General features: G+C 43.4%; 3 protein-coding genes across 3 annotated transcripts in view; 1 reads left to right on the top strand and 2 right to left on the bottom strand.

The window, feature by feature from the left end:
- The window catches only part of THAP1 (THAP domain containing 1), a 5,995-nt gene extending 5,847 nt beyond the window's left edge, over positions 1 to 148 (bottom strand). The window contains exon 1 of the mRNA XM_052661502.1: positions 1 to 148. This exon is cut by the window's left edge and continues 127 nt beyond it. The gene's annotated coding sequence lies outside the window, so the exon portion shown is untranslated.
- Positions 149 to 4,702: 4,554 nt separating this feature from the next.
- RNF170 (ring finger protein 170) lies at positions 4,703 to 38,909 on the bottom strand. Its single transcript, XM_052661345.1, has 7 exons — positions 38,793 to 38,909; positions 32,358 to 32,501; positions 22,310 to 22,385; positions 20,550 to 20,658; positions 15,413 to 15,486; positions 11,277 to 11,387; positions 4,703 to 7,682 (listed from the first exon to the last, which is right to left on the bottom strand). Exons 2-7 carry the CDS (start codon positions 32,492 to 32,494, stop codon positions 7,413 to 7,415), a joined length of 777 nt encoding a protein of 258 aa, XP_052517305.1. The 5' UTR covers positions 32,495 to 32,501; positions 38,793 to 38,909; the 3' UTR covers positions 4,703 to 7,412.
- Positions 38,910 to 39,113: 204 nt separating this feature from the next.
- On the top strand, positions 39,114 to 119,071 carry HOOK3 (hook microtubule tethering protein 3). Its single transcript, XM_052661314.1, has 22 exons — positions 39,114 to 39,223; positions 47,631 to 47,716; positions 61,981 to 62,053; positions 65,290 to 65,340; positions 66,868 to 67,000; positions 70,416 to 70,483; positions 77,734 to 77,796; positions 79,372 to 79,455; positions 85,045 to 85,208; positions 88,317 to 88,457; positions 89,871 to 90,072; positions 92,897 to 93,007; positions 93,914 to 94,001; positions 98,837 to 98,906; positions 100,854 to 100,994; positions 105,694 to 105,781; positions 109,929 to 109,963; positions 112,160 to 112,242; positions 113,284 to 113,384; positions 114,561 to 114,665; positions 115,379 to 115,450; positions 118,611 to 119,071. The coding sequence occupies exons 1-22, from the start codon at positions 39,167 to 39,169 to the stop codon at positions 118,749 to 118,751; spliced, it is 2,157 nt and encodes a 718-aa protein (XP_052517274.1). The 5' UTR covers positions 39,114 to 39,166; the 3' UTR covers positions 118,752 to 119,071.
- The last annotated feature ends 25,108 nt before the right edge of the window (positions 119,072 to 144,179 follow it).

The following is a 144,179-nucleotide window of genomic DNA, read 5'->3' on the forward strand; positions in this document are numbered from 1 at the left end:
ATCAGTGTCGCCGCGCTCTGCTTTGACACCCTCGCTTCTTCTGTAGCTTTGGCCAACAGTCAGACTGATGAGGGCCTCACTCGGGAGTCACTAATGTGCCCGTTTTGTTGTTTGCATTAGCGGAAAGACCACAGCCATCGCCCGTCTCCCATCTCCAAGATGGCGGAGGCAGCTTCAACCTCACCTCTCGCGAGGAGTTCGTCCTACTGTTTCTGATTAGCCCTGAGGTCAGAGGTAACGTTCCCTGGGACGCAGGCCATTGGCTGAGGCCCGGCGTTGCGGAAGTGGGCGGGGCCCCCGAGTCTCCGGAAGGAAGAAGGAACTAGCTGGGAGGAGAGGGGCAGGAGCGCAGGACCAGTCCCGCCTTTTTCGATGATTCCCTGGCTTATGTATCCCGTGCGGCTGAGGTTGGAGAATTAGGTGATTCTGTTGGGTCCGCTGGCCCAACCTGAAGCAGGACAGGTGCAAAGCTGAGGTGGTCGGGTAATTGGGTTCCTCTCTTTAAAAGGGGAGCCCCAGTTGGAGTGATTTGTAGAACGTGCTGGGCTCCTCTCCATCCCGGTACGTGCCTCTTTAGGTATTCGGAGCTCTGAGGAGCTCGGGGAAGAGATCGGAACAGCAAAAGCGGACACCCGCACACACGCCAGGCCCAGTCTTCCCGGGAGGCCGAGACTAAGGCCTTGGCTGCTGTAATAATCCTAACGGTCCCCAGGTGCTGTGTTGGGAAAATCCGTCTGAGGGACGTTTTCCCTCCTTGGCTTGCTCCTTTCGTCGGTGCGGATGGCTAACTGTTGTCATCTCATGGCTCTCTTTTTTTTAATCGGTGAGCAAGGCTGGCACATCTTCATAGAGCAGCTGTTCTAGTAAGGGGAAGACAGACAATAAAAAGGTAAATAAAATCACATTGTGCCATGATGCCTGAATCTGAATACATTAGAATGCTGTAAGGCTAATGAGGGTAGAGGAGAGGGTCACTGCCTAATGTCTGAGAAGGGAACATTTAACCAAAGAATGGGGAAAAGGGAATGGGTGCTAAGGCGATCAGACAGTAGAGTTCTGTCTTTTCTGGGAACGGAGTGGAGGCTGTGGGTAGAGCCCAGTGAGCCAGGGGAGAAGGGCATGAATTGAGGGGAAGGCTCCTAAGTTGTTGGTCTGGATGGTAGCGCAGTGGGAAGCCATGGAGTCATTTTAGGCCTCAGGGAGATGTGATAAACATATTTAAAAGGTCATTGTGACTGTGTATCAGAAAGGGGTAACAGAAAGTGAGCAGACCAATTAAGAGGCAAGGAAGAGAATGGTTCCTTTGGTCTAAGGTGGTGGCAGGGGCTAAGTATGTAAGAGGTAGAAACGCCTGCTGCTAGATGGAAAGGAGGAAGAGAAGAATCAAGGTGGAGTAGAAAATGGCAACGCATCGCAGTGTTCCTGCCTAGAAAATTCATAGGCAGAGGAGCTTGGCTGATTACAGTCCATGGGATGGCAGAGTCAGACACAGCTGTGCACGCAGGCAGACAGGAGCTTGAGTTTCTGGCTTGAGCACGTAAGATGGATTGGCAGTGCCTTTTACTGAGATGCTGATGGCCTTAAAAAAAAAAATCTGTGTCCCAGCAGAAGAGAGGACTTGGAGGGTTGCTGATAGCCTAAAAAAAAAAAAAAGCCACGACATGGAAGCAACCTAGATGTCCATCAGCAGATGAATGGATAAAAAACCTGTGGTACATATACACAATGGAGTATTACTCAGCCATTAAAAAGAATACATTTGAATCAGTTCTAATGAGGTGGATGAAACTGGAGCCGATTATACAGAGTGAAGTAAGCCAGAAAGAACAACACCAATACAGTATACTAACACATATATATGGAATTTAGAAAGATGGTAACAATAACGCTGTATGCGAGACAGCAAAAGAGACACAGATGTACAGAGCAGTCTTTTTGACTCTGTGGGAGAGGGAGAGGGCAGGATGATTTGGGAGAATGGCATTGAAACATGTATAATATCATACAAGAAACGAATCGCCAGTCTAGGTTCGATGCAGGATACAGGATGCTTGGGGCTGGTGCACTGGGATGACCCAGAGAGATGGTATGGGGAGGGAGGTGGGCGGGGGGTTCAGGATTGGGAACATGTGTACATCTGTGGTGGATTCATGTTGATTTATGGCAAAACCAATACACTAAAGTAAAATAAAGTAAAACTTAAAAAAAAAAAAAAAGAGCTGTGTCCCAGCAGAGGAGAGGACTTGGTTTTGGAAGCTGAGTCATTGGAGATGTAGGAGTGAGGAGTATAAGAAGTGAAAGAATAAGCAGTTCTCAGGGCCTGAAATGCAGGCTACTAAAGAAGCGTGAAAGATCCTAGCCAGTCCAACTTGTGCTTTTGAGGTCTGTGATCTGGTCATTCCATTTAGTTGAATTTCCCTCCCAAATTCTGTTCTTCCCTCTTCTTCTGTCTTCCAGCTATCCATAATTTGGAAATGAAATAAACACTATTATTTGTTGAATATTATCCTAATGTCTCCTTACTTCAAAATGGTGAATGTACTGGTAAAGTGAATTGCATGTAATTTAAAAATACATATTATTGAATTGAACTGAGTGTTGTATTTTTCTTTGTAAAAACAATCCCCCCAAACTAAATTTTCACTGTGTGGTCTGCAAACCAATTTATTTGCTTAATAGAGAAATAATTTTCACTACCTCTAACCCATCATTAGTTTTTCTTTATTACTTTGTCCGTTTCTTAACATGTCCTAAGGCTAGGATTAACTGTTCCTTACTTGTCAAGGGATAACTTCGAGAAGTCTTTCAAAGACTTCATCATACTTTCAAAGATGATTGTCTGCTTTTTAAAAATGTTAATGGAAGCCACCCAAATGTCCATTAATATAGTTGAATAAGTTGTGGCACAGTCATAAATGGAAAACTATATGGCAAGCACAATAAAGCAGCCCCACCACATGGATAGTTCTTTCAGACATAATGTTGAAGAAATCAGGTACATGAAGGGAATTATAGGATGGTGGTGACGCCTCCGTTGACTGAAGTGATGGTTGAACGGTGTGTTCACATCATGATAAAGCATCATCTAACCCTGATGACTTATGTTTGGTGTTTGTTTGACTTCAATAAAATAGCTTATTAAGCAAACAAGGGCCACACAAGATAGGCAAAACTGCATTTTTTTTTTTTAAGAGAAAGCTGTTTATATGGTCATGTGATCTCTTCATTTGACCCCTTCAATAAATATCAAAGGTGAACACATGCATAGCTTTATATGACCATCTAAGAGAATAAATAGGGATAAACTGAAGGATACTGTTAATTGATGTTCTTCAAAGTCTTCAGAGGCTAATTCGTTTAGTAATAGAACATTTTTTCAAGGAACACAGAACATTTACCCCTTAAGCTGAAAAGGGTAAGTTTTGTCTCAGTTTTTCTAGAAGGGTACACTGAAGAAAAATAAGCCGCTTGTTTTGGTGTTGGAGAAGGCTAAGGCTATTACTGATCTCTAATAGTTTAGGTTTTAGTTTCTATCCAGCTATGCTACTTTTTCTATAAAGTTTTTATATTAAAATACCCCCACATTCATTCCCTCTGGGCCTCATTCTTTTCATCTGTAGGGTGAGGTTGTAGGACTGAAGAATTCTTAATTTGGAATCCACGAATGGTCAGCTCTTTGAATCCCCTGAAAATGAACCAAAACTATACCTCTGTGTAGCTGGGGAGCTATCCATAGTTTCTGTCTGGTTTTCACAGAGAAAACAAAAAATCAGTTTCTAAGGTCCCTGATAGCTCTGACATTATAGGATTCGTGAAACAAGATTTTCATGTAGATATAAATTATAGGTTTTCTGTAATACTGATTAGCAGAGTGAATGTTTTAATTAAACTCTTAGCTGTAACTAAACATCTTTATTTAGTATTTAGCCCTCTTCAGTGTCACATACTACATTCCCCTCAAGAGGTGATCGTCTGGAAGGAAAAGGACAGCGTTCAGACAGGCTCAGTGTTGTCTGACAGCGGTGTCCTGCCCTGGTACCCCGTCTGGATTGGGACGAGACAGGAGCGGCAGTGGATGGGGGCGACGGTGACTGACAGCACCTCAGATGTGCCTGCAACCAAGAAGGCCGTGCTCAGAACAGACACGGACGCCACTACGGTGGTCTGGTTCTGATGCTACGACAAAAGCTCGACGACTGTCTTTACCTCTGCAACAGGATCACCTCCTGTCAGCAGCCCCTAAAGCCCACCTGCCTGCTCTGGGGAGATTCTTAGGTTTTAGGGCCTGAACACCTTGAGTGCCCTTCCTAGGCCTCACTCCTTTCACTTATCAACCATACCATTTCAATAAGATAGACACTCATGGGGTGGGAATCAGGGTACAAGTCTTAACTCTCATTCCAATTTCACCCTTAACTGTCTAGAATTAATATAGATTGCCCTGATTAAATAATATTCCTCAAAAACATTTCTATGTTTAAAATTATTTTAAATATCAAAGCAAAATTAGTAAAAAAAGGAAGTCATCACAACCATTATATTGAATGCTATTTCAGGAGTTCTGAAATTAAAGCGAACAGTATCAAAGAAACCAGACAGTAACAGCCACTTGTAAATTTTACACATGTTGCTTTTATTCAAAAGAATAACTGCTTGACAAACTCTTAAACCATAAAGTTTGAACCAAACTGTCAATCCTCTGAAACAACTCTGTGAGGTAGGTTATCTGCAAGCACAGGGGCCAACACAGCCATTTCTTGTGTTGCTTTTGCTTTCAGGTGCTGAGAACGGTGGTTGCTTGAACCACTGGTCTACTGGGCAGTTAGACAACTGTTTCCTCCGTCTTGCTCCCCACAGAGCTGCCCAAGTTATCACCTGCTCGTGGGGTTGGACCATCTGTTTTTGTGAAAGTTACAGTATTATTGTTTATAAAAATCCAAATTGTTGCTTTGATTTATGAGCTCTAACTGAATCACAGAAGTACTACTATGATGTTTAAAATACTGATTGACTCTACCTGCTTTATATACTCAGATCCCTTTACATTTATCATCACTGATCAATCAAGGTGACATAATAAACAGCTCTAGAATTCTGAGATGCCAGCATGTTCCCTTTTCAATTGAGTAAGACTTCACACAGTGTTGTATGTTACAAAAGTTGGTACAATACACCTCTACCAGGAAAGCCGTAGAAGGAATTCCAGATATTACAGTAAAAGCGTGGCTAAGTGTGACACTTGAAGCAGAACACATGCACAGAAAATGAAACCCTTTCACAAACAACACGGCTGTAGCCCCACACCAAACGTGCAGTTGTTAGGAGATGCATTTCGAGACTAGTGAATGGTGGTATAACAAACTCCTACTCCTACTCGCTGCTTTTCAAGTCAGTACAGCTGAAATGTTTCCCTGTGAAATGTGCCATCCTGTGAGCAGCAGACTGGCAACTGTAGAGTCAGGATTCGTGCAGCTGTGATGTGGCATCTTTCTAGACCTTTCCTATGCCTCTGTAGGTTCCAAACATCTTCCAAAGGATCCCAGTTTCTTCCCATGTAGGAATCCTAGTCATCTGATACCAGTGCAGTCACTTATTTGCACCTGGCTTCAGACAAAAAAAAAACCCTTTTATCTATAGCCAGAGTTTCATCTGTGAAGAGGAAAGCAATGCCCTGCCTCCTTCACGTAACTGTCTTGAGGGGAAAATGAAAAGTGTGCAAGAAATTGCTTTAAATACACTGTGCTGTACTTAAGAATTTTGTTTTCCTCTCTGACAAGCAGCAGTTTGGTCTTAGGCCCAAATGACAAGACGCTGTTGTTGACATATCACTATTCAGCATCTCGTCAGTTGATAGCATCTGGCTCACCTGGAAGACTGGGACTGACCTACGTTTCTCCCAGTCTGTCCACAGCGAGGCCCCCTGACGTGTGGGTGGATCGGAAGACCAGCGGGGACTGCAGGGGCAGAGCTGACACTGCCCAAGCCCTGGGGATCAGAGACCACCCTGCAGCCCAGGTCACTCACGAGCAGTGCCAGCTGAGGGACTTAAGATGTCATAATACTTGCGGTTTTGATTCTTCGCAAACAGAAAACGGCAGAGGAGAGGGGAGCTTAGGTACTTATGCCATAGTCATCCAAACACCGAGATAACTTCCATATTCATTGCCTTCTGCACGAGGCCTGATGAATCTGGGCTATATCCTGCCATCTAGGGACAGTACTACAACAGTTTTCTGACAGAAAATTAACCAAATCTGTCCACCTGTTGCTACAGCCCACTGTTTATTTCTCTTGTCAGATTTAAATCGTGCTCCTAGTACCCTCCTTATAAGCATCCCTAGTGGCTCAAATGGTAAAGAATCACCTGCAATTCGAGAGACCCAGGATTGATCTTTAGGTTGGGAAGATCCTCTGGAGAAGGGAATGGCTACCCACTCCAGTATTCTTGCCTGAAGAATCCCACAGACAGAGGAGCCTGTTGGGCTACAGTCCATGGGGTCACAAAAAGTTGGACACGACCGAGCAACTAACACAAAGCAGAAGAGAGTCCCCTCCTAAGGTCTTTGGTGCTCACAGTCATGAGAACCATCCTCCCGAGGGAGGCACTGAGCTGCCATGTGTCTGCAGTATCACCCAGGTTCCTGAAAAACGAAATTCCCTTTAGAAGTTATTGATACTTTTAAATGCTATGCCTATAAAAGGACCAAACTCTTACGGAAATGCCGTAACAGAGTATCAAGTATGCTGTCTGCAGACTGATGTCTTACAGTTTCTTAATTCTTCTATTGATTAAGTGTTCTGTAAACCAAGATGATGAAAGCAAATTAACAAAGTTCAAGTTTCTTCTTTCACTTTCAGCTGATAACTAAGAATTATATTGGAGTGGAAAAGCAGAAATGCTTCAAATGCACAAAAGTTAGCTAATACTCAAAGAAACACTGACTTTTCCCCAATATTGTACAATATTTTATTGTAACAAAAATATTTAGGTGAGGCTCATAGCAGTGTATTATCATGTAGGTAACTCACTGAGGAGGATGAATCTGATAAACTTTACATCTGACAATATCCCACTAAACATTCAATTAATCTGAGTAATTTGGGGGTGGGGCGGAGAAGATACAAGAAAAAGAAGCATCCCATTTTATGTAATTCCATATTTTTCCAGAGTTTATAGACAACACAGACTCAAGATACAGTTGTAAATCATTCTAATTCTAACCTTAATATTAGAATCTGTGACATGTAAAAATTCCAGTCATATATTGCTAGGTGTTTGCCAAATGATCATCAAATGTTTGCCATAAAGTGGTTTTAAGCTCATTAGATAATATTCAGATGCTGCATACTGCCATGGTCCTTTTGTCTGATGTTATACATCAGCTCAGATGTTTTAGTAAAGTCGTTTTTTTTCATCTGTTTAGTCTCTGTGTTATTACTTCTCGATACATAATAGAGATGTAGATGAGCAACAAAAAGATGACAAAGAAATCATCGAGAAAGCCGAGAATTCCAAACAAGGCTTCGGGTACAAAATCTAGAGGTGATACAAGATAGAAAAACGCTCCCATCAAACAAAGTATTATCCTTATACGGAACATCCAGAAAAGGCCCCCGACTGAAAACATCTCTCTGAATGCATGCCTCAGTAAAGTGGGGAGGTCCATAATTCTTTCCATAATCTGGCAGAAGAAGAACAAATATTACGATTCAGTATGGAAGGTGTCAGACTTCAAAATAATACAATTTTCTTAAAACGTGCAGACAGTTATTAACATAAATGAAGGAGTTTCACATACTGATGGAACAGTATATTCTACTTACTCATTTTATTTAAAACACAGTTCTTTGCTCAGTAGGTTTTTATAAAATAGGTCTTATTACAGATAACTGAAAAGCAACTAAAGTATCAACAAACTTAAAATACACGATACAGTATTAGTAATACAAAATTCAAGTTATCTCTACTTTGAGTTAGTAAAATAAACAACGAAGAACCTGTGTGTAGCATTAAGCTGAGGCTTGAGCTCAAGTCTCAGCTTTAAGGTTGGACAGATCTGGGCTTGAACTCAAACTCAATCCCTTATTAGCCAGGTGACCTTGAGGAAAGTTGTTTAACCTACTCGAGATAAGTCCGCATCTAACTGAATATATGCCACAAGGAATATTAAGACCTAGAAAAGATATTGTTATAAAAGACCTTTATAAATTGTCAGACAATATATATAGAACATATAAGTATATATATATTATATAAATATATAGACACATCAACTTGGATGGCTTTGACCATCTAAGAGTATCAGTGAAACTGATTTCCTTCTTAGGATGTTTATTCTGTTGAACTTGAGTTTAAGTGAATTACTAATTGCCACAGTGATTTCTGGAATGCCAGGCCTTACCCTTATCTGGAAATGATTATTTTTCTGAATATATACAGACTAATAATTAGATTATATTTACTCTGTAAATATACTGAAAACCACTGAATTATATAATTGAAACAGGTTTACTTTCTGGCATGTAAATCACATGCAAATAAAACTGTTTGAAAAAGAAAAGCACCCGCACATATTTGTATGACCTTGAGTGAGTCAGCTGACTATCGGACTGCAGACTTGTCGCTCGCTCTGTGCAGCTGCTGGCTGCCTGCGTGACCCGTAAGGTCCTGTGTAGTAATGAGTACCCTTCAGTCCCTCCCTTGAGGTCTCATTTCTGAGGGGCTGGGAGATGCAAGAGAAACTGGCCAGGGGAAGGACGTCACTTCCTGTGGTCATTCCGCTGCCCACAGTTCACCTACTGCTAGCTATCTGCATAAATATCATAAATCCAACACTAAGTATGTATTTTATTGGTCTAACAAGTGCCATCTAAGTTGAGAGGGAAATGGAGATGAAAATGGGAAGAACTAAGCTAGTGATGAGATAACAGTTTTAAAAACCCCTCTAGATACCACCTTGTAACTCCTTTTGGAAAACTGGTCACAAAAAACAGGAGTGGTGTTTTTTAGGATCACTTCCTAGGTCAATTTTCTGTTTTCTATGGAAGAAACTAATATTTAAAGTAAATCAGCTATACAGCTCTCACAAGGTCTATGGAAAATTACTTCAAATATTCTAATGACCAGCTGGTACGTCCTTTGAATACTTCTCTGTCCTTTATCAGAGCTATTTTGTTCAGTTCTCATACCGTTATCATTTACACAAAATCTGTAGTGACTAGACAAGAAAATATGAAATGGGCCATCAAGAAATATTTGTACATTAATCACAGTATGACTCCAACTCTGAGGTAAAATACCAAACTAAGAGCTAAATATCTTTATTAAATTGTAATTTCATCACACACCAAGCTTTCTTACTCATTAAAGTATATATCTGACACACAGAAAATAATTGAGCAATGGTATGCTTCACACTTTAAAATATAAATGAATGTCTTTAAATGAATTTTTTTTAACCTCAGTGGTTGTTCCTGAATTTGAAACACTGATTTTCAAAGAATCGTCCTAAGATGCCTATGGAGGATATGTAAGAAAACTGCTAGATAAGAAACAGCAGAAGAGGCTCCCAAATACCCAAGGAGGATAGTAGTGACCTGGTCAAGCTTTTCTTGCACCTCAGACATCTAAAAGACTGGCCCATCACCATCCACAACAGGCAAACTATATGTACGCCTTTAAACGTACCTGCCATCACAAATGAGGAACAGTACGTACGTGGGAGCACACATCTACACAGTACGTACATGGGAGCACAAGTCTACACAGGTGTTTAATACAGAGGTGTAGTATCATTTCTATCTTAGGGATAACAGTAAGTTATATGCTAGACAGCATATTAAAAAGCAGAGACATTACTTTGCCAACAAAGGTCTGCCCAGTCAAAGCTATGGTTTTTCCAGTAGTCATGTATGGATGTGAGAGTTGGACCATAAAGAAAGCTGAGTGCCAAAGAATTGATGCTTTTGAACTGTGGTGTTGGAGAAGACTCTTGAGGGTCCCTTGGACTGCAAGGAGATCCAACCAGTCCATCCTAAAGGAAATCAGTCCTGAATATTCACTGGAAGGACTGATGCTGAAGCTCCAATACTTTGGCCACCTGAGGTGAAGAGTCAACTCATTGGAAAAGACCCTGAAGCTGGGAAAGACTGAAGGCAGGAGGAGAAGGGGATGACAGAGGATGAGATGGTTGGATGGCATCACTGACTCGATGGAAATGAGTGTGAGTGAACTCCGGGAGTTGGTGGTGGACAGGGAGGCTGTGCTGCAGTCCATGGGGTTGCGGAGAGTCAGACACGACTGAGCAACTGAACTGTACTGACTGAAGTTCTACAGACAGTAAGGCTGACCGTATCCCAGGCACTGAGATTACAGTAGTGAATAAATAAACACGGTCCTCACCCTCGGGAAACTGTCTCCTGAGAGAACGGTAATGAACAAAGTCGGAGGGTGAGGACAGAGACCACCCGGTTGATTAGGGACAGCCTCTCCGAGGAAGGTCTGTTTAGGGACAACCCGAAGGATGAGAAGTAAGCCAGGAGACAAGCAGAAGGACATGCGTTCTGGGCAGTGCCCTTCATGTTACGTCTCGTGGCTGAGACGCCAGGAACATCCCGCTGGGATGCTTGCTGAGCAGGTGGACGTCGGTGCCTGGAGCGTCCTGTATGGGTTTGTACTGTGTTCTGGGTTTCGAAGTAAATATTCAGTCACACATGCACTTCTAGAATCCTCTGTTGCATTTGGAGAACACTGGGATGAGTCAGTAAAGTGTGAGTTTTTAATCTATCAGGTGCCTTTTGGGGGAGGAGGGGCAGCTGTAGAATTAACACTATTTCTTTTAAAAACTGAATGTTTTTAAATACCTGACATACGAAACCCTCAAAACTTAGGATTCCTTAAGGAAACAATTCAAACAGGGTAAATAAAGAGGAAACACAACTAGAGAACTCCCTCCGGAAGTTCTCGGTTGTAAGTTTCCCATCAACAACCCCTATTTTAGAATTGCGTAAGAGTCTGATAATTTCACCTTTCCCTCCAATGTTTTCTGTTGCTTTGTTTTGGCTGGTGCCGCTTTGTAACAAGTTTTATAACGCCATTTTTTAAAGATAAGAAAACCAGTCCTTGGGAGAGCTGTAAACAACAACGATGAAGGTGAAGAATTTACCCAACACATCCAGACTTTTCACAGGTAGAGAGTTATTTGCTGGTAAATCTCACTTCACAAAAGACAAGTATCACTCCACTCTAACTCTGCAACTGCTGCAACATTACTTACAGATCTGGGCTGCCCTGAGAATCTCCGGTTATAATCACTGATATCCTGATGCAATGAGACAACATCCTGAGACTGGTCATTTTCACCAAATACTGGTAGCAGTAAAGTCACCTGGATATTACAGGAAAAAAAAAAAAAAAGTTGGCACACCTTTCTGGAGCATTAATTTTTTTCATCTTGTGTTAGTATTTATATGTAGTAAAATGAGGTAAGCTCCTGAATTTAGATTTCGCTCATTTCTTTTAACAAAGGCCACACAGGAGAGGAAAATAAGTTATTGTTTCCTTACAATAAAATCCAATTCAAAATGTTGTTTGCACTCCTGTAAAATAAAATGAACAATGGTTCAAAGACTTTTCAATCCACACCAGGGAGCAAGTCAGTGGTTCTCTCTTTGGGCTAACGGATATTTGAAGATACGAGAATGATGAGAAAATACTCAGGAGCAAAGTGACATAAAAAATATATATACTAATTATTTTGAAAGAGAAAAATTAGGGATTTCATCTTCAATTAAAATCATGACTCCTTATCCTCACTGGCATCTGAATTCTCTTTGAATGCCACCAACTAAAATAGAGACATGAAGTCACTGCACCCATCTCTACTACGATCAAAAAGGTAATTCTTGACACTCTCGTATAAAGTACTACGTTTAACCCTGTTTCCTCTGTGGAGAGGTAAGGAGGATCACAAACGTCCCGGGGCTACACTTGTGTAATCTGAAGATGATGGAACCTCAAAAACAAGTACATTTAAAATGTAAGAGCTCCCAGAGAAATGGGAAGCAGTCAGGATAGATCTTGGGTTTCAATCATCTCGCTGTGTTTTTGACCCTTCCTCAGCTCAGCTACAGAACCAGGACTTGACTGCTCGGATGCTTCCCAAGCAGCAAAACACAGGAACCACTGAGAGAGAGCAGCAGGGGACAGGAACAGCAGCCGCAGCCGCTTGTTAATGCAGTGAATTCTTCACTGAACATTAACTGAGCACCTGCTCTGGGCCAGGCTTCCCTGGTGGCTCAGACAGCGAAGAATCCGCCTGTTATGCAGGAGACCTGCATTCGATCCCTGGGTCAGGAAGATCTCCTGGAGAAGGGAATGGCAACCCACTCCAGTATTCTTGCCTGGGAAATCCCATGGACGGAGGAGATAGGTGGACTACAGCCCACGGGGCTGCAGAGAGTCGGACTCGACTGAGCAGCTAACACTTATTCTGGGCGAGGCACTGTGCTAAATGCTAGATACAAAAAAGTGAAGATGTGGCCTTGCCCCCAGTGCTCACAGTCCTCTAGACAGAAGGGGAGGCAGGCTTGAATGCAGCTGTCATAAAGCACTGGGGTAGGCATTACAATGGTGCCAGAGGGCAAGGACTTCCTCTGTCTGGGGTGTCTAGAACGCCTGACACGGGGGCTTGCCCGAGGAACATGGCTGGACCGCTGGTATATCAAGTGTGCACGCCCAGGGGAAATGCGTGAGCCTGCTGCAGTCACAGGCAGCAGCCTGCGTGCCATCCCCAGTGAAGCAGGTGGTCAGGCAGGTAGATGAAGGGGGCCGCTTCCTCTGCAGTTGGGGAACCTACAAGCTATTGTATTAAAAGAACTGTATCTCCATCTTCTAGCCTCTAGTCAACATAGGTGCATTCCAAAGGATGCGAATATACATATGCCTTATGAAAAGCCACGTGGGGTGGCAGGAAGAGGGAACAGGTGCTGGATCTAAGTCTTCAGCGCAGACCTTCGGCCTGGCCTCCATGTTGCTGGCAGAGATGAGAGGTGCGCCGGCAGGGAAGCTTCCGCGTTGACCGCCTTGTGAAATCAGCCGGAGAGGTGGGACCAAAAACTCACTTTTCTCCTAATCACATGACAAAAAAGATGACAGAGGCAGAATCTGGAGATGAAGAGGCAAGAAGTAGAGAAGCCTTGAACCTCTGTCTCTCTGACCAAAAAAGAAAGAAGTGACGGAGGGGAGTGGATAAGCCAGAACGACGGCTGAGAGGCACACACGTGTGTGTACGTTTCTGTGTGTTTGTGTCTCACAATACATTCTACATGGTTTTATTTATACAACGTCCAAAAATCAGGCAAAATGAAACAGTAATCCAGATGAGCATCCTGAGGCGACGAAACTATAAACTATTAGCATGGTCCAATTAGGCTGGTCCAGATGAGGACTATTAGGGTCGTTACGACAGCAGTCCTGACAGTCACATGGTGGTCACCTCTAGGAGAGAAAGGTGGCGAGGAGGGCAGAGACTTGGACGAGGCACTGCAGAGGCTTCTGAGGCTGCAGCCAGTTTCCAGTTCTTCATCGAGGTGGTGGTTACTCCCTTCAGTTCAGTTGCTCGGTTGTGTCCGACTCTTTGCGACCCCATGGACTGCAGCACACCAGGCCTCCCTGTCCATCACCAACTCCCGGAGTTTACCCAACCTCATGTCCATGAAGTCGGTGATGCCATCCAACCATCTCCTGCCTTCAACCCTAACCCTAACCCTAACCCTTCTCCTGCCTTCAATCTTTCCCAGCATCAGGGTCTTTTCCAATGAGTCAGTTCTTCACATCAGGCGGCCAAAGTACTGGAGTTTCAGTTTCAGCATCAGTCCTTCCAATGAATATTCGGGACTGATTTCCTTTAGGATGGACTGGTTTGATCTTTTTGCAGTCCAAGGGACTCTCAAGAGTCTTCTCCAACACCACAATTCAAAAGCATCAATTCTTCGGTGCTCAGCTTTCTTTATGGTCCAACTCTCATATCTATACATGACTACTGGAAACACCATAGCCTTGACTGGACAGACCTTTGTTGGTTACGCAGGTGCGGCTTTGTGGTAAGTCGGTGAGCTATACTTTATTTGCGTGCTTTTCTGTATGTCCATTAGAGTTGACGAAGAATTTTTGAAAACCTGCTGCTCCTTCTCTGGTTCTGTTCTGTGCTCTCTCTGGGTTGACGCCTTTCCCGTCTCAGTGGGGCTGCCAGAGTGAGCAAATGGAGGCGCTCAAGTCTGGCTTCTCGACTTGGAAGCTCTTTGTCCTGGTCAGGACTTCCATTTGCCCTGGAAGACCTCCCACACGTTCAGGACTCATTTTCAGGCGTGTATTTTAAATGAAAAATTAAATATAAAGGAAATTTTGAAAAACCATGTACAATTGATAGAACACCCCACTTTGCTATATTTATTAATTTAAAAACAAAGAACTTCAGTTTCCCAGAGTTTTCAGTATTTTGTGTCTCCGGAGTGTCAAAGGAATGGAGACCATTGGGCGCATCTCGTGTGTCCTAACATTTCCGCCTTAAATATGTGTTTATAAAAGCTCACTGCCATCCTCCTGATGTAGTTTCTATATCAACTAGGATGGTCTGATCTGTTCTGATAATGCAATGTGGCTGCTGTTGCCAAAAGAGACTTTTTTTAAAAAGCATTGTTCATCATTTAAAGCTATCTGGATCCTCAGCATGGAAGGGTAGATTAAAAATAAAGTACAACCAAAGAACAGTTTTTTTCAAAAGAAGTCTATGTGGGGGATATTTGCTTAAGCCTGATTGCTAGTTCAGTTATTCCTTTGCTGGAGTTACAGCAAAGACTTCTTAGGATTTGGGGTGTGGGGTGGGAGACTCATTTACCAGTTTTTTTTTCTCACAACAACTAAAGGGATATCAAAGGGAATTCCCTTCTTTGGGGCATCTTACAGACATTTAAAAAAAAAATGGAGAAACATCATAGAAGCTTTGGATAAATGAAGTCCTGCTAAAAATATAATAATAATTCAAGAGTCAGATACAGAAACTATATAATCGTGTCTGACTCTTTCTGACCCCATGGACTATACAGTCCATAGAATTCGCCAGGCCAGAGTACTGGAGTGGTAGTCTTTCCCTTCTTCAGGGGATCTTCTCAACCCAGGGATCAAGCCCAGGTCTCCCACACTGAAGGCAGATTTTTTACCAGCTGAGACACCAGGGAAGCCCAAGAATACTGGAGTGGGTAGCTGATGCTTTCTCCAGCAGATCTTCTCGACCCAGGAATTGAACTGGGGCCTCCTGCATTGCAGGTGGATTCTTTACCAGCTGAGACACCAGGGAAGCCCAATTTACAAAATGGACTTGTATAAATGATGTTTTCTGGACACCAACATTACCGTTTGTCGACAGATTGGACAACTGATTGCCCCAAGCCACGAACCGTATCGCCAGTATGCCACAATGCAGGTACCTAATGGGAAGAAAAGATCGATACTGATGTTGTTAAGCCCATATATCCCGAGAAAGTTTCATATATTTGAAATATTTTAACATCATCACCTACTTTAGAATGTTTTTTACTTCATCCAACCAACTCTTCAGGCAAATTCAAATCTAATAACAATTCCTAGCCACTGAAATATATTTTAATTTAAATTTAAATTACAAGCTATGATACAAGCATTTTTACACTCAAAAGCAAGCATGAAGCCAGAAACTATAAAACTCTTAGAGGAAAACATAGGCAGAACACTCTGACATAAATCACAACAAGTCCTCTTTGACCCACCTCCCAGAGTAATGGAAATAAAAACAAAAATAAACCAATTGGACCTAATTAAACATAAAAGCTTTTGCACACCAAGAGGAAAATAAAACCTTCAGAACAGGAGAAAATGATCATAAACCAAGCAACTGATGATTACTGTACAAAACATACAAGCAGCTCATGCAGCTCAGTATCAGAAAAATGAACAACCCGATCCAAACACGGGCAGAAGATCTAAACAGACATTTCTCCAAAGAAACATACACAGATGGCCAACACACACATGAAAAGATGCTCAACAGCGCTCATTACTACAAGAAATGCAAATCAAGACTCCAGTGAGGTATCACCTCGTACCAGTCAGAATGGTCATCATCAAAAATACTACAGACATTTAATGCAGGTGAGGGTGTGGGAGAAAGGGAATCCTCTCGCACTGTTGGTGGGAAGGTAAACTGATACAGCTTCTGTGGGGAACAGTGTGAAGACTGCTTAAAAAAACAAACAAAAAACTAGGAATAAAACTTCCATATGACCCAGCAATCCCACTACTGGGCATACACCCTAGGGAAATCATAATTGAAAATGACACACGTACCCCTCCGTTCAGAGCAGCACTATTTACAACAGCTAGGACGTGGAAGCAACTCAGATGTCCATCAACAGAAGGATAGATAGAGCAGCTGTGGTGCATATGTATATACACACAATAGAATATCACATTTGAGTCAGTTCTACTGAGGTGGATGAACCTAGAGCCTGTTATACATAGTGAAGTAAGTAAAAAAATATAAAGACAAAGATCGTATATTAATGCATATATATGGAATCTAGGAAAATGGTACCGATGAACCTCCACGCAGCGCAGGAACAGAGATGCAGACGCAGAGAAGAGACCTGTGGGCATGGCGTGGGAAGGATGGGCCAAATTGAGCCAGTAGCACCAACATATACTCAGCCCACGTGTCAGCTCAGTAGCGAGCAGAAAACTGCTGGAATCACAGGGGGCCCAGCTTGGTGCTCTGTGATGACCTCGCGGGGTGTGGTGAGGGAAGGCCGGGGGGCTCAGAAGGGAGGAAATATACATATCTATATGACTGATTCACATTGCTGAATAGCAGAAACCAATATAACGTTGTAAAGCAATTATCTTCCAATTAAAAAAAAACAAAGCAAGCATAAACTGCTTCAGTGCTATAAGGCTTAACAGAAATTATTGCACTTCTTATGCAAAATAAATAAAGTAACTGAACACGATTGTAAACATGATAACTGACAAATCAGTGTCAATTTTCCATTCCAAATTTGGTGCATATGTTCTAAAAACACAAGTTCCACATTTTTAAAAGTTTACCAAGCTGCTTAAGTAACAGTAATTAGGTAATATGAGTAAAGAACCAAAGGATACAAAGATTACATGCTTCCTGCCCAAAGAAAGTTCATAATCCAGTTAAGTAATTGAGTCAGTTTTTATACTGGGTGGATTGGACTTCTCTGCTTGCAGGTGTTGACAAGCAGTGAAACAGGTAAACACAGCCTAATGGGAAGATTTGGATTCACAGACTCTAAAAAATGGTGGTCATTAAGCTCCATGTATATGCCCTCAAGCTCAGACTAGTAACAAACGCAGAAGGAACATTTTTTAACACTGGCTGATGTTTACGGGGCCGGTTCACGTTCCTCTCTGCAGGCCCCTGTTTCTCGGATTGTCCAGGTTCCACTGTGCATCGAACTAAGGGCTTCCTGGCTCCTGCTACCTCCAGGGCCTTCTGTTTTCTTCCTCTTGCCTCAGCCACCCAGCTTAGGCCTCTGTGTTCCTTGTTCTGATTCTTCCAGATCGAACACATGTCCACAATTCAGAGCGAGCACTGACAATCGGACTGAGGATACCAAGGCAACACATTCAAGTCAATCAGAAGGTAGTTAAATCCTGAACTGTGTCATGTTAACTTTTGGTACAAAAGGAGTACAGAATTTGAACCCAACTTTGTGGGATCGCTAAGATTTGGTTTGGCAGAACACAGGAGGGGGGGATGCTCCAGGTTTTACAATAAAAAAAGAATACGTGCCAGAGGCAGAAACAGTGGTACCTGAGGGGCCTGGTGAGCAAGCCACGGCTGGCCCACCTGGATATTAGTGACTGTAGGGGAAACTGGTTCAACAATTTTAAGAGGAATTTAAATGCCAAACCGCCTGTATCTGGGATTTTCTTCTGTTCTCAGAGTGCTGTTAGATAATATTTACTAAATACTCTGAGCAATCTAATGTCACATGGAAACTACGTGAAAGCAAAGGATCGTAATCTGTGAGTATTACCACCATCGGTAACGACGCCTCAGATCTATCTAGTACCTTTTCACCCAGAAAGTCCAGTGTGCTTTGACACATGTTGACTGATGTAATCTTATTTCCACATATCGGAATGCAGGCGTCCTTGTCTGCACGTTACGTAACTGCCGCTCGCCTACACTGGAAAACCATGGGCCAACTAATAAACATTCGGTTCACACACATCTGTTGGGATGTGCCTGATGCTTTTTCTTGCTTCCTCAACTTTTCCCCTCTTTAAACGGGAGATCTGGGACGTCCCTGTGGTCCAGAGGGTAAGATTTTACCTTCCAATGAAGAGGGTATGGGTTCAAACCCTGGTTGGGGAGGTTTGGCCACATGCCTTATGGCCAAAAAAAAAAAAAAAAAACCAGAACATACACAACAGGAGCAATATTGTAACAAACTCAATCAAGACTTCAAAAATAGTCCACATTAAAAAAAAAAAGTTAAAACAAATAAATAAAAGGGCGATCCACCTCAACTGGATGATGGGAGAGATGACTCAATGACCTGAAGTCAGGCCACCATCTCTCTGGATCTGTTTATTTTGTAAAATGGGAATGAGACCCCACAAGATCTCTGGAGAATTAAATACAATGACGTGGGTTACAAATGCAAGGAAGGGGATGTGGGGGGCTGCTGGTATCCTTGGCTCTGTAAAGGCACAGAACTACAGTTCCACACACGGAGCTGAGCTGGAGTGCCCCTCACACATCTCATACCAATATCCTTGAACTGCTATTCTAAGAGACACGTTCCTGTTTACTGTGAAGTTGAATAACTAGGTGCTATTTTTTTTTTTTTTAACCTTTGGACCCACAGACAGTAAATAAATCTGTCCGACAAGTAGAGCAGGGTAACAGGAGGAGTCTAACCTATTACCTCAGACCCAGAGGTGAAAAACCAAGAGCACAGCACAGCCATCTTTCGGCTGCGTGGGTTATCTGCTCAGTGAATCGCCAGGGCCCGGCCTGGCAAACAGACTCCAACTAGCCAGCCAGACCTCCCGGATTCCCAGTGCTGGCCTGGGGTCTCAGGTGAGAGGACGGCCGGGTCCACAGCCAGACTCGGCGAGGGGCTCCAGCTGCAAGGACCAGCAACCAGAGCTCCGAGCAGGGAGCAGCTGTTTCCTCTGATGGCCGCTTAATTCCCCCCACCCCTCTGATCCTGCATTACCTTGCTGCTCACCAGCACTTCCAACAGGTAACTAAGGGTACACATTGAACTAGTGTTTTACAATTCGGTAGCTCCTTAAGGCTAAAACCTGAGGGAGAGGCTGAAATTAACGGGTGAGGCGATAATGGGACTGGCAAGCACTGACGAAGGAGCACAAGGTATAGAAAACCCTGCGTCACCTGGACAGGTTCCAAATTCTATTTCATCCCCGACAGCATCAACAGGAATACGGTGTACCTCAGAATTCTGAATCTCAGACAAAAGATACCAAGGGGAGAGAGCAATATGCAGATCAATGTACGCTACAGTTTTAATCAGTCTGGACGCGGAAACTGGGGACAGCCAGGGAGCAATCAGAACCCTATCCTGGTTCAAACGGAAACAGTCCCAATAAAAATCAGGTCTAGTGATGACAGAAACCTTAAGTAGCGAGTCTTGGTATAAACCAGCGATCATGCAGAATTCAGCCCTGGCTTTGACATTAGACCGGGTTTAAAACCGAGCTCTGTCCGCCTGCAGCTGGGATGCCCTCTGCCAAACCTCAGCACAGCTGCACCTCAGTCTCCTTGTCTGTGGGCTTGGAGGAGACGCGGGTATGTTGTGTCCAGCACACAGCAGGCATGGAATAACTGAACTTCCCCCATCTCCCATGACCACAGCCAGCAAACAGCTACAGGACACCCCGCTGCTCTCGATGAACTCTTTCTGGAAGGTCAGGAAGAACAACCAGGGGTAGACAGCGCCTGCCCGGATACTAAGGGTGACATCAACGTTCCGTCTCGTTCCTCCACATGCTCCAGGGTTCGCGAGCCTCTGGGGGTCACGCAGGAACAGAGGGAAGCACCTCTGAGTCGACTCAGAGTGAGAAAAGGGTAGCAGAGCTGAGGGAAAGTCTCGGGCAAGGTCCCTGAGACAAGACCCTTCCTGACCCTTTGGAAAGAAGAAGTAACAAACGAAGACACCTGAAAGGTGATAAGAAGGGAGGGCTTCAGCGACTCCCTCGTGGTGCTGATACACTTACTATTCAAAGAAACACAGTGCTGTTTACTGGGGAGGTGAATAACTAGGTTTTTTTTTTTTAAGCCCACGGACACTCAATAAAATTGGCTGAAGAGTAGGATCCCAGAAGCAATCCATCCTACTCATAAAAATACAGACGGTGGTGGAGAGAAAATTAGGACTCCCGCTCACACGCACGCACACACAGGTCTCGGTCTAAGCAGTCCCTTTCACCCAGAGGAGCAGAACCGTTTGCTCACCACAAAAGAGATGTCCACAGTTGGTCTCCACGGGGAGGGAAGCTTGGTGTAAGCAGATTGGACAGTACATGTCAGTGTAGAACTGCTGTCGGGCAGCAGCAGGTGCATCCTGGCGAGAAAAATGCGAGCACGTTGAGACACGACACACACGGGCATTGCAAAATCAGCTGCTTGCTCAAGCACGGCTGAGGATACAGTCAGGACTGCGCAATCCTCGAAATCTCCGACAGGTACTCGGTTCAAGCCTTACAGATTTGATAAACTCACGAGCCTCCACTGCTGTTCCCCTTACCCTGCACGGGCTCTGCCTTTCTTCCTGAACACAGTCTAAAGATGAACGCCTGGACGAAGCCTGGAGTTACTCCACTAGAAAGCGTTCAGTTATTGTGAATTACTCTGCAGGCTGAGCTCAAGCCTTCATTCAGTGAAGAATCCGGTAGGCCAAGCAGCTCTCCAAGTGTTTACTTTCTTCTGTTTCTAACATCTGTTTCATTCATACATCCCTGACCGTGTTACGTGTTTGGAGATTAAATGACATAGTTATATGTGAAATCACTTTGTAAATTATAAAACGGCATCCCTGCGTGAATTACTGATAACAAGAGCTCCGGAACACAATACTATGGATATGTTTACACTATGTCTGTGTCAATGGAGTTAAGATCTATGAAGCAAGAATTCTTGTCCATTTAGTTCATGAATGAATTTCCAATGCCTGGAACAATATCTGGCATATGGTAGATGGTTAATAAATAAGAGGTAAATGGATATATCACAAAAACTCCCTTTGGAATTAAAGTTGGATTGGTGGGTAGGCAATCAATTTTTAATGTTGTTTTTTTTTTAATTTTATGTTCACTATCTCAGGTGAAGGTGTGCTGTGCTTCAGTCGTGTCTGACTCTTTGCGACCCTATGGACGGTAGCCCACTAGCCTTCTCTGTCCATGGGATTCTCCAGGCAAGAATACTGGAGTGGGTTGCCGTGCCCTTCTCCAGGGGATCTTCCCGACCCAGGGATCAAACCCGCATCTCTTAACAACTCCTGCACTGGCAGGTGGGTTCTTTATCACTAACACCACCTGGGAAGCCCCATGAAGGTGTATAATATCCTATTTAACCCGGCCTTCATGAAATATATTTCTGGTTCCTGGTGAGTCCATACACCTAAAAGCAAAGACGAGGCAGGCAGAAGAGAGTTCTCCTCTCTGCCTAGCTAGTTTTGTTCATTTTGATCAGAGAAGGAAAAAAAAAAAGGAAAAAACCCACCCGTTACAGTTATTTATTTGAAGGTCTTGCTAAGTCGCTTCAGTCGTGTCCGACTCTGTGCGACCCCGTAGACGGCAGCCCACCAGGCTCCCCCGTCCCTGGGATTCTCCAGGCAAGAATACCGGAGTGGGTTGCCATTTCCTTCTCCAATTGAAGGTCTTAGGGGAAGGTATTTCAGAAAGAGTAGTTTTTTCACATTTCATTAAAGTCAATGAGACAGTGATTTTTTTTCCTTATCAGTTAAATAGGAAACTGCTGTCTTTTAAAGCAAGTTAAAATTAGCACATGAAAATATCTTAAATTAGATTAAGGCTAATCATTTGCCTAATCTGAAAATGTACAATTAATAGGATAAGGAAAGGTAACTCCAAGTAGGAGAGAAGCCCATGCTTCTCTGGAAGGAATTTACTGATATTTCATCACTATTTCTTCCGCAAAAGGAGTAAGACTATGCCCTCCTCACACAAACGCACAGACTTGTATCACGACAGTACCTGTTCTGTTTGAAGCTGTTCCCGAAGCACCCTCACTAGCTCTTGGTTTTCTGGGTGAATATTGTGATGTGCATTTCTGTTGAAGAAAAACATAGTAAAGTTTCAATATAAAATACTGTCTGATGAATCAGTTTTCCTTCTCGATCTAACTTTTGACCTAGACTTCTGGTAGCGTGAGAAGTAGAGATGATGGCCAACACCTGTACTCCAGCTGCAGGACTGAACGTTCCAGGCCATTCTGAGTGCGCTGATCAGGTTTAACTAGCAAATGATGAAACCCACAGGCCTAGTGCCTTGGGGACTGAATGTAATTGAAGACTTGCACAGCATATAGAGAACAATTAACATGTTTACTTTTTCTGTAAAATGTCTCGTATTATTATGCAAGACATATCTTTTCCATATCTAATCAGGTCTTTCGCCCAACTTTTCACCCATAAAGACACCGGGACAGAAAAACACCCAAACCAAAATGTATGATGTAGAAAAGCCCAAACCTATCATACCACGAATATCTCACAACATTAACAAGATGTGGATGGACCTAGAGTGTGTCATACAGAGTGAAGGCAGAAAGAGAAAAACAAACACTGCCTGTTAACGTCTATATGTGCCACTTAGAAAAATGGCACAAATGAATCTGTGTCCAAGGTAGGGACAGAGGCGCAGACGCAGCGAACAGACTTGTGGGCACAGCGGGGGAGGGAGAGGGTGGCGTGAATTGAGAGAGCAGCACTGCCGTCTACACGCCACCATGTGCAGACAGACAGCTAGAGGGGACCTGCTGAAGCACACAGGGAGCTCAGCGCTGCGCTCTGCGACGGCCTAGAGGGCTGGGATGGATGCATATATGCGGCTGACTCGTAACACTGTACAGCAGAAACTAACACATTGTAAGCAATTATACGCCAATTTAAAAAAAAAAGAATCAAAGGTAAGATGTTAGTGGCTGATACAAAAGGACAAGACCCGAGAGGACTGAAAATCAGAAGCGCTAGTGCAGGCTGCAGGGTGGGAAGCGCAGATTTACATCTGAATCGGTTTCATTTCATTTGGCTGTAGCAGTTTTTTCTAAACCTAAATCTCTTTTAACGGCAATATTTCAAGTCCACTCAGCATCGGTGTTAATCTATAGAAGGACCTTTACTCTCTGGCTGAATCAATATTCCCCAGCACCTAGAACAGCATTTCAATGGGATAAGAAAAATTACAGATATCCATCCTATGGTTATTTAATTTTTAGTAAAACATTTAAATTTTAGAAAAGAAAGCTGAAAAAATATAACCATTATTTCAGAGATGACAAAAAAGCAATTTAAAGTCAAATACCTAATCAGAAGCTTGACATCAATGTAATAAACTGCTTGAACTCTGTTTAAACATCTTAAATTTTGGTGGATTATTTATTTTTAAATGTTATGTTCTTATGATTGAATGAATGAATCAGTGAAACAAAGCTACTCTGCGGGAAAAACAACCTATCCAGGAACAGGCTAGGAACTGTCTCATTCACACACCAGTATGGGCCTCCCTGGTGGTCCAGATGATAAAGAATCTGGCTGCAATGCAAGAAACCCAGGCTGGATCCCTAGGTTGGACATTCTTGCCTGGAGAATCCCATGGACAGAGGACCCTGGTGGGCTACAGTCCATGGGGTTGCAAAGAGTCAAACATGACTGAGCAACTAACATTTTCACTTTTTCAAACACACAGCTAACTGGAAATTCTTGACTCTTTGACACTGCAGAACCATTCATTTTCTTTCATTGAAAAAAAGTCATGAGTTTCACAGTGTGTGTATATATATATTTATTATATATGCTATGCTAAGTCGCTTCAGTCATGTCCGACTCTGTGCGACCCCATAGACAGCGGCCCACTAGGCTCCCCTGTCCCTGGGATCCGCCAGGCAAGAACGCTGGAGTGGGTTGCCATTTCCTTCTCCAATGCATGAAAGTGAAAAGTGAAAGGGAAGTCGCTCAGTTGTGTCCGACTCTGAGCGACCCCATGGACTGCAACCTACCAGGCTCCTCCGTCCATGGGATTTTCCAGGCAAGAGTACTGGAGTGGGGTGCCATTGCCTTCTCCATTATTTTATATTATATATATTTACATATTATATATATTTATTATATAGATATAGATAATACATAAATACAAATGTGATTATTATATAGAAATATAAATATTTATATATATATAAAACCCATGTCACTGGAAGGTGTTTCTTTTACTTTCTTTCCATAAAAGATATTGAAACTCTTAAATCTGATAGAATATTAGAAAGTCAAGGTGCAGTCAAAGAATAAGAAAAAATCACGGTGTGAGTTCAGGTAACTAAATATGACTGGCAACTTTGGGTACAGAACCAAAAATCCAGAAAATGGGATGATCAAGATAGACTGAGAGCTAGATTAGAAAATCTGGAACATACTGTGGCAGAGAAAACTGCAGGTTAGTCATTTGTCACTTGTGCTACAGCCCATGACACCAAACCCAGACTTCACACCTGGCCCACCTTCCCCAGGTGACGTGAATCAGCCAACCTGGGGTTTCTGGGGCAGCACCAAGGAGCTGGTCTGCAACGGTAAGACCCCTATCACTTCCTTCCCAAAGAAGTAGTAGTCCTGGCCTGAAATAATCCCTGCTTTTGCGAATAACTTCCTTGCCCCACCCTCCTTCTGCCTATGAAACCCTTCCATTTCATACAGCTCTTCAGGGCACCTCACTACTTGCTGGACAAGAGGCTGCCTGATTCATGAATGGCTCAGTAAAGCCAATTAGATCTTCAAATGAACTGGCTGAATTTTTGTTCTTTAATACTATGATCACCTTAGCGATGAGAAAATGATTGCATTTGACACGAAGAAGGTCTAACTGAGATGCCAAAGTGAGTGGCTCTACGATGGAACAGAGGAACACCTGTTGTTTTATCTACCCAACGATTTATGGTCCTTCTAGGTTCTTTGAAAGGAGAAACCAAAACTGTCAAACTAGTTAAGTTACACACAGCCCTGGAAAGGAGCCAGGAACCTCTCAGGTGAGGAAAGCAATGATACCCAAAGCCTGGGTCAAGAAGTGAAACTGGAATCAAAGTTTACTGATATGCAAGCATGGGTTAAGCTGCATACCAGACCCTTGTCACTGGCTTCTGGTCCATCAACACATGGCAGCTATTATTAATGGCTTAAGAAGGAAGAACAAATAGAAAATATTTTTAAAGAAATTAATTAAACTACAAAGCACTGCTGAGAAATATTAAAGAAGACACCCCATGTTCACAGACTGGAAGACAACACTGTTAAGATGTCAATACTAGGAAGTGACCTAGCTACAGATTCAGTGCCACTTCTATCAAAATCCCAACAGCATTCTTGGCAGAAAAAGAAAAACGCATCCTAAAATTTACACGGTATCTCCAGGGACTCCAAAGAGCCAAAATAATCTTGAAAGAGAAGAAAAGAAGTTGTAAGACACTTCCTGATTTCAAAACTTGTTGCAGAGTTATAGTAAAATCAATGGGGTACCGGTAACAAGGACAAACGTATAAACCAAGGGAGCAGGCCACAGAGACCAGAGAGAAACGCTTAGATATATACGGTTCATTGGCTTTTGACAAGGATGCTGAGGCCCTTTAGTGGAGTAAGGACAGCCTTTGCAAAAAAGATGTTGGAAAAACTGGATATCCACATGCAAAAGAACTACTCTGGACCCTTACCTCATATCATATACAAAAATTAACTCAAAATGGATCTAGCCCCTAAACTCATGAGCTAAAACTATAAACATCTTAGAAAAAACAGATGGAAATCTTTGTGACCTTCAACTTAACAATGACTTCTTAACCGTGACACCAAAACACGGGCAACAAAAGAGGGGAAAAAAAAAAAAGATAAATTGGACTTCAACAAAATTTTTAAAAATTTTGTGCATCAAGGAACACTATCAAGAGGATAAAAGCAGGGCTTCCCTGGAGGCTCAGTGGTAAAGAATCCTCCTGCCGATGCAGGAGACATGGGTTCAATCCCTGATCTGGGAAGATCCCACACGCCTCGGAGCAACTAAGTCCACGCACCACAACTACTGAGCCCGCAGTCCAGAGCCGGGGGCAGCAACCACTGACGCCCTGACGCCCGGGCTCCACGAGAAGCCCGGGCACCCAAACTAGAGAGGAGTCCCTGCTCTCCACAATAGAGGAAGCCCATGCGCCCAGTGACAAAGACCCGGCACAGCAAAACAAATAAATACGGTAAACCAAGGGAAAGAAGAAGTAAAAAAAGAGGCCAAAAGGACAACCATCGAATGAAACAGAATATTAATAAGTCATATATTTGATAAGTGATTGAGACGGAATATAGAAAGAACTCATGACTCAAACACCAAACAGCCAACAACCTAATTCAAATATGCACGAAGGACTGGAATAAACCATTTCTCTAAAGAAGATACACAAATCGCCAACAAGCACATGAAATGATGTCTAACATCATTAGTCATTAGTGAAACGCAAACCAAAACCACAATGAGATACCAATTCACATCCACGAGGAGGACCATCAAAAAAACAGAAAGTATCGACTGCTGGCCAGGATGCAGGGATGCTGGAGCGGTCGGGCGTGGCTGGGGGGAATGTAAGACGAGGCAGTTGCTGTGAAAAGCAGATTAAATGTTCCTCAAAAAGTTAAACACAGCGTTACTGTGTGATCCAGCAATTCCAGTCGAAAGCAGGGACTCAGACACTTTCTTGTAGCCCCTCGTTCACAGAGTGCCATTCATAACAGCCAGAAGGTGGGAACAACCCAAACACCCATCAACAGATGAATAAATATAGTATACACGTGCCATGGAACACTATTCGGCCATAAAAAAGGAATAAAATTCTGGTGGATGATACAACATAGGTGAACCTAGAATGCATTACACTAAGAGAAATAAGCCAGACACAAAAGGACAAAATACGGTCCAATTCCTGTTTATGAGGTATGTAGACTAGCCTAATATCTTGAGACAGAAGGTGGAATAAAGGTTACCAGGGACTGGGAGGGGGGGAACAGGGAGCTATTATTTAACTGGTAGAGTTTCTGTTTCAAATGGTGAGAAAGTTCTAGAAATAGACAGTGGTGATGGTTACACAGCACTGTGAATGTTCTTAATGCCAACGAGTACTTAAATGACGACTTTTATGTTACGGGTATTTCACTACAATGTGAAGAAAGAATGAATCATAATGATTAAAAACATCCAAGAAATTACAGAAAACAGATAAAAGGTTTCTTTGTTCGACTCTTATTCTATGCATGCTGCCTCTCCTCCAACTTATTGGTGACTCCAGTTGGAAGGGACAGGATTACAGCTGCGAACTGAATTTGAATCTGAAGAGCCAGACCTCCCTAACCAAGTCCAATCGTGTGACAGGTTCAATACAGCATCCGTGTACTGGGAGAGCACCTTATGTTATTTGAAAAGTTGTATCTTAAGCTGAAACCTCGGCATTCATGCCCACCTGCTGGCCCTATATAGCAGGAAGTACATACACTGGTCTCTGCCCTGGTCCCTGGCACAGACCTCCAGAAACACTTGTAAATCCCTAAGTGAGAAGTACATTGGGAGCACCCTGTATTCCATAATATTTGGTCTCTGCCCTGGTCCCTGGCACAGAGCTCCTGAAACCCTTGTAAATTCCTGGGTGACAGGAATATCTTTTGTTCTCAGCAGGTGACTCTAGGTGGGCACCCGGATGAGGACAGGATTAGAAGGTTGGAATTTTCAGTGTCCCCCACCCCCTGACTCCTGGCCCCATACTCCAGAAAGAGAGGGCCCAGAAACAGAGTTAATAACGGATCACGTCTACATGAAGATGCCTCCACAAAAATCCCTGGAGAGCTTCATGCAGGTGAACACGTCCACCCCAGGAGGGGGACGACCCCACACCCCAACCCCACAGGGACAGAGGCTCCTGCACTCAGGACCGCCCCCCAGGCCTTGCCCAGTGCACCTCGTCACCTGTCTGAGTATCTGTATCCTTCATCACACCCCTTAATAAACTGGTAAGCCCACTGCTTCCCCGACTTCTGTGAGCTGCTCTGGCAAGGTAATCGAACCTGAGGCGGGGGTTATGAGAGTCTCCGATTTCTGGTGGAGAACCTGGGGACAGGAATCAGACAGAGGCTGTGGGTAACCTGGGGACCTATTACTGGCTGTTGGCATCTGCAGTGTGGTGGGATGGAGCCCCTAACCTGTGCGACGACCTGACAGTGTCTCCAGGCAGACAGGGTCAGAACTGAGTTAAACTGTGGGACACCCAGATGGTGTCAAGAAGAACTGCTTGGCAGGGGAAAAGCCACATACATTTGGTGACCAGAAGTAAAGAGTTCCGTGTAAGAATGAGGAGACACAGAAGACAGACTGGAGGAACAGGTCCCTTCACTGCAGAAGCAGGAAATGTCCACAGGTCTTTCCTGGACACCCCAGTGCAGCCAGTGAAGCTACACAGAATAAACCTTTCTCTTCTTCAACAAAACACACCCTTGCCATATGTAAAGCCTGCACATCCTACAGTCTTTCCCCTAAGCGAGATATCCCCAGTTCTTTCAGGCATCTTTATATGGTTTGTTTCCGTAGCTTTGGCCATTTCGATAACCTCCCCTGAATCTTTTCCAGTTTAAAATGCTTGACCCAAGCTGAATATAATCTATATGCGAACTTTATCTGATTATTCTGATTAACACACTCTAATGCTGGTAAGCTTTTGGCATCTACAATATATGACTGCCTTACTAATAGAAACTTATTTTGCGTTTCCCATCACTGCAGCCTGTGAGGAAATAACTTTTACTTACAAGTAATAATTATCCCTAGTAGAGAAATTAGAAAAATAAAACTTTTTCAATAAAATTAATTTATAAAAATCCGTCTTAAAAACAAAATGGGCTACCTGACCTATGGTTTTGTGAGGTGTCTTTCACTTAATTCTCACTCAACAACTTATCATGCTGCTGCTGCTACTGCTGCTAAGTCGCTTCAGTCGTGTCCGACTCTGTACGACCCCACAGATGGCAGCCCACCAGGCTCCCCCGTCCCTGGGATTCTCCAGGCAAGAACACTGGAGTGGCTGCCATTTCCTTCTCCAGTGCATGAAGATGAAAAGTGAAAGTGAAGTCGCTCAGTCCTGACTCTGAGCGACCCCACGGACTGCAGCCCACCAGGCTCCTCCGTCCATGGGATTTTCCAGGCAAGAGTACTAGAGCGGGGTGCCGTTGCCTTCTCCTCAACAATTTACCATGGACACTTTCAAATGACGATAAATTCGTATCTATACCCCACTCTTAATAGGTAAGGAACAAATTTTTTTTGGAATTTACCTAGCCACAACTCATTTTAAAAGCAGCTTTATTGAGATACAATTAATCACCACAGTCAACTTTAGAATACTTTCATCACTTCAAAAAGAAACATTCAGCTGTCTCTCCCTACACCTCCACCTTCCACTAGTCCCTCTAGAATCTACAATCTACCACGAATCTACTTTCTGTCCCTGCAGATTCTCCTATTGTGGACACACAAACAGACTCCAACACACGGCCTTTTGTGTCTGGCTTATGTCCCTTAGCGCAGTGTTTTCAACTTTCCTCCATAAGGCAGCATGCATACATCAGTGTGCCGTTTCTTTTCATAGCTGAACGATATTCCTTTGCATGGACCTATCATGTTTTGTTTATCCATTTTCCTGCTGATGGATCCAGTCATCTGTTTCCACCTTTTGGATATTAGGAACAATCCTGCTGTAAACACTCCTGTAGGCATTTTTACATGGAGATATGCTTTCATTCCTCACTGTACATATTCATGGGAGTGAAACTGCTAGGACACACGGCAACACTGTGTTCAGTCATTTGAGGAACCGATGGCTTTCCAAAGTGCCTGCACTACCAGTGTATGAGGGTTCCAATTTCCCCACATCCCCAACAATCATTATTATTTGACTTTTTGAACCCAGCCATCCCAGTGAAGTGGGTGTGAAGCTGTATCTTACTGTGGTTTCGTTTGCATTTCCCTGAATGACTAATGATGTCAGGCATGTGTTTACATACTTGTTGGCCGTTTATACATCTTTGGAGGAATGCCTATTCTGATCCTTTGCCCATTTATAAACTGTGTTATTTGTCTTTTTGTTAGCGAGTTTTGAGTTCTCTACATATTCAGACATAAGGGCCTATGTCTGAAATAGTTTAGATCAGACATGTGATCTGAATTTTTTCCCATTCAGTGAACTGACTTTTCATTGTCTTGATGATGGTCTTTGAAGCAAAAAAAAGTTGTTACTTTTGATGAATTCCAATTTATCTATTTTCTTTTGTTGATCATGCCTGTGGTATCATATCTAAGAATCTCCATGATTTACTCCTAGAGTTTTATAGTTTTAGCTCTTACATTTAAATCTTTGATTCATCTTGAGTTAATCTGTGTATATGATATAGTCAACTTTATTCTTTTGCATGTAGGTAACCTTGCCAACAAAGGTCCGTCTAGTCAAGGCTATGGTTTTTCCTGAGGTCATGTATGGATGTGAGAGTTGGACTGTGAAGAAAGCTGAGCGCCAAAGAATTGATGCTTTTGAACTGTGGTGTTAGAGAAGACTTGAGAGTCCCTTGGACTGCAAGGAGATCCAACCAGTCCATTCTAAAGGAGATCAGTCCTGGGATTTCTTTGGAAGGAATGATGCTAAAGCTGAAGCTCCAGTACTTTGGCCACCTCATGCAAAGAGTTGACTCATTGGAAAAGACTCTGATGCTGGGAGGGACACGACAGAGGATGAGATGGCTGGATGGCATCACTGACTCGATGGACGTGAGTTTGAGTGAACTCCGGGAGCTGGTGATGGACAGGGAGGCCTGGCGTGCTGCAATTCATGGGGTGGCAAAGAGTCGTCAGACACGACTGAGCGACTGAACTGAACTGAACCTTGTCCCAACATCATTTGTTGAACTCTTTCCCTACTGAAAGGTGCTGGTGCCACTGTCAAAAACCAGCCTACCACAGAGGTATAGGATGACCCATTTTTGAATCTTGATTCTGTTTTATCAGTGTATCAGCTATCCTTCTCAATGAACGATCTAATAAATGCGCTTCTGTTTTCTTCTTCAACCCACTTGCTAATAGAGATGAGCAGAACAAGCTCAAAGGTCAGAGCCCTACAGAAATTCAGTGTCCTTTTTTGGTTTATATTAAAACATTAGTCAGTACTCCTGGGAATGACCTGTCAATCAGTTATAAACTCAGCAGACAGTAAATCCGCTATCATCTGGTCATCTTTTCCCCACTATGCCCACAAGTGCATCGCCAAGTACCGTGTAAGTGTTCTACTGAAACCAACATAATGTCACCCTAACTCAGAAACTAACCATGCGGAAGTAGAAGAGAATGCTCACACCCTGTTCAATAATCCTTTCTTAATTTTTATAAGAAACGAAAAGATCTGTAGTTTTTGGAATTAATCTCTTTTCTATTTTATACTTTTTTGCTCATTTCTGTTTTCAGTGATACATATGAAATGAACCTCTCTTTGTCAGTATTTACATTTCTCGTTTATTACCTTGTCTCTGTACTGGCATATAGACATCTGAGATCTTTAAGTATTATTCCTGATTCTACAACAGTAACTTTAATTCTAATTTTAAGTCCCTCTACATTGTCCAAGGTATTTTTTGGCCCCAGGTTTTTTCATTTAAACATGAAAATATATTTGCGCCTATTATTATCAGCTGCAAGTTGATGAATTCAATTATGAAAATTACATGTTAAAACTGTGACAGTCCAACAGAAAATACTAACATTTCATTCAAAATATGGATGACAAATTTAAATGTTTTTTTTTTTTGACTGGAAAACGTTGATGGCAGGAAAATAAAATACCTTAATACACATTCACAGTCACTGAAGTCTAGTACTTCCTTTTCACATTAAGTATTAAACATTACTAGGCACAGTCAGCAAGTCAGTTGCCCTTGGAAATATGCATTATTTCAATTCTTTTGTCCTTTAGTCTCACCTGAAAAGTGCATATACCAGGGTAGCAACCAAAGCGAAACTGACCACAACCGCCGCAAGTACTTGGTCACTTACTCCTTCTATGACTGAATCATCATCCAGTTTCAAACTTTGAACTTCACCTTGATATCTGGCCATTCCAGGTCTAAAAGGAAAAGAAACAAGACGAAGATTACAAACAGTACAGTGAAAATGAAATATATCCATTAAAAACAACACAAATGTAGCTGACCTCTGATATAGTTATTTTTAGTGCCCACTTGCAGTAGGTTGCATTAGAGGATAACTCCAGCAATGAGGGTTTTTTTTTTTTTTAATTATTTAGGAATAGGACTTCCCTCCTGGTCTACTGGTTAAAAATCTGCCTGCCAATGCAGGGGACAGGGGTCTGATCTTTGATCTGGGAAGATCCCACCCGCCTCAGGGCAACTAAGTCTGCTGAGCCACAACTACTGAGCCCGCGAGCCTAGGGCCCGTGCTCTGCAACGAGAGAGTAGCCCCTACTTGCTGCCACCAGAGAAAGCCCGCACACAGCAATGAAGGCCCAGCACAGACAAAAATAAAAAATAAAACTGTTAAGGGATAAAAGACATTCCTCATGCCTAGAGGCTCTTTGCTTACTCCTGCACACCACATGCATTCCCCATAGATCACACCCCATCCTGTCTCTCACACCACTGAACGTGCATCATGGAATGTGCCATGCACGGACAGGGGAGGAAAGACAGTCTGCTTCTGCAAACATTCCTGCATTACCTGGCACGCTGTCCTGTACACAGTAGGACCTAATAAACAGGAGCGACTTACCTTACTTACGGTGTTAGTAATTTGAAAAGTTAAAAAGACCATAGAACATATGACCTTTTATAGCTATCCTGAGACTGCTTGAATTAATAAAAATTCTGGTGCTTAGAAAACTATTGGTCTCACCTGGGACTAAGCTCAGCCTATGGTTCAGAATTCTGTGAATTGCTTGGAAGTCAGAATGACTCTCAGGATGAATTTACTTATGAAAACACAAGGGAACATATGAAAGGATCCTTCCCAGTTGAGAAAGTTATCACTCAACTGGAGGAAAATAATACCCGATTTCTGTTAAGTATGAGGGAAATTAGCCAGACCACATCAGAGTCCAAATTATCACAGGTAATTCCTATTTCTTTCAGATGAGAAAACAATGAAGTTACTTAAAATCTTATAAGACACCTAAAGGGAAATAAAGGCAATAAATATTCAATGACATATATACAACTATTTATAAATAAAATCCTCTATTTGTATAATGTACTGTCTTGAAAATAGCTTTTATTCAATGTCATCGGTAATCAGGTGAGTTTCTGTTAAAAGGAAACCTTGTGAAACTCTTAACACTTCAGAAAAGGACCTGAAAAACTAGTAAGAAAATGAATGACCTCTCATGGAAGAAACTTAAGCAAACAAACAGATCAAAGACGGCTTTCATCGGCTTTACACAAATAGTAATGGCCTGATGCATCAGGAACTTTCTAATGACAGGTTTTGAGTATCCTTAATGAAAGCACACACCACGAACTCAGAGAAGGAGTTTTCACCTCAGGATTTTATTCAAAAGAACACTCAGATAAACAGCCAACTGAAGAAAACAGCCTCCAACAATCTCGGGAAAATTATGCGGACAATTTAGATTTTTACTATGGTCAGGTTGCCTCTGTTTAAATTGAGATGCTGGGCCGTGTCAGAAGTCCTAAGGGCAGTGAGGATGACTCACATCTGCTCAGAGATAAGCAAATGTTATCCCACGTCAAGATTCCCAGCCTCTAATTACTCAATCAGGTTGCGAGGATTCCCTCATATGCTGTACATGTAGAGAGTTTATTACTTTGTACTTAAAAAAAAAATACGGGTTGCATTTGTTTCTGTGTTCTTCCAGGTGTAATCAGTGATAATGTGACTAAATTCTACTGTATAAACTATACATATATATTTGTGTGTATATATGCACACACACACACTATATATTCCTTTTTTATTGGAGCATGCTGCTTTATAATGCTGTGTCAGTTTCTGCTGTACAATGATGTGACTCAGCTATAAGTATACCTATACCCCCTCCCTCTTTCCCTCTTGAGCCTCCCTCCCCTCCCCCCACCCCCATCCCCCTCCTCTAGGTCATCACAAAGCCCTGGGATCAGCTGTGCTATACAGCAGGTTTGCCACTAGCTGTTTTACACACGGCAGTGTATGTATGTCAAGCCCAATCTCCCAACTCATCCCACTCTTCCCTATAACTGAATCTCTCTGCTGTACCCCTGAAACTAATGAAACACTGCAAATCAACTACAGTTCAATAAAAAATGTATATATATGCACACACTCTACTGAATAAATACATGGCTTCTACCAAGGACACCCTTAAGATATTGCTTTCTTCACATTTCCGAGAGCTCAGAGATCCAGGATACTTTGCATGTTGCAGGATCCTGTAAAGTTATTTGCACCACCTTATAGCAAAAGTGTCCAATGTTGCTGAAACGAAGAGTCACTTTTTATTTCCACAAATTCTAGTGTCACTGAAGAAGGTGCCTGGGCTGAGAGATGGTGGGAAGGGCAGAGACAGCTGGGAAGTTTCACAGAGGAACCTGTGGCCCTTTCGGCTGCCTTTCCCTGTCATGCGGAAACCCCAGCCCTCACACGGAAAACTGCTAACGGTGTCTGATTGGCTTGTTGGGGGTTTCAATAGTTAACTTCCGCCAGCAATCTCTCTTATCATCAAAGTCAAAAAAGGACCTGTAGGAGTTAATGGCTCAGAAATGAGGTATTGATACCACCACTTCAGTTTGGAAAGAGGCCCACCTAAGACTACAGGGGATAAACAATAAAAAGAAATCATCTACTTGAAGAGATGACTTGAAAATGAGTTCCAATGTCAACCTGAACTCCAGTCCTCCAGGTTCTACTGGCATGAGACAAAATGGTGCTGCTGATTGTGACCAAGGGCGTGGGTTCTCAGCTCAAGCCCAGGCACCGTGGGGAGGCCTGGAGGCCCAGAGTTCGCCTCTGATTCTGCCGTCACTTAAATCTCTCAGGACCGCTCTTTTTCTGCAAAAGGAAAAGGCTAGGATTTGAGGATTTCTTAATTTCCTTTTACCACCACATTTCTCTGATTCAGAGTTTTTTGGAATTAAAAAAAATCAATAAGAGGCAGGAAAGGTAAATAGCAAAGGTTAAAACGCTTACAAGTGGGCAGCTGGCCTGGGAGAGCCAGATTCATATCTTTCCCAGGATAAAATTCTACAGTCTGAATTCTTTTCCAGGATGTATTACTTTAACAATAAACACAAAGGCCAGTGCCTGCTTCCTCCCTTCAGGGATGAAAATTAGGCTTAAGTGCGAAAAGATTTAAGACGTCTACCATTCCTACCAAGCACCTTAGAGACTGCTGGTTTCCAGGAGGTGGGCACCTTCTGAAGACCTCAGTGACAGGCACTACAGGGCCTCACACTAAATGCACTGAACGCACCACTTACTTGAAACCCCAAGGAAAGGGTATGAAATTTATAAAACATAGTATCTTATCTATTTCATAGGAGCCTTTAAATGAAAATAAGCAATTAGTACCCTGTCTTTAACTATTTGAGATTTACAGAAACAAAACACATCGATCTTGGGAATGGTGTTGATAACTGATAGAAGAGGAACTGATTTCCACACTGGCTTCATTACTGCTTAGCTGGCCAAGTCTTATCGAGTAGCTTAATATATTGAAGAAGAACGAGTTTTGCAGTCAGACAACTGCGTACTCATGCAAAATCTGGGTCTCAGCTTCCTCGTAAATAAAATACATAAAATTAGCAAACTATGTTGAACTTTTTTGGCAAAAAAAACCACCCTTGTTTTGTGGAGTTGATGAGATAATAAAGGAAAAACATGTGGCATGTTGGCAGGCTCTCAATAAATGGAAGCTATGATACTTTGATTACTATTATTAACCATCTTCAAGGAGTCCAGGGAACCATGATAAAACTTAGCCACGCCTTCCCCGCAACTGCATTAAGTAGCATCCAAGCCCTCTTTAATCAGAGCTCTAAGTATGTATTTCTTGGGAGGACTGGATAAACTTGGCACATTGCCACGAAGGACACCACCATGTTTACGTGAAGCTGATAAAACAGCTGCAGATGAGAACTAACTTCCAAGTAACCGGAGAAAGGAGAGAGCTAAGACAAGTCCCACTCGCTTCCCTTTGGTCTTTTCCAAAGCTTTCAGGAAAAAAACCAGCACAGACAAACAGAGGAAGTGTAGGAAATTCCGTAACTTCAAAGGAGAAAACTCAATGTCTTTTTACCCAAATTCATGTAGAAACACGGCTTTTGCAGACAACTATTCACATGCAAGAAGTTTTTAATAAGATTTCCTTCATGGAGGGGAACTGCAGCTACCGAATGGAAAGCTCAAGAACACATCACACACAAGGGCATTGTGGGTGAGCCCTCAAACCTGAGACCTGGGAGGCCGAGGTCAAAGGCCTGAGAAAGGGAGCAGGTGGAGCAAAGATGCTCACACGGGACAGGCCTTCCAGAAAGGATCCACATTCCAAGAATCGGCTGCATGGGAGGGCAGAGGCTGCATGGGAGGGCAGACCGACTTGCTGACTTCACTTGCCTAACAAGGCAAACAGTCACTTAAAAGCGCCAGGGAGCCTACAGAAATAACCTAGCTCAGAATGTAGAAACTCTGGTTCCACAAAGGTCCAGAGGCACCAACAGAGGAAACAAGGGCAGATGAGGTACATTTTATACTTCTAAAGGTTTCTCTGCCTTTAAAATAAAATGCTGTAGGGGAGAATATTTAAAAGGCCGCTGAGAAGACTTCCGGTAAGATTTTCTACATTCACAAAATGAAAAATCTGATAACTGGTACTCTGAAAAGCATCACTAAAAACTCAATGCTGGGACTTCCCTGGTGGTCCACTGATTAAGAATTCGCCTTGCAGTACAGGGGACGCTGGTTCAATCCCTGGTCAGGGAGCTAAGACCCTACAGGCCACAGGGCAACTAACACAAACTATTGAGCACACGTGCCATAACTAGAGATCCTGCTTGCCTCAACAAGATTCCCTGTGCTGCAGCGAAAACCTGATGCAGCCAAATATACATATATGGAAAACAAACAAACAAACAAACTCAATGGTGTCTTGGCAGTTCTCAAAGCTCTATGACAAAACCTAGTCTTAATGGATACAGGGGGCTCCAAAACCTAGTCTTAATGGGAAAAGGGGGCTCCAGGAACTGCAAACCAAAGAAAGGTGTGTGCTGGGAAGCTAATTTTGCTGCACCACAAATAAAAGTCTGGCATCATGCAGTAAAGTTATGCATACCCTATACCTCAAAAATTCTAGGATTCAAAGGCATCTGCTGCTACTGCTGCTAAGTCGCTTCCGTCATGTCCGACTCTGTGCGACCCCATAGATGGCAGCCCACTAGGCTCCTCTGTCCCTGGGATTCTCCAGGCAAGAATACTGGAGTGGGTTGCCATTTCCTTCTCCAATGCAGGAAAGTGAAACGTGAAAGTGAAGTCGCTCAGTCGTGCGGGACTCTTTGTGACCCCATGGACTGCAGCCTAAGAGGCTCCTCCGTCCATAGGATTTTCCAGGCAAGAGTACTGGAGTCAGTTGCCATTGCCTTCTCCGTCAAAGGCATCTATTCCCCCCAAAAACACACGTGGCACCAGTCTATAGAGATAAGGATGTTAGAGTATTGTTCTTAGCCGCAAACTAGAAAAGCAAAATTTGCCCATCCACAGTAGCATGGACAGTTATATTCATACAGCGGAGTACTAGACAGCAGTGAAAACTATCTATGGATCTACACAAACTTACTAGGAATTGAAAGCCACGAAATGACACACACAATTTCGCAGACGTTCAAAAGCAGGCAGAGTAAAAACGGCGTGGTCTAGGCATGCAGACGCCGGTGGGAAAGCTATAAGGAAAAGTAAGAAAGTGAGTATCACAGAAGTCAGTGGACGGAGGAGGGAAGGTGCTCAGAAAGGGAACAGGAGGTGGAGGAGGCAATGCTGTTTTTTCACCTGCCTGTTTATTACTAACTAGTCTTCAGGCACGCACTGTGTGTGCACTTTCCTGCACACGCCTCGCCTAATGATTCATCGGTAACGCTGCAGAGGGTGCATGCTCTGGAACGGGGCGGGGGAGTGGGGGTGAAGGCCAGTCCCCTGGCCACTGGGCAAGGAGGGCCAGGCCGCGGTGCTCCGGGGGGGTGGGAGGGACCGGCGGCACCACCCTCCCCGCCGCCCCCCCCGCCCCCCAAGTCCCCCGCCTCCCCGGGCCGCGAGGTCCGCGCGCCCCGAGCTCGCCACGTCGGCCATCCGGCGCGGGCGCCCGGGGCCGCCCGCCGTCCCGCCCGGGCCCGGGGCCCCGCCGGCGCTCAGCCGCGCGTACCTCTGCAGCGCCGGAGACGCCTCGCAGCTCCCGGCGACCGAGGCGCGGAGTGTTTCCGGGGCCGCCCGCCGCCCCCGCGGGCACCACTGGCCGCGGCCCCCGCCTCCGCCTCCTCCCGCGGGCCCGGGCGCGGGCGCGGCGCACGCGCGCTGCGCGCTTCCGTGCGCGGGGGCGGCCGGCGGGCTGGGCCGTGCGCGGCGCGGGCCGGCGGGCGGGGCGGGGGCCGGGCCAGGCGGCGGCGGCGCGCCGGTGACGCTGCGGGAGCCGCGGCGGCCTCCAGCGCCGGGCGGAGTCGGCGGCCGCGCGGAGGACGCAGCCCGGGCCGCGCCGCGGGCCTTCAGGCGGGGCGGGGCGGCCGGAGCCGCGGCGGGAAGATGTTCAACGTGGAGACCCTGGAGCGGGCGGAGCTGTGCGAGAGCCTCCTCACTTGGGTAGGTGGGCGACGCGCTCCGGATGGGGGTCCCCGACCTCCGCCAGGCCGCCGTCCCGGGGTCCCCCACCCCCCCACCCCGCGCCCGGCCGGCGCTGCCGTCACATCCGGGGCGCGGGGCCCCCGGTGCTGGGCGGAGGCCGGGGCCCGCCGCGGGGACGGGGGGGTGGGGGGGCTCCCGGGACCCCGGCCCGAAGCTCCCGCCTTTGTTGTCACGCTGGCAGGACGGCGCAGCCCCGGGCGGGGCGGGGCGGGGGGAGCCGCGCGGGGAGGCGGGCAGGGGGGCTTCCACGGAGGCCCATTCCGGGCATCCGGGAGGAAGGGAGAGGTGCCGGGGGCGGGGTGGGGGGGGGGGGAAGGTGCTTGGGATGCAAATAAATCCGCAAGGCTGGGGGATCCGGGCGTCAGTAGTGGGAGTCGACATTTGCGGAGGGGTGGGGGTGAGCGCCACGCTGTGGCATTCTCAATTTTCAATTATTAAATGTTGATGAAAATTCTTACATGTGCCTGTAAAGGTGTTCCGTTCTCAAGCCAAAAACCGTGCCTGTAGCAGCCTTTTCTACAGCAGAACATTAACACCCAAGCTTGTGTGTTTCTCTTGAGTGTGGTGTCAGTACCTGGGTTGTGCGTGCGTGCGTGTGTGTATCTGCAGAGCCACGGGATAAACCCGGTGCTTCTTTTGGGGAGATTTTATTTCACTCACTGCTAAAAAACGTTAACTATCACTTTCAGTATCACTTTTAGAAGAAGCACTAACATATTTATGGAGGTGACTACAGCATATGTATTAATGCTCAAGGTAAGAAACAGATGCCAAACGGATTATATTTAGCGGTGCCTTGGGTGACCAGCTTGGATTGTGGACTTGAGTCTCCTACGTGGGGACCTTTGAGCGGAAGGGTTACTGGGGCACTGCCCTAGGCTGGTTGTAACAAATGTAGTGAAAATCGTCTGAGGTTGTCATAATTTGTTTTTCGTCACAGATCAAGTTGTGTTTTCTGAAACAGTATGTACCGCGATAAAGGGGTCTGTTCAGTGACTTTTGCATGAGGCCATTCTTGGAATTTCAGATTGTTTGCAGTAGTATATAGTTCACACACAGCTTACAGCTAGAGTGAGGTGCAACTTCACGTGGGGAAATGGGTTTCACGGCCGTATTTTAGGGCAAAGACAGAGCTGATAAAGTGTATAATGTGGCCAGAGTTTGACTGGGAGGACAGAGATAAAGGAAAGAATCACCACATTCTTTGATTTTGTGGAAGGACTGGATTTGGCAGAGGTTGTAAACAGAAGGTAGAGGATCTGAAAATGAGCATTTTTGGTCTGTACCTCCCTCAGTGCTAGAAAGAAAAAAGCCAAGAGGGCAAAGATGAAGAAAGGTATTAAATCTGAAGTAGGGCTACATTGTTTAAAGTTTGGAAAGACAAGTCAGGGAGAAGAGGTGTGTTTGAAGGGCATCTGCCAAGAGGCGGTGATCAGTGCAGTGATTTGGGTGAGAAGTGCTAATAAAAGTAACAGAGGAAGAACCACAGAGAGAAGTTTGAAGGGGTACATCATGGCAGCATCTGTTTAAAATCTGGTAAGTTGTTAAGAAAACAGATCATCAAGGTGATCAGCTCCACAGAGTGGTCAAGGGATCCGGCTTTGTAGAAAACAGCCTTTTTGAAATTTCACTGGAAGGCTCATCAAGGAAAGACTCTAGAGGGAAGATAAGAGATTATCAATGACAAAACTGGAGGGCACAGTCCAAACAAAGATAATCAATTCTAAGACTTGGAAACATTTGAACACATTGTGCGGTTGAATCCTTTCCAAGTAAAGTTGAGTTTTAATCGCTGGGTTTGTTCTTCTAGTTGTTATTACAAATGTGGAAAATGTCTGAAGTAGCTGAAAACGTGCATTTACTCCAGTAGCTCCCCTCCTTTCTGAAGGCCAGATTAATGCCAAAGACAATTCCAAAATGAAACGTGAGGAAAGAAAATGTATACTGTACATTCCCCGGAAAAGACTGCCCCCCACATTTGAAATAATTTGCTCTATTTTGTACGAAGTTCTAGCCAACCTGGTTGTGCAATTGCTCTGCGCACAGCAGGTGGAAAGGTAACTGCCCCACTCAGCAAGATGCGGGCGGTTGTTGTCAGTGACACAGAAGACCCGAGAGCTGGAAGTTCAGCCTAGGTCATTCAGTCCTTGAGCTTCATATATGGCTACAGCCTCCACATTCAATCACTGAAGATTGTAATTATGGTCCCGAATATCAAATAAGAGCTTATTTTCACTCCACAGCATTTAGGTTGAGACTAGAGGTATATAGTACATATTAGAAGTTCTTCCACCAGAAATAGTTGAACTAATGCAGAAAACTAAGATCATGGCATCTGGTCCCATCACTTCATGGGAAATAGATGGGGAAACAGTGTCAGACTTTATTTTGGGGGGCTGCAAAATCACTGCAGATGGTGATTGCAGCCATGAAATTAAAAGATGCTTACTCCTTGGAAGGAAAGTTATGGCCAACCTAGATAGCATATTCAAAAGCAGAGACACTACTTTGCCAACAAAGGTCCGTCTAGTCAAGGCTATGGTTTTTCCAGTGGTCATGTGTGGATGTGAGAGTTGGACTGTGAAGAAAGCTGAGTGCCGAAGAATTGATGCTTTGGAACTGTGGTGTTGGAGAAGACTCTTGAGAGTCCCTTGGACTGCAAGGAGATCCAGCCAGTCCATCTTGAAGGAGATCAGTCCTGGGTGTTCATTGGAAGGATTGATGCTGAGGCTGAAACTCCAGTACTTTGGCCACCTCATGCGAAGAGTTGACTCATTGGAAAAGACTCTGATGCTGGGAGGGATATGACAGAGGATGAGATGGCTGGATGGCATCACTGACTCGATGGACGTGAGTTTGAGTGAACTCCGGGAGTTGGTGATGGACGGGGAGGCCTGGCGTGCTGCGATTCATGGGGTCGCAAAGAGTCAGACACGACTGAGCGACTGAACTGAACTGAATAGCATCAAGGCACTTGAAATGATAACTGTAGCCACCTGTACAGAGTTCAATTCTGTGGGACGTCTGATTGCCCCAAATGCTGGCTAAATTCACTGTTGTATCAGAGAGGTTAGTCCCAGAACCATAGGTTCCACATTTTTGTTGAAAGAGCAATGTTTGTTAAGAGACAAAGTATCATCCTACCTAGGAAAAATAGTTGAAGCTTAAATTCCAAATCAAAGTGGATGCACCAAGCAAGTTCAGCAGGATGTGCTGGAACATTTCCACTCTCCCTGTCTCCCCACCCTCTGAGTCAAAATGCACTCTTACCTGTTAGAAAAAGTCTGCCCTACCTGGTACACCTGTCAGGCCTCCTTTCTCAACCAGTGCAGGAAACTATTCCTCTTTCCTAGGGTTAAGAGACTGAGAAACTAGAGTCAGGAATGCCCCCAATTAATGGCAGGAAGTTAAGTGGAGCAGGAACCATCCCCACACAGTGACATCCACACACCCTTGTGAATTTTCATATGCAGTGGCCTGTGAAACAGCGCACTGGAGCTTACAGTTAGGAAGGGTGTGTTTCTGTGGTGATCTCTCCCCAATTCCACTCGCTCTGCCCTTCTAACTCTGTTCTACTTACCATTGGTGTCCTCTACTGGAGGAATAAAGGAGTCAGATGTACAAAAAGACATAGTTTTTTAAAAGCTTTAACTTTCTTATTTTCTTTCTTCCTAAGTAGAGGGCCAGTTTAACCTGTTTAGAGTATAGGTTCTGAAATTTGACCACCTGGCTTCAAATCCTGACTTGGTTGCATACTAACTGTGGGTAACTTTGGACAAGGAACTTCACCTGTGTTCAGATTATATTCAGGGTGACACTGAGAAGTGTTTCCTATGCATTTAGTATGGATCAACATAATTGCAGGGCTTGTCGAACTACTGGTTGCCTGGTCTGGATTCCAGAGCCTGTAATTCGGGAGGGCTGGGCTAGGATCTGCTACTCTGCATTTCCAACAGGTTTCCAGGTGATGCTGTTAGTGACCTGAGCCCCCATGCTGAGAACCACTGCTCCAGAGCAGGGTTTGTTAGCCTTAGCATTGTGGCCGGTCGGGACTGGCTCACATTCGTTGTGGGCACTGCCCTGTGCTTCCTGTAGGAGGTTTAATAGTAGCATCCCTGGTGTGTACCTCCTGGATACCAATAGCTCCCACTCAGTTGTTACAACTAGAAGTTTCTCATAGGGAGCAAGATCTCCCCCGGCTGAGAATCACTGCTGTGGAGACAGTCATTCCAGGTGAGCTCGAGCTTTCCCCTTCTCATGATTTTGTGCGGGTGGTGAGGTGGAGCTCCAGTTGGTGTTAATAGAGCTTCTTGGAATTAAAAGAGAGGTTATGACCCTTGAGGCAAAGTTCCATGCCCTAATGTGGTTGACTGCAATTACCTTTAAATTTTAGTCTACTACTATCCTGAAACACCCTGCAGATGTTAACTCAGGAGTTTACGAGAACTGATAGGTGACAGGTTTTTTTTTTTTTTTAAATTAAAATACCCATACCACAAAGTTCTTTTGAGGTACACAATTCAGTGCTCTGTGGTGTGATCACAGATTGTGCAACCATCACTGCTATCTAATTCCAAGAACATTTTTATCGCCTCTGAATGGAATTCCACAGAGAGAGTCTGTCTGGGACCTGCATTATTTTATCTCAAGGCAGAGATGGACACCTTCACGAGCAGCTAAAAAACCTCAAGAGCCAACTCAGAGAATAATTTTTTGGAAGCCACATTTAAAAAATTAAAATGAAAATAGTTTTAAGTCCCAGGAGAGAAACAGATATAGTCTTACAAGTAAATTACTTGCATTATTGAATTGCCTGCTTTATTGAGTTTTTTTCTTCTGATTGCCCAGTGGCAGTTTTCTGATCGTTCATCCTTTGCATTTGGTAGCGCTTTGGATCAGAGGGCTCCACCTGCCAAACCGGTGCTCTAGCACAGAAGATTATTTGATGAACTTGTTAAAAATAGACTCCCAGTCCTCTCCAACTTCCCAATTGATTCAGTGTACACCCAGGTCTGGGAACTATTGCTTAAGGCTTTTACAGGTACCTAATGTGCATTTGTTTTCTCATTCATTCTTAAAGCATTCCTCCAGAAGCTATTTTTCCCAATTCCCAGGTTGAAAAACTGGTATTACAGTAGGTAAAATGGCATATCCAAGGTCACACAGCCAGCAGATTAGGCGCAAACCTGGAGATGGGATTAGTTCTTTTGTTTTTTGAGGGGAGGGGGACGCCCACGCGGCAGGTGGGATCCTTTTTCCCCAACTAGGGATCAGACCAGTGCCCCCTGCACCCCCTGCTTTGGAAGCGTGGAGCCTTAACCGCGGGACTGCCAGTGAAGTGGCTGTAGTTACTGTTTACCTTCCGAGCATGTTCAGTGAGAGGTCTTCTGGGTCAGACTGGGGGTCAGAAGATGAGTGAGGTGTGCACTCACCCGCTGCTCTTTTTTATTGTAAGCCTACAAGAAAGAGATGTATTCAGCAGCTGTAGGGTGACAGTGCGTATTTAGTTCTTTTTAAACTATTCAACACGTTGTTACCACCACATTATCGTTAAGAAGGCGACAGGCGCTTGAGGGAGTAAAATTCAGTGTCGTTTCCTACAGGTGATGTTTATCAGGTCCATTTATTCATTTACTAACAACATATTGAGCCTCTGCCTCCCATAAGATTAATGTCAGGGGGCCTAACAGGCGCTCTTTCATCACCTCTCCCAAATAGACATCCGAGTGAAAACCACTCGCTACGAGATCTTTTAAGTCATTTCCTTAGTTCCCGCTGTGTAACCATCTCCACCCACCAGACTTTGCAGAAAATGTGAAGAAGCTACTGACTGCACTTGTTCATAGCTCTTGGTTTAAAGATTTGATAGATGGCACGGCACAGAGACGTGGACACTGCCCCGCTGTGGGACAGTAGATTGCTGCAGCATTCGTCAGGGGCAGCTTGGCGATATTTATCAGAAACTTTAAAACGTTCATACACTTTGGTCCAGCAAATTTACTTCTAGGAATATGACCCCGTAAGTAAAACATAATGAAGGCAGATGGTCCCCTGAACATTACTTGCAGTGTTTCCATGGTCGTTACCTGGTTTGACCTCAGCTGTGTTAACATGCAGTCAAGGCTGTGGTTTTTCCAGTAGTCATGTATGGATGTGAGAGTTGAACCATAAAGAAAGCTGAGCACCGAAGAATTGATGCTTTTGAACTGTGGTGGAGAAGACTCTTGAGAGTCCCTTGGACTGCAAGGAGATCAAACCAATCTATCCTAAAGGAAATCGGTCCTGAATATTCATTGGCAGGATTGATGCTGAAGCTGAAGCTCCAATACTTTGGCCACCTGATGCGAAGAACTGACTCACTGGAAAAGACCCTGATGCTAAGAAAGATTGAAGGCCAGAGGAGAAGGGGACAACAGAGGATGAGATGGTTGGATAGCATCACCGACTCTATGGACGTGAGTGTGAGCAAGCTCTGGGAGTTGGTGATGGACAGAGAAGCCTGGCATGCTGCAGTCCGTGGGGTCGCAGAGTTGGACACGACTGAGTGACTGAACTGAATTGAACTGTGTTAACATATAAACCTGTTATGTTAACACAGGCCTCCCTGCCTCCTCCGTGCAGGCCTTTCTTCACGCTGCAGCTGCTGCAATCCTTGTACTATGCAGATGGCTCAGCCTCCCTCTCCTGCTTAGAATCCTTTGCCTGTTTCCCTTGCTCTGAGGATAAAATCCTAACGTGGCTTGTGAGGATTTGCAGGATGCTGCTTCCTTCTTTAACTGTGTCTTCCACCGTTTACCCTCTTCCCTGTTCTGTCCTCTGATGCCCGAACTCTTCCATTTTACTAACCTATAAACTGCAGAGCACATCCTTTATCTGTTCTCAGAGATTATTTCTTTCCAAGTCCTGGTTGCACTACTGAGTAGAGTCATTGTTGGCACAGTGTGGTATCTTGCTCAGAAATAAGAAATGTGGCTACTGATTCTCAGCTACATCATGTTAGTGGTAATTCATGATATGTTTCAAATCAAAGTGAATTGAGGATATAACCCAGCTGCAGCTGTGATTGCTACATATGTATAAAGCTGTTTTGGTTCTTTATTTTTTCTGGCTGAGCCCCTTGCAGCATGCAGGATCCTGGTTCCCCAACCAGGGATCAAACCCGTGCCCCCAGCCGTGGACGTGCAGTCTTAACCCCTGGACCACCAGGAAGTCTCCCACAGTACTTTGGTTCTGAGTAAAAGAAATCTCAGCTTGGCCAGATGTAAAGAAGAGATGGATCTCGCATCACAGGAGACTCTGAGGTTTAGTTCGGTTGCTCAGTTTTGGCCTGTAGGACCTCATTCTTCTGTTCCTCTTCTTTGCCATTTACTGCGTTGGCCTCATCCTAACAGTCACAAGATGCCTGCTGATGGCCATTGAGGCCGCCAGCATCCTTATTCACACCAGGGGAGGTTGGCTTTCACGTAAGCCTCTCTCTGCGTCCGTTTGGTCCAGATTGTCTTTGCCTGAGCGCCTGTGAGCCAGTCACTGGCAGAGTGAGTGCAGGTGCCCTGACTTTCTTAGGGAGGGTATTGAATGCGGGGAAGCTGGCCAGCATCTGCCACAGCTCCTTTTACCAAAAGGAAAAACTTGCAGTGCAGCCTGCAGGAAATTCCCCAGAAGGGAAAACATTTCTTACTGTTCTGCTTTTTTTTTTTTTAATAGTCAGATCTTTATTTAAAACTCCAATCTGCCAGCTTAGTGTTTTCCACTAGCTCAGGGAGCAGAAGCCTTCACAGGCTTCCCAGCCTTCTGCTGAGAGGCTGCCTTCGTGGGAGCCTTTGCGGCAGCCATCGCTGCCCTTTTAGATGCTTGCTGAGCCTTTTCTGCTTCCTTGGCAGCCCTGCCAGTTTCTTCTCATTGAACCTTCCAAAGTTCAGGTTCTGATTTCCTCTTGGCCATCACATCAGCAAGAGATGCGCCCATTTCAGCCCTCTGGAATTTGAATGCACGGCAGGTTCTTTTCTTTTGAATTTCTTCTGACTGTCCCTTTCTGTGCTTGCTTCTGAAGAGGACAGTCCAGTTGATCTGACGAGGACTCCTCTTGGAGAGGAATGCCAGCTCACGTTTTGCATCAGGAAACTGGGAAACCTTCCCGTCGGTCCAGGCATAGCACCCCCCCATGCCCTGGGTAGATCTTGAACCCGCTGAAATGGCCCAGCTCCACCTTCAGGGCAGCTAATGCCAGAGAGAAGGAAAGATCTGTTCCGCTTTTTAAAAATGTATTCAACTCAAGATGAAGTAAAGAATCCTGAGAATTCTGCTGTATGGTTAACCGTGAAATCTTTCTTTTCTCTCTCTCTCTTTTTTTCCCCCCTTTTTCCAGATTCAGACGTTTAACGTGGACGCGCCATGCCAGACCGTGGAAGATTTAACGAATGGGGTTGTGATGGCCCAGGTTCTGCAAAAGATGTAAGAATAAATCGCTTTATCTTTTTCTGTGTTATGTACATGGATATTTATTAGATTGAAAACATGGCCAAAAAATAAAGTGTTCGCATGACACACGAGTTGCTTGTAGCCTGAGAACTGAGCAGCATGTGGTTTTGGTGGTCCATGCTTATTTCAGCTGCAGGGCAGTTAAGGCTGCAATGTTACAATACTCCAGCAGGTTTGGAATTCTTCGTGTGTGTTTTCAGCAAGTGTGGCAGACATTTTCATGTAAGCATCCGAATTTTGCCATTCTAGAACACTCTCAAGAGGCTTCCTCTTTCTGTAGGACTCTGCCCAGATGTCTCATCAGCAAGGCTTATATTTTTATATTTTATAAATATGTTTCCTTTATAGAATAAAGGAAAGGCATGCCCCATGTTCTGTGTCCCTGTTAACCTTCTGTGTGCTTCTAGAGTTAGGTAGCACCATCTCATATGCCATGTATTTTGCTTGTTTATTTGTTATCTGCTGCTTTCGCAGACACACGTCTGCGGAGACACACACACACACGCAGACACACATCTGCAGAGACACACACAGACGTAAGCTCCACTTGGAGGTGGGAGGTTTCTTTTGTTCATTGCCGTATCCTGGCACCTAGGACAGTACCTGGTTTTGGAGTAAGCCATCTGAAAATGCCCTTCTTTGTGGATCTAAAATAGTCAAATGTCAGCATCTCTGGTTCCGTCTGTATCACGGGTGCTCTGTTTACTGACTAATGGAAGGAGTGAGATACTCGTTTGAGATATATGATATAAAATAATCCCAGTTCTTTCCTTCTAAGCACTTTGAAAGCATAATATTTATAAAATTGATATTGTTAGGTTGTCTGGAACTTTTGACCTAGGAATTTTCAAGTAAAGGGTTACCTGTGAATTCACGACGTCATTAAGTGTGGCGTGATCTGGGGGACACGGTTGTCTACTGAAGCCTGAAACAGAGATTTGCCGGTGACTTGCTGAGGTTTCCTGCAGCTGGGTTGAGCACCAGTGTCATCACTGAAGGCGTCTTGCTGATGCTCGCCTTGCAGGGAGCTGTGTAGAGCTGCTTGTCTGAGAAGCAACTCAGACGCCTGCATTTCAGGGAATCTGCCTGCCTTTCACGTTAGGGGTCGGTGCCTGAGAACTATAGCTTGCCGTCTTTCTTCTGCACTCACGTGGCACATCCCTCCTGATACACAGGCATGTAGGCTTTTTGGTGGAACTCCAGGAGGCTTGCCTAAAACCTGACCAGCCCTGGTTCTGGCGCTGAGAGGAGTGGAGCCTGTGATTTCCATGGTCACCTTTAAGTGGTGCCCTAATAGCGAGGGTTTCACTCAAATTCTTGGTAGGAATTATTTGTGGGCAAGTGGGCATAGCTACGTGAGCTTTCCAAGTCGGTATCAGTAAAGGAGTTCTTTGTTTAAGTTACTTTGGGTAGGATTTCTCTCAATTGTAGAAACCAGGAGAAAGCCTGTTTTTACGTTATTTTACCAAACCAAGATCATGACATACATGCTGTTCTGCCAAGTGGTGGTTCTGATTTGCTGTAGTCTTGTAGATGTGTTTCTCATCAAGATTTCACTTTTTTTTCTCAAACTGAATCCCTTTTTTCACTTTGTTGTGGTATAACACAGAGCAAAAAGCATACTAAGAAAAAGGTGACAAATTTTTTGTGTGTGTTTGTATGTATTGTATGGGTATGCATGGATGTGTGCACACATCGGTGTGACCACCTCCCAGGTAGAACTGTATAACATTTCAGGCTCCCAGATGGTTCCCCCGCCTGCCCTTCCGTAATCAATAACCTCTTGTCTCCAAGTTAGCCATGATTCTGAGTTCCACACCATCCTTCTTACAAGTGGAATCTTACAGTTGATACTGTTTTGTGCCCGATTATTTCAACATAATGTCTGCATGACTCATCCATGTTGTTCTGTATTATCTGTTTTAAATAATTGCGTCATACAGCTTCCTCCTCTGTCAGTTTGATATTTCCTGAACAGCTACTCTGTGTCCAGCGCTGGTGACACAAGGGCAAAGCACAGACCGCAGGGTAATTGTGTTCCGAGAGTTTATAACCTGCAGAGAAACGGATTTTTAAATAACTATGGAAACAAACTTGCTAATATAACAAGCACTGCAGAGAAAGTTGTGAAAGTTTCGAAGTTAGCAGGCAGGCCACTCAGCAGAGCTCACATTCAGAAGAGTCCAAGAGGGAGATGTCCATTTGGGTGTCTCTCAATGGAAGCGTGAGTGTGGATTATTACATCACTCAGGGAAGAATATGGAGTAAGAAGAACATGTGTACATGAACCGTGAAGACCTTCGATGTTCAGCTGTTGGTCAGAACATCTACCAGCAGAGGGACCAGGACGACCCCAGGAACGCCCGTGAAATGTGGGTGCCCAGAGAAAGGGCAGGTCTCTTCATTTGTCTGAGCTGAGCGGTAAAACCTGGATCTTTCCCGTTGTTTTAGTAGAGATTTTATCAAATATATTCATAGTATCCTTATTGTTAGTACAACTTATTTTCCTCTCTCCTCTTGTAAGTCATTTTCTGCTCATCTGCTTTTCTGCTTCCAGCATCTTGTTGCTGCCTCCTCTCTCGCTGTTTGCCCACGTAGGTTCACCTCTCCCTGTTTTTTGTTTTTAATCAGTAGACTTTGTTTTTTGGAGCAGTTTTAGTTTCACAGCAAAACTGAGTGGAAGAAAGTTTCAGTACGAGACAATGAGAAAGTTCTGGAGGTGGATGATGGTGTGGTCGGACAACGGCGTGAACGTACTTAATGGTCTGGGTGATAATCATACGTATATTTTACTACAATAAGAGAAGTTTTTAAAAACTGAGCCAACAGTCTGGTGAGTTCCCACCGGCTCCGTGCCGCACCCCACACAGACCCTCCCCGGCTGTCAGAGTCCCCACCGCGTGGGACGTTTGTTACCATTGCTGAGCCTGCGTGGAAGCATCGTCATCACCCAGCCCCGAGTTTACGGCAGCGTTCACTCCATGTCATAAACTCTTGAGTTTCATTACAGCGCAGAGAATAGCATCTGCCCTGAAAATCCCAGAGCTCTGCCTAGTCACCCCCCACCCCCCAGTCACGGATCTTATTGTCTCCACTGTTTGGCCTTTTCTGGTCACACGGGATGTAGACTGGTTTCTTTCACTTAGTAATGCGCATTTAAGATTCCTCCTTGTCTCTTCCTGGCTCGTCTGTTCATTTCTTTTGAGGGCTTACCCCTCATTTTTTAAATAGCTTTGTTGAAATCAAAGTGACGTGCTTTGAATCACACATTTGTAGAGTAGAATTTGATGGTTTTCTTTTTTTTTAACTGATGGAGATGCCCAGGAAACTGTCAAGATAATGAGCATATCAATCACTTCAAAAGATTTTTCTAAGCCCCTCCTTCCAGCACCCACCTCCACCCTTCCACATCCCCAGGGCAACCACAGATTTGCTTTTTGTCAATTAATTTGCATTTTATAGAGAGTTATGTAAATAGGCTGATAGTATGTTTTGCTTTGAGAGGGAGAGGTGGTGGCTGCTTTTCCTGCAGCGCAATCTGAGATTCATCCGTGTTGCTGCCCGTGTCACTGGAGTGCACGCATGTTCCGTTGTACAGGCACGCTGTAGTCCGTCCTTCCACTCCGGGCTGTTACAGGTAGAGTGAGGCTCTGTTAGCATCACAGTCGATCACAGATGCTGGGAGCACTGGTGTCCCCATCTTTGTATGCACATACACTTTTGTTTCTCTTGGGCAAAATTCCATGTAATGGTGAAATGACTGGTTGTATGTTTAATGTTCAAGAAGCTGCCAGTCTGTTTCCGAAGTGAGTGCACCATTCACATTTCCACAAGCAGTGTGTGAGTCTTCCGGTTGCCCTGCGGCCTCAGCAACACTTGCTGAAGCCGGTATTCTTCATTATAGCCATTCTAGTGGCTGTCTAGGGGTGCATCACTGTAGGGTTTATTTGTATTTCTCTCGATATAATGACTAGTGACGTTGGGCGTCGTGTGTGTGTGTGTGTGTGTGTGTGTGTGTGTGTGTATACACACATGTCTGTATCTCTTTTGGTGAACAGTTTGTGGTAGTCTTTTTTTAATTTTTTAAAACTGAATATAATTGATTCACAAAGCTGTGTTAGCTTTTGGTGTACAGCAGGGTGATTCAGTTATACACATAGATTTAAAATATTCTTTTCTATCAGAGTTTATTACAGTTTATTATATATAGGTCCCTGTGCTACACAGTAGGACTTTATTTTACATATGGTAATTTATATCTGCTAACCCCAAACTCCTAATTTATCTGTCGTCTACCCTCTTTCCCCTTTGGTAAACATAGGTTTGTTTTGCGTGTCTGCGTCCATTTCCATTTCACGGACAGGTTCATTTGTGCCATGTTTTAGATTCCACGTATTAGTGATAGCATGCAGTATTTGTCTTTCTCTTTGCCTTCCTTCACTTAGTATGATAATTAATCTCTGGTTGTATCCATGTTGCTGCACATGGTGTTATTTCCTTCCTTTTCGTGGCTGAGTAATATTACATTGTATATATGTACATTTTCTTTATCCTTTCCTCTGTTGATGGACATGCAGGTTGCTTCCATGTCTTGGTTATTATAAATTGTGCTGCTGTGAACATTGGGCTGCATGTATCTTTTCCAGTTAGAGGTTTTTGTTTTTTTTTTCCCCAGATAGGTACCCAGGAATGGGATTGCAGGATCATACGGTAGCTGTGCTTTTTTAGTTTTTTAAGGAACCTCCATACTCCTCGCGATATGGGCCGCTCCAGTTTGCATTCCCACCAGCAGTGTGAAAGGGTTCCCTTTTCTCCGTCGCCTCTCCTGTCTGCCTTTTCTTTTTTTGATACTTTTATTCATTTATCGGCTGTGCTGGGTCTTTGTTGCTGTGTAGGCTTTTCTCTCGTTGCGGAGCGCAGGAGGTGCTCTTCCTCGCGGTGCGTGAGCTTCTCTCCGCGGTGGCCTCCCTTGTTGCGGGGCCCGGGCTCTGGGGCCTGCCGGCTTCAGTCGCTGCGGCCTGTGGGCTCAGGAGTCGCGTCTCCCGGGCTCTAGAGCGCAGACTCAGTAGTTGTGGCGCACGGGCTTAGTTGCTCCGCGGCATGTGGGGTCTTCCTGGCCCAGGGATCAAACCCATGTCTCCTGCATTGGCAAGTGGATTCTTTACCACTGAGCCAGCAGGGAAGCCCATTTTGCCTATTTTTTTAATTGAATTGTCTGTCTTATTGAATTTATAGTTCTTTATTTTAAATACATGTTCTCTCTCAGATGTAGGTTTTAAAATATTTTCTCCCAGCCTGAGGCTTCCCTTTTAACTTTATCAATAGTGTTTTTGCAGAGCAAATGTTTTTGAACTTTTTATTATTAAATAATTATGATTTAATAATAATATTTTTTTAGTTCACCTGTTTTGTTTTGTTTTTTAAACTGTATTAAGAAACCTTTACCAGAGCCAGGGTCACTAAGATTTTCTCCTGTGTTTTCCTCTAGAAGTTTTATAGTTTCAGTGCTTCTGTTTAGGTCTGTGATGCAGCTGAACCTGGCTGGTAAAAACACCGACATGCTGGGATGCGTCATTCTGCGTTCCCCGGCACGAGCCCTTGGTCACCCGGTATCAGTGCTGCCCCAGCCCTGCTGTCTCCTTCTTCTGGGGGCTGACTCCCGCTGTCCTGTCTGCAGAACCCCAGCACTGCATCCCCACCTCTCCTCTGATCACCTTCCAAGGTAGGGGCCACCATACTTCTGAGAAGGTTGAGACACACACAGGAAGATCTCCCTGGCATCCCCGACTCCATCCCCGCCCTCACCGCCGCCGCCAGCATGCATGTGGCCGCCTCGCTGCCCATGGCCGCCTGCGGGCTGGGCTGGGGCCTGCAGTCCCACCGTCTCGCCCACCCCTGTGGGCCCTGTGCTGGCTCCCCCCACCTCTCCCCTGCTCTGCGAGGTCACATCCACCAACAGGCTTCTGTGTCTTTAAACAGACTTCGCAGGACCCTGCTCCTGTCCGTGAGCATGCCGGTTGTCCTCCCAGTGGAGCGTCCGTCCCAGACCACCCCCCGCCCCGGCCCCCGCCAACCTCTCTCACATCCACTTCCGGCAGAGTGTCCCCACCATCACGTTGGAGCCGCTCTTGTTCGGGACATCAGTTATCTGCGTGCTGCTGGTGCCGTTCTCTGTCCTTGCCTGGACCAGCAGGAACGCTCCAAGGATGTCTCAGTCCTCGCTGGGACCGATGAGAGCGCTCCAGGGACAGATGCTCATCTGCTTACAGCTTCTTCCTTGTGACGCTCACTCGCATTTGGCCTCCAGGGTGCTGTGGCCACTGGATTGCTCTCCTGTCTCGCTGGGTGGTCTGCATTTCCTGGGCTCGTCTCCCTCTCCTGTGCTCCCTCCTTGGGGTGCAGAGCCTTAGACTCAGGCCTCACCCCTCTTCCCTTCTCTTTGGTTTGCTTCACCTCTTGATGATTCATCTCACAGCCTAGAATATCATCCGTATCCTGATGATGCTCAGGTTTTATCTCCAGCGTGAATCTCTCCTCTGGCAGCCGGACTTGGTTTAGGCTCAGCATCTCCGGTCAGATCTGAAAGACACCTCAGAGTCATCACATCTAAAGCTAAGCCCTGCCTTCTACCCAGACCCACTCAGTCAGACGTCCTCTCGTTTCAATGGTTGGCATTGCTGGCCTTGAGCTGCTTAGACCTTAAAACCTCTCTCCGATTTCTCCACATCCCACATCCAACCCATAGCAGATACTGATGGCTACATTTTTAAACTGTTGCTATATCTAGCCTTTAGATCTGACTTCCAGGTTACAGAGAGCTACAGAGGAAGAGGTGAAACTAAGTCAGGAGGAAAGGGCCAGACAAATCCAGAAAGTGGACTGTTCCGCGGGACAGTTGACTTGGTCTGTTCAGCAAGAAAGGGGTGAACAGTTCTAGATCAGAGAGCCGGGACAGACAGACACTGACCGAACACGTCGGATGGCTCTTCTTGGAAGACCTACCGTGGCCAGCAGCGTGGACACCCCCAAGGATGTCGTGCCAGGCGGTAGCCGACCGGCTACCAGGAGGCCAGACTCCACCCGTGACGTCTGGGAGGTGTCTGAGGTGGTCAGACTCGTGGAGCGGTGGCTGCCAGGGATGGGATTTGGGGAAACGCGGAGTTGCTATTCTGCAAGTATAGAGTTTCCATTCCTTGCGACGCACAAGCCCTAGATCTGCCATGCTGCGCTGCACCTGCGGCCAACAGAACTGAACCCCGACCTTGAATGTCTCTTGAGAGGGCAGAGCTCATGTTAAGTGTTCTTACCACAGCTTCAAAAACAAAAAAGCAAGTGCAGTGCGTGACTCTTGGGTTTTGTTTGAACAAATACACCTCAAGGATGTAATGGAGGAGATTTGAGTGTACACTGAATATAAGATGGTATTCTGGGAGCATTTCTTTGTTATGTGAGGTGTAGCATCAGAACCGTGGTGGGTGAGGTGCAGGTAAGTGCCTCACTTATCAGAGGTGTATTGTGGAATTTTTAGGACTAAAAATTTTATGATGAAAATTACTTGCTTTACTGCTACTGTATTTATTGGTCTAGCTGCCCTGATTGTGTTAATTTCCAGGCTAGCGTCGGTGTCTCTGCAGTTGCCTGCCTGCAGGCTGATGTGCGTGCAGCAGCCAGAGGGTTTCTTGGTTAGGTGTCCAGCTTCAGGCCGGCCCTGGCACCCCAGGTCACTCGGGGTGAACACCGCGGGCCCACAGTGACACATCAGAGCCCACGTGGCCTGCACACTTGGCACCGTCCTGACCTCACTTACCTGTGTTCTTTCTGCCTGGCACCGGCTCCAGGCTCATCCTCACGTGTGTCCCACCCCAGGGCTTTTGCACGGCCGGGCCACTGCCTCCAGTGTTTATCAGCCAGACCTCCAAATGCCGCTCCTCCTCACCAGCTGCCAGGCCCCCCGATAGCCGTCCGTCTCCCCATGTACCCACCCCCCCCCCCCCCGCCCCCCGACCAGCCATTTAAGTTGCTGCTGCCCTCACCTTCCAGACCCACTTGTCAGGCTCTGCAGTAGGAGTTCTGTAAACGTTAGCTGAATGAATGAATCTGGAATTACAAACGTTGACTTTGAATTGAAAAGAAAGCAACTTTTATATCCTTTTATCGTTTATCTCCAAGAAGAGTTCCCCGCTCTTATGTCATTCTCCATCAAGTTTCCCTGACGCCAACATCCCAAGGAGACTGAGGCCCCGCAAGCTGAGATTGAAGCCCTTTGATTCTGACACTTAGGGCAGACTTAGCGTTAAGGCCCAGTCCCACGGGACCACCCCCACTGCAGACGCCAGGTGGATGTGGGCGGGGTCCTGGGGCACCATACTCCTGCCCAGCCAACTGCAAATGCTGGAGTTCCTATGAACCCCCTCGTGTTTGATATTTGCGAGAATGACACAGAACTCAGAGAAGCCCTGTGCTTACGATAACAGTTTTATTGTAAAAGATCCAACTCAGGAACCAAATGAAAGAGATGCCCAGGGGAGCGTGGGGTTGAGGGCGGGGCAGAGCTCCGTGCCCCCGGCCCACCGTCCTCCCAGCACAGGGCTGTGCTCACCCACCCCGAGGCTCCTGAACCCTGTTGTATGGAGTTTATTTGGGGGTTTCACTACAGAGCCGTAAGTGAAGTCATTAGCCTCAGGGGAGTTTGAACTTTATCTCCATCCCTTCCTGGAGGTTGGGCGTGGGGCTGTACGTTCCTCTGGGGCCAGTCATGGTCCTAAAGCTGTCTAGGGGTCCCACAGTGAGTCACCCCCTTAGCATTAGTATGGCTGGAAACAGCTCACGATGAATTGTGAGAGACACCGCATCACTCAGGAAATTCACAGGGTTTTAGGAGTTCAGCCCCAGGAATCAGAGACAAAGACCAAACCTGTTTCTTGTTCTGCCACAACCACATGTTGGGTGAAAGAGCCAGATCAGAAGCTGTAAGAGATGCCGCTCAGTGCCACCAGATTTTATATTTCAGAGACCAAGAACGAGGGAAAAGGAAGGAGGTGAAATGACGGCCAAGCTGTGGACAGTGGTGGAAGGGCTCTTTGGGCCTGTGGGACCGGATCGCCTGCCTTAGTTTAGACAGAGCCTGTCCCTTCTGAGCCTGTGTTGCTCATTCGGACACAGCCGGGGCTAAAGCATAGTTCACTTTATTTTTGTTGTCATTAAGGATGTCAAATATAAATATCATAGCTAACTCTTCAATATCCATTTAATGGCAGAGGACCAAAATGATTGTTTTATGTAATGAAAAGATCACGAGAAAATAGACCTAAGAATCAACATATCTGTTTTAAAAAATAGTAAAGTTTGCTGCTAAAAATGCCATATCAAGGATATTTGTGTAATGTAGCTGATTCGCTTTGTTGTATAGTAGAAACTGACACACTGTAAAGGAGCTCTACCCCTTTTTTTTTTTTTTTAATGCCTTACTAAGAAATCAAACTGCAGTGTTTGTTTCAGACCTCGTCTTCATTTGGGGGAATCAGGAGGAATATTTTGGTACTTTAATAATTGCAGCGGTAGAAATAAAATTCAATGTTTTGGTTTCTGTGGAGGCAGTTGACTGCAGGAAGACAGTGTATTTGTGGAATTACATGAAGGATTAAAATTAATGGGCTTTTCCTTTAGCTTAAGCTGTGACAAAGAAGCTACAGCCAAGTAGATGTGTTACTGGAAACGTCGAGGAAATGGCTTTGTATGTTTTGTGGTTAGTTTGTGTTTTCTTAGCAGAGTCAGAACGTAGTAAGAAGCTAAAGATAGTCCCTTACTCACGAGGAACACTCCCAGTAAGATTATCCCTTGTTGGTTACATATCTATGCAGAACTATAATCTTTTACGATTTTGGAGAAGATTGCCTTTATGTTCTTTGATCCTAGCCTGAAAACGTTAATTAGGGTTTTTAAGAAAACACTGGAAATTGTCAACTACATAGAGAAACAGAGTTATGGCTAGATGGTGGCACATTGAGTCAAAGTTCATGACTACAAAATGTCACTTTAAGTGGAAGCCGGCTGGGGACCACTGTTCCTTTTTTTTTTTTTTTTTTTAATTGAAGTATAGCTGATTTATGGTGGTGTTAATTACTGCTCTGCAGCCAAGTGATTCATTTTACATACACGTTCTTTTTTAAAAAACACTCTTTTCCATTATGATTTCTCCCAGGATATTGAATACAGTCCCCTGGGCTGTACAGGAGGACCTCGCTGTTTATCCATTCTCTGTACAACGGTTTCCCTCTGCCAACCCCGACCTCCCCCACTTCCTCCCGCCCCGCCCAGTCTGCTCTCTGCCTCCGTGGTTCCGTTCTGTTTCACAGATCGTTCATTTGTGTCGTAGTTTAGATCTGTGGACTCCTGTTGTTGTTGTGTTCCACCCAACTGGCAGATTGGAAGCTTATTCAGTAAAAGCGCTGTGACTTTTTCCAAGCGTTGTTCGGTGCACAGGTATCGCTGGGGACTGCCGTGTGTCAGAGGTGCTCGGGGGACAGCGGTGGCCGGCCCTACTCATCTGCTGTCAGAAAAACGGCAGTACCATCACGTTAACTGCGTGAATGTGGGGCGGTCACTCACCTCCTGCGTCTGATGTTCCGCAGTGCCACGCGGGGGCGCTGATGACCCTCCTGCAGAGTCACCGTGAACGCGGTGCCGGGCTCCGTGGCGCGGCCGATCCCGGTGCTGAGTTTGGGGTAGTAACAGCTGCCTGGGCTGTCCTTCTCTGCTCAGGCACCGTTTTGGGGTTCTGATGCGGTGGTCCTTTTAGGAAGAAACAAACTGGTGCTTGGCTTGAAACGTCTTATTCAGATTTTCCCAAGTTCTTCGATTTGTGTTACTCTAAATCGTAAATGAAGTATTTCATAGTCTTGGAGTCCTCAGAGTGTACAGTTCCTTAAGCATTGTAAAGCGATCTTTTTTATAAGTTAAGGGGTTTCCTGTTGAGATGGAAGTCCCTTTTAGCTGTGTGACCCTGAATCGCAACTCAACCAGTAAGTCTAGTGTGCCTTTGGCTTTGCGTGAGTATCCCCCACTTAGCACCAGACTCACAAGTTGCCCTGCTCATGAGTCCTTCTTATTTGGAAAGACTGTTACTTGGCTGGCAGTGATAATGATTTTTAGACTATGGTTTTTTTCAATGATTTAAGTATTAAAAATACAGAATTTTTTATTTTCTGGATTATTTTCATGATAATTCTTTAATATTTTAGTAGAATTCACTTACATTTTCTTTTCTTCTTTTTTTTTTTTTTTGCATAATCTATTGTTGCAAGAGGTTTTAAGCCCAAAGGCCCCTTTTTTTTGAGGGGTTGTCTGCCCATTGTGTGTCCCACTCCATCCTTCTGGTCACATGAAAGTCAGACTGGGGATGGAAACAGACTCTGGCTTCATCGCTTGCAGTTTCCTGGGAATTTAGAATTGGGATTGGCTGGGGGCTGCTCATCAAAACTCTCTCCTTGAACTGGCATGGTGAAGACTTGGAGCATGTGTGGAGACACAGAAAAAGCTGGTCTTCAGAGAGAAAATGTATGGATGGGTGGAAGTGAAGGGGAAAGTCAGGCGAGTACCGTCCAGACTCCTAACAGCCTTCCTGTCCTCAGTCTAGTTCTTGAGGAGGCCCCACTGCTTTTTTGTACTGCAGCGTACCTCCGCGTCTTCTGCAAGTTCCTTCTTTTTGCAGTTTTGCTCAAATTAGTTTCAACTAAAGAAGCTACATTAAGCTTGGAAGAAAAATGGTTGAGTGTGAATATCTACATGCAGAAGAATGAAGTTAGACCCTTTACTTACACTATGCACATGGGTCATAACCTACCGAAAACACACCTACATTTAAAACTGAAGCTGTTGAAAATCATAGATGAAGACATAGGAATAAGTCCTCCTGACCTTGAATTAGGCAAAAGCGTCTTAGATATAATACAAAAAGCAGGCATAGATGAAATTGAACTTTATCAAGATTAAAGGAGTCTGGTAGACTGCAGTCCATGGGGTCGCTAAGAGTGGGACAGGACTGAGTGACTTCACTTTCACTTTTCACTTTCATGCATTGGAGAAGGAAATGGCAACCACTCCAGTGTTCTTGCCTGGAGAATCCCAGGGACGGGGGAACCTGGTAGGCTTCCGTCTGTGGGGTTGCATAGAGTCGGACATGACTGAAGCGACTTAGCAGCAGCAGCGGCAGCAAGATTAAAAACAATTGTGCCACAAATTGTGCCATCAAGAAGTTGTAAAAAGATAACTCACAGAATGCGAGAAAGTATTTACACATCTTATGTCTGATAAAGGGCTTTTATCCTGAATACTGAAAAAAAAAGCAAAACCAAAAACTAACAACTCAAAAACAAAAACTCAGTTGTTAAATTGGAAAGACTCTGAATAGACTTGTCCAAAGAGGATATATAGACAGCCAATAAACACGTGAAGAGATGCCCCACATTGTTAGTTATTAAGACGATGCAGATCACAGCCACAGTGAAACAGTACTTCACATCCATTCTGACAGACGTAGCTAAAAAGAGGGATAGCACCAAAGAGCAAGACTGGAAGAAGTGGGGCTGATGCGTGCTGCAGCTGAGAATGTAAAGTGGTACAGCTGCTTTGGGAAACAGTTTAGTCATCTTTCACATGTTAAACAGGCTTGACAGGGGACCCAGCAATTCCGTTCCTAGGCTCATACCCAAGTGAAGCATGTATATCAGCTGATGAATAGATTATAGTGTATCCATAAATGGAATATTATTGAGCCTTGAAAAGGAAAGAAGGAATGACACATGCTGCAACATGGATAAACTTTAAAAAACATGCTGAAGGAAGGAAAGCAGACACAAAAAACCACACAGTGCATAATTTCATGAAACGTACAAAACAGCAAACTCATGAAGGTGAAAAGCAGATTAGTGATTCCTAGCGGCCAAAAAGAGAAACAGAAGTGATGGCTAAATGAATAAAGGATTTCTTTGGGGGATGATGGAGAAGTTCTAAAATTCGATTGTGGTAATGGGAATATACTAAAATCCACTTCAAACAGGTGAATTGTATGGTCTGTGAATTATATCTCAATTAAAATTAAAGAGAATAAAGTGAATATGTTAACTTTGGTACAAGCTTCAAAAATAATCATAGTAGATTTCTGTAGAGATAACTTATTCATAACTTTTCTCATAAATACATATGCCTAAATAAGTACCTTTCTTTTTTAATAATAAAATTTTGAAACTCTAGATAGCATGTTATTTCATTTAAAGATAACTTGAAATTTAGTACTGATTGTGCATATCAGTTTGAGTGATAGTTTAAATTGAGACTGCTGATTTTGTCCTATCATGTTTTTCTGGTCGCTGTTACATTTTTTGGGTGAATGGAGACAGTTATGTTGTGAATAGATCTTTCAACTCAGCACTTGCTAGAGCACGGCAGAGGTGTTCAACCTGTGGTCTTGAACAAATACAGTTTAATTTCTTAGAGGATCTGTGTCAAGAACTTCAAGGTAAATATCATGCCAGGCTAAAACTTTTTCTTTCTTTCTTTCTAGTATTTATAAAAGTTTTGGAGGTTTTCCTAAGAAAAATAAGCCTAAGTATATTCAGGTTATATTCTTGTTTCAGTTTGTTTGTCCACACCGAATCCAAGTGTTATCTTAGATTTAGGGCTTCTGCAAACAGAAACAGTATCCAGTTTTGTCTGATGCCTACTATTACATAAACAGGTCTCTGTTTATATTATTTAAGCACATTAAAATTTTAGTAATGTTTTTGGTGACCTTCAAAGTAGTAGGGGATGAAAGGCATTGAAATATTAACTGAATAGCTTATTTTAACCTTCTTCCTAATATATTTCATTGACCTTTTTAAAACAATCGTCATTAACTTTGACTGCTTTTAGATATTAGTGTGGTATCTACTAATTCCAGATTAGTGTATAATTTTAAAAATATATTTAACTTTATGTTACCACTTTTCACCTTTTAGCTTGTTTTTGATTAAAAAATGTTTTTAACGAGCTGATAACGGTTGATTTTAGAGAAACTTACTGTAATTGCATTCAGTCTCATGTATTGAATTATTTTGTAACTTATATGTGTCAAATACATTTTTACATAGCAATTAAGTGATGATGCAAAATGAATTTCAATTGTGTTTGTGTGTGTGTGTTTTGTTTTAGCTTGAGAGCTACATGATCTTAATATGCTAGCTTTTTCTTATTTGCAGAGATCCTGCGTATTTTGATGAAAATTGGTTAAACAGAATCAAAACTGAAGTAGGAGATAACTGGAGGCTAAAGGTATTTTATTTTTATGTCTTTTGCTTGGGTGACCGTGACACTTGTTGACTTTTGATCTGATGTATCTGAAATAGCGTTTGGTGAATAATCTAGAACTAAAGATGGGGGTGAGCTGAAACAGCTCACCACAGTGCCGTCTAGTGAAGCACCGTGACCAGGCTCCAGAGCCGGGCTGCCTGTGTCCACAGCCCAGCCCAGTGCTCACGACCCCGGCCAAATCTTCAGCCCTCCAGAGCCTGAGTTTCCCGTTTGTAAAATGAGGACTGTGACAGGGTCTACCCCACGGAAATAAATGAGTTAACACGTGTAATGTACTTAGGACAGTCATGTTAGTTACTAGTGTTGTTATTAAAGATGAGGAAATAGTCATCATTATTAACTGTGTCCACAGCACTCAGAGAATGAATTATTTTTATTTCCATCCTAATAACCTTAGTTTTCAGTACTTCTTAAGCATCTTTGACCGAAACCCACAGTGAGAAATGCAGTTCACCGGGAAGCTTCCCACCCGCCTAAGTGTATGTGCGTGTAACCTTGGTCTATGCAGTAATGTTTTTATTTTATTTTTAAAAATACAGATCGCAGCCCATCTGTAAATTATTTTTTTTTACCTTTCTGTCTTGAAATGATTATAGACTCATAACGGGTTGGGAAAAGAAAAGTACAGAGAATTTCCATGTACCAATCCCCCGGTTTTTGTGAAACCTAAGGACTGACGTGGGTGTACTGCGCAGTGTATGCGGCCCTGCCTGCCTCTGTCCACGTGCACGTCCCCACATCCGCACACACCACCTGCATCACCCGGGCCCTCGGCTACTGCTGCCTCCCTCTCCATCTCTCATCTTGTTATACAAAATCATTCTGTGGTCGTAAGTGGCAGTGTGGAGAACTCTAGAATCATTTATTTTTGACACAGCTTGTTGTTTGTTATTTACTCGCTAAAAGTCGTGTCCACTAAAAGTCTTTGCAGCCCCATGAACTGTAGCCCGACCAGGCTCCTCTGTCCATGGGATTCTCCAGGCATGAATACTGGAGTGGGTTGCCGTGCCCTTCTCCAGGGGATCTTCCTGACATCGAACCTGCATCTTCTGCGTTGGCAGGCGGGTTCTGTACCCCTGAGCCACGAAGCCCTTGATATAGCTTAGTAGCGACTCAAATGCAGATGAATGAGCTTGTGAAATCCCTGGACTTAACGACGGGCCAAGCTTGGTTTGTTTTTATCTTTCCATAAAGCACGTTTGAGGAAAATATTTATTCATTGACTAGACATTGGGTCTGACAGAATCTAATTCCTCTTTTTCACTAAACTCAAGTTAATGGATGCTGTTTAATGGCACTGTTTTAATTTCGAAATAGCCTTTGAAGAATAGGCAGTTACAGAGGTGGCTCTTTAGTGTTCTGACTTAGAAATCAGGCTGCTCATCAGGTCATGTTTGCTACTGAAGGAGCTGCATGCCCCACGCCTGTGTACACAGTTTGTACACAGACACACACACAAACCCACACGGTCGTCAGTGTCGGGAGGGTGGCAGGGCAGTAACCTAGAGAAGGGGGAGTGTTTATCGCGTTCTCCACGTTCAGAACTGAACGGCACCGCTGCGATTTGCATTCCTGTTCTCTGTGTCACATCCTGTGGTCTATTTCTTCAGCTGTATTTCTTCAATTTTAAGATGCCATTGATTTTACCATACCGTTGATGAATGAATAATAAGATTTGTAGTTTTCCCAGTGGAGAATAAACTACTGTTTTAAACGAATGCATTGATCTTCAAGACTTTTTCTAAGTTAAAATGTTAAAAGATAAATGAACACCATAGAACCAAAGAAAGTATATATTTCCCATGACTCCAGATTTTCTTAGGGATGCGAACATGTTTTATTTATGAGTTGTTGTTTTTTTTTTTTAAGGATGATGTTTTCAGTTTATTGTCTTCCCTTAAAACGAAGTATGGCTTCGATGACCCCGAACCCCACTGCTGTGGAATCTTTTCTTTGATGGCGCCCACTGCTCCTGCCCTCTGTCCTAGAATGTCTTCCGCTAGGAGCATCCAGCAGGGGCGGCCAGGTGGATGATCAAAGGAATCCTGCCATGTGCATCCTGACACAGATCCAGCCGTACCAGTTGGGTCCAAAAAACGAGGGGGGAAATGCAAGTCTGTAGGAAATAGTGCAGGTGACTGTGCCTGTGATTTCAGCCAGGCGGCAAAAGCAGGAGCCTGCGCCCGGAGCTGAGTGGCTGTTAGTCCCTCAGCCTGTCTTGTTACTGAGACGCTCCTGATAGCATTGTTGTCTTGAAATGCTGAGCATTGTACAAACATTTAAAGATATAGTCTTTTTTTTTTTTTAACTTAATGGCTCTTAAATATTTCCTTGGTCTCAGCTGAATGAACACACTCTTTTTCTGACCATGGAGAAGCTTGCTGCTGCTGCGGCTAAGTCGCTTCAGTCGTGTCCCACTCTGTGCGACCCCACAGACGGCAGCCCATTGGGCTCCGCCGTCCCTGGGATTCTCCAGGCAAGAACACTGGAGTGGGTTGCCATTTCCTTCTCCAATGCAGGAAAGTGAAAAGTGAAAGTGAAGTCACTCAGTGCTGTCCGACTCTTAGCGACCCCATGGACTGCAGCCTACCAGGCTCCTCCGTCCATGGGAGTTTCCAGGCAAGAGTACTGGAGTGGGATGCCATTGCCTTCTCCAATGGAGAAGCTTAGAGACATTCTTTCATAGGTGACAACCTGTTTCATAGGTTGCTTTGAGACATTCTTTCATAGGTTGCTTTGCGAGGATAATTTTGACTATAATTTTTGCTTAATTCTCTAACTTTAGAACTTAACCTCTGTGTAAGATGTAACTGCTTTTCTGGGGAAAACGGCACTGAACTCAAGTCTTCAGTAAGGATGCCACATTTTCTTTTTTATTTCCCTGCAGAAAATCTACATACTCTGATCCTACTGTTAAGTCTTCTACAATTAACTTCTGATTCTGTCAATGTGGTCAGAACATTGAAAATTAAATTTGATAATTGGAAGCTTAATTAATTTGCTTTATAAATCTCTTAGATCAAATAAACCAGAGTCCTTTTTTATGATGGTGATTCAAATGTACTGTTGAATTTATTTTTTATGTTTACTTTATGATTAACAAGAATGACTGGTTGATTCAGAAATTTTTTAGCTCAGAGTATGTTTTCATCTGTGGTTGGCTTTTACCCAGTTGATTTTTTTCTCTCTTTAAACAGATAAGCAACTTAAAGAAAATTTTGAAAGGAATCCTGGATTACAATCATGAGGTAAGGGCATTTTTTTCATTTTCCTTGGAAGTATTACTATAGGATAGTTTAATTTTACAGTACTTGAAAATAGTTTCAGGTAAAGGAAAAACTAACTCGGAATTAATAATCAGCTTTATTTTCCAATGTATAGTCTTTATGATAATGGTTCAGGAAACCAGCTATTAAGTGATTTTTATATAAATAATGTTTTTCACTATAATATGGATAGTTTGTGAGGGTTTACTCATTTATGTAAGCATTCCTTTCTTCTATATGTTAACTCTTTCCTCACTTTCCTTACTCGTGAAGGTGCAAAATTACTCACAAGTCCCTTCCCTGCTTCCGTCTTATTCCTTGGCAGACTCTCATCCTAAGATTAACTCAGTTTATCCACTGAGTCTGTATCAGGATGGTCAGGACATCGATGGGGAAAAGAATCAGGCAGTGGAACTAGTTTTTCTTTAAATTTCGTGATCACAGATAGCAAACGAACACGCCACAGCCTAGAAACACCTGTTATTTCCTTACTGTGTTTTTCCACAAACCGACTTGCATTTAAGCCTACGTCTGTGCTTAGGTTACCTGTCCTCATCATCTCAGCACGTGACCCCGCCATCCACCCTCCTGTCCAAGTCCAAGCCCTGCAAGTCATCCTACAGTCCTCCTCCTCCTGATGCCCTCAGCAAGGCCTGTTGGTTAACTCTCCAGCATGCCATTTTCTCCGCCTCTGCTGCCAGTGCCCTACACCAGGCCGTCGTCAGCTTTTGCTTGGGTCGCTGGTGTAGCCCAGCTGGCGGCGCTGGCCTCACTCTTGCCCCTCTGCTGTCTGTTCTCCACTCTCAAGCCAGGCTGCCTTTTTTTTTAAATGGAAATTCAGTTCCGTCACTCTCGTCCCCCACATCGTCCCCCTTGGTCTCCCTGTTGTGTTGAAAATGAAATCCTCACTTCTCACCAGGAATCACTGGGTGCCACGTGACCCCCTCTCCTCCTCTTTCACAGCTCTTTGCTCACCTCCCAACTGCAGCCAGAGTGGTCTTGCTTTCGTGCTTTTAGGGTCTTCTTCACCATACCATCATCGGACAGAAACCTACCCAGTTGTCCTCAGATACTTCATTTGGGGCCAGTCTCCCTTCTCTTTCCTGATATGGGCGTCTTGCTATTAGCATTTTGGAGTCACGTGGAGTGAAAGTGACCAGGGGAATCCTGCTGCTGCCGGCGTGAACCTACATTCAGTTTTTGCTCTTTCCGCTGCCCCCCAGGTTTCAGAGCCTCTTGGGCTCCACTTCTCTAGAGAGTGCACAGCCAGTCGTCTGGGGGTCCTGGGGGGCTCAGTAGTGTCCACACCACATAGGAGATTAGAGACTAAGTTGACTCAGGAGGGTTATAACTTACGCCTGGGAGGTAGAACTAGGCACTGGGAGTGAGGTCGACCAGCCAGCTCTGCTCTGAGCCGGGAGTTTCTGGTGTGACGACTGCTCTCTCATCTGATATTTTATTTGGCCATGTGGATGTCATTGCATCTTTCAAGCATTTCTCTCTGGCCAGGTTCTAGGGCAGCAGATCAATGACTTTACCCTTCCCGACGTGAACCTGATTGCGGAGCATTCCGACGCCGCAGAGCTGGGAAGGATGCTTCAGCTCATTTTAGGCTGTGCTGTGAACTGCGAACAGAAGCAAGGTAACATATATGAAGTTAGCACATGCATGTAAAATAACTGAGGAAAGCAGTTCATATCATACATGTATACAGATCACATGTTCAAACGAGAACATCTTAAGGCCACTCATGAGGAATGCCCTTTTCTATGATTTTGCCAGTAATCTGTTTTCAAGCTTAAAAAGAGTTTTACAGGTTAGAACAAATTTGATTGCAATGATGTCCTTCCCCTTTCTGCAAGGCTGCCTAATTCTTTGAGTAGATTATTTTTAACTACACCAAGTCTGATGAAATTTACTGTTAATTGGACAAGGTCCAGCCAAATTAATTACTGATTAATAGTAATTAATACGTATGATCAGTTCAGCTATGGGAACTTAAAATTTGATATTTTAGATGGCAAGATATATAATTTACCTAAAATTAGGTAATTTAGATTGAAGGATTTATTTCATAGACACTTAACTGAATATATGCATCACGCTCGGGTTTGGGACAGTGTCAGACAGTCGACCTAGTACCTGCCCTCATAGAACTCTAAGTGGAGTGGGACGGGCATTTCTAAGTAGGCGCTTTGATTTTAAAAGGCAGATGAAAATTATTTAGCATAGTTCATTAAATTCAGATAAATTCTGTTAGGAGCGTTCTCAGCTCTTGGAAGTGTGTAACCATTAAGAGTGGCTGGTTACAGGGTCCAAATAGGAAAAGATGAAAATGTTGCCTATATCTGTAGTCTGTGGGAAAGAAATCATAGCGTTCATTGAGCTGCTCACACAGACCACGTGTTCTGTGTAACACCTAGATTGAGTGCTTCCCTGAAACTTATGTGAGCAGTGAACACTCTGAACAGGATTTTAACACCCCACTGTCCAGAGGGCGTTCCTCTGTCCTCAGGAGTGCAGCTGAGAGCTTGCATCAAATGCCGTGAATCTCTGGGTTACTGAGTGTCCCTGTCCTGGGCACTCAGGACACAAGCTGTGAGGCTGGCCAGGGGGCTTTGCCGTCTACCTCCCGCGCTGGGATTCGGTGCTCAGCCTACTTCCTCGTGGCCAAAGTGAGGGCGTGACACCCAGTTGTCGTGAGGAGTCAGTGAATCTGTGTGTGTGTGTTTGCTCTGTAATCCATAAAGCGTGGCAGAAACACGTGCTTTCTGTTCAGAGGATGTTTTTCAGTTCCTAGAGTGAAGAGCCACTGCTCAGAGCGTTGGCTCAGCGTCCATTTATCTCGGCTACCTGACGTCTCAAACCAGGGCAAATACACAGTGGTGGATTTGAAAAAGCAAAGATTAGTAGTAAAAACACACTAATAATAATACTTAATTGAATGTCTCCCTTCTGCCGGGTAACCCAACAAAGAACACTTTTTGTAGACTGGGAAACCGAGACTCATATAAGTATTATTCACCCCAGATCTCTTGCTCGTGGGAGGACAGTGAGGACAAAACCCTGTGTCTCTTCCACATGAGACCTTGGTACTCCTTGTGCTAAACTGTGCTGTAAGCTCTGGGCCTAGACACTCGCTTTTCAGGATAAGCTCTCTGATAAAGCCCACCTCATTTTCCACTGCTCCTGAGTCTGCGCCCAGCAATCGTACATGCTTGGATTTTTAACTTTTAAGATTTAACTTACTTTTTTTTTGTTTTTTTCTACTTTTGAAAAAGCGTGCACTAACCTGGTTCTCACATCATTTTATGTCATCCAGCATTTTACGGTGTTCGCGGGGAAGGGCCTTGACGTGGCAACACCGCTTCTTAACTAACGCTTCCCCTCTCACACCTGACTAACCCCCGCCCGCCCCCTCCGCACACCCCCCGGGGCTGCCGCCCGTTTCCCCACCGACTGGGCCCCGCCCCCCCCAACCCCGCCCCCAGTCTCAGCCTTCCGTTCTGTTCCCAGCCGTGGCTGCGGCCCCTTAGCCGGAAAATTCCATGCCTTGTTCCCAGTGCTCGTAGACAGTGCCTCGTGACAAACCAAACGAACGAAATCTTGAGCTCAGACTAAAGGAATTTCTTTCTTGACCAGAGAGAGTGACTCAGTTGCGACGTCCACGATTCCTGCCTCTTGACAGTGCCTGTGGTTTACACATGTAACATGTTGTGTATGTCTGAGTGCACAGCCACACATTTGCTGGAGTACAAGTATCCTTAGGGCAGTACTTCCTTAAAAACGTGTTTTGTTTAACTAGAAGCTTCGGCATTAACAACTAGAATGTCATGATTTAATAATGCGGTCACATTAAAAAAAAAAACAAGTTACCTGTCAAGCAAAGGATTATAGTTTGGCATTAAAGATCCAGGAGTCTCTTGCCAAAAGATCACTATAACAATTGCACAGTCAGACTCCCTTTTTCTCATATTAGAATGTTGAGACAGTTTTTTTGGTGTTTTTATGGATATAGAGTGGAGAGGAGCAGATTAAGGCTAAAATTTCCTAATGACTTTAATTTTTGAAACATTTCTTATTAAAATATATTTACCATATTTGTTGAAACCCATCTGGCCTATTGGTTTTTTATGCTTCATCCTCACTTTTTCATCTATTATTGGATCTGAAAATAAAACTACTTCAGGGCTTTTTTACAAGGCAAGAAAAATTTTTTTTTTCCAACTATGTCACTACTAACAACTCAGGGATTCTTCTCTTTTTTGGCAGTGGTGAGGACAAGATTGATGAAATTGGTGCTTTCGCTTTTTAAAGATGTGGATCATTAATTTAAAGCCCAGGGTTACACAGTATTTTTAAACTATGATATCAGTTTCTATCTTAAAACCATCTTAATTCTTTGTTCTAAGCAGCTCTGATTCCCTAAGTTGTTGTTTTTTTTTTTTAGAAAATATTAAGGTAAAAATTACCATTATGAGATAGTTAGATAGCATCACCGACTCAATGGACACGCTTCTGAACAAACTCCAGGAAATAGTGAAGGGACAGGGAAGCCTGGCATGCTGCAGTCCATAGGGTTGCAAAGAGTAAGACGCGACTTAGCAACTGAACAACAACAAGAAATTCTACAACTCAATACAATACAATACTTTGATGTCACATAAGAATAAAATATAGACATCAAAGTTTTATAACATGTAACACAGAACAATGTGAAAGATATTTAAATTTTAGGAAGAGAATACAGAGTCCTTTCCTTCTTGGCCTTAGGCTTTACCGTTTCATTGCTTTACAATCCTGAAATTCTCCATTCCTGGGACTTTGAGCTGCAGCCTCAACTTTATGGGGAAGGGGAGAGTCAGTTTCAGAAAAGAAACGTGCTGATGTTCAGTTTTCACTTTACCTCCAGCACATGTGCTTAATCACGTACGAGAAATTCTGAGGAAGAATCAAAACACGGGAAGCTTCTTACCAGAACTGATGAAGTCTTAGCCTTTTCTCCCTTGGTCATCTGTCACTCGAACACTGACATTCCAGGTTGTTCTTGCTTTCAGAGTACATCCAAGCCATCATGGTGATGGAGGAGTCTGTCCAGCACGTTGTCATGACAGCCATCCAGGAGGTACGTGGACCTTCGTGCTTACAGTTCATGAGGAACTAAAGGAGCAAACCTGAGTTTGAGTGTCTGAGTTAGAAATTTTAGAGACATTCTCCTACTTAGTTTCTGAGAATCTTTTCTTTATACTTATGCTCTGGCTTATATCATTTTTATTTTAAATGGTAAACATTCCTCTTGCAGGTGTAGATATTTGGTAACTATTCTTAATTTTTCTTTAATACACTGATGAATTAGGAATAGTAGACTGACTGATTCTTAAAACCATTTTAAGCCTTAACCTGCAGACTGCCTCACACCTAAGTACGGGTCTCTTGTTTGGAAGAAAATCGGTCTTCAACTCCTGCCAGACTCAAAGCAATTTCTAGATGAATATTTATTTGCAACTGTAGGAGAGGAAAAATACTTTTTTCCTCTACCCTTCCAAGTTGTCTGCTGGGGCCTCTAAAAAACAACAAAAGCATTAACAACAGTAAAGCATACAACCGTATTTAGTGTAAGTTTTACACAACACAAGAAGCTTTGTGAAGAAATGAAGGCTGAAGAAGTGTTTCAGCCTGCGTGGATTTGATGAAGAGTGGAGAGTCCTGCGGGAAAGTGTGACAGGGCAGAAAAAGGGCAGCAATGGGTCCTGGTATTCAGGTTCCTCTTGCATCCCTGTGACCTTGGAGGCTTGGATACATCTCCTCTGACGTTGGGAGGGTACCTCTCCCGAAAGGGGCTTAAGACCTGCTTCCAAGGAAGGTCAGGAAATCTTCCCTGTCCCTATTCTTTCTCAATTCCTTCAGCTTGAAGTAGTCAACAGGTCAGGGTGCATATTTTGGGGCAGCATGTTCTTAACTCCATCAGATGTTAAACATAGAACTGTAGTATTGTAAATGAAATATAGATTAATAACTGGTGGGTCTTAGGAGGGGAGAAGTTTTTAATCATAAAAGCAATGGGAGAGACTTTTAAAGGAACTGTAGAATGTAAGTAAGTAACGAAAAAATACAGCAAGCAAACAGGAGAAACACTAAATGCAAATTAAGTACCTTCTATTCAGTCCAGCTGACCGACTGTGAATGCAGAGGTTCCCGCTCACCTTCACATGAGATCATTTGCTGGGATGACTTGTAGAGCTCAGTGATGATGACTGCCTATAGTGGAGGTCTGCGAGGGTCCTTAACTCAGTCCCTGTTGTCCCTCCCTGTGGAATCAAAGGCGGTTACCTCTGGCACATTAATGTGTGACGGTACGCAGAGTGCTGCTGCCAACCAGGAATGTTCACCTGCGCGTTCGTGTCCAGAGTTTTGGTGGGGCTTCGTTTTATAAATATGAATGATTGGATCGTTGGTCACGAGGTTGAATGAAATTTCCAGCCCCCTCCCCCCACCCTCCTTCCCAGAAGTCAGACTGATACCCAGGGGCTCCAAGCCCCAACCCTCCCTCTAATACGTGGGGACAGAGGTCAGCCAGAGTGTTCTTTATTACACAGGACCTTATTACAAAGTGAAGCTTTTAACAAAGGATCAGTTTGGCAGTCTAGCACTGATCGGGGTAGGAAAGTGAGATTCAGGGTCGTGGGTGTTCAGATAACACAGCGGCAGTCACCAAAGCGAGGCGAGTCTGAATTGCCCTTAAGTGGTCTCGGGTTGGCTCTGTGGGCGTCAGGAGCCCAGCTCTGTGCCGCTTGTTGTCTGCCATCCCTAACATGCGATTCCATCCCTGTGGTGTGCCCTGGCGGCGTGTGCACCAGTCCTCACATCGCATCCTGGCCAGCAGGCGGGCCCGAAGGATGGTTCTCCACCGCCTCTTAGAAAACATCTAGGAATTCTCACGCTTGTTATCCAGCTGTTTCTCGCATTGGCACTTGGGGAAGCTGGAGAATGTGTTCTTTATTCCAGATGGTCACGGACTGAGTCAGAACGTGAGGGTCCTGTTACTAAGCAAAAACAGGAAGAAATAATGGGGGGGGGGGCGCTAACTGTCCTGCCTTCCTGTGGTTGATCCTGTAATTCCACTGTTAGTAATTTATCCTGAGGAAGCCCGAAGTACAAAGATAGACAGCAATAATAGTAATAGCAAGCATGTATCCACACCCGCTCTTTGCTGGTACTCTGTAAACACGTCACATCTGTTAATACTAACTCACTCAACAGTCACTGCAGCTGCGATTAATGCTGCTAAAGTGTGCGCATAACAGTCGTTAGAATGACAGCTTTTATGTTATAGATATTTTACCACAATTTAAAACCTTTTTAAAAGGTTACATCTCATCCTTTGAAGTATGTACTGTCACTGTCCCCATTTTAGAAGAGAGGAGACGGAGGCCTCGACAGTGTGAACAACCAGCTCAGGTCCACACCAGAAGCAGCGGCAGAGTTAGAACTCGGATAACGCAGAGCCCACACCTTAAGGCTGTGCTGTGTCACCCCAGGTCTGTTTATTCAGCCTTACTTTCTGGGACTGAAACACCGGAAGTAACCTCACTGCTCGGCAACAGGGGGAAGGACAAATGAAGTATGATTCAACCATATGTTGGCATCTTATGTAAGCATTAAAGCATATTTTTTGAAAAGTAATGACATGGGCCAAGTTTATAACATATTAGGTTTAAAAAGGTAGTATACAGAATACGCAAGCAGTGTAATCTCATTTTTGTTAAACGGTAAAAATTAAGATGTGTGAGAACAAACTTTCCAGAATGTTAACTGTCTCCACATGGTTGGATGTTTTCAATTCCGCATTCTCAGATTTTTCTATAATAAAAGGTATCTTTAATTGGGTTTTTCTTTCTCACTGAAATCTGTAACTGAGTGATTTTCATTCTGTGAATCTTATCCCAAGGAATTATGTAGAAATTTAGGCCATGATTGGGCACAGCTTTATCAGCCTATTTTATATTAACAAAAATGTGAAAATAGTGTATTTCCATTGGCAAGAAGGTGACATTATAGCACCTCCACCTGGGGTTTCTTTGGAAGGAATGATGCTGAAGCTGAAACTCCAGTACTTTGGCTACCTCACGCAAAGAGTTGACTCATTGGAAAAGACTCTGATGCTGGGAAGGATTGAGGGCAGGAGGAGAAGGGGACGACAGAGGATGAGATGGCTGGATGGCATCACTAACTCTATGGACGTGAGTCTGAGTGAACTCCGGGAGTTGGTGATGGACAGGGAGGCCTGGCATGCTGCGATTCATGGGGTCGCAAAGAGTCGGACACGACTGAGCGACTGAACTGAACTGATAAAAATTTGTCACCAAAAAAAAGGTATCTTCCGACAAAGGGAAGACCTTTAAAATGTCAAGTGAACGAAGCAATGTATGAGAAGGTATGTACAGGTGGATGTTCAGGTGATGTCTGTTCTGTGCATATTCATCTTGTTCACTTAGCAGATACCCATTGGGTGTTTAGAATGCAGAGGGACAGCAGCAGCCTGCCGGTGGATACAGCCGTGGAAAAGGGAGACGTGGTCTCCTGCCACACAGGGCACGAGTCTAGAGGAAGAGCTGGCCAGACAAGGAGTTCAGACACCTCCAGTGTTCAGAGTGAAAATCACCATCGTGGGGAAAAGTCAGTCGGTATGGGGACAGTGAGGAGGGCTTACTAGAGGACGTGGCATCTCAGCTGAGCCCTGGGGGAGGAGATGAGGTGCAGTCCTCAGGGGTCGGGGGGGTGGGTGGTGGACACAGGAGCTGCAAACCTGGCTAAAGATACAGTACCTTTTGTTATAGAAAAATAGGAGAATGCAGAAGAGAAAGCCTCCAGCCATCCAGAGACTGTTAACATTCTGGAAAGTTTGCTTTCGCTCGGCAGACGTGGGAGGTGGCGGGGGCTGGAGGTGAGGCAGGAGAGCCCTAAAATCAGTAGGATGTTGAACGAGTTGGAATTTTGGAAACCAGTGAATAGACTTTCAAGGAGAAAACACAGTGAAGTCTGTATCTGAGAAACCCTAGGCAATGAGAAGGATGGATTGGAGGAAAACATGGCCAGAAACAGGAGAGCAGGCGCGACCTCAGTTAACTGTCTGCTGAGAAGGATGGGAGCTGACCTGGGTTACAGGGTCGGGTTGAGCGTGGGCTGACTGCGTGCTACCAGAGCTTTGGTCGGCAGGCCTGGTGACTGATCAGGCCTTGGAGGAGGGCCTGGGGACTGGACAGATGTGTGGAGTTGAAGAAGGAGTTTTGTAAGATGATTGTATTGTCTTTATTCAGGTGCTGCTGATGGCGATTTTTTTTTCTATTGTGGTAAAATACACATAATTATAAACTTTGCCATTTTCAAGGTTATTCTGTAGCACGTCTCAATATTCAGCTCCATTTGTGGCTGAATGGTCGTCCTTGGTTCGGGTGGGCCTCACCGTGTTTATGCATTGTCAGTGGACACTTGAGTTGTCTCCACCTTTGGGGTGTTGTGAGTAGTGCTGTTACGAATGTGTGTATTGGGTTGTTTTTGTTTTTGAACACCTGTTTTTAATTTTTTTGAATCTGTACCGAGAAACTGAATTGCTGGGGCATGTGGTGACCTTGTGTATAACTTTGAGGAAGTGCCAGGGTGCTTCCCACAGGTGCTGGCATCGCTGTCCACTGAGCAGTGTTGCGGATTCTAGTTCCTCTCCCCCATCGTCGGCCTTTGTAACTGCCCCTCATCCGAGTAGATTAGGAGGTGTTTTCTCATCGTGGCCTATTTGTATTTCCCTCCAGGCTAGTGATGTTGAGCTTCTTTTCATGTGTTTCCTGGCCGTGTTATAGTATCTTCTTTGGAGAAATGTGAATGGTAGTCAAATACATAATGGTCCTTCAGTTCTTTAAATGCTAATAGGAGGAAGCCACAGGAGAGAGCAAGAGAGAGGTTGAGATAACACAAGAGAATGGTAAGTGGTCCACGGTCTGAGAAGCTGGGAAGAGACAGGGTTGGGAGCGTTAAGTAGAGGGATCAGCCTGGAGTGGGAGGAACAGCACTTCCGTTTTAACCAGATTGAAGGAGGAAGGGTGGGCGTGAATGTTGTCTGTTCTACAGGAAACTGAGGAATTTCTTACCTGAAGGCAAAGTCTGGTCATAAAGAGTAGGGAGAGTTGCTGAGGTTTGAGAAACAGGAACGGTTTGGAATAATCTCTAATGGAATAAAGAGGCTGCTGATGGGGAAGCAGCTGTACTCTGGGGCAACTTTGAAGGCCTAGCTGACCCTGGAAACTGTACGTCATGTTTTGTGGTTTAAAAAATATCTTGACTGTCTCTGTACTTAGCGGTCAGGGTTTACAGCCAGAAGAGAAAGGTGGTTGGGTTGGTTTTGGATTGAGATTTTCCCCGGGAGAAGGTACTAAGGTAAGAGAATTGATTATATTAAAACCAAATAATAGACCACGAAGTCTAGGCCAGAAGGAGAAGGTAACTGATTAAACAGATGCTGAACCAGTCCGTTCTGAAGGAGATCAGCCCTGGGATTTCTTTGGAGGGAATGATGCTGAAGCTGAAACTGCAGTAATTTGGCCACCTCAGGCGAAGAGTTGACTCATTGGAAAAGACTGATGCTGGGAGGGATTGGGGGCAGGAGGAGAAGGGGACGACTGAGGATGAGATGGCTGGATGGCATCACGGATTCGATGGACGCGAGTCTGAGTGAACTCCGGGAGTTGGTGATGGACAGGGAGGCCTGGCGTGCTGTGATTCATGGGGTTGCAAAGAGTCGGACACGACTGAGCGACTGAATTGAACTGAACTGTGTCAGCCGACGTCCGGGGTGAGGCGATTGCCAAAGAGAAGGCAACAAGAGTAAACTCTGGGCAGGCACATTAGTGACGTTCACCGGAGAGCCTGAGCAGAGCGAGGCGGGAAGTGCCTGTAAGAGTGAAAACCAGAGGGCAGTACGGAGGCGCAGGGCCCGGGAGGGAGGGGCGGGCAGACCCCCTGTCTGTGAGTGCCCTGGAGAAGGCGGTGTTGGGCGTGGGGTGCCAGGCGTGGAGTGCCAGGCGTGGACTAACATGCAACAGTGGGGACGGGAAGAAGACCGCAGGAAAACGCTTCCAGCCACCCCCTCTGCCCCTGCCCTGAATCAGATCCTTCACAGCCCTTATCACTGAGCTGCCTTTCTTACGTGAGCTGTGTGTGGCCCGTAGCACAGGTGGGTTCTTACATAGTTCAGAATTACAGAAGTGGTTATTTCCAGATGGTAGAAGAATGGATTTATTTTTATATTTTTTTTTCTGAATTTAATCTTCTCTGTGTTGGGTTGTTTCTTTTTTCCCCAATTGGAAGAAAACCCTTTGGATCATCTTTTTATTAATATTCTTACCATGAAAGCATAAAAAAAATTGAAGCCATTTTTTTTATATACTTCCTGGGATTTTTTTTTTTTTCCTAATTATGCTAAGGGACTTTGGCTCTTCTCACGACAGGATTAGAGAGCAGTGGTTCTCAAACTTCAGTGTGTGTCCTGGACCCTAACCCCAGAGCCTCTGATTCGGTAAATCTGAGCCGGGGACCCAAGAATGTGCATTTCTGGCAAGTTCTTAGGATGCTGCTGGTGTTGGTGTGGGGACCTCACTTGGAGAACCACTGATACAGAGAAGAAGGTGCAGCTGAGCAGAGCAGCTCTGTAAAGGGTAGGATAAAGGCTGAGGTGACAAGATCTCTCAATAAGATGTTCCCACCTTTCTGATCATCTCTCTCTTTTGTCCTTTTTACAGAATATAAGACAGGAAGCAGGAGAAAACGGGGACATTTTTTTGTCTGCCCCCAACTTTTGTCACAGTCAGAATTTTACCCTTTCTCCCCAAACCCTCTCGCACCGCCTGGGTGTTCTCTGTGAGCAGCACAAGGGTGGGAGAGGCTGAGAGGTAGATTTGTGTTTGTACGCGTGTCATCTCTGAGCATCAGTAGTTCATTTGGGCTGACACTGATCTGACCCACATTTATTCTTCAGAAATAGTTCCCTAGCAATGCTGTTTTTTTGTACTGAAAAGCCAATGTTTTAAAATATTTAGCCACATTTCAGCTTAAAGACTTGTCTTTTTTTCATGGTGAGGATAGGTAACACTTGATTCTCATGACTGGCCCCACCCTGAAGTTGCACACGTATGATTTTAGGTGAAGGCTAATCCTGCTGCAAAACAAAGCTTCGATGCATAAGGAAATGTTCCTTTTACATTTGTGTTTTTCATTGTAATTTTTACAATTCTCCGGCAGCCAGGCATTCACGTTTGTTGTTGTAAGTGTATTATGTTGAATGTCATTTTTGTCTCCTGGTTGTAATCATTTAAATCTTGATTTCAGCTGATGAGTAAAGAGTCCCCTGTGTCTGCTGGGAATGACGCCTATGTTGACCTTGATCGCCAGGTACCTGGTTATACATTGTTTCTCTATGTGCGGAGGTTGAAGGGTAAACTTTGGATGTTAATGAAAAGGGTGTTTCAACTCTTGAAATATATTGGTGTAATTCTTTATTTTTTACCTAACATGCAAGAATTACACTTTTTTTTAAAAGCCACTTTCCTGCTGCTGCTGCTGCTAAGTCGCTTCAGTCGTGTCCGACTCTGTGCTCCACCATAGACAGAAGCCCACCAGTAAACATTTGTAATAAAACTTGTAACTTGCAACTAACATAGTTTATTAAATAATTTAGCTTCTTTAATTTATTATATATTGTATTTTCTAGTCATGGTTTTTCTTTTTCTGTTAGTGATAGCTTTCTGTATGCCACATTTAAGAAAACAGACGAAGTCCTGGAACATGGCATGCATTTAGTCCTACGAGTTATTTAGAACACAAAAGATATTTTGCCTTTTATTTCATGTTACTCTTCAATGGAAAAAGTTTATTTTTCCTTTCATCTTTCTGAAGATGTGAAGTCTGTCAGGAGATATTTAAACGTGCTAAGGAGCTACTATATTTTTTTAAGGAACTCTGCAATATATTCTTATGGTTTTTAACAGAAAAGTTGATTTGTAATTTTAATTACTGCTTTTTAATAAAATGTTGTTACGTTGTCATTGCTGTATTCTGCTATTCTGGGACATCTGTTCCATAGCATGAATAGAAATCTTTGTGTTCTTTGTCTTCTCTCATTTCTTCCCCATGGTTTCTAAGTGTTTTGCAGGAAAATCTTCGGATATGCTATAATTTTAGCCCAAATTGTAATTTGTCTTTTCCTGACTCTGTGGCATCTGAGTTTAAACTTGTTACCTTGAATGCACATTTTGTTTTTGTATGCATTACACAGAGATTTGATCACATGAAATGAAAAGCCAATATGATTTTATTTTCATCAATTTTTTTCTTCTAAAAAGTCAGTTAACTTTAATGTTTTCATACACAGCTAACTTAGAGTTAATTGGGACCCAGCTCAGGACTGTTTGGTTTGTGCTGAGAATCAGGATAATAAAAACCTTTCATTTTGAAACTGATAAACAAAATTAACACAGAGGTTTAATATGATTGAACATTTGTGTTGAAATACACTAGCTGTTTATTTTAACAGTTGAACCCCTGTTCTAGCATGTATAGATTTTACCAAAGTAAAATTTCCCAGTTATTACAGAATCAAAACATTACCAAGAACCAGGTAGCCCAGATAAGAAAAGATGTATAAGAGAACCAAATTCCAAGTTCAGAAAAGACAAAGCTTAGGACTAAAAGATATTCACAGTTAGAAGTGGCTTCTTAACAACAGAAATTTGGTCTAAATCGTTTCCAAACAATGCGAAGTTTATTTATAAATTTCCAGATTTGTTCACTGAACATTTATCAAGCATCAGAAAAAAAAAAGAAATGTCTTGTTTTGACTCCTGCAAGAGGGTTCTTGATTTCTGCTGTCCCCAGAAAGAGAAGGGAGTTCTGTGCTCTACATGTGTGGTTATTAGCTGTTGCCCTGTCATATTCCAGTGTTGACTGTAGCTCTTTGTTTCTACCCAGCTGAAGAAAACTTCAGAAGAACTAAATGAGGCTTTGTCAGCCAAGGAAGAAATTGCTCAAAGGTGCCATGAGTTGGATCTGCAGGTAAGAGGGCTGTTCCCGGACCACCTGTCTGAAACGCGCTCTGTGAGTCCCACCACACACAGCGGGTCCCGCATGCAGTTCAGTTTGACTATAACACAGCCTAATTAGAGAAGAAAAATCCTGGGAAAAGAGTGCAGACCTAGCAATGATCAGAGTTTTCCTTCCTTCTCACAACTCTATTAAATTCACAATAAATGAATTAAAATGGGATAAGCCCACAAAAAGAGAAAGAGGAGGGAGACCAGCACTCAGGAGACTGGGGGAGATTTTAGTGTTTGCCTGTCTCCACGGTATACACACTCCAGTGACCAGTACCAGTTGCTAACGGTTTAACAGTTGACTCACCTGTCTCTTGAGTATTTAACAAGCAGCTTGGTTTCAGCCAGCAATAGCACACCACACTCGTTATCCACTTCTGAAGGCCAAAGACAGTTGGGAAAAGTGCTGAATGGCCTAAGAGGAGTAAAGAATGCAGTGACCAGACCTCCTATAAAAGGGGATGGGGACTTCTCTGGTGTTCCAATAGGTAAGAATCTGCCTGCTAACCCAGGGGATGTGGGTTCAGTCCCTGGCCCTGAAGGTTCCACATGCTGCAGGGCAGCTAAGCCTGTGCCCCGCAACCTCTGAGTCTGCACTGTAGGGCCTGAGGGCTGTAGTTACTGAGCCTGGGCGCCTGCAGCCCCTGCTCTGCAAGAAGAGAACCCACCAAATAAGACGGCCGTGCACCCCAACTGGAGAGGAGCACCCACTTGCTGCAACTGGTAAGCCCAAGCGCAACAACAGAGGTCCAGTGCCCCCCAAAATAAAAATAAATAGTTTTAAACCCAGAGAACTGCAGGGAGCCCCCCACCCCCACCCCCACGTGGCAGAAGGCTGCAGCAAGGTGCAACGGGGTCTCCTGTAGGAGAGCGCCCCCAGCGCCCGTCACCCGCTGCAGACACCCTGACCTGAAGCTGGCTTGCTACCGGAGAGTTCTCTTCTAAAGAGTTAAGCAAACAGAAGTATGGGAGGATAGACTCAGTGTTAGTATTGCAGGGTTAGGCTATTTGCGTTTTGACCTTTCCAGGTTCTCAAATTTACAGAGAGCAAGGGAGGAAAAATGCAAAGCGAAAAAGAGCAGGGTCAAAGTGAGCAGGAAACTAGCCCTAGAGGAAGTGGAGAAATTGGGGTAGTAAAAAAGTTTTCTCTTTGATTATTTAATGCCCCTGTGAAACTGGCAAAGATGCTGCATCTCTAAAGTAAGGGCAAGATGCTGTTTTAAAAAGAAAAAAGTCAGAGATGAAGAAACACATGAAGTATTAGTCACTCAGTCATGTCTGACACTTTGTGACCCTATGGACTGTAGTCCCCCAGGCTCTTCTTTCCATGGGATTCTCCAGGCAGGAATACTGGAGTGGGGTGCCATTTACTGTTCCAGAGGATCTTCCTGACCCAGGGATTAAACCCAGGTTTCCTGCATTATAGGCAGATTCTTTCCCGTTTGAGCCACCAGGGAGGCCCCTCAGACTGAGAGGAACACTTCAGTAAACTAGAATTGTCAAAATAAAAATCCAGTAGAATAGTTAAAAAAGAAGTTGGAGAAATCTTTCATAGATAAAAAGAATAAGAAATAAAATGTATTTGTCTTGGATTTACAACAAAACCATAGGGGAGGAGAGCGTGCCCGAGGTCCAGATGGCGCATGATTGGCTGCATGTTGATACTTACTAAAGCTGGGTAGTAGGCACTCAGTTCATGGTATTTTCCGCCAGAAGCATTTTACTTTGAAGGCATTAATAGTTGGTCATTGCTTTGGATGCAGGTAGAATGGTGATGAGAGCACACTTGTTGGGTTATATAGTAAATAATACCTAGTCAAATGTAAGTGCCCTTGGAGAAGGAAATGGCAACCCACTCCAGGATTCTTGCCTGGGAAATCCCATGGACAGAGGAGCCTGGTGGGCTACAGTCCATGGGGTCGCAAAGAGTTGGACGTGACTGAGCGACTGAGCATGCACACAATGTAAGTGCTGTTAATTGCTTTTCAGATTTTAAAATTTAGCTATGCATAAATTATTCACGATAATAAGATTGGTTGTTTTTACGAGCAGAATGTAAGTATTATCCTTGGTAGCATAACTGGAGAAGGCGATGGCACCCCACTCCAGTACTCTTGCCTGGAAAATCCCATGGACAGAGGAGCCTGCTGGGCTGCAGTCCATGGGGTCGCTAAGAGTCGGACAGGACTGAGCGACTTCCCTTTCACTTTTCACTTCCATGCATTGGAGAAGGAAATGGCAACCCACTCCAGTGTTCTTGCCTGGAGAATCCCAGGGACGGGGGAGCCTGGTAGGCTGCCGTCTATGGGGTCACACAGAGTCGGACACGACTGAAGTGACTTAGCAGCGGCAGAGCATAGCATTCAGTCGTGCGCTGGGATTGGCCCCCTGTCTCAGGAGTGAAGTGGCGGCACAGGCCGGCTCATTGCTCCGTGTGTTGTCTGTGGTGCTTTTGTGCTGCGGAATCGGGGCTGAGGACCCATGGTGAGACCCGTGGCTCTGAAGGGCTGAGCTGTTCACAACCTGTACTCTGGCCTGGAGAATTCCACGAGCCATACATAGTCCGTGGGGTCACAAATAGTCAGACACGACTGAGCGACTTTTACTTTCATGAACTGATTACAATGTTGTATGGCAGAAACCAATACAACATTGTAAAGCAATTATCCTCCAGTTAAAATGAATACATAAATAAAAAGAAATTAGCAATAAAGAAATGAATTTTTAAGATTTAAAGCCTTAAATATTTACTTTAAAAAGAATACAAGAGCAGAAATAGACCCACGGTATAGAACTGAGCTGTTGCTCTATTCTGAGAAAACACTCATGCGGTTGTGGAAATCTGACAAGATAGAGAGCTGGCATTTCAGACTCATTTGTTTATTTATTGACATTGAGCACCTACTGCAGACCTTCCCCTGCTCTGTAGCTGCTGTGGATACAGTGAAGTTGAGGGGAAACACAGAACTGGATAAAATATCCTTGCCCCCAGGTGCTTACGTGCACATGAAGAAGACAGACCATAAACAGGAAAAGAATCAGTCTGTCGTGTACCAATAGGATTCTAGAGAGAGGGAGACTCGGGGGAGCAGGGTGGGAGGAATTTGTTCTGATGGGTCCTCAGCAAAGCCTGCCAGCGGAGGCAGCGAGTTTGTAAGAGATCCTAAGAACGTGGAGGAGCTGGCCTCCCAGTCTTCCCCAGAGGAGCATCCAGGTCAGCGCACCTGATTGGAGCTGGAGAGAGGAACTGTCCACAGAGGCCAGACAGGCCTTGGGAAAGGCTCAGTAAGGGGGAGGCCATTGCAGGCTTGCGAGCAGAGTCATCCTGTGATCCAAGTTTTATTTTCTTGGGTTTTGATGGCTCCTTGGTGGAGACTAGACTGAGGGTGAGGGCCAACTCATGGAGACTGATTCCGACGCCTTTGGGTCAATCAGGTGAAAACTTAGGTTGGCTTAAATCAGAATTGAGGGGTGGTGAGAAGTGGCGGAAATCTGTTTGAAGGCAGAGCTGCTGATGTTTGCTGAAAGAGTGGATGTGAGGATGAGCTGTGACAGGTCCTGACCAAGCAAGTGGAAGGACAGAGTCAGCACTGCTGAGATGGGAGACGGCGGGCGGGCTGGCCGGGGTGCAGGTGCGAGTCCCACCTGCACAGGTTGAAGTCAGACGCCTCGTGGGCGTGATGCCCAGTTTGGGATCCCAGGCTGGAAATAGAAACCTGCGAGCTCTCAGTGAATACGTGGTGTTTACAGCCCAGCTGCTGAAAGACATCCGTGTATTTAGGAAGGAAAAGCCGCGGGTGCCCCAAGGCAGGGCCATGGAGAGGACCAGGAGAGGGAGGTGTTCCGGGAGCCGCAGGAAGCAGAGCTCTGCTGGTCCTGGGGGCGGTGGGGCAGGAGCCCTTCTGAAACAGCTTCAAGAGGAAATGGGGGCGGAGATGGAGAACTGAAAGTGGAGGCGGCTTCTGCTTTTCCAGGTTCTTGAGATGTAGTTGACCTGCAGTAAACTGCCCACTTTTGAAGTGTACAATTCTAATGCCTGTTGGCATCACCACAGTCAGGATAACGGGTTCTCTGTCGTCTTCTTCCAGCCCCGGCTCTGCTTTCTGTCTCTGTGGATTAGCTTGTATCTTCTAGAATCACATATGAAAGGAGTCACACACACTGTACTCTTTTTCTGCCTGGCTTCTTTTTCTTTTTTTTGAGATTCATTCATATTGTTGGTAGCAGTAGTTAATTCTTTTGTTGTCAAGCAGTGTTCTGTTGAACGGATGTGCTGTTATTTAGCTGTTCACCTGTCGATAAATCTTTGTTTTTCTGTGTTTGTGTTAGTCACTCATGTCCGACTCTTTGCGACCCCGTGGACTGTAGCTCGCCAGGCTCCTCTGTCCATGGGATTTTCCAGACAAGAAAACTGGTGAGGGTTGCCGTTCCCTTCTCCAGGGGATCTTCCCGACCCAGGGATCAAACCTGGGTCTCTTGCTTTACAGGCAGATTCTTTGCCATCTGAGCCGCCAGGGAAGCCGTTACAAACGAAGCTGCTGTTAACATTCTGCATCTCTGTGAACATATGTTTTGTTTCTCTGTGGTAAATAAATACCTAAGAGTAAACTGTCTGTGTCATGTGGTAGTTCCATGATTAATTTTTTAGGAAAATGCAAACGAGGTATTCACAGCGTTCAGAACATTACACATTCTCACCAGGTGTGTTAAATCCCACTTGCGTGCATCTTCGCCAGCATTTGGTACAGCCAGTCTCTCAATATCCGGCTTCCTAGTGGGAGTGGTGTGTGGCTATAACATTATGGTCTCACTTTGCTTTTCCTTAGTGAGTAATCGTGAGTGTCTTTTTGTGTACTTAGTTGCCATTGGGTGTATATCTGCTTTCTCACTCCGTCCTGCCCTCTCTGCGGCCACATGTACGTAGCACAGCAGGTCTTCTGTCCATGGAATTTTCCCAGGAGGAAGACTGGAGTGGGTTGCCATTTCCTACTCCAGGGGATCTTCCTGACCCAAGGATCGAACCTGCATCTCTTGCGTCTCCTTCATTGGCAGGTGGATTCCTTACCACTGAGCCACCTGTGAAGCCTTTTACATGTCTTCTTTGGCGAATTATCTTTTCAAATCTGAAATTTTTAAAATGAATTATTGCTTACTTTTACATACTGCTCTGTCTATGCAATTTTCCTAAATAATATAAATGTTTTAAGTGGAGGTTACTTGTACTTCTTTAAAAACAGGCTTTAATTCATACTGGCTTCCTTGGTGGCTCAGATGGTAAAGAATCTGCCTGCAGTGTAGGAGACCTGGGTTTGATCCCTAGGTCGGGAAGATCCCCTGGAGAAGGGAATGGCCACCCCCCCTCAAGTATTCTTGCCTGGAGAGTTCCATGAACAGAGGATCCTGGTAGGCTACAGTCTGCAGGGTCACAAAGAGTTGGACACAACTGAGCGACTGACACACACACACAATTCATAATGGTAATTTACAAGTGGTTAATGCGGATTCCAGTGTAATTGGAGAAAACAGCCCCTGTCTTTCTATGTTCTAACAGGTCGCAGCACTGCAGGAGGAGAAAAGCAGTCTGTTGGCAGAGAATCAGGTATTAATGGAAAGACTTAATCAGTCAGATTCTATAGAAGATCCTAACAGTCCAGCAGGAAGGAGGCATCTGCAGCTCCAGACTCAGTTAGAGCAGCTCCAGGAAGAAACATTCAGGTAAAGGACCCCTCACTCAGACCTAATCCTTTAAAATCTGGCAATGTCTTTTGCAGTTAAGAATATAGTGTTAGGGCTTCTGGGTAACTGCAGACCAAGGTGGCTCTGTGATTAGCCACTTCCCAAAAGTCTTCCCACACACCGTGAAATAAGCACACGTCTACGAAAGTTCTCGCCCTCAACCTGACTTGCAGACAGAACGCCCCAGTTGAACCCTGACTGTGGATGAAGGGAAGGAGCAGATCCCACCCCCACCCCACCAGGTGCTTGGAGACAGCTAAAGTCAGACTGAGAAAAACATCAGGAAGAAGTAGCAAAGGGGCCCGAGGGTGAGTTGGAACGGTCACTGGAAAGATTAACTTCATGCAAAACTGGAAATCAAATTTAAAACGAAAAAAAGGAAGTTAGATCACAAACTGGAGGGATAGGGTTTCAAATTAAGTCTATCTTCTTAAAGGGCCAGATGCCAAAAAAAAAAAAAATTAACCAGGCATGGAATTTAGCGATTGTGCCTTCCAGGGCACAGTTTAAGGGCATAAGAGAAAGACCCGGGGCGAAGTTTATAGAGACAGATGTAGTTAAAGGGCAAGCCGATGTAAAGGAGTCCTCCTTTAACACATCTTCTTGAGGAGGAAAGGGCCGAAAAGGAAGAGGGCCCACGAGCAGTTGGGTGGTAAAAAAGAAAATCTGCTGTCCTGCAAGACAGAACAGAGCGGCAAAGTCTAAGGACCTGGCAGGATGATAAAAATACTATGTTACGAATTTCTAGAAAATGTATCATGACCCATTTCGTAGTAGCCATAGATTTTCAGTGTTAAAACTGTGGGTAAAATTAAGTATCATTACTTATCCACTAACTTAATATGGTTACATATCTACCAGTCTTTATTTTTCTGCAGTGATGTGATGTTTTGTTTTGTTTTGTTTGCCTTGACCGGAAAAAAGTGCACTTTATCTTAGTATTCCCAGAAACCTAAGACAAATAGTCCATTGCTTATGGTCTGCAACCGCAGTTTAGACTATGATCTGAGGACCCTTTCGGAGAGTCTTCAGGCCCTCTCTCTTCCAGCTGCATATCTTTGTTAGACTAAATTTCCTTCATGAACCTCAGCCAAAAAACCCTCACATCAGACGCATGTAGAAACAGAACCCAGCTGTCTTCTAGTAAACCAGTGATTTGAATCACAGAATGTAAAAAACATTGCCATCACCATTTTTAGAAAGTAGTTGTGTTTCATAAACAATATATTTTATTAACATAATGGGTTTATTACTATTATTGACTAACATCAAATGACTAACATCTCATTTATAAGTATTCTTTAAACAATTCTGAAAAGAAGAGTAGCAAACTCAATCCAGTGCTATAGTAAAAGTAAGCTTTATCCCAAAAATATTATTAAATCTGTTATAGTAACTGTTAAATCTATTACAGTAGATAAATGTATTATGCTGCCTCCAATCCATAAGTTAAAGAAGGAAGAATAAAAAATAAGCTTGGTACGTGAAATTATCAGTAAAGTTAAGAATATAAGATGAAGATGAGTGTTAATCTATTAATATTATTTGACTTTTTTCTTGATACTCTAAAATTCCTGGCTTTGCCCCTCACTAGCTGTGTAACCTTCGGCGTACCTCCATTTCTCTAAGATGGTCTAATAGTTTTGTCTACCCTCTAGAATTTTTGTGAGCATTAAATGATTTAACATATGTAAAGTATTTTAAGAATATTTCCTTGCACATAGAAGCTTCATAAGATTTAGCTGTTGTTACTTTTCTAGAACATGAAATAAGAAAAAGAAATGAGATGAGAATACTGGAAAGACAAAAAGTAAATGATCATTATTTATAGATAATGTGTGTCCACCCAGAAGCTAGAAGAGAACCAGCTGAGAAGTCCTCAGAACCAATAAACATTTAAGAGAGAGGGGGTTATGTGACACCTTTGCTTATGTTGCAAGCCTTTCTAACAGTAACTAGTATCACCGGGAACATTCTGCTTATAATATAGAAATGAAGAAGAAGAAAGAATTGTAATGCTTACCTTAATGGAAACAGCCTGGCACCCATGCAGCAAAATACAGACCCGGTGACACAAAGGATCCATAAACCAGTCCAAGCATATGTAAAAGTTCGTAATATGATAGTGTGGCATTTTCTAATCAATAGGGAAAGGTTATTTGTTAAATAGTTTGGGAAAGATTGGTAGGTATTATGACAGGAAAAGTTAGATTCCTGCACTGTATCATATACCCAAATGGTTTCCAGAGAAATTGAAAACTTTAATGTTGAAAAATGAAACCCTATAAATACTAACAGAAAATAATGAATTAGAAGAAAAAAGTTCTAATTGTGCATTAGAAGCAAAAACTATGAAGTGTGAGATTCATTAGTTGAATTGGATAAAAACTAAGAATCTTTATACATTAAATACATAAACAAAATTAAAATAACCAGTGATAAAGATTTGTGACGTGAGAGAGAATCTTGTAAATCCAAAGGAAAGGTGTATGTATTAAGCAAAACAAATTCATACATGGAATTCCCCAGCAGCCCAGTGGTTAGGACTCTGCACTTTTATTGCAGAGTGGCTAAGTTCAATCCCACAAGCCGCGAGGTTCAGCCAAAAAAGCAACAACGAATTAAAATAAATTAGGAACCATATTATCCATATTTTAGAGGTGAAAAGATCTGTGAAAAGAAGTCAGGCTAGAAGATACACTCCATAAATGTTAACAGTAGGTACCCGTCTAGAGAGTAATGCATGATTTTTTTCTTCCTTGTTTTTCTGCATTTTTTAAGCTTTCAAAAGGAGTATGTTCATTTCCTAATTAAAAATAAAACTTAATGGCTGATACATTTTGAAACATATCACTTGGTGTCTGACTTTCTGAGTAGAGGAATGGCAGTTGGTTGTTGTCTTTCTTCAAGTCTTAGAACGGCAGGGTCTGTTTCCAGGATAGTTAAAACTTGGAAATGCAGCATACGGTCACAAAAGTGGGAGACAAGTTCAAGAATGTATTGTCATTGTTTTCAACTTACTTTTGCTGTTCTAAGAAGAATTATTAGACAGTAGAGCTTTCTGGGTCTGTTTCGTTTCGATGACAGGCTGGAGGCAGCCAAAGATGACTATCGAATACGCTGCGAAGAGCTGGAGAAGGAGATCTCTGAACTTCGGCAGCAGAACGATGAGCTGACCACTCTGGCAGACGATGCTCAGTCTCTGAAGGACGAAATAGATGTTCTTAGGTAACCGACCCCCCCATGCCCCTGGGACCTCAGACCCGCCAGGCCCCCGGGGTTCACCTCCATGGGACCATTTCTCATCTGTAGAGTGGGACCAGCACACACGCCCACTCAGGCTGACGTGTGGAACTGGGTGAGTCTGTTTGTAGGCCCTCGGGACAGTATCTGGCAGATCAGCGCTGCATATGAATGTTGGTTAAGTAGGAATAATCTCTGACCAGCACTTCCTGCTTGCGTAGCTGTGAGCGTTCTCTCTGCTGCTCCTGGGTTGTCATTCTGCGTCGTCCGGCTGATCGGTTGTCCGCTTGCTCAGATCCTGTCTCCCCACGAGGCTCATTTCCTTGCTGGAATCAACTGCTGTCTCACCGGGCCCCTCGCTCCCTGCCGCTTCAGTTCTCCACCGTTCTGCCTGTGTGATTTGTCCTCCGTCGGATCATTCCAACCATCTGTATCTTACCCTTTGGCCCTTAAATGCTGAGAATGAATAGAGAAAATCACATAGTGATGTCATTTTTGTCTTCCCACAGACTAACGATCCTCGCCCTCCTCTGGGCTCCCCCCATTGGTCCCCCATTCTGCTGCCCACCCATGAACGGCTCTGTCCCCACTTAGCTTGTCGCTGCTCTGAGTTGTCCTGACTCTTCTCACCTGTCTGTCCCCCCGCCCCCACCCCTCCTGAGCTGCAGTCTCGGTGGATGACATTGCCCCCTGCACCGAGGGGCGGGGTCATGACCCGTGGACCCGCTGCGTGCTGTCTCCTGCATCCCCACCGTCTTTGGCCTCTGCTGCCTGCGTGCAGACCGGTGCCCGTCGCCCCGTCCACTGCTGACTCCTGGTGCTCTGGTCGCAGCCCTTCTTGGCTCTGGAGGGACCAGTGCCACACCAGTTATCACCTCTCTTCCCATTTGAATCTCCCCCCCACCACCCGCCACCCCCAAGCATCTATTTGTGTTTCAGTCCCTCTCTTCTTACAAATCGTGAGAGAAGTACGACTCTCTGCTTCTCTCCAGAACAGATTTAGATTACACGGGGTCAGAGTTACATTCTCTCCTTCACCCACTAGCGTTCGCTACCGCCCGCCCCCACTGCTCCTCTGAAACAGCTGTTCCTCTGGTCACTAATAACATCCACTTGCCAAATTATTTGGACATTGTTCAGTTTATTTTGCTTTTGTGCTGCATGGAACTCTGTGACTACCTGCTCCTGCTTGCATTCCTCAAATTTTATGTAATGCTCTTCATTACAAATTTTGCTGTCACTTTGGTCACACTTTTGAACCTGCCCAAAAAGCTAAGCTGGACTCAACCTTGGTCTTGTCATTTCATTAGAACGTGTTACTTCCTGGCTTAGCCCTGTCTGCAGCAGCTCTACAGCTGTGGGTGTGTTTGTGATTCCTGGTTTCCCATCTCATTCTAGACATTCTTCTGATAAAGTTTCTAAACTAGAAGGCCAAGTAGAATCATATAAGAAGAAGCTAGAAGATCTAGGTGATTTGAGGCGGCAAGTTAAGCTCTTAGAAGAAAAGAATACTATGTATATGCAGAACACAGTCAGTCTGGAGGAGGAGCTGCGAAAAGCCAACGCGGCTCGAAGTCAACTCGAGACGTATAAGAGACAGGTAAGAAGAGTGGCGTGGTTTCTTAACGTTGTTTGCAGCTGAATTCCCCAGAGTCACACCGGCTCACCAGAGTCCACCGACTTGTTTTCACAGTATTCGGTTTTTCACCTCTGAAACTTGGTTCTTATCCGGAGGTTATCGATGGGTCCCTACAGCAGATGCTTCTGTTACGTCTTAATGTATTGCACTGAGTCTTGGCCGCTGTGCTCAGACTGCCTCTGGTTGCAGCAGTCGGGGGCTCCTCTTTGTTGAGGTGCACAGGTTTATCCTTGCGGTGGCCTCTCTTGCTGCAGAGCCTGGGCTCTAGGAGCACAGGCTTCAGTAACTGGCACCTGGGCTCAGTGGTTGTGGCACACGGGCTTAGTTGCCCTGCAGCGTATGGGATCTTCCCAGACCAAGAACTGAACCCACGTGCCCTGCGTTGGCAGGCAGATTCTTAAATGTTGGACCACCAGGGAAGTCCTATATGCTGATTTTACAATCTTGTCAAATCCCCATATTACTACCTTTTTTTGGGGGGGGGGGGTGCATTTTTAAAGTCTTTATTAAATTTGTTTTGATATTGCTTCTATGCTTTGACTTTTTGGCCATAAAGCATGTGGGATCTTAGCCCCCTGACCAGGGATGGAACCTGAATCCCCTGCGCTGGAAGGCAGGGTCTTAATCCCTGGACCACCACGGAAATCCCCCATATTACTTCTAATGATGTCTGTTAGTTTTCTTGTCAGAAGCCATATTTTACACAAATAAAAATCTTTTTTTGTTTCTTTCTTTTTACAGGATGCCCTTTTTTTCCTTCTTAATCAGCGCACCTGACCTTTACTATAGTCTTGAACAGAAGCAATAATAATAGACAACCATTTCTTGTTGTTGATTTTTCATGCAGTACTTTAAATGTTTTGCCAGTGTATTATAAGGATTGCTTTAGGTTTTGGTAGCCACCTTTTCTTAAGAGTAACAAAATTTCGTTGTATTCCTAATTTCATGGGTGGTTTTCGTAAGCGGATGTTGGATTTAATCAGCTACACCTGCTGAAAGACGCCCGTGCTGCTTCTCCTCTCTGTTAATCTGATGAATTATATTAGTAGATCTCTGTGCCTGACCCGTCCTTGCATTCCTGAGATAAGCTTAGTTTAGTCACAGCAGGTTTATTTGCTGTTTCACATTGTTAGATTCACTTGGTTTATTTTACTTGGAATATTTTACCTCTACAATTTGTTTACTCAAAGTTTTCTATCTCGTGCTTTCCTTGTCTTCTGATTTTGGCATCAAAATTATATTCTCGTAATATAATAGAGACGTTTTAGTAGAACACCCCAACCCTGTACACCATGTATGGCTGGTGGGGTTATTTGGTGAGTACATTTTTCCACATTTCATTGTGAAAATTTTCAGCATACAACTAAGTTGAAAGAATTACTGAAAGTTAAATAGAGCCCAAAGAAGCTATAAATGTGATTAAAGGGTATTAAGTTAATATAAGAAATGATTTTATCAGAGTTCCAGAGAGAAGAACAGAATTATAGAGGGACATTATTTGAAGGAAAGAATGGCTGAGTGTTTTTCAGAATTCATAAAAGACATCAGATTTAGTATTAACCATGAATTACAAACAGAATAAATAGAAAAGAATTCTACACCTATAATTATTGTGGTGAAATTGCGCTATAGAATATAGAAATATTACACTCGTTTTCTCTGTTTCTGATCTTCTTGTTCAGTCGCTAAGTCGTCTCCAATTCTGCGACCCCATGAACTAGTTTCTGATCTGGAGCTTAATGTTATTTTATTTTTTGTTGTAATACTTCTCTTTCTGCAACTTCTCTTTTGGTGGGTATTCACACCTGCGTGATCATATTTGGTGGTATTTTATCCCTTTTATAATTTAGGTTTCTTTCTTTATTTTCTTTAAGTATTTAACTTCCTTGGAGGGCTTATTCTACTGTTTTGCTTTTGTTCATACTGTTAATGTTTTTCTGCTGACTGTTCTTCTTAGTGGTGTATTTCCTTAACACTTTTGTGATTTGGGGTTTTGCCCTCATCTTTAGCTTTGAGAGAACGGGGGACCTGGTTGAGGCTGTGTTCCTCCAGGCAATATGTGTGTTTCGTATGCCAGATTTACCACTGCGTTACCAACCAGGGTGACTTAAATTCATTGCTTGGTTTAGGGTTTGCCAGATAAGACATATGGCAAAAATTTTAACACAAATCCATGTATCCACAGGCTATGGTTACGCATTTGCAAGTTACACTCACTTTAAGGCAGGCAGGTTTCCTTATTGACTTTGCCAGCTGATGGGTTTTTTTCCCTAACCTACTGACTCACCATCTTTCAAAACCCAAGATAGTTTAACAACCACCACCTGTCTCCCCATATGTTTAAGTTCTGGATCCCTGGTACTTCGGTGGCATCTCACAGTGCCCTTAGCTTCCTCACAAACCTCCACTCCAATTTTAGCCTCTGATGACCTCCCACACTTTCTTATAAACTCAGCAATGCCGTCGGACTCTCTTCGCCCTTAGCATTTCTTTTGCTTCATGCTGAAAGGAATTCCAGACTGCCCAGTTACCTGTGTTACAGGAAACGAAAGTCCTGCAGGTTTTTCTAGGTTTGAGCATTTGTTCTTCCAGATGATCTGGTTTTAGAACCACAGTATCTAGGCAGATTTCTGTACCTAGGTTCTCTCCATTGAGTCAGTTTCTGTAACTTATCTATTTTTTTTTGAGTATCTATGGGGAAGATAATCCTCATAGATCCGTAGAAGACATTTGATAATTTCTAATGTATCAAATTATAAAAATTAATGATACCTTTTTATGCCAGGTAGTAGAACTGCAAAATAGATTATCTGAAGAATCGAAGAAAGCCGACAAATTAGATTTTGAATATAAGCGGCTAAAAGAAAAAGTTGACAGTCTTCAAAAAGAAAAGGATGTGAGTATATATATGGGCATTTTGGTTTTGATCAGTGCTGAAATTAAGAAAACTATATTTAATTCTTACTTTGGGTATGTTAATTTCTTCTTCTGTTTATAAATTTAAAGTTTAGAGACCCTATTGATTTTTAAAATATTTATTTTTAATTGGCAGATAATTGCTTTACAGTACTCTATTGGTTTCTGCCGTCTATCAGCATGAATCAGCTATAGGTATATGCATGTCCCCTCCCTCTTGAACCTCTCTCCCGCCTCCCGCCCTTCTAGGTTGTCACAGAGCATTGGATTTGAGCTCCCTGCACCTGTTGATTTTTATATTAAAGAAGATTTATATTGGTGTTTCAGAAATAGATCTAAAATAAAAGATTGAGAGACTGTTCACTCTAATTTATTTTCTATATATTTAACTTTTATACCACTGTTGCTTCTTTTCCATCATCTTACTTGTGATTTGCTATAAATTTATGTAGCTTTTCTGTTTCCTATATGTTTAATACAGAGGACACAATTCTTTTTGTTGTTGTTCAGCACATTTTGAAGCTTTTTTAAAAAATATTTTTACTTTGTCATAATTCATGAATTGTTTCTTTGTTGTGTGATTTTTATGTTTCATGAAAAGGATTTTATTTACATAATAAGATGCTCATTGTTAAGAATGGAGTAGATAGTTTTGTTTCTTACAATTAACTAGATAAAATACTGCCTCGCCCATAGAATATATTCAGTATGGTTAAACTGGAAAAAATCTAATCTTTTCCTTCTGTGATTGTTCTGTAAAAGATTAAAAGCTATAACATGTTCATGTTCCACACTGTTTATCATTCTGTCAGGTAAGGCAGAGACCACTGATGAGTAAATTCATGAAGGTTGAAGCTGACTTCCCTTGTTCTTAATGTCCCTCCAGAGGTTGAGATCGGAAAGGGATTCTCTGAAGGAAACCATTGAAGAGCTTCGCTGTGTTCAGGCTCAGGAAGGACAGCTCACAACTCAAGGTAACTAATGTTTCAGAAGCCCAAGCAAGACTGTTTGTTTCGGTAATATCAGGAAAAATGTTAGGATTCATTTTAAGATGATTGCACCAGAAAAACAAGAACTTCAAGTTGGAGAAGAGGCCATGAGATTGATACAAATTTTGAACTGTTACCCAGATTTTATGGAAAATGGACGATAGTTATGAGACCAAATTTATTTACCTACTTTTTAATTTTAATTATATTCAAATGTTTATATATAACATATATATATATGCCACTTAGTTGTGTCCAACTCTGCAGCCCTGTGGACTGTAGCCCGCCAGGCTTCTCCGTCCATGAAATTTTCCAGGCAAGAATATTGGAGTAGGTTGCCATATTCCCAACTCAGGGATTGAACCCTCATCTCTTGTGTCTCCTGCGTTGGCAAGCAGTTTTTTTTTTTACTGCTAGTGCCACCTGGGAATGCATTCAAATGTTTGGATTTTATTAAATCATTTGTTAAATCATTTGTGTTAATAGTAAACCTGAGAAGTTTCTAGTGACCTCCTTAAAAGTATATCAGACTTTCTAAATCAGTGATCTTTCTTTCAGCTGAGATGTGAGGTGGGTAGCAGTTCACTAACACCCGCTACTTGGGCGCTTAACGTCCAAAGTAGAAACCTTTTCCTCCTCACAGGAAAGGAGCTGCACTTTGCTGAGAGTTTGCCTTCCGGCTCTTGGGAAGCACGTGAGCCTGGCTGAGGACTCGCACGCCTGACCATCTGTTCACTCCCACTCACGTTTCCAGCCCCTGGCCTTCCTGTTACCAGACACTAGACTCTCTCTTTTCCTCTGATTACAGCCTCCTTTTCCCTGCGCCCTCTTTCTGCCAAAGCTGCTCGTCAGCTCCATCCTCCTTCAGCCCCCTCTGTGATCTCTAATGGCCATACTGATCGCCTGCTTTCCCAGCTCACCCAGCCTGCATGCCTGCATTTCAGTATCCTCTTGACCTATTTCTGAACCAGCTTGTCAAACCCTAGCTCAGTTTTTTGTTTTTGTTTTTAAAATTTTGTTTCTCTGTTTGTTTATTTTCTTGCTGTGCTGGGTCTCTGTTGCTGCGTGTGGGCTTTTATCTAGTTGCGTGAGCGGGGACTGCTCTTTGTTAGCGTGCTCTAGCTGCTCATTGCCGTGGCTTCTCTTGGTGGAGAGCATGGGCTCTCTGCATGTGGGCTTCGGTAGTGGGGGTTCATGGGCTTAGCTGCTCCGCAGTGTGTGGAATCTTCCTGGACCAGGGCTCGACCCCGTGTGCCCTGCACTGGCAGGTGGATTCTTAACCACTGGACCCACCAGGGAAGTCCTGTGGTTTACTTTATACACAGTAGCTTGCATCTGCCAATCCTGAGCTCCTGATTTATCCCCCCACCCAGCCACTTTCCCCTTTGGTAACCATAAGTTTGTTTTCTGTGTCAGTGAGTCTGTCTCCATTTTGTAAATAAGTCATGGTAAACACTCCTAGCAATCTCGGAATAGAAGGAAACTTCTGCAGCCTAGTAAAGGTCATCTGTGAACATCCTACAACTGACCTCATACTTAGTGATGGAAGACAAAGTGCTTTTCCCCTAAGACCAGGAACAAGGCAAGGCTGTTCAGTCTAGCCACCAGTGTTCAACCTGGAGTTTCTCGCCAGTGCAGTCACGGAAGAAAAAGAAGAAAGAAATGAAGGGCATTCAGATTGGAAAGGAGATCTGACCCCTGAGTTCAGCAAGGTCTCAATGTCCAAGATCAGTGTATAAATACATTTCTGTGTACTATTAGTAAATAATCTGAAAATGAAATTACAGTAGTTATCTTAAGGAATAAACTGCAAACAAGTTTAGCAAAGAAATGCAAGACTTCTGCACTGAAAACTATGAATCATTACTAAGATAAATATATAAATAAATGTAAAGACATTCCACATTCAGTTGTGGAGAGAGACTGCAGTTCTCTTCATATTGGTCTAAAGATTCAATACAATCCCAATCAGATTCTCAGCAGACTTTTTTGTAGCAATTGACAAGGTGATTCTACTGATACAATTTATATGAAAAAAGAAAGGGTCCACTATAACCAAAAAAAAAATCTTAAAAAATAAAAAGTTGGAGAGCTTACATATCCTGATTTCAAGAGTTACTTTAGGGACTTCCCTAGTGGTCCAGTGGTTAAGATTTCACCTTCCAACACAGGCTGTGCAGATTGAATCCCTGGTCAGGGAGCTCAGATCCCTCATGCCTCAGGGCCAAAAAATGCAAACGTAAAAAACAAAAGCAATAATGTAATAAATTCCATAAAGACTTTAAAAATGGTCCATGTCAAAAAAACAGAAAAAAAGAGTTACTGTAAAACTGCTATAATTGAACAAGGTGAAACTCGCATAGGATAGACATAGAGATCAGTGTAGTATATACCACATTAATAGAATGAAGGAAAAAAACCACATCATCATCATCTCAATTGATGCAGAAGAGGCAACTGACAAAGTCCAAAACCCTTTCTTTAAAAAAATAATGTAGACTAGAAAGGAAACTTCTGCAGCATGAGAAAGGTCGTACGAAAAACCCACAGCTAATAGCATACTCGGTGATGAAGAACTAGAAGCTTTTCTTCTAAGATCAGAAATAAGACAGTGATGCCTGCTACCACCACTTCTATACTTTTGTTCAACATGCTACAGGAAGTTCTAGCCAGAGCAATTGGACAAAGGAAAAAAAATCTAAATTGGGAAGGAAGAACCAAAAATATTTCTGTTTGCAGATGACATGCTCTTATATGTTGAAACCCTTTAAAAACTACACACAGGAAAAAAAGCTGTGAGAACTAATAAAATGAATTCAGCAAATTTACGGGATATAAAATCAAACCACAAAAATGAGTTACATTTCTATACACTAGCAGTGAACAATATGGAAAGTAAATTAAGAAAACAATTTGATTTATAATAGGATTAAAAAGAATAAAATACTTGGGAATAAATCTAACCAGGAAGACACTTGTACCCTGAAAAGTACAAAACACTGCTGAAAAAAATCAAAATCTAAACGGGAAGATATCCATGTTCATTTGAGACTTAATATTGTTAAGATGACATCACCGAAACAATCTACAGATTTCAGTGCAATTCTTATCAAAATGCTGATAGCACTTTTTGCAGAAATAGAAAAACCCAGCCTAAAGTTTACATAGACTTTCAAGGGATCCTGAAAAGCCAAAACAATCTTGAAAAAGAAAAAATTTAGCTTGAGGACTTACACTTCCTGATTTTAAAACTTAGTAAAATGTTAGAGTAATCCAAATAGCATGTATAGGTGAAAGGACAGATGTATAGACCAATGGAGTAGACTATAAAAAGCCTGGAAATAAACCTTCCCATGGACAGACAGTTGATTTTCAAGAGGAGCATCAAGACAACTTAGTGCGGGAAAGGAAAGTCTTTCAAGCAGATAGTGCTGGGAAAGCTGGATGTCCACATCCAGAAGAAGGAAGGTGTCCACCCTTATACCATATACGAAAAAGAAGTCAAAATGGAACCCTAAATGTAAGGACTACAACTGTAAAACTTTAAGAAGAAAATCATCATGCTGTTGGATTCAGCAGGGATTCCTTGGAATTGATACCAAAAGCACAGGCAGCAAAAGGAGTCACAGGTACACTGGACTTCATCAAAATTAAAATCTTCTCTGTGTCAAACAACACTGTCAGTAGAGTGAAAAGGTGGTGTGCAAGATGGGAGGGGATATTTGCAGATCCTTTATCTGACAAGTGATTGATGTCCAGAGAGTATAATGGACTTCTGCAACTTAGCAGCAAACAAGCAAAGGACTTAAGGACATGTTTCTCCAAAGAAGATATCCAGATGGCCAGTATTTAAAGGACTTCTACAACTTAGCAGCAAACAAGCAAAGGACTTAAGGACACGTTTCTCCGAACAAGATATCCAGATGGCCAGTATTTGTATATGAAACAGTGCTCAACATCGTTAGTCATTAGAGAAATGCAGATCAAACCCACAGTGAGGTCCCACTTCATACCCATTAGGATGGCTGTCATCAAAAAAGAAGGAAAAGGGAGACAACAAGTGTTGATGAGGATGTGGAGAGATCAGAGGCCTCTTGCATTGCTGGTGGGAATGTAAGATGGGTCAGCCACTGTGGAAGAGTTTGGTGGTTCTTTATAATAAAAAGTTAAAGTTACCATATGATCTAAAAATTCTGTTCCTAAGTGTATACCCGAAAGAATCAAAGCAAGGACTCAACTAGATCCTGGTATGCCAGTGTTCACAGCAGCATTACTCACAGTAGCCAAAAGGCAGGAACAACCCACGTGTCCGTCAACAGATAAATGAATAAAGAAAATGCGATATGTATGTATAATGGAATATTATTGGGCCATATAAAGAGATGAAATTCTGATTAATGCTGCAATGTAGATGAATATTGAAAGCAGCATGTTAGGTGAAGTGAGCCAGGCACCAAAGGACAGATGCTGATATGAGGTATCTAGAATGGCCAGACATTGGAATTAGAGTTACAAGGGGCTAAAGGAGAAAGCACTGGGGAGTAGTTACTGCTTAATGGTTACAGATTTTGTGTATTGAGTGATGGAAGCATTTGGAAATAGACAGTAGTGATGGTTCCACAAAATGGTGCCTTGGTGTCAGCACAGGACTTTGCGTTACTCAACTGTACACTTAAAAATGTTAAAATGATAATGATGATGATGGAAGGCAACTGTGACATAGTTTTTGTACTTTAATGCTCAAAGTAGGGTTCATATAGGGACTAAAGGAGGTAGTTGTGGTCTATCTTGACCTTAAGTCAATGCTTGTGTGTTTATAGGGTTGATGCCTCTGGGAAGTCAGGAATCTTCAGACAGTCTTGCAGCAGAGATCGTCACACCGGAAATCAGGTAAGGAGATGGTGAAGTCCAGTCGCACTTCACAGTACTGTTGTAGAAACCTTACTCCCCTGTGATACGGAGGACCAGTTCCTTACTCTTTATCACTAATGCTTTTAACCTGAACTCGAGGTTCTGTGTCCTTGATTTCAGCACCTTAGAGACCTTCTCAGCTGGCCATACAGAAGCTTGGTTTCTCTCTTGGGGAGGACAGGGTCTCACACATACACAGCAGACAAACACATCTCTGCTTGGGTATCCTCAGCAGACATTTAGCTGTGAAACCACTTGGCCCAAAGACAAAGGTTATGCTTAGCCTTCAGCCTGCAAAATACTTAGTCGCTGAGATTTATTACCTAAGTGCAAGGAATGGTCTGGGGAAGACAGAAGCAGAGACAGGAGGAAACATCGCCCTGTCTCTATTGCTCTTCCCTCAGTAGTTCCTTACATTTGTATTTTAAATATTCCGTTTATTTTAGTGTATGCCTGGCTTTATGTATAAGAATGAGTGATTGGAAAGCATCAGCTGTCCAGCAAAAGGTTAATGATTAATCCTAAATATTGCTTTTACCTTATTTGGGCTAATTTGCCCCCTTTTTAAGTTGACACCAGCCCTGATTCTTGATAGCATCCTTGGAGGCATTAGCTAAAATAACAGTTCTGTAAAAGTTTTATAAACTGTGAAAGTTGCCATAAGCATTCAAACATTTGTTGAATAAAGGAAGACAGTACTTATTATTGTTAGCATTTGTTTAAGTACAGAAGGTGTGTAATGCAACACCAATTTTGGAAGCATCTTGGATACCTTTTACTTTTTTGCCATCTGATATGATACTTTATTATTGGACCAATAAAATTTGTTTCACAAATAAATACTTATTTTTATGAATATTTATAAATAAATGCATGCTGCATGCTAAGTCGCTTCAGTCGTGTCCGATTCTGCAACCCTATGGACTGTGGCCCACCAGTCTGACCATGGGATTCTCTAGGCAAGGATACTGCAGGGGGTTGCCATTTCCTTCTCCAGGGGGTCTTCCCAACCCAGGGGTGAAACCTGCATCTCTTGTGTCTTCCTGCATTGGCAGGCAGGCTCTTTACCACTGGCGCCACGTGGGAAGCCCCTGTAAATAAACGGTTATGTCCAAAAAACAAATTTTAAGGAAGTTTGTAGGTAATGAAGTTGGATTTTTAAACTGAGAGAAAAGAACAATGATGAAAATTCAACAAAATGGCTTTTATTGGGTATGACTCAGTACAAATTAAAATATGCTCTGTGTCTACAAGAGCTACCAAGGTGAAACAGTGCAAGGGGTGAAACTTCTCAACACATTAATAGACCAGTATTGACATAGGTCAGTATTCTTGACACATAGTGAGATTTTCTTTTCCAGTTTGCAAAAATCTATTAAAAGTGATAATTTTCACTAATGTTAAGGGTGTGGAAAAGTTAGAAGCCTCATAAACTAAAAATAAAAGAGATACAATTTTTTAATTGAGATATAATTGACATATAACTTTGTAGTATTTTTAGGTATAAAACATAATGATTTGACATGTGAATGAAGAATACGTATATGTTGTGAAATGATCACCAGAGTAAGTTCAGTTAGTATCCATCGCCACACAGAACTACAAAAAAATTTTTTTTTCTTGCAGTTATACAGCTTTTCTTTTAAGCAGTTTGGCAGAATGTGTAAATGTTTAAATTAGAAAATAGGATTTTGAAACCTCATTCATTACACATCATGATATTTGGAGATTGTTTATCTTCAGACCATCAATTCTATTATAAAAAGAAAGAGCTTGAGACCTGAGATGTGCTGTCTCAGCCAGTTAGGAGCTGAATTTCTTGCAGGTTCTTTTTTTTTTTTTCATTTCTGTTGTATGTATGAAATCTGTAACGGTGCCTCGCTGGATTTTGATAACCATGTTAATCAGTTTTTCTTCCGCTCTTAGGGAGAAGCTCATTCGTCTTCAGCATGAGAATAAGATGTTGAAAATCAACCAGGAGGGTTCCGACAACGAGAAGATCGCCTTGCTGCAGAGCCTTCTGGATGACGCCAACCTCCGCAAGAATGAGCTGGAGACGGAGAACAGGTGAGGGCACGGCGGCCACTCCACTCACTGTAATCTGATCCCTTCAAACACAGATCCGAGCTGTAGGCGCAAGTGAGAGCGTTCTCCTCCATTGCATTTCATGAGTCCTTTTTCCTACTTACGGGCAGATTTGCCCAAAAAGGCTGTGTCTCTGTGATAGAAGCCCCATCTCCAGTTCTTCAGGCAAAATGATACCAAAGTCCTGCCATTCCCCCTTCCTAATCACTAATTAAAACTAGAAGCTTAAACAGCCTGGCAGTGCAGGAGACATGGGTTCGATCCCTGGTCCAGGAAGCCCCCATGTGCTGAGGATCAGTGAAGCCCGTGCTCTAGAGCCCGGGGGCCGTGGCTCCTGAGCCCGTGCTCTAGAGCCCAGGGGACGTGACTCCTGAGCCCATGGTCTGGAGCCCGGGCGACACGGCCCCTGAGCCCCTGCTCTAGGGCCCGGGGACACGGCTACTGAAGCCCGAACGCCCCAGAGCAGCAGAGAAGGTTGGCAGTGAGAAGCCCGAGCACCACAACTGGAGAGTAGCCCGCACTCGCCACAGCTAGAGAAAGCCCCCATGCAGCAACGAAGAGCCAGTGCAGCCGAAAGCAAAATTAATTCATTAAAGATAAATAAAATCTTTAAAAAAACTTAGAGGATAAAATAATGTCACCATTCATTGACAGCCTTTGGAGACACTTTTACTTTGTCGTCATGATCAGATTAATAAGTTTGCCTTGTTTAGACACGCTGATGTTTCAAAGAATCAGTTGGTGTAAGGAAGATAGTGGGAACCCTCATAATGAATTGATAGAGCTTTCTTTTTTTAATCTGTTAATCCTTGCTACTCTAGTTGGAAATCATCCATCTTATGAATAATTCAATTACTTTGAGAATTTAGAATCTGCAAATCTAATAAGCACATCACTTTCCTGCTTGTAAGTTTTCAGAGTATTGCAGTAGGCAGTCATTCCAACTACTTTTAAAAGCAGTTCTTACTCTGGCAAGGATTACTTTTATATTTTGTTGTGACAGTCTTCTGATTCTTCTCCTTTGTGGAAACGTTTCTTACATCCCAAACATATGGTGTCTTTTCTTTCTCTTAGAGCTGTGATATTCTGTCATTTTTTTGAGGGATTTGACATTTTTATAAATAGTTTCACAGTTTATGTGATATTACAGATTCTTTGCTTATTATGCCTGATAGATTTGGCATTTTCCAGGTATGAGTCAGTCTGGAGAGTCAAAATTGTTATGACAGCTTTACATCCTCCACCTTTCTTCCTGTGACTTTAATTTTTAAACCTGCTGAGGGAGAACCAGCAAACAGTGTGCACAATAGGGTGATTTATTAGAGCGTAATTGAATATAAACAGAAGGAGACATTTGCACATCAGCTCTCCGGAGCATAGATAATGAGTACTTTATTAAAAAAAATACTTAGAAAAAGTGGGAAAAGAGAAGGGAGAGGAATAAGAACAGTGGAAAATAGGTGGCAATCATGCAGAGCCCAGGTGAGAGCACCTGGTATTACCCCTCCATCCTCGGCCTCCACTGTATCTTAGCGTCTTAGTCAGGAGAGCCTACTCCTGACACTAATTTCTTGTCAGGGAATCAACACCTGCTACATCTATAACACTCTGCCGTGTCTTTCACAGGCCTTCCTACAGCTTTTGCCCTTTTCTCCTTAAAAACAGAACACCTAGTTGTCATTCGTACTGTAGCACTTGTACGTCCAGATGACTGGTTACCTCCCAAGTGCCTGTTATTTACGGCTGTGTTGGTTTATCAGATTGCAACACCAATAACTTACCTGTAGGTCATAGCCATCTGTGGGTTTTTATGACCTGCCACAGTGATAATAATAATAGCAGCTAGCATTTATTAAGCCACTGTTTGTTCCAAACACTGTGCTGAGTGTTTTAAACATGTGGTCTTACTTACTAAAGTTTTGCAGATGGAGGAATTTGGACTGAGACCCAGGCTACCTGACTGCAAAGCCTCTAGTCAGCCAGTTTATCTTCTGCCCTATTTGTAAAACGTTTTCTTTCACATCCTCCCCCTCACTGGATGCTTTTCCTCTTAGGTGGATTATCATGTGTTGTCTTGCTGAGTTTAATAAGTACTTACATTACCTGGTCTCCACCTTAACCTGCTAGTAGTTGACAGCCCTGAACTAGAACCGCACAAGCAGAGTTTCAGTCCCGCTGAGTCTTACAGCTCTGTGACCGTAAATCCAATTTGCTCCCGCCATACCTCACCTTAGAAGGAGAGCTCAGCCTCCAAAGTCCTTTCCAGATGGGTTTTTCCAGTAAGCTGGCATTTGTTAAAATCCGTGATACCTCCTGACCTTCCTGCTGACCTCTGACTGTTAGGAGAGGCACAGAGGATCCGGAGTAGAGCCACATCAGAACCTCTCACCCGCGAGGTCGGCATTATAATCCTCACTTCTTTTGCGGTGAACTGTCTCATGTGTATTCACATACATGTTATAGCTTCGTACATGTGTGTGCATGCTTGATCCGTACTTTAACCAGTATTTTAGACTATGTGTTACGACATTTACAGTGGCCTCCACTGGTAGTAATATTTGTTGACTAAATAAATTTCAAAAATCGCTAGGATGGGAAGTTGAAATAGTCTCAGAGTTCGATATATTTTCCGTATTGCTTCCTGAGAAGATTAAAGAAAGTTACAGTCAGTAATGTACTTATGTCCCTCTGTTCCCTTATTGAATATGAATTTTCGGATAATTCTTTCACTGAATGTAAAAGCAGATTCCTTTGTGTGAAAAATATCAGTTATAACTATGGGTTTCTTATATCTTTACTGTGATTCTCACTAAATTATAGCACCTGGAGGTTTATAATAAGAATTTCTTGTTGAGTGTAAAAAGTTTCATGCTGAAATTCTTGGCCGTTTGGATTCTAAATAGTCATTGCCCTGTTTCGTCCTTAATTGGGGGGCGTCTGTCTTTTCCTAAAGTGTTTATTACTAGACCCGCCAGCCCCGTGGGAGCCTCCTGGACTTCTCCTCCTCCCCTTTTTACCGTGTTCATTGCTGATCACCTCCCCCTCCTCAATTCTTCTCGGTTTCAGGAGTAGCCCTGGCTCGTTCCTTCTGAGTCCCTGGTTCCTCTCCAGGGTGAGCCGTCCCTTCCGCCCTCTGCTTGGTGATCTGCCGGGGGCCTTCCTGGTCTCTCGTGCGCCGGGCTGCACTTTCTGCGGCCACTGTCGTTCATGCTCACGGCTCCAGTCGTCGCCAGACGGCCCTCGGGTCTGTAGGGTCCACTGCGCCCTCCTGCTGGGCGCCAGTTGCACGGGTCCAGCCCTTGTAACAGGCATTTCCCGTCGCTCCATTTTCAACAAATAGCGAGCAGGTTTCTTTGTGCTGCGGCTCAGCCTGTTCCTCCTGTGTTCCCTTTCGCGGTAAATGGCTCTTGGTCGCTGAGAGTAAAATCCTCGCTTGTTTTTTGCTCCTTCTGTTCATTTGTTTTCTGTGCGTCTCCTCCTCTGACCCCGTGTGTTTCAGGGAAGCGTGGTCATCACTGCGGTGGCCTCCGCCCAGGCTTCCTGCTTTCCTGCTGCTCTCCACCTTCCAAAATGATCTCTTCGACTTGCACAGCACTGTGGTCTTTCTGAGATACTGTCGGCTCCCTCAGCATCACCCGAGACCCACTAGTCCCCCGACCCTTGCAGCCTAATGAGCTATAGAGAATTTGTGGAGACAGCGCTCCAGAGTCAGCATTTTTAGAGGCTGGCTGGGCTATTCCCTTGCAACCAAATTTTAGGCCCAATTATAGGAAATGGCAGCCCACTCCAATATTCTTGCTTGGGAAATCCCATGGACAGAGGAGCCTGGCGGGCTACAGTCCATGGGATAGCAAAGAGTCGGACACAGCTGAGCGACTGAGCATAGGATAAATGAAAACACACTTGAATTTCACACAGGGTGGCCCAGCCTCTCCTCTGGTTTCCTCTGCAGCCTTCCTTCCCCTCGTAACGTCGTCATAACGTAGAATTCAGCCATATCATTCCTGAACTCATCGTGCCTGCTCCCTTTCCGTGTGCTGGGGACGTGCTGAAGTCTTGGTCTCGGATCCCCTTTCCACTATTCACCACACAAGCATTTTATTTCTTGTTCTGGTCTCGGCTCAGGTGAGGCCTGACTCCTCCACGCTATTAGGTGTGGTCCTCGCTTCTTTGAGCAGTTCCCACTCCTCTCTGTACATCTGTCTGCCGTGTTGAAGTATTTATCTCGTATATTATTTGTTTACAGCTTGCCTCCCCAGGTGCAGTTTTTTTGTTTTTGTTTTTTGGCTGCACCCAGAGACTTGCCCGACCTTAGTGCCCTGACCAGGGACTGAACCCGGGTCCCTGGGAGTGAAAGTGCTGAATCCTAACCCCTGGACTGCCAGGGACATCCCACGAGGGTCTTTTAGCACTATACTGAGCACTCATTTGAATAAATGCATATTGAAGTGACTTTCAAACGAATATATGTGCACAGGTATACCAGCTCAACACAATGCGTCTGTCAAAAACACTGCATTGGATGTCATCGTCAAAATTTCAAGCTACACAAAAAATAATGAGAAAAGTGAATTGCTCCGACTGTAATGTGAGACTTTGTTTTGCTCATTATATGAAAACCTAAGGGGAAAGGTATAAGTTCAGTCAGAACTTGGAAAATTAATGTACGTTTGATTTCTAGGCTGGTGAATCAAAGACTCCTAGAAGTACAGTCACAAGTGGAAGAACTGCAGAAGTCTTTACAAGATCAAGGCTCAAAGGCAGAAGATGTAAGTCTTACTTATACAGTGATGCTCCAATAGTTTCATAATGTTTAGAAAAGCTGTGACTTTTTTTTTATGGTCTCTATCAATGTAATTGTGATGATATTGGTTATAGAAAAGAAACTGTTTTCCTTTTACTAACATTGCTTATAAAAAGACGAGACAGTGCTTTTTGTCTCAGATTCACCCTGCTGGGAATTAGAAGTTCATTTGTAGTTTTTAGCTAAGGAATTGGGCTTTTGTGTTCCACGAATGCTCAACTCAGTTTTCAGAGTATTGATTTTCCTTCTGGTCAAAAAAAAAAAAGTGCTGACACAATCTTAGCATGTTTAAGTAGCACTGTTTGATGTAAATTTGGTTTTACGAAAATAATGCCCTTCGTAGAATCCTACCCTCTCCAGGTTTATGAGTCCCTCTTTCTGCCCCTGCCCTTGGCCACACACACGCTCAGATAGAAGCTCACTGACCTTTTTTCCCTTTGCCCGTCTGTCACACCCCTGCCTGCCCGCCTAGGATACAGCACGAATGTAGAGGCAGAAACAGCTCCTCCTCCACCTCCTCCTGCTCCCCGGCCATCAGGGTCTGATGAAGGAGTGCAGCAGTCATGTTTTGCAAATCCTGTACATTTAATGAGCTGTGTACAATAGAGCTACACTTGCAGAGTGCTCAAAACTAACGTGAAGAGGGGATGAAAACTGAATGTTCATGACCAATCTTTGCTTCCGTCAGTTGGTGATTTTTCCCCATTGCCAGCGTAATCTGCTGGCTTTTGAGTATAAACCTGTTTGGTTGTTCTCGTTGTTGGAGTCACTCTAGGTACTGTAGACCCATCCAGTTCCACCCAGCCTTCGTAACGTAAGAGCGTGTGAAGACAAAACAGTATTGCTCAAGGCCTAAGAGTGCGAGATCCGAAAGCTCATCTGCGACCTGATCTCTTGGGTTCCTTAATCACCGTCTGGGTTACGCTGGCCACGTGCCCTCTGAGGTCACAGGTTGCAGCTTATCCTCTAATGTGTTGTCCTTCTTAGCTCCCCACGTGGATTCCCAGTTGCCCAGATTCTCACCAGCATTTAAACTACCTCATTCCCTTATTAAAATGGAACTAGTTTACTTTTTACACATGCCTTTATCCAGAAGGCTGAGTGCCAAGCGGAGCCGCCGTTCGGGTGTGAGAATATTAGTAAACCTCGCCAAGAGGGTCTTAGAGGCGAGCCGAAGTGATGTTTCTTAGTTCAGCACCACTAGGTCCCTTAAACTGAGGTAAATGTAGTCTTGGTTTTGGTCTCGGAAACTTTGAGGAGACTTCCTGTTGATCTGCACAGAGGAGAAGAATGTGTGGGTCATCGGAAGCAAACATGGTAAAACATCAGTATCTGCTCAGCCTCAGAGCAATCACCGCTATACTTGTTTCTCTAATATTAAAACATACAGAAAGAGACAAAAAATAATTTTACATGGCCTGATTAAATACCGCTGTGGGAATGAACTCTAATTAAATATGCTGCGTGTCACTACTTCAAGAGACGATATTTCAGAAATGAGTTGCCAACCCTAAAAGTACTGTTAGCATAAATTAGTTTATTTGACTGTTGAGGTGCTAATGAGACGTTTTGCTGTAAATTTCTGAAATTCCTCTCAGAGCTCTGTACTCTATAAAGATTCAGATAGAAGCTTTCCTCACCCTGAGGATAGGCTGGCTGCTCACAACGTGGAGGAAGATGTGGTCCCCGCCGTGCGGTTCTTCCCCAGCAGATGTTTCATGGATTTGCCTCTGTCTCTCACTCAGCCTACAGTGTTGCCTCAACAAACGTGCAATACACAGAACCACCTGCCGAATGAGATGGGTCCTCTCTGAAGACCAACACAATTTCTCCCCATTTCTGTTATCAAAAGCACAGGCATGTGACCTTAAGGCAGAGTAGCATGGTTTGCACATTTTTATTATTATTTTTATGTCATTTATTTTTAGCGTGGAAGCAGAAAAGCATTGGTTCTATCCAGGCATATGGATAATTTGAGCTAGCCACAGTGTATAAAACTCCAGAGAACAAGACAGGATGAGATCATAGAAGAAAGAAAAATGTACATTTTTTGAACAAAATGCGTGTCTTTTACTTCTGTTCATGAATTACTAAGTCGTTCCTCCTGTTGGCTGCTGTGTATGCTTCATACTAATGTGTCCTCTCTGTCTCTTGGCATGGTCTCTGCTCAAGGCTATTGTAAGTATGGCTTCCTATTCATTTCTATATATTGAGCAGTGTTTTGATTTATGCATTATCTGCCATCATAGTTGACGATGTTGAAGTTTTAAATTACGGGGCTTCTATGCAAAATGAAGATAACCAATATTACCTATAGGCTTATGTCCTTCACAGTTAAGATACTTGAAGGGTATCAAAAACCTAACAAGTCAGACTGAAAGGAACTTGGCTCCTTTCTCTCCCCACTGCGCTCCCACCCCAGTGTCATAACTAGTTTGTCTTTATAAAGTGTTCTGATGCGAGCTTGCTGCCACGGTCTGGCCCCCTCCCGCCACGCTATGAGAGTACCAGTCTTCAGCTGGGGAGGCTTGCTGCCCAGGACGCAGGGGCATGAAGGCCGTACATAGACGCTGGGGTCTACAGGCCTGGGCTCTAGTGCAGGCTTGGCCTCTGGAAACGCCCGGGCGTCCCCCGAGCTTCACCTTCCTCAGCCCTGAGAGGGGTTGGTGGCACCCACTGTGGCGAGGTTAACACAAGTCAATGCCCGCGACAAGCTTCAGTGCCTTGCCCGGCCTGGTAACCGCTCATTAAATCATCATCTTACTTCCTGCATACTGTCTCAGAATAAACATTGACAATGAATTTTGCTTAGAGCCTAATCAAAACATAAATGCAAAATGAAAACTAAGAAGTTTTTTAAAAATGCCTTCATTTCACCCTTGGCACTGGATAAAGGGACAGCAGTAATCAAAAGCCAGCGGGATTGTCGGCATTCTCTCCGCCTGGGGGACACAGTGGTGGAGAACGCTGTGGCCCATTCACCTGGCTGCAGTTGACACACTCAGCAGAGCAGGGCATCTGAATATTCCAGGGCTGGCTCAGAATGGGCTGGAGTAAGCGATTACAGCAGTCATTATTGAGTCGGGGCTGAAACTGGAAGGGCCCGGTGTGAGGGGTGTGTCCCCCCATGGGCTCTGCACTAATTGGACAGTCTGTTTTCTAAGTCCGTATTATTTGAATTCGGCCGAATTAATTATGTAACCATGTATCTCAACATATGCTTCATAAAATTCATTCATAATGTGTACCCCGCTAGTGCTGGGTTTGATCATGAAACCTGGCGGTCCTGTATGGAATGCCATTATTCGTTGCTTATTTTGCGTACGTTCTGATCTCCTGCATCTCAGGAGACTTTTTTTTTTAATACCCAGTCAAAGCTGCATTCCCCAGCATGTGAAATGCTGTGGCTAACTTTTCTTTCATTTTCCCATTCTGTCATATAAGTTACTTGCAGCCTGTGCATATCAGAAATCTCTGATTAAGTCACTGTTTGCATAAGTTGATCCCATGACTCACGGAAAACAAATAGTAGATAAAAAGTATCTTGTGTGTGTGTTTGTCACTCAGTTGTGTCTGACTTCGTGACCCTGGACTGTAGCCTACCAGGATCCTCTGTCCGTGGGATTTTCCCAGGCGAGAATACTGGAGTGCATTGCTGTTTACAGGAGATCTTCCCGACCCAGGGATCAAACCTGTGTCTCCTGCTTTGCAGGCAGATTCTGTACGGTCTGAGCCACCAGGGAATCCCAAAAAGTCTTAGGGAAAGTCTGTTGCTATTATGAGACTTTACCTGCCTATTGTGTCCAGGAATATTGGGTCTGTACCTGAAGGACTTTTTTATTCATTTCCCTGGCTATAAATAGAGAATTCAGATATGCAGTTTTGGGTTTTTTATACTGATTGCTATCATTTATGAGCTGTTGTCTCCCTTATCAGAGAGAAACAAACTTGGGTACATCATGTATTTTCAGACTTTGACCAGAGAACTTACTGAGGGCTTGCTCAGAGTTACTTGCTACCCTGAACAAGTACTCGTCATTAAAAAAAAAAAAGTAATTAATGTATTCGTTAAAATGCCAAGTAATAAACTATTTTCTGTTTTCCATTTTCAGTCAGTCCTTCTAAAGAAGAAGCTTGAAGAGCATCTGTGAGTATAAAAGCTGTTGCGGCCCATTGTCGGGTTGTCCAGAGAAGCAGAAGTGTTTTCTGTTGGTGGTTACAGAGCATCTAGGCGGGGGCCTGGGTGGCCCTCAAGGTAGAGACGATCATGAGACACGTTAATAGAGACTGGTTTTCACGGAAGACAGTTTTTCCACGAACAGGGGAGATGGCTTCGGGATGATTCAAGCACGTGACATTTATTAACGCCCCTGCTGATCTGATGGGAGGCAGGGCTCAGGTGTGGATGTGACCAGCAGGGAGCGGCCGTAAATACAGATGAAGCTTCCTCGCTGGCTGCTCATCTCCTGCTGTGCCGCCTGGTTCCTAACCGGCCACGGACTGGTACCAGCCTGTGGCCCCGGGTTTGGGGGTCTCCTGGTCTGAAGGGTCATCTGCACCCAAGGTCCTTGAATCAAACCAGTTGCTGGATTAGGACCGTGTAACTCAGTCGGTAAAGAATCTGCCTGCAGTGCAGGAGACCTGGGTTCAATCCCTGGGTTGGGAAGATCCCCTGGAGAAGGAAATGGCAACTCACTCCAATATCCTTGCCTGGAAAATCTCATGGACAGAAGAGCCTGGTGGGCTGCAGTCCATGGGGTCGCAAAGAGTCAGGCACGACTGAGCGACTAACACTCTCACGTGAGCTTCCAGAGTTTTCTGTCTTCACAGTAGTATTTATGGTCCCAGGTAGGACTGTGTGACCCTCCAGATCAGGAGGCAGAAGTGTTTCCTATAAGAACAGAGAGCAGTTGCTTTAGGTTCTGCAGACCATGGTCTGAGCCACAGCCACTTAGCTGTGGTTCGAAGGCAGCCGTGGATAGTATATAAACCAGTGCTCTGACTGTGTCCCCAAAGCTTTCTACCCTGAAACCGGCCACAGGCTGAATTTGGCCCCTCGCACTGCACTCTGCCAGCTCTGGAGCCTGTGGCCAGCTGAACCTTCCTTTTTATATAAATGTTTTGAAGTATCATTAAGCTTGTCACAGTAGCAGCTTTTCAAACGCTTGCATTGCAAGCATACCCAAACATGACTTTTTAATCTAGAAGATTCCATTTTAAAATACGACATTTGTTTTCTCATGAAGAAGTGTTTGTCCCTCTTTATCGGAGGTTGACAATGTTAGGCGTGTTTTGTGATTTCTCTCACACCTAGTATCAACTTGAGTCCTTCTCTCTGTCGTACCCTGGCCGAACTCTGTCCTTACAGATGTTGAGTGTGGGTGCCCATGGGTTGCCAGCCTGGTGGAGTGTTCCATTGGTGGGCTGTGGTGAACCAGACACCCTGGGTGCCACAGAGCTCGTGTGCTTGTCCTGCAGGGATTGGAAAGAATTCTCCGGGCTGGCAGTTTGCTGCATGCTGTCCGTTTTCTTCTTCAACGTGGGGAAAGCGAGTGCTCCGAGCCACTGACACTTGGTAGCAAGTCTAACCCTGGGCAGTTCTTAAACTTCTAGAACAGCACCTGTCACCTCCCAGCCACTGGGAGGTTACCTGCAGGGAGAATTTTATGCTGAAGTCTGTCCTTTTGTCATTTCCCACCCCTTTGTTGCAGAAAATAGAATACCTGTTGTTTCATAAAACTACTGTCTGACCATGGTTCTGTATTCAGTCATTTACATGGTGAAAGTCTTCATCAAAAACACCTTATTAGTGAAGGGGAGGCCTGTATTTAGTTCCCCATGGCTCCCATGACAAATTAGCACAAGCTGCAAGGGGAAAAACAGGTCTTGACAGTAGTATTTACAGTCCCAGACTCTGCGGCCCTCAGGATCAGGAATCAGAAACGTTTTTTATAAGGAACAGAAAGCAATGGCTTTAGGTTTTACAAACCATAGTCTGTGTCACAACCACTGAGTTCTGGTTTGAGAGCAACTGTAGACAGTATGTAAACCAAGGCTCTGTGTCCTAACGGCTTTCTACGCAGAAACGGGCCACGGGCTGAACTCGGCCCCCCGGGCTGAAGGTTTATCTGAAAGGATGGCTGCTATCTCACACTCTGGGATTTTTGTCTCTATGTTTTAGTCGTGTAGAAAATATTAATATGCTTATGTTGGTTAAGTCTTTGCATCTTTGTTTCATAGCATTTGTGTGCTATATGCTACTGTACCCTAAGAATAAAGAACTTACATCTTTCAAGTGAAGAAAGTACAGTAGTAGGTGACAGAGTTACATATTTTGTTACAGAGAGAAGCTGCATGAAGCCAACAACGAGCTGCAGAAGAAGAGGGCCATCATCGAAGACCTTGAGCCAAGATTTAACAACAGCTGTGAGTTTTTCCTGATTATCAGTTTTCAGTTGGTTCGCCATGCATTACCCTCGTAATAATAAGTTTATGTAAAATTTTGTTTTTTTAGAAATAGGCCCTATTATATTTTCTAGCAATTAAGGAATGTGCCCTGTTCACAGAAAGCACAGAAAGAGTGTGTGTGTGTGTGTGTGTGTGTGTGTGTGTGTGTGTATGGTCATCTATACATTAGTGCTTAGATTTCTAATTCCATTGTGATTTTCCCTTAACTATGAATGCTAATGTGTATTTTATGAAATCATTTTCGTAGTGCAGTTGCAGTATGTCAGCCAGACTTTTTTTACTTTTGTCGATATTTGCACATGTAGGTAACTTGACTTTATCAGTTCTTTTGTGTGGAGGTGGGAGCAATACAGACTTTTACTTCTTTCATGTTGTGAAATATACATAACATAAAAATGACCGTTTTAACCATTTTTAAGTATACAGTTAAGTGACATATAAGTACATTTTCAGTGTCATACAGCCACTGTCTATCTCTCAAACTTGTTCATCTGCCTAAACTGAAACTCTCTACTAATTAAACACCCACTCCACGCCTCCTCTCTTCCCAGCCCCTGGTCTCCTTCATTCTGCTTTCAGTCCCTTGCACTTGGCTCTTGTATACAACTCGTATAAGTGGAATCATACAATATTTGTCCTTTTTTTTCTGGCTTATTTCACTGCACATAATGGCTTTCATTTTCACTTGGTATAATGCCTCCATGCTGTAGCGTGTATCAGGATTGAAGCTGAATAATATTCAACTATTTGTATACATAGACCACATTTTGTTATCCCTTGAGCCTTCAATGAATGCTTTTTATAATTTGTGTACTTCCATAGTGTAGTTTTTATTTCTAAGAAAAGCTTTCTGTTAAAAAAAAAAAAAGATTGTGAATTTTTAAAAAGAAAATTACATTTAAGAATAGACCAAACAGTCTCTCAAAGCTGTTAAACTATTTACTGTTTTGTCAGTTGAAGTATTTTTAAAGTTGTTATGGTCTACTATCTCATCAATAGCCTTAAAAATTGAAGAATTACAAGAAGCTTTACGGAAGAAAGAGGAGGAGATGAAGCAAATGGAAGAACGGTACAAGAAGTACCTGGAGAAAGCCAAAAGCGTAAGTGTGAGTCGGCGGGTCTCACTGCTTTCCGATCGTGGTTCAGTGACATCTTGTGATACACGCCTGAACCATGACCTCTCAGACCACAAGGAGACCGGACCAAAAGTGCCCGAGCAGGAGGCAGTGACCGAAACGTGCCCCAGCCCCGGGCTACTTCCGATTATCAAGAGGAAAGCACCTTTCCATGTAGGAGAGGAGGGACAGTCCTCACCTCGCCTAATAGTTCACGTTAGCTGCGTGAGCAACCCCCCTGGTGGTCCAGCCGTTAGGACTCCACACTTCCAAGGCCGGGGGGCGTGGGTTCCTTCTCTGGTCAGGGAACTAAGATCCCACATGCCGCACTGTGCGGCCAAAACAAAAAGATGAGCTGCACGCCCTAGGAGGACCAACCTCTGCCTCCCGAAGAACCTCAGCTATGGTCAGCCTGAATCTAAACTGGCTTCTGGGCCTAGCTGGCAGTTCCCAGGGAGAATGAGGTTACTGGAACCAGTTAAATAAATTACCTTTAGAAAGTCATCAGATAAATCCAGATTTGGGGATGAAAATCCATGTTATGAAAAGTAGAAATAGCCACTAGAGTGGAGGGGGAGCCTAAGAAGTCTGTGTTAAAAGAAATGCGGTTTCACTGTTCTGCTCTTTCCAGTGTTCTGTAGACTTGATCATTTCTCTGCAGGCTTGACTGGTTTTGATAGTAAAACTGTTGGGCCAAAAAGACCCTTCCCGGAAGCGCGCAGGTGTCCCAGCTAGACTTGTGTCCCCCGCCCAAGTACAAACCCCAGCCTCTGGCAGAGGAGACGATCACAGTGACTGGCATGTGGACATCGAGTCCCGCTCCCTGCTCACACACCTGGTCAGAGGCAGAGGCCCCTGAATCAAGTCAGAGGACCAGAAAGGGGAAGACTGCCATCAGTCGCGTCTACTGTACTGTGGTTGATGAATTTTAATTCAGAATTACTTCTTGTAATGGACTCTTTCACTTAATTTTAAATTTTTCTATAATTAAAAGTTGTAACAACAGAACATCATTTCATACATTCAAATTTTAATGTATCCTCATGAGATAGTTTTGGACTCTCATAACGTTTATCTTTTTTTTTTTTAATAACTGCTGCCGTAGATGTTACACACTGTAGATTTGAGACTTAAATTGTTTTCTTTTATTCCTTTTTGCAGGTTATCCGTACTTTAGATCCTAAACAAAATCAAGGAGCAGCACCAGAAATACAAGCTCTTAAAAATCAGCTCCAGGAGCGGGACCGGCAGTTCCATTCATTGGAGGTAGTTTACTATAATGTGATAAGACATTTGATTTTTTAATTTTGATTCTAGAAGCCTTGCTGTGTACAGTCTCCACATCTGTAAGGCACAGTTACCAAAGTCTGTGGATGCCTAAGTCCCTTGTAGACAGTAGTGAATGTGGTTATTTGCATACAGTCTCTGCACATCATCCATGTGCTCTAAACCATCTCCAGATTAGTTATGCAAGGTCTTCCCTGGTTGCTCAGGCAGTAACGAATCTGCCTGCAATGTAATACCTAATGCAGTATAAATGCTTTGGATTGTGTTTTTTTCTATTTTGGAATATATGGCTTTTTGTTTGCTTTTGTCATTGTTTAGTCGCTAAGTTATGTCCAACTCTTTGTGACCCCTGACCTCATGGATTGTAGCCCCCCAGGCTCCTCTGTCCATGGAATCTCTCAGGCAAGAACACTGGAGTGGGTTGCCGTTTCCTTCTCCAGGGGAGCTTCCCGACCAAGGGATGGAACCCGTGTTTCTTGCCTTAGCAAGAGGGTTCTTTACTACTGAGCCACCTGGGAAGCCCTGTGTTTACTGTTTGGGCCTGGAGTGGGTTGACTCTGTGGATGTGGACCCTGTGGATATAGAGGGCCAGCTGCACAGCTGTGACCATGGATTTAGAGGGGCATGAACTAGGTTTTTACTAATGTTGAATGTTTTTCATGTTTACATGCTTACATGTGCTTGCTTTTTAGAAAGAATATGAGAAAACAAAGAGTCAAAGAGAGATGGAAGAGAAATACATTGTCAGTGCCTGGTACAACATGGTAAGAAAATAACACGTCAAAGCACTTTGCAAAGTTCAGTGAATATGTATTATTTGTTATACTCCTTTTAGTGTAGAAGTCCTTCTACCGAATGAATCTGAAAAGTAATTGCCATCCTGACACACTAACAAAACCCTAACGCTGATCTTAGGGCCGGACAGCAGATACGAGAACCCCCCATAAACGGGGTTAGAACACTGTGGGCACTGTCCTGAAGGATGGAAAAGTTTCTCTCTCTCAGAACCGTTTGTCCTTGGGCATAGTGACTTCAGTCATATCTAAACACAGATGGACTAGGTTTTTTTTGTGGGACTGTTTCACTGGCTTTGCAGGACTGGTTCTTATAACAAAGATAGTTTAATTGTCTCACAGGGTTTGGTAAATGTTCAGTGTGGGACCCTGAACAAATGCAGGCTTTGAAATTGAATTTTCCAATACACAAAAAATGTACGTATGGCAGGGGGAAATAAATGCTCACCAGCATTTTGACTTTCAGTAAGATTTTTCCAGATACGAAGAGCTATGGATTTTGACAAATGCTGTACTTTTCTTCAATGTTTTTTTTCCTAGACCTTTTCGTCTTCTTTTTAATAACTTTTATTATTTCCTTTCGGGCTGCGTTGGGTCTTTGTTGCGGTGTGGGCTCTTCTCTGGCTGCAGTGCAGGGGGTGGGGGGCTCTCTGTAGTTGGGGTGTGCAGGCTTCTTACTGCCGTGGCTTCTCTTGTTGGGAGCACCGACTCTAGGGCCCGTGGGCTCAGCAGTTGCCGTTCCCGGGCTCTAGAGCACAAACTCGGCGGTTGTGGCACACGGGCTGAGTTGCCCCACAGCATGTGGGATCTCCCCAGACCAGGGATCGAGCCCATGTCTCCTGCATTGACAGGCGGATTCTTTACCACTGAGCCAACCAGGGCAGCCCTTCTTTTTCTTGTTCTTCTTCCCAACACGACTACTTTTGCCCTTTTAAGATGTGAGTTTAGTTGCCTGAGACAGATTCCTTCCCCCATATCCATTTGACCCTGTAGTTGGGTTCATAACACAATACCATTTTACAATTATAATTGTAAATTATACCATTTTACAGTTACAGTTGGTACTGTGTCTTAAAGGTTAGTGTTCCAGGTCTGCTAATAGTGTGATTTGAGCTTTTGTCAGAAATTCACACAATTTTATGCCATGTCCACATTTATATTTATTTGCCTTGGTTAAAGCTACATATTTAAGATTTTATCCCAGTTTTAAAAAAGAAAAGAGGGAATCTTACTGGGTTTATGGTACTGCTACTGTTAATATAGATTAATTGAAAATAAAATGTAAAAAAAATAAGAAAAAACTGTATATAAGGGAGGTCTCTGGGAACTGGTCCTGACTCCACCCGTGCTATTTTCTCTCTGTCCTCCGTCAGGGTTAGTTAGCAGCAGCCTTGGACCTCGGTTCCTCAGTCCTTACTAGTAATTTCATGTAGCTGATTGATTTTTATGACTTCGCATATTATGGAACCAAACTGATTTACTCCGTGATATGGTATTAAAGAAGAATCCTATTGATAGTTTTCAACTCCACAGAGAATGAAGGGATATCTCCCAGTAGGATCTCACAAGTTACGTTCAGATAAGATAGCTGAGAAAGTTTCATAGGGCTTCCCTGGTGGCTTAGTGGTAAAGAATCCACCTGCCAGTGCAGGAGACGAGGATTCAATCCCTGGGCTGGGAAGATCCCCTGGAGAAGGAAATGGCAGCCCACTCTAGTATTCTTGCCTAGAGAATTCCATGAACAGAGGAGCCTGGTGGGCTACAGTCCATGGAGTCACAAAGAGTCGATGTAACTAAGTGATTAAAGCAACAACAACAACAAAAACTTCATAAATACATTCAGAAAGTTCTGCATCTCAGACAACTGAAATGGAAATGAAGGTGATGAGTAGCTTAGTACCTGGTGAAAGGTATTAAGTATCTCAGAGAATGGTCTTGTGATGGATCCTGAGATCTTAAACATTGTGTCAAGAAGTTGTTTCGATTATGAAAGTTTTTTTTAAAAAAAGGTATATTTTAAATAAAATATAGTTATTAATATATTAGGCAAATCAATAGGTTAAATATTACCAATAGATATTTGTCCATTTTCTTCAGATCCTTAAATGGTTTAGTTTCAAACTGAGTGGAAAGCACATCCTGGATTTTCTCATTGGGAAAATGGAGGATGTTGTGTCCTTGGGCCTACCTAAAACGCTGAGCCCTGACCCCTGTTTCTGTGGAGCTGACTGGTGATGGGAGGTGTATCTCGTCTTCTGTGCTGGTTGCCCAGCTCCTCTGGGCGTCTCTCTGCCTCTCCTTCTGGCCCTGGTCCTTCCAGCTCCTTGTCGCCAACGTCCGCTTGCTCCCATCGTCTTGTCTGCAGTCACTGGCGAGAGGAGCCAGCCGCCCTCGGCTCCTCCCGTTTCTCTGGCCAGGGTTCTCTCCAGCTCATTCCATGAGCACCGAGGCCATCTTTCCGCATCTGCTCAGAGTGCTCACTGTTGCCTCCTCCCAGTTTAGAGAGGGCCGCAGCCTGCCTCCCTCCTGTTTGGAGGTCCTGGGCCTGGTGGGTGGGCTCCTCTCCAGTCCTCAGGAAAGCCCCCTGCGCTCAGTGGGCCCTCTGTCGGGGGCCGTCAAGAGCTTCCCTTAACTTGAGAACGCAAGTCTGCCTGGGAAGAAAAGCAGCACGGTGGTATGTATTGCACCTGGTGTGACTCTCCGCCTTCACAAAGGACAAGTGCTGTGTGGTCTTCGGTTCTACCTGAACCCTGTGATTTCCGTTCCCCCACCTGAATCAGCTGCTACCAATCAACTGCCCTTTTTCTGCCGTGGAAAATCACTTTATACATCTGATCTGAAAGGGAAGGGTGTATGATTTTGTGTGGGTGATGTAATTCCAAAGATCCATCTCTTATTATCTACCATCTGGATTATTTGTAAATTCAGAAAATTCAGCCTTCATTTCTCCACAGGAAGATTTGTACCTAATTGTTGGAACTAAAATGTGTCTAAGACCTTAATCTGTAATGAAGAGAACTGCAGATTAAATCGTGCCTTTTGACCCCACGTAACAGATTCTTCATGATTGTTTTCCCCTGTGAAAGTGTGTTCCCCTGTTTTCTGATGATTTCTTTTCCCTGTGATGTAGGGGATGACTCTGCACAAAAAGGCGGCTGAAGACAGGCTTGCTAGCACAGGGTCGGGGCAGTCGTTCCTGGCGAGGCAGAGGCAGGCCACCAGCACACGGAGGTCTTACCCGGGCCACGTCCAGCCGGCCACCGCAAGGTAGACGAGTCCCGCCGCTGGGATAAAAACACCCGCGTTCAACACACACTTCTGTTACATGTCACGGCGTTTCAGGAAATTCAGCCCGCTTGTATTTCGTCTCTATTTTATGTTACCGTTTAGTCGTGTCTCATTTGAGGACTTTCTCTTCTGTATCTATGATGCTTTAGTTTCTCAGTCGTTTATTTTGTAGTCTTGTTAGTTCCTTTTAATGTGCCAGAACCTTTTTAAATGCCCAATTAAACGTGTTGTGTATTAGTGTAGTGCTTTTCTTTGTACGAAAATGTCCTTTCCCCAACGGTGTAGGCTTTGTAATGAATTAGATTTTCTGCCAATAATTGATATACAATTTATATTCTTTATCGTGCCTCTGTGTTACCATGCTTTCTAAGAATGTCTTTGTTTAAAGGGAATTAATCTTTTTATGATGTATTAATCTGTGTTTTCAATTGTTTTCCAAATGCACTTCAAATAACTTACATATTTACTATATAAAATGGTTGGCAAGTGCACTTTTTGCAAAGACATAAATACTTCGGCAGAGGTGCTAATCAGCTCTCACCCAAGGCACCTGAGAGAATTATTTAGAGGGGAAAAACGAGTTTTCACATTGTTTTATAGGAAATTAAATTTGTCTGAAGATTTGGAAACTATTTTTAAAACATAAATAGAATTTCATTATTTCCTGCTATATTGTTTGCTGGCAGAAGTGAATGTGTTGGTTAGGCTATTCTGGGAGAAGTTACAGAAGAAAAAAAATCAGGCAGTACATTCTTTTTTTTTTTTTCTTGTTTTGGAATACCACAGTAACTGAGGATCAGATTCTAGCAATGGGGATAACACTGAATTTCAACCACCTTCCACGTCTAAATGATTTATTTTTTATATACTTACAAGTCACAGGTAGCCTTACCTTCGGGGTAATTTCCTTGCTGACTTGCACCTCATTTGTCTTACTTATTCCTTAATATAGACCCTTGTGTTTCTTACTAAATCCTAATACTTAACATCTTAATATCAGTCATTAAGATCAGTAAGTGACTTCCTGCGTGTGACGTTTATGACAGGTCTCTTTCTTAATTCTGTGGACGAGTCTAAGAATTTGCTGCTGAGCAGATTCTCTCTCGGGTATTTGGTTGCCCCAAAGTGCTTTACATTTGTTGACAGATTATAAACTGTTTATTTACATTGATGAATGGCTGTCAAGTAACAGAGATTGTGCGGCACTTTGGCTGTATAAGGTGCTATATAAATGCAAAATATCACTCATTTGAACATGAAATGTCTCTGGCTCGCTTTCCATATTGGCTTAAATATTTGGCCCCAAATTATATTAAATATATTCCCCTCCAGCCTTTCTTTTGCACCACAGCCCATTTTTTAAAAGCAAAAATTTACTGAAATTAGGTTGATCGTTTGGTTTTGGTTTTAGATAGGTTACCTATTAAGAGGATTGTATTTCTTGTACTTGCTGTTTGGAAGTTCAGGTTTCATTTAGTTTTGTATATTAAATATAAATGAGTAACTTTAAGTCAAGCTAAATGTAGTTAAGAATTTTCAGAAACTATATTTGGATGTCTGATTTTAAATCCTTATTTCCTTTTTTTAAGAAAATGGACCTAAAATTATTTTAGGTGTTTTCATTTGTCCTCGGAAACTGTACCTAAAGAAAGGCATTAGAAAGTGTGCAGGAATGACTCCATGCGTTGAGCTAATTTTTTACATTAAGTACAGAAGTCTGAGCTCAGTGTGACTGCCTGCACCTGGTAAGAAGAAAAGCGGGAGGACTTAGCAGTGAAGGTCAGAACCATGTGAGTAGGTGCATCTTGGGGCTTCCGGAGGCTGGGCAGACCCAAGCCCATAGAATGTTTTGACAATAAAAGATTAAAATCTAAGATGGTTCAGCCTCGCTCACCCCACCACTTCCATCCCCTCATTTCACAAATTAGAGAGCGGATCCAGCTGTTTTAAAATAAGGCATGAACACTAACCTTGGTAAAAATTGAAACTGGTAAATACACCTGCAGAATAAGATAGACCAAAACCAGAGTCTCTGAGCTGTTTCTTAGTGGATTCTATCCCATGAGATAAGGAGTTGTCATTTTAATTCTCTGTTTGCTAGCCCCGTCCTGGCCTCCTACCCACCTGCTTACCCAGATCTGTTTCTCTACATGGGAAAGAGCCAAGCTCCTGGAAGGGAATTTTCATCCCATTTTTCTTCAGCATCCCATTATTTTGGTGTTTACATTCATGACCTTCGCTCACCTTTACAGTATCCTGAAGTTTTAACATATTGCTTTCATTCCAGAGCAGGAATTTTATTTCTGAACATTCTGTGATGTTTTTTGAAAAGCAGGAGTAAACTGCACTGTCCCAGTAAGAACCCTATTTCCTTGGCCCAGCTTTTGGGCAGGGTTTTATGAATTGCTCTTTCCTCAGTGATGATTGTTAATCTCCAGGAGGTCTGCCAACGCTCGGTCTCTCTGCAGGTTGCAAGACACTGGGTGCCTTAGGTAGACGGGAGCTGGGCTGGGCTGTGCTGGACGGATGCCCATGTGCAGTGGCTCCCTGAAGCCTGCGCTCTCTGGGGCAGTGGAGCCGGTCCTGACGCACCACAGAGTCAGCACAGAGTTACTGCATTAAGGGTGGGGCGAGGCATCACCCCAGGTCTGAATTCTTCTAAATAAAAACACTATTTTCTGTTTTCCTTCTAACCAGGGTGAGAAAATACAAAGTTAATAATTAAAGACCACAAAAGCTTAAGTTTTATATTCTGCAGTGTGTATTTAACAAGTTTGTAATGGGGGAGAAAATCCAGCAAATATTACAATTTACCACATCTTTAAAAGAGAATAAAAAATTGAGTTGTACATATCTTACAAGAACTCATACAAACTCCATCATATCTTTTTAGTATTTGTCTGATTACCTAATAACCAAGAAAAAAAGAAGTCTCAAAATAAAGGCTCTGTTTTCTTTTTTTTTTATTTGGCCACACCACGTGGCATGTGGGATCTTAGTTTCCCGACCAGGGATCAAACCCGTGTCCTCTGCGTTGGGAGCAGGAGAGTCTTAACCACTGGCCCACCAGGGTAGTCCCAAGGCTCCTTTTTCTAAACACTAATCAGGATTGGATTATTTCTGTTTGATAAAACTGGCTAGTGAGATGATTCATTATAATAAGGATGATATTCTCAGCTGTTGTTTTGTTGAGGTCTTAAGCGCTTTGTCTGTATAGTAACAGCTCAACTGCACAAATTTAAGCTAAATGTTTCCACTCAGAAGCATCCGCCCACATTCCATCAGCAGGCGGCAGGAAGGCATGCGACTCTGTGCTGTTAGGGACAGACCAGCAGTAACCAGCAGTAAGCGATGTGAAGGGAAGCGGGGTTTAGGTTGAAGGAGAGGGACATTTTTATTTATGAATTCTTTTACTCACACTTCCTCCTCAGTTGCAGTTTTATTTATTCACATCTAATGATAGAAGATATTTTTTGGACCCTTGCTCTCCGAGCATTCATCTTTTAAAGATAACACCCTGTTAAAAGTTTGAAAATCTTTATCCCAATATAAGAATTGTCTAGAAGCAAAACTCTAAATTTTTGAACGTATCCTAACTTCCTGCATTGAATCTCCAGTGGTCCAGATCTCAGACTCCGGGAGTATTAGAACTTTTCCCCAGTTGGAACATGTGAGGTTTATCTGACAAAGCACTTGTAACCCAGATAGTGTAAACCTTGTTAGTTTAGAGCCACCTAGATAAGAACTTCTGTGACCCTAAAGGGAGAGGACAGTGCTTGGTGTTTTCCTTTTTTTGCTGAGAGCAAAATAGCAACATGAGTTTTGTTATCTGTTCATTAAGCTGTGGGCGCACGTTTTGACTTTTAATCCTCAAATTACAAAGTGACTCTGCCTAGAAATGGCTGTGGAACTATGAAGTGCATTTCTCAGCAGTGATGTCTGTGTGGTACCCCACAGGGTAGGAACAAAATTAAGAGGGGATCTCAGAATCTTTGAAAATTATATTAGCGTGCTTTTTCCATTTTTCTTCCCTTGTAATGATCATCTCTGTTCCTCTAGTTCCAGCTGTCAGAATGGCAGCTCATCTTAGTAGATGTACAGCCCAGTCTCACTACGTTGAGAAAGCAGTTTCAGAGCTTATTCTTTGTAACTGTAATGATTCGAATATTTTGTATCATGATGCTTTTTATAGAGGGAGGCTGTTCTCTGTCATCCAGTTTTTTACTTTCTATAAAGCATATTTAAATAATAATTGGTGTATGATCATTCTATTGAAAACTTTGAAAATGTTTTAGTGACCAATTTAAGCACGGTAATTTTATTGTTCTTCAGTTGTGCAATAAATAATGTTTATTTCTCAGAAGCCTAAAAAACATAAAATAATTTGCTACTGACACAGCTCCCCCTCCCCATTCCCCTAAATCATGGAAGGGTCAAAATTTTTCTCCCTTTTTTCATAAAGTAAAGGACAGGGCAGGTGTGATGACCGCCATCTCTTTTCAGACACTGATTATGTTCTTGAGAAATATGTACCAATAATTTGTTTTAAAACAGCCTTTTATCAACCCAGTTCCCATGTGTTTATAAATATAAAAGCTTTAAAATTTGTATTTAATGTTATCCTGAAATATACTTGGATTCTTCACACTGAACCTAAAATGATAGAGAAGGGACATTGCTTGAGAAACAAGAGACCCGAACCTAATTATGGCAAGCATATGAGTGGCAGTTGCGGCCTGTCAGTGTTTCCCAAGAATTCTGTTTCAGCAATTATGCCTCTCTTGTGTACTTCTCTGCCTTCTAACATTTTCCAGTAATATCCTTTGAGATACATTTGAATGCTACATGTAAGACAGCATAGAACTCTGAGAAAGGAATCTAAGGCTGCCAAGGTAGATCCATTCCTAGAGAGTAGATCGATTATTGGAAGAAGAAAAGACCTAATTATAAACAAATATCCAGGCAGATGGAAGTGCTGACACCATTCACCCTACACTTGGTCTTAATAGTAATACTAAAGTAAGAGTTTACATAAAATCTTCTGACTTTATTACATGGTCATTCTGTTAAAAAAGAGTAGACAAAAATAATTATTTTCTAATCGTCCTTCCTTTCAGTGGGCACTCACTGGGCATAGATTAACTGTACCTGTTTGTGAGTGGAGAGGAAAGCATCAGTTTTCATCTTGAAACTGGTAACCCATTACTCAATCTAAGATAGATCTTTTAAGACTGAAGATAGGATGGTGTGATGAGATGAGACATCTCCAGTGGCCGAAACTCACTACCAGCTCCCGAGCAGTAACCTGGCTCTGCTGCTGTGTGCAGTTTACAAACCATACACTCAGCTTTATGTCTGCCTTAATTACACATAGTGGCCCCGCAGAAAATCTTGTTTAAAATGAAGGCAAGAGTAGACTTCCTATGTGTGTGTATTCAAGGAGAGCCTTTGTATACCTGGTAACCAGACTGCCCGGCTCTGAACTAGGTGTTCAGGGTCTGAAGATGAAATCATCAGAGAAGGTGTGTAGGTAGCCTCAGAATGTAAGGATGATGGGGCTATCAAATACCCTAAATTATATCAACTCAGAGCTTAAAAGGATAAGTAAGTTTCAAGCTCAGAGTGAGAAAAAGAAATTCACCAAAGCATGCTGAGGCTTTAATGCATGTGGGAGACTTCTGAGCAGTCATCATTGCTTTAGAGATCTCTGAACTGACAAAGGAAAATAATTAGATTAGCCTGGATACTGTAAAACTCATAAAAGGGACTCGTGTTTATTCTCAGTGTAATTTGTCAGCCTGTGGACAGTGATTACTGTATATACATTCTATATATGTAGAATATATATATAGTGTGTGTATTTTATATATGTCACTATTAGAGTTGAATGTCTTAATATTATTTGCTACTTCTGCTCACTTGTGTATTATTTATACTTTACTGCAAGAGTCACAGCACTTTACTTACTAACATTAGATAAGTATTTTCCTTCTACCTTTCTGTGGCATTTTCCATGTACATCTTTTCCACCGGGGTTCTTTTCCTTATTTTGGAAGACTCACTAAGGAAGCTGTACAAGACAGCCCAAATAAATGGGCTGTGCTCTCTTCCTGAAATGTTTAAAGTCTGATTTGAAGTTCTGAGTCTAGAACTCTATCTGAAGCTGGGTTGTGGCTGCAAGTCATTAATTATACTTTATATGTCATGTTAATAAGACTCATGAAGTTAATACTTACAAAGCCAAGGTCTCTCATACACAGACACACTTTAAACTCCTTGTTTCCTGGAGTTGCAGTAATAAAAAATGAACAGTCTTCTGGTTAATCAGAAGATGCTCTCACCTTTCATTTACCTGTCTCCTAAAATACAGACTGGCAAACTCTCCTCCACTTTCATAGCTTCTTCATCATTGCATGTACTCAGACACAGGAGAAAGAAAGCCAGACTCCAGGAGCTGTGATGTCCAAGAATCTGGAAAACGCTGGGGGTGAGGTGATGGGAAAAAGCAGGTACCAACCTTGGCAGGATGCTACAAAAGTGGTCTTAGTTTTACTATAACATATGCCTTATGAACTTGGCCATTTTCTTAAGTTCAAATATGGCAAAGTTTTCCGCTTTTTCTGTTGAGAGATGTTTTGGGGAGTCAGGACTCTTTTCATTTGTACTTGAATATATTTGTATTCAAATCATAGTCAAAACATACTGAAATATTTGTTGTTACATAGACATTAACACAGTGATTACTGCCAAAGAACAGGAAGATGTGCTTGTTAAGAACATGCTCGTAAGAGTTTTGTCTGATGTTTAGATGAGAGGAGGGCTTTTAGAGTGTGAACAGTTTCTGCAGTGCTTTCTTCCATGTTACCCTCTGTTCTGCTGATGTGCTTGGCGTAGGCAGGTCACCTGGAAGACAGAAGCACAAGTAGAGAAGGCTAGACTCTAACTTGTGAGAGGAGAGCCACTTTTTATCCTCCCAGAGTAAAAAAATTAAACACACGGTCACTCTCACACATGGGGACAGAACGTTGAACGGATAAATCACCTTCTAAATGTCTTGAGCATCCTTTGGCTCCTTGATAATCTAGTTAAGAGCAAATACTAGACCTGCGTTGTCCAGTCCACTAGCCAATTCACAGCCACATGTGCTGATTTAAATTCAAGTAAAATTAAGAATCCAGTTCCCCAGTCCCCCAGCCATGTTTCATCAGAAGCCACCCGTGGAAAGCAGTTACCATACCAGGCAGCACAGATCTGTCATTGAAAAAGGCGCTTTTGACATTTGGTGCCCAAAGAGAGCATAAGGATGAAATAAAGACGTTCGGTTAACTTATGATACACTTATAGATTTTTCTGGCATCATTAAAGAAAGGTATTTTTTTTAATAAAAATTAATACCAGCCCTTTTTAAAGATCTTGAAAAATCAAAACCCCATTCTTTGAAACGAGTTTTCAATATATTTTTTTAAACAGATTCTTAGCACTTTACCTTTTAAGTGGTATAATTAAATAACTCCATAAATCATAACTTAGTATCTTCAGGTTCTTCCCTTTTTTAAGTAGTCTCTTAAAATTGATGATAGTTTCTAACACTTACCCAGCAGAAACTGATGAATGCTTATTTATTTACAAGTAAAAGTCGATAGACATCATAGTCCTCTATTCTGTTACTTTTAAATCTCTGTTCTGTTTCTTTTACATCTATGTAGATCTAAGGAGATTTGCCAACAGTTTTTCATTTCTGCCCCCAAAATCATGTTTGATCATCTGTCACCTTAAAGGCATATCAAGATCTAAATAGTTTCTTTGATTTTCTTCCTAGTTTCTTGCTCTTAACTACTTAGATTATGAATCAAGTTAAGTATGAAGCAGATTTTATTCCAGCGACTTAGTTAATGAAACATTTTTTTAAGGTTTATTAATTGCCTTGGCTTATTGCTAAAGCACTTAGCATGACTAAACAGATCTATACAAATGCTTCTTTGAATTTTTTTAATGAATAGAAGAGAGGAATTGTAACTCTTTGGAGTCAGCTTGGTATTTAGTGAAAACTGTACTGTTAGGAAGTCAGATACTTTCCTTTGCCTTTTCAGTCTTTTTAATCAAGCTGCAGACTTGATCCAGTAGTGTCAAATTACAAACAACTGTAAAGAAATTCTTATTCAAGTACAGATGAGTAAATGGCATGATTTGAGTTTATTATTTTTTGGTGGCAGAATTTAACTCTATATTCTGCAGAGACTCATATTCTTAGTTAAGGGAAAGTTTCAAGATGCTTGAAATAAGAAAGAACATGCTAGTATAAATACAGGAAGTGACTCTACACAAATGCCAATCAATGATTTGGGGCCTATTAATTTTTTTTAATAGTAGTCTTTTGTTTTTTTAATAGTTATTAAAATTCAGATGCGCTAATATGCCATTGCTGTCACTAACTTTGCTGTTTACAGATTATATGTAATCCATAATGCTTTGTGCTGAGAAGAATAAGTTCCAGGTTTGATCTTGTTTTGCAATTTTGTGGTTTGAAATTTGCCCCACCATTTAGAGCACCCAATTTTTGGTTGTGTAACGCATGGTAAAATTCAAACATATCTAATAGTTTAATAATTTGCTTTATTTTGATTAACAAATTCTATCAAAGATTTGGGGATAGAAAGAGGCTTTTTTTTTTTTCCCTACAGTATTTTTTAAACTTTTCAGATGAGCTGGAAAACACTTTAGTACATTGGAGTTGGCGTTGTATTGGTTACAGTCCCAGCTCTATAGCCTTATACTCATGTCTTAAGTATTACTGATCGTTCTATGAATTGTTAGTTTGACATTTGACATTGTAGTTATCCACCTTGCAGTTTCGCCTTTGCAAAAAGGATATTGCTAGGTATGTTCTTATTTCTGGTTGACTATTGAATTTGTAATTTCACAATTTCTTTCTGAGTCATTGTAATCCAAAAAGGAAACCCATGTAGGACTAACTTTTTCACCTCACAAGTTTTAGCAACCTCGTACAAAAATGCATCCAAGCAGTGTCACACCTGTTTACCAGTCATTGACTCTGTTAGATTCGTGAGTTTTCTCACTGTTTCTCTGAGGTAAAAGGCTTGTTAGAGAGCCTCAGTAAGAAATTTCCACCAAACTCAAAAACATGAAGTCCAAGAAATCACCAGAAGACAGATTTTTAATTTTTTGAAATCTTATATTGTATTTCCTTTTGATGTCACTTATTCATTTTAATTTTATGACTGCCAACTTATGGTATTAATTATATGTATATGTTTATATGTATGCATATAATATATGTATATGTATATGAAGAATAAAGTTAAGATTTGGTCAAACTATATTTTCCCATTCAAGTACAAAAATGTTTTCAAGGCTGCAAAAAGTGTACAGTTGTTAAACAAGTTGTAAATAAAGACTTGTATAAAAATTCAGCTTAGATTATTTTTTGTTCTCTTAAACCCCAACACAAACATGTTTAATAATTGTCTTAATAGTATTCATCCACTTGCCATCATGTCCTGTCAATTTAAATATTATGCCACTGACTTACTGTAAATCAGGAATGTTCTTTGAACTTTTTTGCAGTACCTAGGATGGGTTCTCTTTTGATTTAGGCTGGTACATAACGTGTGTAAGCTGAATGTCCAAAGTTCTGAGGGATAAAAGATAAACCTAGCTTCTCCCCTCTTCACAGACAGTCCAAGAGGAACCACAATAGGTACTTTACCTTCTTTCACAATATATTATTCTGGAAGCATCCTATTTAGGCCATGGGGCTTCCCAGGTGGCTCTGTGGTGAAGAAATCAGCTGCCAAGCAGGAGACGTGGGTTTGCCCTGGCTCAGGAAGATCCCCTGGAGGAGGGCATGACAACCCACTCTAGTATTCTTGGCTGGGAGACCCCAGGGCAGAGGAGCCTGGCAGCGACTACAGTCCAGGGAGTCACAAAGAGTTAGACACAACTTAGTGACTAAACAACAGCAACACCAAAATTTAGGCCATAAGTGTCCCTTTTCCTGCCTGTAGACCTTTAGAATTCAGCCCTGTCCGCCACGTCCACCCTCAACATGACTGAACTGTGTGGCATGTTCAGTGTTAAGTCGATTGTAGCAGGGCTTCCCTGGTATCTCAGCTGGTAAAGAATCCACCTACAATGCCGGAGACCCTGGTTCGATTCCTGGGTCAGGAAGATCCCCTGGAGAAGGGATAGGCTACCCACTCCAGTGTTCTTGAGCTTCCCTGGTGGCTCAGACAGTAAAGAATCTGCCTGCAGTGTGAGAGACCTGGGTTTCATCCCTGGGTTGGGAAGATCCCCTGGAGAAGGTCATGGCAACCCACTCCAGCGTTCTTGCCTGGAGAATCCCCATGGACAGAGGAGCCGGGGGAGCTACAGCCCAAGGGGTCACAGAGTCGGACACACCTGAGTGACAAAGCACAGCACAGCACAGAGTGGAAGCAACTGTGGAGACATTGATTGTATTTACAATAATTCCAAAGTGAAGTAACGGCACCCCACTCCAGTACTTTGCCTGGAAAATCCCATGGATGGAGGAGCCTGGTGGGCTGCAGTCCATGGGGTCGCTAAGAGTCAGACATGACTGAGCGACTTCACCTTTCACTTTTCACTTTCGTGCATTGGAGAAGGAAATGGCAACCCACTCCAGTGTTCTTGCCTGGAGAATCCCAGGGACGGGGGAGCCTGGAGGGCTGCAGTCCATGGGGTTGCTAAGAGTCAGACATGACTGAGCGACTTCACCTTTCACTTTTCGCTTTCGTGCATTGGAGAAGGAAATGGCAACCTACTCCAGTGTTCTTGCCTGGAGAATCCCAGGGATGGGGGAGCCTGGTGGCTGCCGTATATGGGGTCGCACAGTCGGACACGACTGAAGTGACTTAGCAGCAGCAGCAGCAAAGTGAAGTTGGCACCAGAATTAAACAAACCCTGTTCTGCACCTGGCCAGAATAGTGCCCATTTTATGTGCGTTTAAATATGACAAGTGTCAGAAAGCAAAATATAAGTGTTCTTCCTTTACCAGCCTGGATGCAACCATGTTAAATTTAGCCTTTATTGACTGTCTGCCCTAAGGACTGAATATTGAAGCAAAGGTGAAGGGAGTAAGAAGGTAGGTTGAATCACAAAACTAGAAGCAATATATATATATATATATATATTTTGCCTTCAAACTGCTGTGTGATCAAATGGGGCCCAAAACAGTAAACTTCCCACCCAGCATGGTCCAGCCGCCAGACCCCGGCCGGCCGTGGGGATGGTTAGCGGCATCCGGTCATCCTTGCAGCGCAGAGTGCAGCACGACCACGTGGCTTTGGCAATGCCGTGCCCTCCCCGGGGCTGGGACAGGCCAGCCTGTCTCCATCGGAGCCCCTCGCTCGCTCACAGTTCTGGTGATGGCCACGGTTAGGGATATCTGCAGACTGTTCTCCCGTGTGGCACCCAGACTGGGGTGCACAGAGCACCCGGGAGGGATCAGACCACTCTTCACACAAACTCCTCAGGTGGCCAGGAGGGCCACTCACCCGGTGGAGTCTCAGGGGTGAAGGACTTGCATGACGCAGCTGCTTCCCCCAAGCAGGAGGCCTGAGAAGCCCGAGAGAGAGCTCCGAAGCTTGTCAGGACCTAGCCTCTGAAACTGCAAGCATCAGTTCTTCCTTTATGTGTCAGAATTGTCCCGAACGAGACCAGGTCCAAGGGGCTGACCCTCCACTTCGCAGTTACTCTAGCTGCATTGTTCTGGAGTCAAAGAGCAGGAAGACTGTTGCTACAAAGGTCATACTTCTGAAGTCAGAATATTTTCCCATTTTCTAATCCCTGAGCCAAATGCATCTCCAGGGGTGCAGAACCAGCAGGTGTGTAACTAAACTGTGAACAATACCTGCAAAGCTTGAAGCCACAAAAAAACACTCAGACTTCTTTTGAAGGTATCTAGTTGTATGTGAAAAGTCAAAAGTGTTAGTTGCTCAGTCGTGCCTGACTCTTTGCAACCCCATGGACTGTAGCCCACCTGGCTCCTCCGTCCATGGGATTCTCCAGGCCAGAATACTGGAGTGGCTTGCCATTTCCCTCTCCAGGGGATCTTGCTGACCCAGGGACTGAACCCTGGTCTTCTTCATTGCAGGCAGATTGCATGTAACATGAGCTATAAAATGTTTCCACTCCCTACTTTGACAGTTAACTTCTGGGATGATATTTTAAGGAATCTGCTCAAAATATGAATGCCTCTGTGAGGTGAGGAACTGTCGGTGTTCCTTGCCAAAGTCCTTCATCTGCACAGTGGCTCCTCCTAAAGGACATGTTTTCGGACACCTCCCCCATGTCCCAGGCTGGCATTGTCAGTGTTTTCCACTCTCCTGAATCCTTCCTGTTAACATACAAGGGTGCTGTTTTTTTTCTCATATCTCCAGCCTGTCTTTATTAATGAATTATTGTTCATTTTTAAACTGTGTATTCTTAAGTGTGCGGGTCAATAATTTCTGATCACAACGATCAAAATAATGACCAAGTACTTCCATCACCGCAGAAGGTTCTCTCAGGCCCCCTGGTGATCTCTCCCAGCCCTCCAGCTCCCCTCCATCCCTCTGTATCCCTGGATGGGATACCTATGCATTCTGACGCTGTGGCCTGTTCTACATAGTGTACAGTTCTATGTAAACGGAATCCTGTGGTGTGTGCTCATTTTTATCTGGCTACTTTTACTCAGCATAATTAGAGGTTTACCCATATTGTGTGTACCCATAGTTCTTTTTATTGCTGAGTGGTATCCCATTGGACAGATATACTATAATTAGTTTATTCATTCACCTGTTCATTTCATTTGAATGTTTCCAATTTGCGGCTGGCTATTCCAAGTGAAGCTCTGGATGCATGCTTCACTTCTCTCGGTTAAACACCTAGAGTGGAACGGCTAGGTCATGTGGTAGGTTTAGATACTATATACATATTACCAATTTTGACTTAATTTTTTTATACAGTGCAAGTGCAAGGTATGAATTGTAGGAGTTTTTGGTTTATTTGGATAGCCATATAGAATGATTCATCACCATTTGGTGAAATTATCTTTTCTCCACTGAAATGCATTTTACACTTTTGTTGAACATCTGTTGTCTATATGTGTCTTATTTCTGGATGTCAGCTGTTACATTGATCTGTCTTGACACCGGCAATACCCCGTCTTGATTATTGCAGCTTTATAAGAAGTGTTGAAGCCACATAACGTAAACCCTCCATCTTTTTCCTGTTTCAAAGTTGCTTTAACTGTTTAGGTCCTTTGCATTACTTACCATATGAATTTTATTTATTTTTTTAATGTTAGTTTTTCCTCATACTCTTTTTTTTTTTTTCCATTTTGTTTATTATTGTCTGGCCCCACAATGTGGCAAGTGGGATCTCAGTTTCCAACCGGGGATTGGAACCCTGCCTCTACAGTGGAAGCACAGAGTCTTAACCACTGGACCACCAGGAAAATCCTACCATATGAGTTTTAGAATCAGCTCATCAATTTCTATAGAAGAAAGCCTGGTGGGATTTTGATTGGGATAGTATTAAATCTATAGATCAGTTTGGGAGAGTTGGCACCTTAAGTTTTTCATCTATTTAGGTCTTCCTTAATTTCTCTCATCAGTGTTTTATAGTTTTCAGTGTACATTTTTTCTTTTTTTTTTTTTCAGATTTATCCGAAGTATATATGTCATATTTTTGATGCTTTTATAAACAATATTATCTTTCCGTTTAAATTTCCAGTTCCATGCTGACACATAGAGATAGATTTGAACTATCTCTTGGATGCTTAATTTTCTTTATTTTTTTGCTTTTGATTTCTAGTTCATTGATACCTATTCTGATAATTATTATTTCCATCCTTAAACTTATTTTGGTCGTAATTTGCTCTTCTTTCTCTAGTTTCTCAAGTAAAAACTGAGGTAATTAGCTTGAAACCTTTCTTTTTTCTAATATAGGCCCTTAATGCTAAAAAATTTCCTTCTCATTACTACCTGAGCCACACTGCAAGGTGGATTCCTAACCACTGGGCCACCTGGGAAGCCCCCACCTGTCCTGTGAAGCTTTGAGGCCAGGCACTGACTTCTCTCTAGCTATGGAAGTGCTAGACGGTATCTGCTTCCAGAAGACTGTTTTGTCTCCACTTGAGTATCTGTTGTTCAGCACAGCCACCTTCACGAATTACCTTAGCTGGATCTTCTGGTAACTTGCTGCACCTTCTGTATCAGCACTTTTTCGTTTTTATGCTATATATACAAATAGCTTCTTTCCTTAAACCTGATGATTAAACCCTGCTGCTTCAAACTTTTCCTTTGCAGCCTGCTCACCTCTCTCAGCCGTCACAGAATTGAAGAGAATTGGGGCCTTACTGTGGATTAGCCTTTGGCTTAGGGGAATGTTCTGCCTGCTTTGACGATCTATCCAGACCACTAAACCTTCTCCACGTCAACAGAAAGGCTGTTTCACTGTCTTTTCATTCATGTGTTCACTGGAGGAACACTCGTGATCTCCTCCAAGAAGCTTTCCTCTACATTCACAACTCGGCTAACTGGTACAAGAAGCCTAGCTTTTAGGCTGTCTTGGCTTTCAGCATACCTTCCTCACAAAGCTTAATCATTTCTAGCTTTTGATTTAAAATAGATGTATGACTCTTCCTTTGATTTAAACACTTCCTTTTACTTAAACACTTAGAGATCAATGTATGGTACTAGCTGGCCTAATTTCAAAATTGTTGTGTCTTGGGGAACCGGGAGGCCCAGGAGATGGGGGAACAGTCAATTGATGGAACCAGAACACACACATTTATCAATTAAGGTCACTAATTTATGTGGGCATATTTCGTGGTACTTCAATGGTGTTTCAAAACCTGATATAGATATATATAGATAGATAGATAGATAGATAGATAGATAGATAGATATATCACCAAAGATCAGTGACCATAGATCATCATAACAAATATAATAAGAGTGAAAAAGTTTGAAATATTGTGAGAATTACCAAATTGTGACACAGAGACACAAACTGAGCAAATACTGTTGGAATAATGGTGCCAATACACTTGCTCAATACAGGGTTGCCACACACCTTCAACTTGTGAAAAACACAGTATCTATGAAGTGCAATAGAGCAAAGTGCAGTAAAATGAGGTATCATTATCGCCTCCATTCTACTTCTAAAAAGCTAGTCCTGAAGTCCAGCTTGGGGAGTGAGTGACAGGAGGTGGGCTCACTAGGAACCATCTGGAGATGGCAGCTTCCAGTGAGCCGTCTGCTCAGCCTGTTCTGCACGTGGTGTGTCTTGCTCTGGCTAATTTTAAGAGCATCACTGGTTTTAAGCAACTTGACTTTGATTTGCCATTATGTCTTTTTTTTTTTTCACATTTCTTGAGTTTGGCTTTCATTGAGCCTCATAGATCCCTAAGTATATACTTTTCCTCCAGCTTATAAAAATTGCAACCCTTATTTATGCAAATACTTATCTGTCTCCCTGCTCTTCCCCATCGGGAGCCCCAGTTACACATGTATTAGTGAGCTGAAGTCCTTGCAGTTCATTGGTGCTGGCAATCTCTCTCTCTTTCATTCTGGGTAGTTTCTACTGCTGTGTCTTCAAATTCACTTTTCTTCTGTAATGCCTAATTTGCCATTAATGCCACACAGTATACTTTTCATTTCTAGAAGCTCTAATGTTTTTATCATTCTATATACTATATATTTTTTTCCATGTCTCTACTTAACATGTTTAATCTCTCCTGTCACTTCTTGACCAATATAGAACACAATTATACCTATATTAATGTCCATGTCTGTTGATTATAATATCTGTGTCAGTTCTGGGTCAATTATGATTCATAGGTTTTTGTTTTCATTTTAAGCCAAATTTTCCTGCTTCTTGGCATGCCTGCTAATTTTTAATTGGATACTATACACTGTGAATTTTATTGTGGTGAGTGCTGAATATTTTTTAAATTTCTGTAGCAGTTCTTGAATTTGTTTATGAGTAAAGTTCACAGGAAACAGTTTGATCCCTTTGGGTCTTGCCCAAACAGAGCAGAGCTTAGTCTAGGATCATTTTGTCCCATCACTGAGGCAAGAACCTTCTTTAAAAAAAACAGCCTTTTTTAGTGCAGTTTTATGTTCATAGCAAAACCAAGCAGCAGGTATAGAGGTTTCCCATATACCCTCTGTCCCCACTCATGCACAGCCTCCTGCATTATCAACGTCTCCACGAGAGGGTACATTTGTTGCAAATGAGGGACCTACATTGACACAGGGTTATCACTCAAGGTCCACAGTTTACATCAAGGCTCACCGCTGGTCATGTACATTCTATGGGTCTGGCCAAACGTGTCATGATGGGTATATGCCGGTGTGGTACCATACAGTGTACTGTCACCGACTTCCAAAACTCCTCTGTGCTCCTGCTGGTTCTCCCTTTCCCCCCGCTAACCTCTAGCAGCCACTGATCTTTTTATAGTCTCTATAGTTTGACTTTTCCAGAATGTCATATAGTTGGAGTTGTACAATATGTAACCTTTTCAGACTGGCTCCTTTCCCTTAGTAATATGCATTTAAGTTTCCTCTGTATTTTCAAGGCTTGATAGCTCGTTTCTTACGGCACTGAATAATATTCCATTGTCTGGGATGAACTACAGTTTTTTTTTAATCCATCTGAAAGACATTTAATTCGTTTAATCCAACTGAAAGACATCTTGGTTGCTTCCAGGCTTTGGTAATTATGAATAAAGAAAGAAAGAAAGTGAAGTCGCTCAGACGTGTCCGATTCTTTGCGACTCCATGGACTATAGCCCACCAGGCTCCTCTGTCCATGGAATTTTCCAGGCAAGAGTACTGGAGTGGGTTGCCATTTCCTTCTCCAAGGAATCTTCCTGACCCAGGGATCGAACCTGGGTCTCCTGCATTGCAGGCAGACGCTTTACCGTCTGAGCCATCTGGGAAGCCGCATAAACAGTCCTGTGCAAGTTTTTGTATAGAGCTAAGTTTTCAACTCCTGTGGGTAAATCCAGTGCAATTTCTGGGATCATATAGTAAAAGTATGTTTAGTTTGTAAGAAACTACCAAGCTTGTCTTCCACGGTGGCTGAGCCGTTTTGCATTCCCAGCAGCAGTGAATGAGAGTTCCTGTGGCTCCACATCCTCATCAACGTTTGGTGGTGTTGGTGTTCTGGATTCTGGCCATTCTAGTAGGTGTGTACTGGTGTCTCAGTGCTGTTTCAAGGCAAGATCCTTCTGAGTGCTCCACCCAGTGCCCTTGTGGGTTATGAGATTTTTACTCTAGATAGGGAAAACAGGCAGTATTTCTGAGCCTGTGTTTGCCCGGGGAATTCTTCTCTCTTATCTTTTGTGGTGTTGGAGAAGATTCTTGAGATTCCTTGGACTGCAAGGAGATCCAACCAGTCCATCCTGAAGGAAATCAGTCCTGAATATTCATTGGAAGGACTGATGCTGAAGCTGAAACTCCAGTACTTTGGCCACCTGGTGAGAAGAACTGACTCTTCTGAAAAGACCCTGATCCTGGGAAAGATTGAAGGCGGGAGGAGAAGGGGATGATAGAGGATGAGATGGCTGGATGGCATCACTGACTCAATGGACATGAGTTTGAGTAAGCTCTGAGAGTTGGTGATGGACAGGGAGGCCGTGCTGCAGTCCATGGGGTCACAAAGAGTTGGACACGACTGTGCGGCTGACCTGAACTGAACTGAATCTTTTGTGTGACACCTTGTCCAGCTTTGGTTACCTTCCTGTCATGCATACACTGATCACTATATCTGCATACACAGATCCTCTGCAAGGCTTCAGAGCCCTCTTTGTAGTATTGCTGTTCAGATACTCTGCTCTGCAAAACTGAGCCTCTCATCTCCGGATGACCACTGTGTCTTGCCTGGTCTCCCCTCACCATGCCATGACCTGGAGGTATTTCCTGGCCTGGAAGCTGGCCTGGTCTCCCCTCACCACGCCATGACCTGGAGGTGTTTCCTGGCCTGGAAGCTGGGACAGTCACTGGATTTGCCTTGTGTGTCTCCCATCACCCAGAAATCATGGTCATTTTCCTGAGGTCCAGTGATCTGAGGACCGTTTGCCTCACTTTTTTGACCTAGTTTTCTAGTTGTTTCATGTTGAAGGGTAAATCCAGTCCCTGATACTCTGTGTTTGCTGTAGCTGAAATTCTCACTGTTAAAAATGTAGGCAGGATAATTGCACTAGAGTTGTATTTTTTATGTTATAATAAAATTATACGATGCTTGGATTTGCTTCAAAATGATCCACTAGACTGTGAAATCAAATGAGGGATATTGATGAAACGGGTTTCCATGAGGGGATGATTTCAGTATTTGCCTGACAGGTGAAAATGGTGGTTCCACTGTATTATTTTTCCTCTGTATTTGTGTATATTTGAAATGTTCAATTATGAAAAATATAGTACTCATACATGCTAATTTTAAAATTTACTACAAATCAATAGTAATCAAACCAATGTGATACTTAGAAAAGTGATACATAGACATCAGGGAATAGAAGTGAGAGTCCAGAAACAACCATTATATTTATGGTTAATTGCTTTTTGACAAAGATATCAAGACCCTCCAATGGGGCAAGAGAATTATTTTCAACAAAGTGTTCTAGGACAAGTGGTTACACATGCAAAGAGTGGAGGTGGACCCCAGGGCTGTGCTTAGTCGTCTACTCGCGTCCGACTCTGCAACTTCATGGACTGTAGCCCGCCGGGCTCTTCCGCCCACGGAATTCTCCAGGCAAGAATATTGGAGCGGGTTGCCATGCCCTCTTCCAGGGGATCTTCCCAACTCAGGGACTGAACCCAGGTCTCCCGCGTTGCAGGCAGATTCTTTACCATCTGAGCCACCAGGGAAGCTTTTTAGTAAAAGTGGACCCCTAGCTCACACCATATATAAAGATGAAATCAAATTCAATGATACACCTAAATTTAAGGGTTCATTGTGAAACTTAGAAGGAAAACACAGAAGTCAGTCTTGTTGGCAATGGATCACCCTCGCCTCCATCAAACACTGACCATCAGGACACAATGTTTTCTTAGTTATTCCACTGATACCCCATCTACAGGGTTCTCTCTTGGTTCTTTTACTGGAGCTGCCCCTTCTCCTCAGCCTCCAGTGTTGAAATGCCCCAGTATTGGCCCTTAGCCCCGTTCTCTTTACTCTCTCCGCTGGGGATCTCATTCAGTTTCATGCCAGTTCTATAACATCTCTGGACTAAAGACTCCCAAATTCGAATCCCTGGCATTGACCAGAACTCCAGAACTCCTATGCCTATTCAGTCTATAGACTTGGATTTGTAAGAGGTTTCTAAATCCTAACACCTCCGAAACAGCTCCTAACCATCGCCACCCCAGTCACCACGCGTGTACACGTGAAGAAACAGAATTTCTGCTGTCGCAGCAGAATTTCCACGTCTGCACAGTCAGCTCCATTCTTGTCGCTGCTCAGGCCTTGGCGTCATTCCTGCCCTGCCCTTTTGGTCATCCCACTCCCATATCCAATAGGTCAACAACTCAACAATTCTCCCTTCAAATTTTAGCCAGATTTTGACCTCTTCTACCATTTCCACCCTAGTCTACATCACGCTCTCTCCTGGTCAAGGCAGCAGCCTCCTCTCTGGTCTTCCCTGCTTTTACCTCGCCCCACTCTCCCCCTGTGTCTGAAGAGCTGAAAGACAGCCTGTTCTCATCACTGAAGGCGCAGGTTGTGTCACGGCCCTCCACTCCTCAGAATCCTTCAGTGACCTCTCAACCAACTCCAGAGTGAAAGCCAAAATTCCGCCACCCCTGCATGTTCTGCTCTGCTTAACCCTCTGACTCCTCACCTACTACCCAACCTTCAACTCACTCCACTCCAGCCACGCTGGCCTCCCAGGCCGGTCAGCCCATCAGCCTGTCTTTCTTCAGAGTCTGGACTTCTGCCAGGAGTGGTCCTCTGCACACACAATCACACTGAACCACTATTTTATTTCCCCCGGTTCTTTATTCACATGTCACTCATGACCTGAGCGCTTCCCTAGCAACATCCATAAGAACCCACCCCTACACTCTGTACCCCCTCACCTGAGTTTTTTTCTTTCGCATTTATCACTATTCAATAAATATTACATTTATCATTTTTTATCTCTCTCTTTAGGATGAAAATACCATAAGAGCAGGAATTTTGTTGAGTTTTTTCCCTTGCAGTTGAGAACAGAAACTGGTCCATTGAAGTCACAAAATGAACATCTACTAGATAATGTGTATTAAAACGAAGATATTCATTGAATGAAATAACAGGAGAAAATTATAAACAATGTTAAATACTCAACCATGGATAAGTTACTAAGTATTATATAAAGGATAATATCTAAAAGGAATATCATTCATTAAAAACTCTGTTCCGTGAAAGAAGCCAAGTTATACATTCTATTTGGCCAATGTATTTTAACAGTTGTCTGAGTGTTCAGACAGAAGCAAGCTGCCTTAATTAAATTAAAGCTGTGTCTCTTCCCTCACATAATTTCATACAGCCTTCACAAAAAGGCAAGGTACAGCTTTCTTGCATAACAGAAAATTGTTTTAACACAGTACAGTTTTTACACAATTTTCTACAAAAGTCATCACTTTCAAATCAACCTAGCACAAAACCTTTAGCTAGAGTTGGTTTGACTTATATGAAACTCCAGAAAAACAGGATTCTACATTCCTCACCTTTGGTATTTTTTTCCCAGCACCATCTTCATCACACTTGTATGTGTATAAATTGAATGACAGTTGATGCTTGAATGACAGGGTTTTAACTGCATGGGTCCACTTATACACAGATTTGTTTTTTTAATAAATAGAGGCTGCAGTACTATGGGATCTATGGTTGGTTGAATCCACAGATGCAGAAAGAACCAATGCCAAGAGTCAACTGTAAACTTATATGTAGGTTTTCTATTGCACAGGTATTGGCACCCCAACCCCTGGGCTTTTCAACTATCAAATGTAATTTGTTTTCCTTTGGGGCTTCTCACCATTTTACTCCAATTTTGTTTCCTTAAAGTATTTTGTATTCTAAAATATAATACAAAAACATAAAAATACATAGGATGAAAATATACTTACTATAGTACAGAGTACAGTTTTACAAGTTGTCATATGGTGAATACCAATGTACCACATCCCAGAAAAAAGTGAAAGTGTCAGTCGCTCAGTCGTGTCTGTGTCTTTGTGATTCCGTGGACTGTAGCCCACAAGGCTCCTCTGTCCATGGAATTCCCCAGGCAAGAATACTGGAGTGGGCAGCCCATCCCTTCTCTAGGGGATCGTCCCGATCCCAGGGCAATTAAATAATGCAGGTGCCTGAGAATCTCCACATATGTCCCTTCTCAATCTCCTCCTTCCCCAGAGGTAACCAATAGCCTGACTATGGTAATGATTCCCAGTTTGTTTATAGTTTCACTGTTAAGTAAAAACAAGATGGTATGATGTTGCTTGTTCCAAACTTGGAGTAAATAGAACTATACAGTCTGGTTTCCTTTGCTCAGCATTTTGTTTATACAGTCATCCTTATTATCATGTGAGCTCTCGTTAATTTAATTTCTGAATGGTGGTGGTGGTTTCGTCACTAAGTCATGTGTAATTCTCGCGACCCCATGGACGGTAGCCCTCCAGGCTCCTCTGTCCAAAGGATTTTCCAGGCAAGAATACTGGAGTGGGTTGCCATTTCCTTCTCCAGGGGATCTTCCCGACCCAAGGATCCAACCGGGGTCTCCTGCACTGCAGGCAGATTCTTTACCACTGAGCTACCAGGGAAGCCCATAGCATTCCATTTATACCATACACTTCACAGCCTTGGTAAGCACTTTGATTGTTTCCAGTCTGTGGCAACTGCAGACAGTGTTCATATATTCTGATTCATAGGAGTTGCATTTCTTTGGGGATGTAAGAGTAGAATTACTGGGTCAGTAGGATAGGCACCTTCAACTGTCCTCAGTTAAGTCACTCAGTCGTGTCTGACTCTTTGCGACCCCATGGACTGTAGCACACCAGGCTTCCCTGTCCATCACCAGCTCCCAGAGCTTACTTAAACTCATGTCCATCGAGTTGGTGATGCCATCCAAGCATCGCATCCTCTGTCGTCCCCTTCTCCTCCCGCCTTCAATCTTTCCCAGCATCAGGGTCTTTTCCAATGAGTCAGTTCTTCGCATCAGGTGGCCAAAGTACTGGAGTTTCAGCTTCAGCACCAGTCTTTCCAATGAATATTCAGGACTGATTTTCTTTAGGATTGACTGGTTTGATCTCCTTGCTGTCCAAAGGACTCTCAAGAGTCTTCTCCAGCACCACAGTTCAACTTTCCTAGTTAATGCCAAACTTTTCCCAGAGCAGAGCAGTCACTGGGGTGTTATATAAATATGTCTTTAATTTGCATTTTCCTGATTACTAATAAGATTGGTTACTTTGTCATGTATTTACTTGCCATTTGGGTTTCTCCCTTTGTACAGGATCTGTTCCAATCAATTTTTAGATCTGTATTTTTATTTGTAGGAATCTAAAAGAAGAGAGTGAAAAAGTTGGCTTAAAGCTCAACATTCAGAAAACAAAGATCATGGCATCCGGTCCCATCACTTCATGGGAAATAGATGGGGAAACAGTGGAAACAGTGTCAGACTTTATTTTTTTGGGCTCCAAAATCACTGCAGATGGTGACTGCAGCCATGAAGTTAAAAGACGCTTACTCCTTGGAAGAAAAGTTATGAGCAACCTAGATAGCATATTCAAAAGCAGAGACATTACTTTGCCGACTAAGGTCCATCTAGTCAAGGCTATGGTTTTTCCAGTAGTCATGTATGGATGTGAGAGTTGGACTGTGAAGAAGGCTGAGCGCCGAAGAATTAATGCGTTTGAACTGTGGTGTTGGAGAAGACTCTTGAGAGTCCCTTGGACTGCAAGGAGATCCAACCAGTCCATTCTGAAGGAGATCAACCCTGGGATTTGTTTGGAAGGACTGATGCTAAAGCTCAAACTCCAGTACTTTGGCCACCTGATGTGAAGAGTTGACTCATTGGAAAAGACCCTAATGCTGGGAGGGATTGGGGGCAGGAGGAGAAGGGGATGACAGAGGATGAGATGGCTGGATGGCATCACTGACTCGATGGACATGAGTCTGACTGAACTCCGGGAGTTGGTGATGGACAGGGAGGCCTGGCGTGCTGCGATTCACGGGGTCGCAGAGTTGGACACGACTGAGCGACTGAACTGAACTGAACTGAATAGCTCTTTTGGATTTAAATCCTCTGTAGTTTGTCTTCTCTTCAGGGTGTATTCTGATGAATAGAAAGTTCTTAATTTTAACATAATCAGGTTTATTACTTTTTCTTATATTTTATTATAATAATTATAATATTTATGCCTTGTTTAAGAAATTTTTTCTGACTCTAAAGACTGAAGATTTCCACCTATATTATCATCTAAGAGCTTTATCATTTGCATCTCACATTTAAGAACAAAGGGTAAGATGTGAGATAGCATACACACATACACAGGGATACAGTTTCTTTTTTTTTTTTTTTTCCTGTGTTGATGCCTAATTGAACAAGTACCATTATTCAGGGTCTTCCCAGGTGGCACTAGTGGTAAAGAACCTGCCTGCCAATGCAGGAGATGTAAGAGTCACAGGTTCGATCCCTGGGTCTGGACGATCCCCTGGAGGAGCACACAGCAACCCACTTCAATGTTCTGGTCTGGAGAATCCTATCAACAGAGGAGCCTGGCAGGCTATGGTCCATAGGGTCACAAAGAATTGGACACAACTGAGAGCAATTTAGCACGCACTCACCATTATTCAGAACACTGTCGGTTTCTCGCTTCTCTGCAGTGAAGGCTTCATCATGTCTCAAGCATCCATGTATATTCATGGGTTTCTTCTGAGTTCTCCACCATGTTCTGTCTCTCGATTTGCCTATTTCTTAATCTCTAAATCTTAATCTCTTCAAGTATTTGAATTAATAAAAATTAGCAAAGTGCTTAGAAGGCAATGGCACCCCACTCCAGTACTCTTGCCTGGAAAATCCCATGGACAGAGGAGCCTGGTGGGCTGCAGTCCATGGAGTCACTAAGAGTCAGACACGACTGAGCGACTTCACTTTCACTTTTCACTTTCATGCATTGGAGAAGGAAATGGCAACCCACGCCAGTGTTCTTGTCTAGAGAATCCCAGGGACGGGGGAGCCTGGTGGGCTGCCGTCTATGGGGTCACACAGAGTCGGACACGACTGAAGCAACGTAGGAGCAGCAGCAACAGCAAAGTGCTTACATATAAAAGTCAATTTTACTTTTGTATCCCAGAAACAGAAAAGAGAGCTCTAAATCTAACAACATACACAGAAGCTATAAAACTTCATAGGAGACAATAAAAAGCTAAATTAGCAAACATATGCCACATTCATGGACTGGAAGATTTAACGTAGTAGAATTGTCTGTTACCCCAAGATTGATCTACAGCTTTATTACACTCCCAATCAAGCTCTCATTGAGATGCTGGGTTTTGGGTTTGCTCTTTGATTTGAGAAGTTGACAGGCTGTCAGATGGAATGGGAGAGACATACAAACTAAATACCTTTACCCTTCTCCTGGGAAGCATAAGAACTTTCAAAGAGTCTATTAATGCCCTAATGAACTTTTATGCTATTATTTACATGCATTCTAAGTCTATATATTAGTAAATTGCACAATACTTTACCATTAATACCATGACTCTAATGTCATCAATATTCACATAGTGTGTTTTCTTTGCTCTTTTTTCCCTCCTCCATCTCTGATACTTTCATCTGGGGATATTTCCCTTCTGCCTAAAATACACGATTTAGAAAATCCTACATTTAGAGGCTTCTCTGGTGGCTCAGTGGTATAGAGTCCACCCGCCAATGCGGGAGACACGAGTTCAATCCCACATGCTGATTCCACATGCTGCAGAGCAGCTAAGCGCCACGGGCCACAACTACTGAGCCTGTGTTCCAGAGCTTGGGAGCCACAGTTGAAGCCCGAGTGCCCTAGAGCCTGTGCTCAGCAACAAAAGAAGCTACTGCAGTGAGAAGCCTGTGCACTGCAACTAGAGCGTGGCCCCGCGCTCCGAAACTACAGAGAAGCCCGAGCGGCAACACAGACCCAGCACAGCCAATAAATACATTTTAAAAATTATTTTTAAAAAAATCCTACTTTTGAGTGTCTACGAGTGGCAAACCACTCAATTTTTGCTTATCTGAAAATTCATTACTTTGCTTTCTTTCTTGAAGGATACTTTTGCTGGCCACAGACTTCTACCTTAGCAGGGGTCCTCTTTCAGCACCTTGAGGACATCCTGCCCTGCCCGGGTCACTATCTCATGTAGTGACTGGGCT

Source organism: Budorcas taxicolor, chromosome 24, assembly GCF_023091745.1.
Source record: "Budorcas taxicolor isolate Tak-1 chromosome 24, Takin1.1, whole genome shotgun sequence".
NCBI classification, from domain to species: domain Eukaryota; kingdom Metazoa; phylum Chordata; class Mammalia; order Artiodactyla; family Bovidae; genus Budorcas; species Budorcas taxicolor.

Coding starts and splice junctions, on each gene's coding strand:
- HOOK3 (XM_052661314.1), top strand. CDS start 39,167: ATGTTCAACGTGGAGACCCTGGAGCGGGCGGAGCTGTGCGAGAGCCTC. Junction 70,484..77,733: donor TCATGACAGCCATCCAGGAG/GTACGTGGACCT, acceptor TCTTGATTTCAG/CTGATGAGTAAAGAGTCCCC. Junction 93,008..93,913: donor GTCTTCAAAAAGAAAAGGAT/GTGAGTATATAT, acceptor ATGTCCCTCCAG/AGGTTGAGATCGGAAAGGGA.
- RNF170 (XM_052661345.1), bottom strand. CDS start 32,494: ATGGCCAGATATCAAGGTGAAGTTCAAAGTTTGAAACTGGATGATGAT. Junction 22,386..32,357: donor CTGGTATATGCACTTTTCAG/GTGAGACTAAAG, acceptor TTTCTTCAACAG/AAATGCACATCACAATATTC. Junction 15,487..20,549: donor CTGTGGACATCTCTTTTGTG/GTGAGCAAACGG, acceptor TCTTCCCATTAG/GTACCTGCATTGTGGCATAC.